We start from the raw sequence: 144,179 nt of genomic DNA, 5'->3' as shown, positions 1-144,179 counted from the left end.
ATGACAACAGAGCTATCATACAGAGCATCTGCAGCAGGTGGTTGACCACGAGTTTATTGTCCCCACTCAGAAGTACAAAAGGAAAAGCCAGATACTGAGATATTAGTTTATTGCCTGAGGACATGAGAAGGAGAAAAAAATGAATTAGAGGAACCAGAAGTCTGGTTGAATGTTATATGGACAGATCCCATGCTCCAGAGAGACATCCTCAAGAGGCTTTGCTCATTACAAACCATCTTCCCAGATTGGCAGGCCCTAGAGGTCATCTCGGTTCAGTCAGCCAAAGGGAAGCCTGTTTAGCCTTTCTGGGGGATTTCCATCTAATGCAATTATTGGGGCAAATAACTGACAAGATGGTACCATAATATATTCTTAAGGATTAAAATTGGCCCAACTATGGTATCTACTGATGATTCAGTATTATTTCCTCTTTTACTCAAAGGAAAAGGTACCTTCTCATTATATTCTATACAATCTTTATTTTAAAAAGAAAGCTTTTATTTAATGAATACAAATTTCTAGGCACAGCTTCAGAAATATAGTGGTTATTCTCTCCATTTCTGCCTTCCGACCCCCACTCCTGTCCCACCTCCATCCCTTTCTTCATTAAAATTCGTTTTTACAGTATTCTGGCCTCAGAATCAGCCCCTAAGGCATTCAAATCTGGCTAAAAAGCCCATGAGAGTATTTCAGACATGGAAAGCCAAGACACTCTGTCGCAAAAAAAAAAAAAAAAAAGGACCTAAATGAAAGATGTCTGTGAGTGAGTTGAGTGAGATCCCAATGGAAAGAACAGGCCATAAAAGGAGGTACCTTTCTCTGAAGGGAGGAGAGAACTTTCACTTTGACTATGACCTTATCTAAATAAGGTCGGAGTTTATGGATGGACTCAAGAGGCTTCCATAGCATTGGCAGCTCATGACAATAGCCTCTGATTACTGATGTCATAAATAAGAGTGCCAGTTGTGAAATCAATAACAGGAGTCACTGTGCACTTACTTCCCATGTAGGACCTCTGCCCTTAATGTGTTGTACTATGAGAATTAATGGCAAAACTTCTACTCAAACAGTACTCTATACTTTGTGTGTCTTTGTGGGTGCAGTCTGTTGAAATCTACTTAGTATATATTAAGTTGATCTTCTGTATATAAAGATAATTGAAAAACAATCTTGATGAAGAATTGGATGGGAGAGGGAATGGAAGATGGCATGGTTGCTGGTGGAAGGGTGGTTATATGGGGGGAAAGCTACTATAATCCAAAAGTTGTACTTCAGAAATTTATTAAATAAAAGTTAAAGAAAAACAATTGAATAAGTAAAAAAAAATTCAGAATGCTGTTGAGGGTGTTTGTCACTCTATGAGCCTGCTGTGTGGCCTGCTTCCCATGTTGGAACACTCTCTCCTTTTTAATTCTTTCTATTGTTTTTACCAGACACTTGGTCTTTATTATGTCATCCCTTTGATACTTAATCCTATCTATATATTATATTTCTCCCCTTCCCCCACTCATCCCCAGGGAAGGTTTATCTTTATCATTTAAATTTTTCTTCAGGAATTTATTGGTATATTAGAGTCTCAGGGTCACAGCAAATGCACAATAATTATTACAACAGAATTTTCATCAGTTCTCATATTAATACAAAGAAAGCCCATGCAGCTCATATATATAATTCTTAGAATATTATAATCCACCTTCCTATTTTTGAGATAACATATTTTAAATTTATATAACAGTCAAAGACCTAATGTTCCACTAAATAAAGAGTTCAAATAAAAATAAATACTGTAGTTCATCAGGAATATAGGCAAGTGTTATGAACAATAATCAATTCAAAAGATGACCATTTCTCATAAAATAATCAAAGGTCATTACAACTATAGTAGTATATCATTCTTAACCATTGGTTTGGAAAGATATAAACGAAGTTTGAAAAATTGCATTTGCAGCCCTACTGACACACACGGAAATTTTTTTTCTTCTTTTTTTAAATTTTAGCTCCCACATATAAGGGAGAACATGCAGTATTTGTCTTTCTGTGTCTGGCTTATTTCACTCAACATGACGTCCTCCAGCTTCATCATTGTAATGCAAATGGTAGAATTTCATTCTTTTTATAGATCAATATTATTCTAGTATATGTGTGTTTATGTGTATATTCTATATACACATATGTGTATATCATGTGGGTGTATAGATGTGTTTTCTGTATCCATTCATCTGATGATGGACACCTTGTTGAGTCCATATTTTGGTAGCTGTAAACAGTGCTTCTATAAACTTGGTGCTGTAGGTATCTCATTGACACAATGTGTTCATGTCTTTTGGGAATATATTCAGTAGTGGGATTGCTGGATCATATGACAAGTCTATTTCTAATTTTTTAAAAAATACACTCTTCTCCACAGTGGCTGCACTAATTTACATTTCTACCAGTGGTGTATAAGAGTTGCCCTTTCTCCACATCCTTGAGAGTATTTGTCACTCTTTGTCTTTTGGGTAATAGCTATTCTGATAGGAGTGGAATTATATCTCATTTGTTGTTTTAAATGCAAATCCCTGATGGTTTATGATGTCGAGCATTTTTTCATATATTGGCCATTTGTATTTCTTCTTCAAAAAACTATTGAAGTCTTTGGCCAGTTTCTTAACTGGATTGGTTGATTTTGTTGTTGAGGGTTTTTTTTAAACAGTTTCAATGTGTTTTTGGTTGTTATTGAAGGTATTTATTTAATAAATACAAATTTCATTGTACAGCTTTTAGGGGTATAGTGTTTCTTGCCCCCATTCCCGCCTTCCCACTGCCACTCCCATCCCACCTCCCACTCCTTCTCCCATTCAAGTTTTCCATTAAGATTCATTTTTAATTAACTTTACATACAGAAGACCAATTGTATACTAAGTAGAGATTTCAACTATTTGCACCCACACAGACACACAAAGTATAAAGTACAGTTTGAAGACAAATTTTACTGTTGATTCTCATAATACACCTCATTAAGAACAGAGGTCCAACATGTGCAGCAAGTGCACAGTGACTCCTCTTGTTGATTTAACAACTGGCACTCTTATTTACGACGTCAGTGACCACCTGAGGCTCTTGACATGAGCTGCCAATGCTATGGAAGCCTTTTGAGTCCACAAACTCCATCAGTTTTTAGACAGGGCCATATGCAAAGTGGAATTTCTCTCTTCCCTTCAGAGAAAAGTACATCCTTCTTTAATGGTCCCTTCTTTCCACTGGCGTCTTACTCGCAGAGATCCTTCACGGAGAAACATTTCTGCCACTATGTATTTGCTTTCTATACCTGAAATGCTCTCATGGGCTTTTCAGCCAGATTCAAATGCCTCAAGGTCAGAGTGCTGTTTGGGGGTGTTTGTCATTCTAGGAGTCTGCTGTATAGACTGTTTCCCATGTTGTAACTTTCTCTCCTTAGTAATTCTATCTATTGTTATTACCAGTCACTTGGTCTTATTTATGTGACCCCTTTGACTTATGCCCCTGTCAATATGATCATTTCCATACTTAATATAATCACTTTATCACATAAGATGGGATTAGTATCACCCAGCTAAATGTGATCTGGAGTCCCATGGCAAGCTTTTAGCTTCAGCTTTAGGGGTAAGTCTGTGGGAATGTGTGCCAATCTGTACAGTTTTTTTTTTCTTTTGCCAACATTTTAAGATACTTGGGTCTAAGTTCTTTTTTTTTGCCATTAGTCTGAAATACCTCTTTGTTGTTGTTAAACTCAATTTTGGTTCAAAATCACAGTTGATTCATAAATGTGCAGAGTGAGTTATTGTCACCTGATTCCATTCTGAAAATTGTTGAAATCAGTGTGGCTACTACTAGCTGTCTGGGAGATTTGAAAGATGCAGGAAGAAGTGAGAGAGGGAGGGAAATCACAAAGGAGAAGGTGGAGGGAGTGATCACACATTATTCTGAGTACTCTGCACTCACCAGGGGCACAGACAAAAAAGAAGACTCCTTAGGAGGGTGGGGCTTGGGGAAAGCAGGCGGGCCAGCAACTACTAAGGGTGAAGGGAGCTGAGGCAGCCAGGGCAGGGCAGCTCAAACGGCCACACTGTTCACAATGCTGGGGCGCAGGTACTCACAGGGTATGTCCAGCTTTTCATTCCGGACCCATCTCTTTCCCACTCTTTTTGTTTTTAAACTGGTTTCTTTTTCAATTGGTTTAATATATCTATGATTAATTCTATGTTAAGTAAGGAGTTCAACCAATGGTATTAACTAGAGGAAAAAAAGAATAAAAGTAAATAAAATAATAAACCGTTCCTCAACAGACAAGACAAGGGCTGTTCAAGTAATTGCTTCTCATAGTGTGACTATTACTTCTACAGGTTTCCTTTAGGTGCTCTGTTAGTTGTCACATATCAGGGAGAACATATAGTATTTGTCCCTTTGGGACTGGCTTATTTCATTAAGTATGATATTTTCCAGATCATCCATTTAGCAGTAAATAACTGTATTTCATTTTATAACTGCTATGTAGTATCCATATAGTACATATCCCATAATTTCTTTATCCAGTCTTCCTTTGATGGGCATTTAGGTGGATTCCATATCTTGGCTATTGTGAATTGAGCTGCAATAAACATGGAGATGCAAATAACTCTTTTATTTGCTGATTTCATTTCCTTTGGGTAAATTCTGCGGAGTGGGATGGCTGGGTCATATGGTAAGACTAGATTCAGATTTCTGAGGTATCTCCAAACTGTCTTCCATAGTGGCTTTACCAGTTTGCATTCCCACCAGCAGTGGAATAGGGTACCTTTTTCCCCACATCTTCACCAGCATTTATTGTTTGTTGATTTCTATATGAAAGTCATTCTAACTGGTGTGAGGTGAAACCTCATTGTGGTTGTGATTTGCATTTCCCTGAAGGCTATGGATCCTGAGCATTTTTTCATGTGCCTGTAGGCCATTTGTATTTCCTTTTTTGAGAAATGTCTGTGTAAGTCCTTTGCCCACTTCTTGACCAGATTTTTTGCTTTGCTATTGTTGAGTGTTTTTGATCACTTTATATATTCTGGTTATTAATCCTTTATCAGTTGCATAGTTTGCAAATAATTTTTCCCATTCTGTTGGTTGCCTCTTTACTTTTCTGACTGTTTCTTTTGCTGTACAGAAGCTTGTCAATTTGATGCAATCCCATTTGTTAATCTTGGTTTTTATTGCCTGTGTCTCTGAGTTTTTTTCCAGGAACTCTGTGTCTAGGCCAACATCTTGCAGGGTTTCCCCAATGCTCTCTAGTAATTTGATGGTGTCGGGTCGTAGATTTAAGTCTTTTGTCCCGGCAGGCACTGCAGCTCACTGGGCTAATCCTCCACCTGCGGCACTGGTACTCTGGGTTCTAGTCCTGTTTGGGGCACCGGTCCTGACCCGGTTGTTCCTCTTCCAGTCCAGCTCTCTGCTGTGGCCCAGGAAGGCAGTGGAGGATGGCCTAAGTGCTTGGGCCCTGTACCTGCATGGGAGACCAGGAGAAGACACCTGGCTCCTGGCTTCAGATCGGCACATCACACTGGCTATAGTGGCCATCTGGGGGGTGAACCAATGGAAGGAAGACCTTTCTCTCTGTCTCTCTCTCTCACTGTCCACTCTGTCTGTCAAAAAAAAAGTCTTTTGTCCATTTATAATGGTTTTTTGTGTAAGTTATAAGGTAGGGGTCTTGCTTCATATTTCTGCATGTGGAAATCCAGTTTTCCCAGGACCATTTGTTGAAGAGACTGTCCTTGCTCCAGAGAATGGTTTTAGCTCCTTGGTTGAAAATAAGTTGGATGTAGATGGCTGGATAGATTTCTGGCATTTCTTTCTGTTCCATTGGTCTATCTATCTCTTTTTGTACCAGTACCAGGCTGTTTTGATTATAACTGCCTTGTAGTATTTCTTGAAATCTGATATTCTTATGCCTCTGGCTGTATTTTTGTTGTATAAGATTGCTTTAGCTATCCGAGGCCTCTTGTGTTTCCAGATGAATTTCAGCATCATTTTTTCTAGATCTAAGAATGTCTTTGGTATTTTGATTGGTATTGCATTGAAGCTGTAAATTATTTTCAGGAGAATGGACATTTTGATGGTATTGATTCTTCTAATCTATGAACATGGAAGGTTTTTTTCCATTTTTTTTATGTCTTCTATTTCTTTGAGTTTTGTAATTCTCATCATAGAACTTTACCCTGCCTTGGCCGGTGCCACGGCTCACTAGGCTAATCCTCCGCCTGTGTCACTGGTACTCTGGGTTCTAGTCCCAGTTGGGGCACTGGTTCTGTCCCAATTGCTCCTCTTCCAGTCCAGCTCCTTGCTGTGGCCCAGGAAAGCAGTGGAGGATGGCCTAAGTGCTTGGGCCCTACACCCACATGGGAGACCAGGAGGAAGCACCTGGCTCCTGGCTTCGGATTGGTGCAGCGCGCCGGCCATAGCGACAATTTGGGGGTTGAACCAACAGAAAGAAGACCTTTCTCTCTGTCTCTCCCTCTCTCACTGTCTAACTCTGCCTGTCAAAAAAAAAAAAAAAAAAAAAAAAAAAAAAAAAAAAAAAAAAACTTTACCCTGTGTCGCTCCCCATCTTCATGGAGGAACGACACTAAACCCTGCCTAGGCTTCATATCCGAGTCACGGCACAATTATGTCGCTCCCCCTCTTCGTGGAGGAACGACACAGGACCCTGCACTGTTCTTTCGTCTGCTCGGCCCTCCCCGGGTTTGCTGCTGGTTCTTCCCGGGTTGGCTGCCGTCCCTTCCACCTCCGTGGAAGGGCAGTTCCCCCTGCCACTTTCCCCACTTCCGCAGGGGAGCGGCACACCGCCGGCCGGCTCTCTCGGGGGCTGCACAGGTGTTCCTTCAGTTAGATGTTCCTGGTGCATGTTGTCTCTCTCCTCCTTTATAGTCCTCTTCCGCCAATCCCAACTCTGCTACCCACATGCCGAGTACGCTGCTCTCCTCCAATCAGGAGCAGGTCCTACAGTTTATTGGTTGAACTGGAGGCAGCTGTGTAGAAGCTGTTTCTCCCTTCTCAGCGCCATATTGTGGGAGAGCAGATGCATAGAATAAGTCTTAATTCCAGTAACTTAGTCTAGTCCGAGTTGCTCCCAGTTGCTCCCCACAACCCTGCCTTATAGTTCATGTGGTGGTGGTGGGAAATTATTCTGAAATATTGCAATCCTTGTTTCCAGGTGGGAGGTGGGTAAGGTGGCCCTACAATTGATGGGCGTGCACATGGAAGGCAAATACTATAGCACCATGTTTACATTTGGAGATGTAAACAGACAATATGGCTTCCCCCTGCTGGCTGCAAGTCCACTTGGGGGAATGGGGAGATGTGGGTGTCCAGGGGTATGCTGAATTCTCCATCTTCTCCCCTGTTCTTCCCTCTTGAATTTTCAAACAGTTCACTTGGCTCTCCCACCCACTGCTAACTACAGCTCCGTTGACTCGAGACCTCACGTCTCACTTGTTGTGCCTGGGGAGGGGGAGGGCATGATATCAGTCACCCAGTTTGGCTTCTCCACCACACCTCTGCTGTGGCTCAGTGACTCTTTGCTCCCTCTGTGTGGTCCTGTTCAGTCTCTGCTGGGCTCCTGGGCTTCTCTGCTCAAATCTATCATGGCTCTGTTGCCAGCCTGTATCCCTTTCCTTATTTATTTTTTTTTTTTTTGACAGGCAGAGTGGACAGTGAGAGAGAGAGACAGAGAGAAAGGTCTTCCTTTGCCATTGGTTCACCCTCCAATGGCCACCACGGCCGGCGCACTGTGGCCGGCGCACCGCGCTGATCCGAATGCAGGAGCCAGGTACTTATCCTGGTCTCCCATGGGGTGCAGGGCCCAAGGACTTGGGCCATCCTCCACTGCACTCCCTGACCACAGCAGAGAGCTGGCCTGGAAGAGGGGCAACCGGGACAGAAGCCAGCGCCCCGACCGGGACTAGAACCCAGTGTGCCGGCGCCGCAAGGCGGAGGATTAGTCTAGTGAGCCGAGGCGCCGGCCTATCCCTTTCCTTATTAACTATCTATTTCCCTCCCTGAGACTCAGAATGTCTTGTTGCTATACCACCATCATGGCTCTTCCCTCTGTTGAGTTTTTTTGAGTAGCTTATATACTCTGGATATTGGTCCTCTTTTGGGTTGGTAGCTTTCAAATATTCGTTGGAAGTCTCTTCACCCTTGATTCTTTGCCATGTGGAAGCTTCTGAGTTTGATTTAATACCATTTGTCTAGTTTTACTTTTGTTCCCGGTGTTTTGGGAGTCTTATCCAAGAAGCCATCCCTCATACCAGTGTCTTAAATTATTTCCCCTAAATTTTCTTCTATTAACTTCACAGTCTTCGGTCTTAAATTTTCATTTTTGATCCATCTTGAGTAGACTTTTGTGTTTGGTGAGATGTAGGAATCTAATTTCATTCTTCTACAGGACCATTTATTGAAGAGATTATCTTTTCTCCAATGTGAGGTCCGGGAATTTTTTTCAAAAATCATTTGGGGGCTGGAAGTGTGGCATAGTGGGCTAAGCCTCTGTCTGTGGTGCCCACATCCCTTATGGGAGCTTGTTGGTGTCCTGGCTGTTCCTCTTCCAATCGAGCTCTCTGCTTATGGCCTAGGAAAGCAGCAGAGGATGGCCAAGTCCTTGGGCTCCTACACCCACATGGGAAAACTGGAAGAAGATCCTGGCTCCTGGCTCCAGATCAGCCAGCTCTAGCCATTGCAGCCATTTAGGGAGTGAACTAGTGGATGGAAGAACTCTCTGTCTTTCCCTCTCACCATAACTCCACCTCTCAAATAAACAAAATATTTTAAAAAAAAACAGCTGGCTGTATGCACCTGGATTAATTTCTGGAATCTCTATTCTATCCCATTGATCTATGTTCCAGCTTTTATTCCAGTAATATGTTGTTTTAATTACTATGCTTTGTAATATGCTTTGAAGTCAGCCATTATTATGACTCCAACTTGATTTTCTTTCCCTGCCTCAGGCTTGCTTTGTCTACTCTGAGTCTTTTGTGATTCCATGTGAATTTTAGGATTTTTTATTTCTGTAAAGAACGCCACTATTGCATTGATAGGAATTGCATCCATTGTCATTTATGTAGTATAGATGTTTTAGTTATATTAATTCATGAGCATATTTTTGTGTCCTTGATGATTTATTTCAGCAATATTTTTATTATAGAATATTTAACTTCTTTTTTCTAAATATTTTATTTTCATGACTATTGTCAGTGGGATTTCTTTTCTTGACTTCGCTTTATGTGAGTCCATCCCTATTATATATTTAAAAAAAGGGTTTTGTGCATGTTTATTTTGTAGCCTGCAAATTTACTGGGTTGGCTTATCAGTTCTAACAGCTTGTTGGTGATATGTGTAGGTTTTCCATGTACAACATTATGTCATCTGCAAACATGTATATTTTGACTTCCTCTTTTCCAATTTTGATGCCCTTTATTTTTCTCCTCTCTAATTTCTTTTTTTAAAAGATTTTTTATCTACTTGAGAGGTAGAGTTACAGAAAGTGAGAGGGAGATACAGAGAGAAAGGTCTTCCATCCATTGGTTCACTCCCCAAATGGCTGCAATGGCTGGGTCTTCACCAATCTGAAGCTAGGAACCAGGTGCCTCTTCCCAGTCTCCCATGTGGGTGCAGGGGCCCAAGGACTTGGGCCATCTTCTATTGCTTTCCCAAGCCACAGCAGAGAACTAGATTGAAAGAGGTGTAGCCGGGACTAGAACCAGCACCCATATGGGGTGCTGGCACCACGGGTGGAGGATTAACCTACTGCGCCACGGAGCCGGCCATGATCTAATTTCTATTCCTAACACATCCAGTACTATGTTGAATTACTGTGGTGAAAGTGGATATTGCTGGCTTATTCCAAATCTGATGGGAAATGCTTTCAGCTTTTTGTAATTCAGTATGATATTGGTTGTTGATTCATCATATATACTTTTATAATCTTTAGGTAAGTTCATTCTATGCCTAATTTGTGGAGGGTTTAGATCATGAAGGGATACTTAATCTTATCAAATATTTTCTCAACATACATAGAGATGATCACATTATTTTTGTTCTTCATTCTGTTGATGTGATTTATGATATTTATTGATTTCTGAATGTTGAAACACACTTGCATCTCTGGGATAAATCCCACTTGGTTGTGACATAAGATCTTTTTGAGATGGTTTTGGATTTAGTTTCCTATTATTTTGTTGATAATTTTTGCATCTATGTTAGTCAAGGATATAGGTCTGTAGTTTTTTTATTGTCTCTTTGTTTGGTATCAGAGTGATGATGGCCTCATTATGAGTTGGACAGAGTTCCATGCTGTTCATTATTTTGAAAGAGTTTGAAAAGTACTGGTTTTAGTTCCTCTTTAAATGTTTTGTAGGCTTTAGTAGTTAAAGTCATCAGGTCCTATATTTTTCCTTAATGCAGGGATTAATTACTGTTTCAATGTCATTGTTTATTATGTGTTTGTTTAGATTTCCTATGTCATCTTGATGACTTAATCTAGGTAGGCTATAGGTATAACCTAAAATAATATATATTATATAATATATATATATATAATTCTTTAATCTACTGTTTATTCAGGACCATGTTGTTCAGTCTCCATGTGTTTGCATGTGCTCTAGGGATTCCTGAGTTGCTAATTTCCAGCTTCATTCCATGGTGGTCTGAGAAGATGCATGATGTGATATCGATTCTTTTGAATTGCTGAGAATTGCTTTATGGCCTAGTATGTGGTCAGTCCTAGAGTAGGTTCCATGTACTGCTGAGAAGAATGTGTATTCTGTAAGTATAGGATGAAAAGTTCTGTAGATATCTGTGAGATCCATTTGGTCTATAGTGTCAATTAAATCTGCTGTTTCCTTGTTGATCTTCTGTCCTGTTGATCTGTCTATTTCTGACAGTGGAGTATTGAAGTCCCCCAATACTATTGTATTGGAGTCTAAGTCTCCCTTTAAGTCCCTTAACATATCTTTTAAATAACCTAGTGCCCTGTAATTAGGTGCATATACGTTTATAATAGTTACATCTTCCTGTTGAATTGATCCCTTAATCATTATATAGTGCCCCTCTTTGTCTCTTTTAACAGTTTTTGTGTTAAAGTTTATTTTGTCTGATATTAAGATGGCTATGCCAGCTCTTTTTTCATTTCTTTTGGCATGGAATATCTTTTTCCAACCTTTCACTTTCAGTCTGCATGCATCTTTGTTGGAAAGATGTGTTTCTTGTAAGCAGCAAATATATGGGTTTTGGTTTTAAATCCATTCAGCCAGTCTGTGCCTTTTAACTAAAGAGTTGAGGCCATTTACATTCAATGTGACTATTGATAAGTAGTGACTTTGCCCTGCCATTTTCACAAAGATATTTCTAATACATGCTTTGAACTTCCTGTGTTCTTTTACTGGGAGATTTTCTTCCTTTACCTTCTTTTGTATTGATGGCCGTGTTTCTGTGTGTAACACATCTTTAAGTATCTTTTGCAGGGCTGGACGAGTAGTGACAAATTCTTTCAATTTCTGTTTGCTATGAAAGGTCTTTATTTCACCTTCATTCACAAGTGAGAGCTTTGCAGGATATAATATTCTGAGATGACAGTTTTTTTCTCTCAGTACTTGGGCTATATCTCGCCATTCCCTCCTAACCTTGTAGGGTTTCTGATGAGAAGTCTGCTGTGAGTCTAATTGGAGATCCTCTGAGAGTAATCTGACATTTCTGTCTTGCACATTTTAGAATCGTTCCTTATGTTTCACTGTGCTAAGTCTGATTACAATGTGTTGTGGTGAGGATCTCTTTTGGTCATGTATATTAGGGGTTCTATGTGCTTCCTGTACTTGGATGTCTCTTTCCTTCCCCAAACCCAGGAAGTTTTCTGCTAGTATCTCATTAAAAAGGCCTTCTAATCCTTTCTCTCTTTCCATGCCTTCAGGAACTCCTAGAACCCAAATGTTGGGTTTTTTAATAGTATCCTGTAGATTCCAAAAAATATTCTTTAGATTTCTAATTTCCTCTTCTTTGGTTTGACTGTATACTTTCCTATGCTCTGTCTTCTAAGTCCAGTATTCTTTCTTCTGCCTCACTGATTCTGTTTTTTAAGGCTCTCAAAGGTGTTTTTCATTTGTTCTATTGACTTCTTCATTTCATTTTTATTTCTCTTCAAAAAAAAAAAAAAGAAGACCTAAATGAAAGATCTCTGCGAGTGAGATCCCAGTGGAAATAATGGGGTCATCAAAGAAAGAGGTACCTTTCTCTGAAGGGAGGAGAGAACTTCCACTTTGACTATGACCCTGTCGGAATAAGATCGACGTCATCGAACTCAAAAGGCTTCCATAGCCTAGGCAACTCATGACTAGAGCCTAGGGAGATTACTGATGCCATAAACAAGAGTGTCAAATTGTGAAGTCAACAACAGGAGTCACTGTGTACTTACTTTTCATGTGGGATCTGTCCTTAATGTGTTGTCCAATGTGAAGTAATGCTATAACTAGTACTGAAACAGTATTTTATACTTTGTGTTTCTGTGTGGGTGCAAACTGATGAAATATTTACTTAATATATACTAAATTGATCTTCGGTATATAAAGATAATTGAAAATGAATCTTGATGTGAATGGAATGGGAGAGGGAGCAGGAGATGGGAGGGGTGTGAGTGAGAGGGAAATTATGGGGGGGGGGGAGCCATTGTAATCCATAAACTGTACTTTGAAAATTTATATTTACTAAATAAAAGTTTTAAAAAATCTCGATTTCATGTTCTAGTAAATTCCTCATTTTATTTTGATTTCCTCCTTATGATTTCATTTTCATAAGAGAGATTTTCTGTCCTGTTCTGTACGGATTTCTGTAGTTCATGCATTTGTTTTTGATAACTTCTAAATGTTCTTATCATAAATTTAAATCAAACTGTAAAAAGAGACAAAGAAGGACTCTATATATTAACAAAAGTATTGATTCAGGAAAATGATATAACAATCATAAATACATATAGATTCAACATAAGCCCCCCTAGATATAAAAAGCAAATACTGTTATACCTAAAGGGAGATATGGACTGAATACAATAATAGTGAGTTACTACAATATCAATGGAAAGCTAATCTAGACAGAAATTCAACAAAGATACATCAGAGTAGAGCCAAACTATCAAGCAAATTGTCCTAACAGACATTTAAAGAACATTTCATCTAGCTACAGAATATACATTCTTCTCATCAGCACATGGAACATTTTCCAGGGTAGACTACATATTAGTCCATAAACCAGGTGCTTCCTCCTGGTCTCCCATGTGGGTACAGGCACCCAAGGACTTGGGCCATCCTCCACTGCCTTCCCGGGCCACAGCAGAGAGCTGGAGTAGAAGAGGAGCAACCAGGACAGAATCTGGCACCCCAACCGAGACTAGAACTTGAGTGCCAGTGCTGCAGGCAGAGGATTAGCCTAGTGAGCTGCAGTGCTGGCTTAGATTGGGGTATTTTTAACTATTATTTCATTAAGAACATACTTTCGGCATCTTTCCTTCTGATCTGCTTCAGGAATCCATGTAACTTTCTTCATTCTTTTTAGTCTTTTCTCTTTATTTTTACTTGATTAGATATTTCAGTATCTTATCTTCTGCATCAGAAATTCTTTCATCTATTTGGTCGATTCTGTTGTTAAATTTCTACTTGGTTCTTCTTAATCATTTTACTCATTGATTTCCTCATTGGTTTAAGTTGTCTATCTGTAGTCTCTTGTATCACATTGGGTTTCCTTACTGTCATTATTTTGAATTCTGTTTCTGGCATTTCAGGGATTTTCTTCAGATCAGGATCTAGTTCTACAGAACTATTGTGTTCTTTTGGAGTTTTCATATTACCTTGCTTCTTAATGTTTCCTATTTCCTTATGTTGACATACATGATTCTGGTGAGAGTGTCTTCTTTATTGAGTAGGTTTTATTGGAAGAATTTATGTTTTAGATGGAATGCAGGGTATCACTTGACTCCGTGGCTTTGACTTTGGTTCTAGGTGAGGCCTGAAGTGTAGCCTCTGAGTGATTTCTTTTGTTTAATCAATGTCAATTGTGTCTACCAACAACACAGATGTCTAGTCTGCTCCAGTTCATAAGAATAGAAGTGTGTCTTTGAATATGATCTTCCCAGAGTGCATATCTTTAGTCCCCAGAGGGTTTTTTGTGTCCGTTTCAACAGGGTTTTTGTTAGCCAGGCCTTGTTGTTGGTACTGAATACACGAATGGGGCTGTTTCCTTGTCCATTTGGCAAGTCTGAGTGATGCTGGGGCTGTGGCATCCATAGTTGTGACTCTAGGACTGTGTCAGGTGGGTGGGCCTTTCCTCAAGTCATGCTAGGAGAGTAGTGTTGGGCCTTATAACACCTACAGCCATAGTCTCAGGACTGGGGGATGTGAACTGAATTTGGCTCCTGTGTCACTCCCCCTCTTCGTGGAGGAACGACACAGGACCCTGCGCTGTTCTTTCGTCTGCTCGGCCCTCCCCGGGTTTGCTGCTGGTTCTTCCCGGGTTGGCTACCGTCCCTTCCACCTCCGTGGAAGGGCGGTTCCCCCTAGCCACTTTCCCCACTTCTGCGGGGGAGCGGCACACCGCCGGCCAGCTCTCTCGGGGGCTGCACAGGTGTTCCTTCAGATAGATGTTCCCCTTAGATGTTCCTGGTGCATGTTAGCTCTCTCCTCCTTTATAGTCCTCTTCCACCAATCCCAACTCTGCTACCCACATGCTGAGTACGCTGCTCTCCTCCAATCAGGAGCAGCTCCTGCTGCTTATTGGTTGAACTGGAGGCAGCTGTGTAGAAGCTGTTTCTCCCTTCTCAGCGCCATATTGTGGGAGAGCAGATGCATAGAATAAGTCTTAATTCCAGTAACTTAGTCTAGTCCGAGTTGCTCCCCACACTCCTGTCCTACAGAATGATGACGAGGTACACAAGAAATTTTGCCCTGGCAGGATGGGTCCAGAGAGGTGAAATGCCCACAGGTTATTCCCACGGTTCTACCGTGGTAGATTTCAGTGGGTTTGAGATAATTAATACTGATTGTTACAGTCCTACTTTCACAGGGTATGGTGGGATCATTACCCAGATCTCCCAGGGTGGAAGCCTGGTGTTTGTAGGTAGTAGTAGCCGCCTGCCTGAAACAAAGTAGTGCACATAGAGTCTTCCAGCTACTGCAAGTGAGCGAAAATTATGCCAAAGATTATAATAGCAACATCAATTGTTCCAGATGAATCTGCCCCCAGGTCTCACAAGGCATGCAAGGGTGTTGCTGAGGTTTGGGCCCAGGGTTGCCACCACCATGAACTAAGAGGTATGGAGGGGACATCCTCAGGTTGGGTCTAGATTTCCTACAGGCTGCTGGTGCTTCTAGCTTCAAGAACCTGAGAAGAACCCACTGGACCATGTAAAGTGAATGAGTAAAGTTCCAGGATTTATGCCCAAAACTCCCACATTTGCAGGATGCAGGAGGTCTGCTCTCCACCCTGCAAATTGGCTTGATTCTGGTTCAGGTCACTTGTGGTAGCAGCAGAACAGGTATTAGCTGCATGATTCTACATAGCCAACCAAATCTGGTGCTCTGCAAGGATTGGGAAGGGAAATGAGGCAATGTGCCTTACCTTCTCAGAGCCAAGTAAGGACAGCAAATCTTAATGCTCTCCGAACTTGTCACATTGGACACAACTGACTATTCCTAAATCAGTTTGTGCAGTCAGATCAATCGTTGCTGACCTTTATTCATTCTGAACCAGGCACAGGTGCCCTATTCTTTGTCCTGATGTCCAGCTCTTAGCTAATCCTGCAGCATGACAACCATCTGGTTCTATTCACAGTACCTTCCACCCAGCACCGCATTGACATGGATGACATTTTTGCTTCTCCAACCTCCTTGTTAGTGATAACATTATATTTTGCTTATGCCGTGATTCTAGCAAATTCAATTTATAGAATGGATCTTCCAGCTTTTACTCTGAAGGAGGCTGTCCCCATGGAAGAGGGGGTCGCATGTCAACTGGTAATTGATAATTTTAATAATTAATGCTTTTTGTTTTATTTTGGTGTTTATTTGATTATTTAAGACATATTTCTCCTCCCATGGCATTAACAGAAATACTGTCATGTGTTGTATAATAATAACATTTGGCTGGTGATAGGTCACAAATATGATCATGATATCCTAAAATTATATCTCCTGGTTATGTCTCAGTAATCTTGGTTTACATAAGTACACTCTGTGATGTTTGTTCAACAATTAAATCACCTAACAATGTGTTTCCTTTTTTGACATTTATTTGAAAGGAAAAGTCACAGAGAAAATGAGAGAAAGAGAGAGGAAAGAGAATATCTTCCATATGCTGTTCAGTTCCCAAATTGCCAAAGCCAGCAGCCAGAACTCCATTTGGGTCTCCCATGAGGGTGCTAAGGGCCCAAGTAATTGGGACATTATTTGCTGCCTTTCCAGTCATATAAACAGGAATCTGTATCAGAAGCAGAGCAGCCAGGGCTGTATCTGGCAGTACAATATGGGATGACAGTGTTGAAGGAGGTGGTTTAATTGACTGCACAAAGACACTAGCCTCTAACAATGCATTTCTCACATCTCATCCCTGCCATTAAGTTATGCTTGACTGTATAGAAGAAATAGTAAATCTAAAAAAATGGTCTTGTGTCTGCAATAGTCCAAAGCACTTTTCAAAGTCAGCTATAGTATGTATGTCCAAAAAAAAATCTACCCAAAACAGGTATGATGACCTGAGCTAAAACAGGGTGGAAGGCAGGAATGAATGCAGAGATATATTTCTGTTAAAAAAAATGAATACTGCTTAACTTAAAAAAGAAGAAAACTTCAATTGAATACTCCAAAGATTTTCCAATGTCAAAGTCCTCTCTAAGAATTGGAGCACAAGAAGACAAAACATTTTTCTAAACACCGGGAGATGAAGATTTCATGGATTGCTGGGCAATGATCACCATTCAGAGATTTTAATCTGGTTCATTTTTTGTGCATTTATTTAATTCTTACTATGGGCCAAGTGCCAGGACAGTAGCTTTTGTGATAGTCTCCTATCTGAAAGAAGAGAGAGAATTCCTTATTTTCCTCTTTCCATGCCAAATATGTAAATTGAAAGGAAGGTGAGGCCTCCTGTGTACAGGAGAAAATAGCATAATACCACCACCATCCTTCACACCAGGCCCTGTTGGCCTCAAAATGCTCTATTATTTCCATGAAGCATCATCACCCTCCTCAGGTAGCATCTGAACAAGCAAATCCAAACTGATTACATGGATGTCGGTCCAACATCAGGGTGTGAGTGAGTGACTAACATGGTACCTTTCAAACAGCAGGTGTTTAGTTTCCTATCTCCTTGCTTTAATAATTTTCCATATTCTTTCACATTTTAACTTTCAGGAAGTCTGCTTACTGCTTATAGTATATATGAGGGGGTCTTCCAAAGGGTCATGCAAAAAGCATAGTATGAGAAAACTCTGAAGTTTCAACATTTTTTGTTCCAAATTATCTTTTTCAAAAGATAGGTTTATCTATTGTTCTAGTGCTTCCATCTGCTGGTTCTCTCTCCAAATGGCTGCAACAGTCAGGGCTGAGCCACACTGAAATCAGGAGTCAGGGGCTACCTCTGGGTCTCCTACATGACTGGCCGTACTTGGACTGTCTTCTCAGATACATTAGCAGAAAGTTGCATCAGAAGCACAGTGGTCAGTTCTTTAACTGGCATTGCTAGCAGCTTAACCACTGGTGTGGTTTATTCACTGGTGCGGCTTAACCCACTGCACCACAAACCACCGTGCTGGCTCCAAAATTTAAGTTTGAATTCTGTTTTCCATAAGTCTTTTGAAGTGCCCTTGTATATATGTATATTTTCTGTACCACACGCATATAGACACGTGCACACACATACACCTTCTTACTTTGAGTTAGGTGGTGTTTTCCCTTTGAGAAGTTGTGATTTAAAATGATACTGTAGCTCACCTGTATGTCACCTATAAATAAAGGAAATGCGCTTATTGGCAGCACAGTTATAACCTGTCAATGGCGCTAATAGAGTATATTTTAAAGCCGTGTTTTCATGAGATTCTTGCCTTTCTCTATTGCATTGCATTTCTCTACTGACTTTGTCTATATGCACTGAGCATACTTCTCTTTTATTAGGCAACTGTGACACCTGCTGTCAGAAATAAAGAACTTACTCTCAAGTCACAGGCAGTTTTTCCTATGCAAAAGAAATATTGCTGGAATATGAAACTTGTAAGGGATGATGAGATAATAATAATTATTTTCTAAATATCAAAAGTTTGTATTGAAACATTGTAAATGGCCCAAGATCTATCTCTTTACCTCCCCTGCCTGCTTTTCCTCCTGAGGCTGTGGTGATAAACAATTTAGGGACCATTGAATACACCAATATTTATAGACATCCACACAAGCTGTGAGCATGTAAGTGGCATTCTCCCTTAGTTTTTTAGCTCTCCCTATATTCCCATTTTGCTAAAAATACAAATTTATGAAGGCATGATTTATACACAATAAAATGTACTTACTGTAAGTTCAATGAATTTTGACAAATCACACAATCAAGATACAGAATTTTTAAAATTTTTTAATTGCCCCCTCTTCCATGCATCTTCCTATTCAGCTGCAACCCTATCTGGGTTGGGTCCCAGGGAATCACTGATTTGCTTCCTATCTCTACAAGTTGTTTTCTCTAATTTCAAAGACAGTCATACAATATGCTTCTTACTTGGCATCTTTCAGATCCTGTTGAAGAAACCCATCTACTGTTCTAGTTAGCTATGCTGCATAACAAATGACTTCAGAATTCAGTGACAAGAAAGAAGCAGTTTAGTATGCTCATTGATCTTCAGGTTGGAATTTCAACAGGACACAGTAGGGATAGCTCTGTGATGTCCGGGGTCTTTGGACATATGGAAACACTGGAAGTGAACAAATGCCTTGGAGGCCGAAAACAGTGGTTGGATTTCACCCTCATATCTGAGGATTAATGGTAGCTACTTACATTGTTCTCAAATGCATTTATGGACTGGGCTACTTATATTTGCTACATATAGGATTGCAATCTCAGTTTTTTAAATTTTATTTGAAAGCCATGGTGATGTGGTATGTCATCTGTTGCTGGTTTACTTTCCAAATCCCTGCTGCAGTGGAGACTAGCTAGACTGGGGTTAGGAGCCAGGAACTCCATCTGGGGCTCCCATGTGGGTGGTAGGGGCCCAAGTACTTGAGCCATCACATGCTGATGGCCAGGCACATCAAGCAGGAAGCTGGACTGGAAGTGCCGAGTAGCTGAGAATCAAACCAGCACTACAATATGAGATGCTGGAGTTCCACAAAGTGGTTTAACGCACTCTACCACAATGCCCACCCCTAGAATTGTGACAATTATTATATACAATATCAGGGAACCAAAAGCAAGCATCACACAGGAGCCAGGCTGTTAAGAGATGCTTTTCTGATGCAGAGCATTACTCTGGTTGCATTATATTACTTGCAAATATTGTACTATGGTCAGCCTAGATGAAAGGAGATAGCCAACAAAGACTTTGACAAAAGGTCTGAGAACAGATTTCTAAACTACCACTGTAACAGTGGCAACACTTCATAAAAATCATTAAGTGATGTACCTTTACATAGCTATATTATAACTTGTTTAATCCATTGGGCTGTTCATGGGAATTGTAGAGGCATTCTAGATTTTGGTTGTTAAAAATATAACTGCCCTAGGTCGGCGCCGCAGCTCAATAGGCTAATCCTCTGCCTGCGGCGCCAGTACACCAGGTTCTAGTTCCGGTTGGGGCGCTGGATTCTGTCCCGGTTGGCCCTCTTCCAGACCAGCTCTCTGCTGTGGCCTGGGAGTGCAGTGGAGGATGGCCCAAATGCTTGGGCCCTGCACCCACATGGGAGACCAGGAGGAAGCTCCTGGCTCCTGGCTCCTGGCTCCTGGCTCCTGGCTCCTGGCTCCTGGCTCCTGGCTCCAAATCGGCGCAGTGAGCCGGCCATAGCGGCCATTTGGGGGGGGGGTGAACCAACAGAAAGGAACACCTTTCTGTCTTTCTCTCTCACTGTCTAACTCTGCCTGTCAAAAAATACATATATATAACTGTCCTAAATATTTTCGAATATTTATTTTAATATCTCAGAATAAACATAAAAAATGAAAGTTCTAGGTGTTATGTAAGCACACTGTTAATTTTATAAGGAACTAGCAAAATGTTTTCTAGAGTATCACTTTATAAGCTTATTAGCCATATATTAGAATTCAAGTTGCTGTACATCATCATCAAGTTAATATTATCAAGTTTACTTTTTGTTAAATTTTAGCCGCTCTGTTGGGATGTAGATAGTGTTGCTATCTCATTGTGATTTTAACTTTTGTCAAGCACAATGTTGTGTGATTATTTGCTATGTCTGTTTGTACAGTGTGTGTGTCTAAAACATTTGATGTTTTTGTGAATCGTGTTATTGAGTGATAACAGCTTTTACATACTCTGGACACACAAGTTTTTTGTCAGATTTTATATATAAACATTTCCTCCAAAAATTTTGCTTTTGCTTTCATTTACTTATTGTTGTCTCTCCAAGATTAGATAATTTTCGGGGTGGACATTGTGGTGCAGTAGGCTAAACCATTATTTGAGATGCTCACGTCTCATTTCAGAGAGCCAGGGATGGAGTCCTGCCTCTGCTTCCTGTGAGGCAGCAGATGATGGCCCAAGTGTTTGGGTTCATGCCATGCATGTGAAGAGCTGGATGGGGTTCCTGGTGCCTATGTTAACCAGCCTAGCTCAGCCCCAGCTTTTGGGGGCATTTTGGGGACTGAACCTGTAGCCACAAGATAGACCAATCAATCAATCTCTCACTACTTTTCAAATAGATAAATAAATCTTCAAAATCACTTAATTTTAGTGCAATCCAAATAGTCATTGTTTCCTTTTATGCTTATTTTTTCTTTACTAAAAAATCTTCCATTTGGTTGTTAGATTTTTTTCATTTTTGTTTAGAATTTTGTTTGAGCTCTTACATTTATTATGCATTTTAAATTAATTTTCATAGATGATCTTAGTTTTTTTAAAAGAGATTTATTTATTTATTTATTTGAAAGTCAGAGTTACAGGGAGGGGAGGGAGAGAGAGAGAGACAGAGAGAATTTTCCTTCTGCTGATTCACTCCCCAAATGGCTGCAACTGCCAGGGATGGGACAGGGCAAAAATAGGAACTAGGAGCTTCTTCTGGGGCTGTCACATGGGTACAGGAAACCAAGCACCTGGGCCATCTTGACTGCTTTCCTAGGTGCATTAGCAGGGAGCTAATTAGATTGGAAATGGAGCAGCCAGGACTCAAACCCATGCCTATATGGGATGCTGGCACTGCAGACAATGGCCTAATCCACTGAGCCACAGCTCCTAGATACGGTTTAATGTTAATTTTTCTATGTCCATGTTCAATTATTCCAGTATCATTGGTCAAAAAAGTGTTTTTCGTCATTAAATTGCTTTGATATGTTTATAAAAATATTACTAAGCATATACATGACAGTCTTTTTCTGGCCTCTATATTTAGTTCCATTGATCTACATATTTAAAACTAATATTAGCTTTAGTAGCTTTTTTGTAGATTCCTTAGAATTTTATATATACATATATATATATTATATTGTCTGCAAGTAAAGAAAATTTTATTCTTTCCTATCTAATCACTACAACTTTTATCCTTGTCTTGTCATATCATAAATCTATATATGCAAGTAAAATACTTAAATGGAACTGCTGGGAGCAAATATCCATGTCATATTTCACCAGTGAGAAAAATTCATTCATTTACTACTTCTTGACCTTAACACAATGGAAATTGGGAGCTGGCTAATTATCTTTATGGAGGAAATGTTGTGTATATTGTGAACTGTTGAGCTATTTCTGGCTTCTGGTCACAAGATGCTAGTAAACACTCCTCTCCCAAACTGTGACAAGCAAGATTGTCTCCAATTACTGCCAAAAGACCTCTAGAGGGCAAACACACTCCTAGCTGATCAAACCTGCTAAGAAGTATGATTTTAAAATAAAGATATTATATAGACACATGTTATTAGGTGGAGGAATTCCTTTGCCATTTATAGTTTGCTAAGAATTGTTATCATTAATGGGCACAGAATTCCATCAAATGGTTTCATTGCCACTACTGGAAAAGTCAAAGTTTGTTTATTATCTCAGAAATATGATGAAATGCAAAGATTGGATTCTAAATATTAAGCCAACCATTTATTCCCAGGTTAAACCATATTTGATATTTTTTGTATATTGCTATATTCATGTTTATAGTGGTAAGAATTTTCCTGCTATGTTCATGACAGATATGTCATAACTATTTTATGTGTGATACCTTTGCAAGGTTTTAGTAATAGTTAATTCTGGCCACAGAGTATTTGTTCTAAATGTGTTTCTTCATTATGTGTTTTAGAAAAGAGTTTGTATAGATTCTTTAGGTGCTTGATAGCATTTTATCAGTGAAGCTACGTGAGACTTCTGTTTTTATTGTGGGGATGTTTTTTTAACTACAACTTCTATTTCTCTAATTGATAAAAGGTTTTTATTCAGACCAGAACCCTGTGTCCCCTTATTCTTATTATTTTATCTATCTCTTCATCTCTATCTCTACATTTTCTAAACTGAATTTATCCATACCTACCTCCTTACTCTGATACTACATTGTTCAAAATGTTAATATATGTCATATTACAAAATATAAACATTGATTTACAAATGTTGAACTATCCCTGCATACTGGGGATAAATCCCACTTGGTCAGGGTGAATGATCTTTCTGATGTGTTACTGGATTCGATTAGCTAATTTTTTTTTTTTTTTGAGGATTTTTGCATCTGTGTTCATCAGGGATATTGGTCTATGATTCTCTGTTGAATCTTTCAGGTTTAGTATTAAGATGATGCAGAATTCCTAGAATGGAGTTTGGAAGGATTCCCTCCTTTTCAGTAGTTTTGAATAGCATGAGAACTGGAATTAGTTCTTTAACTTTCTGGTAGAATTTAGCAGAGAAGCCATCCAATCCTGGGCTTTTCTTTGTTGGGAGGGTCCTTATTACTGCTACAATCTCTGTCTTGGTTATTGGTCTATTCATGTTTTCTATGTCTTCATGACTCAATTTTGGTAGATCATATGTGTCTAGAAATCTATCCACTTTTTCTAGCTTTCTCAATTTGTTACCATACAGCTCTTTATAGTAATTTCTGATGATTCTTTTATTTCTGTTGTATCCGTCATTACATATCCATTTTCATCTCTGATTTTATTGATTAGGGGTCTTTTCCTTCTTGTTTTGGTTAGTTGTAACAGTGGTCTATCAATTTTGTTTATTTTTTCAAAAAACCAGCATTTCATTTTCTATTTTTTTGTTTCAATCTGTTTATTCTCTATTTTTAATTATTTCTTTCCTGCTACTAGTTTTAGGTTTGGTTTGTTGTTGATATTCCAGGTCTTTGAGGTACATTGAAAGCTCATTTTTGCTACCTTTCCAGTTGATTCATATAGGCACACATTGCTATAAACTTCCCTCTTAACACTGCTTTTGCTGTATCTCATAAGTTGTGACATGATGTCTTGTCATCTTCATTTGTTTCCAGAATTTTTTTTTTTATTTCTTCTGTGACCCACTGTTCAGGAGCATGTTGTTCAGTCTCCATATATTTCCATATGTTCTAGAAATTGATTTTTTTATTTCCAGGTTTATTCCATTGATTATTCCATCATCAGAAGATGAATGGATTAATTTTGATTTTTTTAATAGGCTATCCTTGCTTTGTGGCCTGGTATATGAACTATCCTAGAGAAAGTTCCATGTGTTGATGGGAAGAATGTGTATTCTGCCATCGTGGACTGAAAGTTTCAGTAGATATTCAGTTGGTCTATAGTGTTGATTAACTCTGTTTCCTTGCTAATTTTCTGTCTGCTTGATCTGTCCATTGCTGAAAGTAGTGTATTGAAGCCCCCTGTTACTATTGTACTGGAACCTATTTCTCCCTTAAGTTCCATTAACATTTATTTTAAGTATCCAGGTGCCCTGTTGTTGGATGCATATACATTTATTGTACTCCATTTCTGATATCTCCTTGGTATCTTTATCTTCATATCATAATATTGAAATGTTGTTGTGTTCCTCTGGGGGGGTGTGTCATGGTGACTTTACTATTCTTGTTTCTTGAATTTCTGCTTTTATTTTTAAGCATTTGAGAAGTTGATTTTTAATTTTTTTTCTGTTGGCTCTTATCTTTGGGGCTATATTTCCGTGGAATGTCTGCACTTTCAGTGAATACCAGGAGGTGTGTGGTGGGTGTGGCCAGAGGGCTCTGCTCAATGCTCTAGGGTGTGGACGAGTTTCCAGGGTGTCACCCAAGTTGAGAGTGGTGGAACTCAATATCCAGCTACATCCTACAGCTTCTCACATAGCTACTGAGTCCCCAAGGTCTCAGCACACAAGGCTTCCACAGTCACTGAGCCTCAAGTGTATTGCTGGTACAGGTGTCCCTCTGTCCCTTATAGCTGTCTAGCCATCTCCTAGCCAAGCTCTGAGTCAGGAGAGTCTGTGGACCATTCCATCCACTCAAAGCTCTGGATCACAGGTGCACACTAGAGCCACTGGCAGAATGCCTGCCCATCATTGCTGCCAGCACTGGGTTCAGGTGCCTCATCTCAGTGAGCTGTTATGTGAGCACCTGCAGGCTTCCATAGCTGTTGCCCTGTTGTAAAATGGTGCCTGCCCTCTCTCAGCCAGATCATGTATTCTGTTTTGGAGAGAGTGGTTTGAACCAGATGTCCCCCTCTACTTCTACTGGGACCACAGGTGACCACCAGCAGCTGCCAGTCCCCAGAGCTCCAGTCGGGACCCATGCCATGCTCACTCTGGCTCTATCCCAATGGATTGTGCAGACCAGCCTCTCTTCCATCTCTAAAATGCTGCCAGCTGTGGCTCTCTGTTGTTGCAGCTGCACAGGCTGTGCATCAGCACTCACGGCGCAGATTCATGCCATTGCCTCCTGTGGGGCTTCCCAGTGGTTCTCTCTTCAGTTCTCCATGGAGAGTATACCTCCTACACATTTTTCCTTGCTGTTTATCCCTACCCCTGCCAAGTGTGCCACTCTCTAATCCACCTCCTTTTGAGTCACATTGATTTTCAAATGTTGACATGCCTCTCCATATCAGAGATAGATCATTCACCCAGACCAAATGGGATTTTTCTGATGTATTGTTGGATTCGATTAACTAGAATTTTGTTGAAGATTTTTACATCTATCTTTATCAGGGATATTGGTGTCTAGTTCTCTTTGTTGTATCTTTTTCTGGTTTAGTAATTGAGGTGGTACTGGCTTCATAGAAGAAGTTTGGGAGGATTCCCTCCCTTTCAATTGTTTCGAATAACTTGAGAGGAATTGGAATTAGTTCTTAAAAATCTGGAAGAATTCAGCAGAGAAGCCATCTGGTCCTGGGCTTTTCTTTGTTAGGAGGATCTTTATTACTGATTCTCCAGTATTTATTCATTTAGCAAATATCATGATTACTGTATGCCATACAATATGCCAGGCATTGGAAATAGAGCAACAATCAATTAGTTGTGACTATTTTTAGAAAATGAGGTCAGGAGACGTTGAACCATGATGGCTGAGTGAGAGGCTCTAGTGACTATCTCCCCCACACAGACACCAGCCATACACACACCAAGTCACCTTCACAAGAGCTATATGAAAGCCAGGACAGAAACCAAAGTGCATATCTCTTTACAATAAAAGTCTCATTGAAGAAAGCAGGGAGGGAAGAGTTATGTGTTATCCCTTCCCTTGGTCCAAGGAGGACATAGAACCTCCCCTTTGGGGATAGACAGCCAATTGTGACAAGTTCAGTCGGGCTGAGCCCTCCATCCCCGTTCCTGTGCAGTGAGTATTTGCAGCCTCCACAGCCAGGTGACCTCTGTGGTGCCTCCCCCAACTACCAGCAGAAGGTGAAACTGCAGCTACGCAGAAAGGCCAGGAGAGGGAGCTTAGAACCCAGAGCTCAGAAATAAGCCTAAGGCACCAAGGCCTGGCACCAGATAAAGCCCAAAGTCCTTTGTTTCTCTGGCTGGTAGACACAGACTGAGCCTATAGATTTGCCTGGAAGAAGAGACATGCACGCCAGTAGGTTGGATGCATTTTGGTCAGTGTCACTGCCTCCAAGAAACCTTGGCAGACAGCCCAGGACTTTACTGGGAACCGTGACTCTGAAACTCGGGTATGACCAGCTGGGTTCCAATCCAGGCCAGAGGTCTGCCTTTATCACTCTGCTCCTAACTTGGGCAGATCGCAAGGGACCCGGGTATTGTGTCTTGGGACTCTATGCTGGGATGAAGATGCTCATTACTGGGCAGATTCTCAAGATTTCCATCCCTAGGCAAGTGTCTGTGGGGAGTCATTGGACTTGCCCCAGTATAAATATTAGCCTGGAGAGAGAGACTTGTTTTGCTATCACTATCAACCTCTTACATGCCTGGTGTGCACCCCCAAGATAACCCAGGGCCTGGTGAGTGAGTTCTCAATGTGACCCACATAGAGCCTGCTGAGTAGCTGATGGTCTGTCTCTATCACCACTTGTGCAGCCATGAGTAGACAGCAGGGAATCACAGAGCTATCTGGGAATTCAGTATCAGGCTGATATAACCCAATTGAATAAATCTTAATAGTCCAATGCCTGCAGAGTTCCAGGATCCTGGTAGAGCAAATTTATATCCTGGCTGATACCATCAGTGGTTGATAGATGCAGCAGTGAGCTGTGAGCCCAAGAGAGCAGCAGACAGACCATTGCAGTGTTGGCCACAGTCCAACCTCTCCTGACACCCCAGGTCTTAGAGAACTGTTGGTTCCAGATGTGATCTACTATTGTGGGGCTTGTGAACATAGGACAAAGAGTTTGAGCCAACCTCAGGCTCACAAAGATGCTTGTAGAGATAGACTACTCCTTTAGGCACATGCCCAGTTCATACTGAACAACACAACAGCTGCAGATTTTGTACAAACTTGAATTAAGGTAGTATTGTAAGATTGAATCAGTAAGAATATTATCAGCAGTAGACCTGAGGCCAACTGTGACTTAGAGTGCTATCTAGTGCTGAAATAGCAGAAGTGTCCATAGGCTCAGAGGGAAAACAGCTGCTTAGGATTTCTAAGACAGTCACAGCTATAGATCTGAAGAAATGTGCAGATGACATTTTACATCTACAAGCATCAAGAACTTCCAGTGACCCATAACCTCACCTAAAGATCAAAATAAGATGCTAGAAACCAACCATACAGGAATTAAAATTTCCAAATGCTCAGGAGATGTCAAAATAGCTGTTTTGGAGAAACTCAATGAAATTCAAGAAAATACAGAGAAATTATTCCATATTTTAACAGAGATTTGCTAGAGAGATGGAAGGAAATAAAATAAGTTGATATCCTTCAACCTAATATTATATTAAGTGAAAATAAAATTGTGTGATAGAAGACATATACAGCAAGATAGGTCAATATAAAAATTAGTGAGTTTGAAGTAAGACAATTTGAAAATACACAATTGGGGGTGAAGAAAGAATCAAGAAAAATGGGGGAAAAAGCTTATAGGAAATATGGGATAGTATGAAGAAAAAAGGACCTAAATGAAAGATCTCTGTGAGTGAGATCCCAGTGGAAAGAACAGGTCTTCAAAGAAGGAGCTACCTTTCTCTGAAGGGAGGAGAGAACTTCCACTTTGACCATGGCCTTGTCTAAATATGATCAGAGTCGGTGAACTCAGGGGGCTTCCATAGCCTTGGCAGCTCATGACAAGAGCCTAGGGTGATTACTGATGCCATAAACAAGAGTGTCAATTTGTTAAGTCAACAACAGGAGTCACTGTGCACTTACTCCTCATGTAGGATCTCTGTCCTTAGTGTGCTGTACATTGTGATTTAATGTTATAACTAGTACTCAAACAGTATTTTTCACTTTATGTTTCTGTGTGGGAGCAAACTGTTGAAATCTTTACTTAATGTATGCTAAACTGATCTTCAGTATATAAAGAGAATTGAAAATGAATCCTGATGTGAATGGAAGGGGAGAGGGAGTGGGAAAGGGGAGGGTTGCGGGTGGGAGGGACGTTATGGGGGGGAAGCCATTGAAGTTTGAAAGCAAAAAAAAAAAAAAATGAAAACAAAAGCATGTTTCCCCCTGTCATAGAAAGAGAGTGAGAATCAGAATCAGTTCTTTTCTTGTGAATTCTCCTTAGCACTTAGAATTAAGTGAGCAGGACTCATGATGAAATGTTGATGAAAGAAAAATTAAAATGTCTTGAATTTCTGAGGACAACCACTATCCTCAGCAGGCTCCAAGGTAGAGGCTCCGGGAGCAGGCAATCAACCTATCAATGTCTGCATCCCATATCAGAGTGCCTGGCTTTGAATCCAAGCCCTCAGTTTCAGCTTCCTGCTAATGTGCTCCCTGAGGGGCAGCACATGATGGCCCAAGTGGTTGAGTCTGCCACTAGATGGGAGGCCTCGATTGATCTCCCAGCTCCCAGCCCTGGCTGTTGCAGGCATTTTGGGGAATAAATCAGCAGATGGGAGCTCTGTCTGTGTCACTATGACTCCCAAGTAAATAAATACAAATTTTGTTTTAAATGGCAGAAACTCCAAGTGTGTGTTTTGTGATTGCCCCATTTACGGTTGAAATTGGCAATCAGAAAGGCATGCATTCCTTAATTTCAAACCTTTGGAAGTTCTGCTTATCTGAGAAGGAAAAAAAAGCAATTGTTTTGAGATTGTTACTGGTAGGGAGTTTTCTGTAATGCTTGGAGTGAGAGTTTTATTAGAATAGTGAACATGATGAATTCCTTATCAAAGAGACCTGGGCTTTGACAAAGCTCCACCATTTTCTGGTTATCCACAAGAAGGTGAATTTTTTTTAAGATTTTATTTGTTGGGCCGGCGCCGCGGCTCACTAGGCTAATCCTCCGCCTAGCGGCGCCGGCACACCGGGTTCTAGTCCCGGTCGGGGCACCGGATTCTGTCCCGGTTGCCCCTCTTCCAGGCCAGCCCTCTGCTGTGGCCAGGGAGTGCAGTGGAGGATGGCCCAGGTGCTTGGGCCCTGCACCCCATGGGAGACCAGGAGAAGTACCTGGCTCCTGGCTCCTGCCATCGGATCAGCGCGGTGCGCCGGCCGCAGCGCGCTGGCCGCGGCGGCCATTGGAGGGTGAACCAACGGCAAAGGAAGACCTTTCTCTCTGTCTCTCTCTCTCACTGTCCACTCTGCCTGTCAAAAAATAAAAAATAAAAAAAAAATAAAAAATAAAAGATTTTATTTATTGGCCGGCGCCGCGGCTCACTAGGCTAATCCTCCGCCTTGCGGCGCTGCACACCGGGTTCTAGTCCCGGTCAGGGCACCGGATTCTGTCCCGGTTGCCTCTCTTCCAGGCCAGCTCTCTGCTGTGGCCAGGGAGTGCAGTGGAGGATGGCCCAGGTGCTTGGGCCCTGCACCCCATGGGAGACCAGGAGGAAGTACCTGGCTCCTGCCATCGGATCAGTGTGATGCACCGGCCACAGCGCGCCGGCCGCAGCGGCCATTGGAGGGTGAACCAACGGCAAAGGAAGACCTTTCTCTCTGTCTCTCTCTCTCTCTCACTGTCCACTCTGCCTGTCAAAAAATAAAAATAAAAAAGACATAATTTAAAAAAAAAAGATTTTATTTATTTATTTGAGAGGTAGTTACAGACAGTGAGAGGGAGAGACAGAGAGAAAGGTTTTCCCTCTGTTGGTTCACTCCCCAAATGGCCACAACAGCCAGAGCTGCACAGATCTGAAGCCAGGAGCCAGGTGCTTCATCCCAGTCTCCCACGTGGGTGCAGGGACCCAATCACTTGGGCCAACCTCCACTGCTTTCCCAGGCCATAGCAGAGAGCTGGATTGGAAGATGAGCAGTTGGGACTAGAACCAGCGCCCATATGGGATGCCAGCGCAGCCAGGTGTAAGATTTTTCTACTGCACCACGGCACCAGTCCCAAGGTGAATTTTTTTAGCCCCGAATTTCAGGTGTATAAAATGGCTAAATAATAATATGTGATGACATTTCAAAAATTAAAAAAAATAAGATTATTTGGTGCAAAATGTTTTTCTATAAAAGTTTATTTATTGACTAAAGAGGCAGAGATACAGAGAGAAAGGTAAAGACAGAGAGGTCTTTCATCTGCTGGTTCACTCCCCCAATAGCCGCAATGGTTGGAGCTGGGCTGATCTGAATTCAGGAGCTTCCTCGGATCTTTCACATAGATGCAGGAGACCCAAGCACTTGGGCCATCTTCTGCTGCTTTCCCAGGCCATCAGCATGGCGCAGGATTAGAAATGGAGCAGCTGGGATTTATACTGGCACCCATATGGGATGCCGGTGCTACAGATGAAGGCTTAACTCACTATGCCACAGTGCTGGCCCCTTTTGCAAAATGTTTTAAGTCCATGCATAGTTTTTCATAGTATTCATTGTCCATAAACTTTTTCAAGACCACTTATATTTGTAAAATTGAATGAGCATGTACCCAATAGAATGAATGCTTCAGGTGTAAGTTTTATTTCATCATTAGCAAGAGGGGTTAATTTCAAATCTGAACCAAATGTATGCTTTCTGAGATACTGAATCTCTGGGTGCCAAAATATTCTCCTTGGCTTTTCCTTGGGAGGTGTAGTAGTCGGGAGTTTGCATAGTAGTGGAGAGTTTGTGGCATAAGTTTGAGGGTCATGTTCAGCCTCTGAACCATAGTTAACGGGGTGCTACTAGTACAACCACACAGAGATCAAGCTGTGCGTGAAAGTACAGTTGTGGGTGAAAGCAACCCACAGAGTTTAGATGTGCAGACTGTAGAGATGCTATCATACTAATTTCCATTTTCAGAAGAAAGGTATGATAATCAAGTTATTAAAAATACGACCTCAACTCCCAGTATTTGATGTTCCATGAGTAACTCTTGGTCACAGATATCTCTGGGGCTTTTTTAAAAGATATTTATTTATTTATTTGAAAGGCAAAGTTACAGAGAGAGGCAGAGGCAGAAAGAGAGAGGTCTTCCATCTGCTGGTCCACTCCCCGATTGGCCACATGGCCGGAGCTCTGCTAATCTGAAGCCAGGAGCCAGGAGCTTCTTCTGGGTCTCCCATACAGGTACAGAGGCCCAATGACTTGGGCCATTTTCTTCTGCTTTCCCAGCCCATAGCAGAGAGCTAGATCAGAAGTGGAGCAACCGGGACTCAAACTGGTAGCTGTGTGGGATGAGAACACAGCAGTCAGTGGCTTTACCTACTATGCCACAGTGCCAGCCATCTCTGGAGCTTTTAAGAAACCTTGGGCTAACCAAAGGCACAGAGCAGTATGTAAATTTACTAGGAAAATGGAAGGCTTCAGGGAATATGTTTTCAGTCACAGTAAACCTATAATATTTATCACTTATTCTCGGGGTTGGCACTGTGGCGCAGTGGGTTAACGCCCTGGTCTGAAGCTCCAGCATCCCATATGGGCACCAGGTTGAGACCCTGCTGCTCCACTTCCTGCCCAGCTCTCTGCTATGGCCTGGAAAAGCAGTAGAAGATGGTCCAAGTCCTTGGGCCCCTGCACCTGTGTGGGAGACCTGGAGGAGACTCCTGGCTCCTGGCTTCGGATCGGTACAGCTCCAGCTGTTGCAGCCTCAGATGGAAGATTCTCTCTCTCTCTCTCTCTCTCCCTCTCTCTCTCTCTCTGTGTAACTCTTTCAAGTAAAATAAATAAATATTTAATAAAAAAATTTATCACTTATTCTATAAATTGAGTATTACAATAAAATTCTGATAATAAACTTTTTAAACTACTGTTTATTGAGTGCCTACAAAGTACATGACCTAGAGGTGTTAAACCCTCCCAGGTTACATGAATATTAGGCATGGCTTCTGTCTTGGAAGATCTTGCATGTATTTCAGAAGACAAAATATAACTAGGACAAGGAAAGAGGCAAAACCAACTCAAGAGGTCTCAAGCACCAACACAGACTGGAGGGCATTGGTGGGCAGTTTAAGGATCAGGAAAAGGATACAGAGGTATCATGAAGAGTGTGATACAAAGAGTGTTAGTTTGGGAAAGGTAGACTGGTGGAACCCTCACCCCAGAAAATGATTTAGGTTCTTGTCAAATTGAAAGAGAACAGTGGTTATGGGATGAATGTGATTAAGCCACAAATGACTAACAAATGTTCTCTGAGTTCTTTTCAGTCAACCTTGAAAAAGACGTTTTTGCTAAAACTGTAGGAAGATGAAAAGACAGCTACCCAGTGAAGTTACACAGGTGTGCCAACAAAATAAGGGCATCAAGAACTGAGTAGACCAACCAGTCAATTGATCAATTGGCCAAAGCAAATTATCAATTCCTTTTTTCTTGATGATTTAAAAATATTTTCCAAGGGTGGTTAACCTGATAACCTTGTCTCCTTATATTTGGACATCATGATACCAGGAAAACCTCTTCAAAATGGCAGAGGAGTCTAAGATCCCCACCCTTCATTTATAACACTCGGTTTCTTGAGATGAAAATGGTACCTATAAGGGCAACATCTTTAAATAAATGATTAATTAACACTGCATTTGCTGAGAGTCTACTATACAAGGTGTCATCAAGATGTTCACAGATATTGTGAGTCATGAAAAATTATACATGGATTTCAAAAAGTTTTGTGTCAAAATGAGATTATCTTTTAATTCAACTTTTAATAAATGTTTGCAAGCAAACTTGAATGTGGCAGACTGTTCTGGAATAAGGGATGTAGTGTTGAACAACAGATAATATGTTTTCTATTGTTAATCTACCTTGCATTCTGGTATGCAATGGTAATTAACAATAGAAAACATATGTAAAATCTTCATTGCCCAGAACTAAGAAGTGTTACGATTAAACACACACAGATACAAGTAGAGAGGAGGAGAGGGGGCGCCTACATGCATGCTTGTAAAGGGGGAAGCAGTCTAAAATAGAATGGGAAACACTTGGTCCTTTTGAAAAATGCAATAATGTTGATGAAAGGTAACAATGCAGAACTATTTAAGGGGTAGTGTTAAAATACAGTGAGTAAAGTCTGCACTTTCAGATACTGGTATCCCATATCAGAGTGCTGGTTTGAGTCCCAGCTACTCTGTTTATGATCTAGCTTCCTGCTAATGAACTTGGGCAAGTAGCAGATGATGGCTCAAGTACTTGGAACCCTGCCAGGGGGCCAAGATGGAGTTTCCAGGTCTGGTTTTGGGCATTTGGGAAGTGAAGTGAAGCAATGGATGGAAGATTGATCTGGTGTTCTTTTCAGTGCACTTAAAGCATAGTTATTGGGCTGAAATAGGCTTCTCAATCTACAAAGAGAATTACAAGCTGCCCTTGATTAATGTAGCTTTCGAGCACTTTATATTGATATTTCTTTAAAATTTTTTAATTTATATAAACAGAACAAATTTATGTATTTCATCTATAATTTTAAGAACATGATACTTCCAACCCTACCCTTTTTCCTTCCCTCACTCTCACCCTGCCTCCTCCCTTTCTTATTTTTCTTTTAATTTTTATGATGACATACTTTTTAAAAAAAATTATTTATTTATTTGAAAGGCAGAGGCAGAGAGAGAGACAGAGAGAGAGATTTTCCATCCCTTGGTTCATTCCCTAGAAAGCTGCAATGGCTGGAGCTATGCTGATCCAAAGCCAGGAGCCAGGAGCTATTCTGGGTCTCCTGCATGGGTGCAAGGGCCCAAAGATTTGGGCTGTCATCTACTGACTGCTTTCTCAGGCCACAGCAGAGAGATGAGTTGGAAGTAGAGGAATCGGGACTCAAACTGGTGCCCATATGAGATGCTGGCACTGCAAAAGGTGGTTTTACCTGCTATGCCATAGTGTTGGCACCAGTGACATACTTCAAATTTACATTTAGTCACAAGATTAACCTTTCACTAAATAATTCAAAAAGTAGTAAGTAAATAACTACTGTTCCTTGGGAGTATAGACAATGGCTATAAACAATAAATCTCACAACGTCAGTGTTGCTCATACACATTATATTTTTTGTACTCTGTATATTAGTTATTGCAAATCAAGTAAAATATAATTGTCTTTTTGTGACTGACTTATATCACTAAGCATAGTGATCTCCAGTTCTATTTTGTTATATAAGACAGGATTTCATTCTTTTTTATGGCTGAGTAATATTCCAGAGTGCATATCATAATTTCTTTATCCAGTCATAAGTTGATCACAATTTTGGTTGATTCTATATTTTAATGTTGTGAGTTGAGCTGCTATAAACCTGGGAGTACCAGAAAACTCTCATATGTTGACTTGATTTCCATTAGGTAAATTCACAGGAGTGAGATGACTGGGACATAAAGTAGACCTATTTTTAGTTTTCTGAGGCATTCCATGATGTATTCCATAATGGTTATTTTAGTTTACATCTACAACAGTGGATTAGGGTACCTTTTCCTCTACATCTTTGTCCTCATGTGTTATTTTATGATTTTTGGATGATAGACATTCTAACTGGGATGAGATGAAACCTGATTGTGGTTTTGATTTGCATTCCCTGATGGCTAGTGATCCTGAGAATCTATTCATATCTGTTGACCATTTCTATTTCATCCTTTGAAAAGTACCTGTTCATATCCTTAGCCCATTTCCTAACTGGATTGTGGATTTTGTTGCTTTTGAGTTCCTTATATACTCTGGATATTAATCCTTTATCAGATGTACAGTTTGCAAATATTTTCCCCCATTCTGTCTATTGCCTCTTTAGTTTGCTGAGTGTTTCTTTTGCAGTACAGAAGAGTCTTAGCTTGGTCTAATTGCATTTGTCTATTTTTAGCTTTGTTGCCTGTGTTTCTCGGGTGTTATCTAAGAAGTCCTTGCCTGTGCCAAGGTCTTCCTCTAGTAATTTGATTGCTTCAGCTCTTAGGTTTAGATCCCTGATCCATTGTGATTGATTTTTGTATATGGTGTAAGGTAGTGGTCTTGTTTCATACTTTTGCATGCAGAGTTCCAATTTTCCCAACACCATTTACTGAAGAGTCTGAAAATTCTAATTTTAGCTCAGTATTCTATATGAAGCTTTCACCTTTTATTTGAATAAGATATTTTTCTTTGTTCCTTTGAGTATATAACAGCTTTTATTCATTTTTTTTTCCAAAAGGTGGTACATGGAAAAGCATTTTAGATCTTCAAAGTGGGATGCTTTCCATTCGTACTCAGAATGTACTTTTCCTGGGATTCCACCATTGTTAAATCGTTCCTGTAAGTCCAGAAGGGGTTGTTCTCCAAGTTACTAAGAGGAAAGAGGGAGTGGGGATGAAGGAAAAAGGATGGGAGAGCAGGCCTGAAAAGGTACCTTGGTTGTGTGAGACTTCAAAAGAATAAGGCAAATTGTGGACAAAGCTGGTGGCCTCCAGGACAAATGCAACTGGTGGGCTATTTTGTAAAGAGCTGATCATGGTAGTGATAAAGAATTTCCACAAGAATCTACAACATCAGAAACTCTTCTCAGAAATCAAGATAGAAATCTGGCTAGCGCTGCGGCGCAATAGGGTAATTCTCCGCCTGCAGCGCCAGCACACCGGGTTCTAGTCCTGGTCGGGGTGCCAGATTCTGTCCTGGTTGTCCCTCTTCCAGGCCAGCTCTCTGCTATGGCCTGGGAGTGCAGTGGAGGATGACCCAAGTGCTTGGGCCCTGCACCCATATGGGAGATCAGGAGAAGCACCTGGCTCCTTGTTTGGATCAGCGCGGTGCACCGGCCATGGTGGCCATTGGAGGGTGAACCAATGGCAAAGGAATACCTTTCTCTCTGTCTCTCTCTCTCTCTCACTGTCCACTCTGCCTATCCAAAAAAAAAAAAAAAAGAAAGAAATCAAGATAGAAATCGATTAGCACATCTTCTAAGAGAGGTTCCTTCAATGATTTGCAGCCAAGAAATAGGAAGGGAACAGAACATTCTCCTATTTAATCTTCTTTAAAATTGCTTTTGTATGATATTTCAACTTCACAAAGTTCCTTTGAAATTGAAATCACTTTAAGGGTTCACTATTCTTAAAGAAGCTCTTTTCATGATTTCATTAATTTAAATACAGAAAACTATGACCTAGCAGTGAGAATAAATTATAGACTACTTACAAAAACTGCACTTTTCACTATCCAATATCAATAACCTGGTGAAGTTTAGAACTGAGAGATAACATTCTTCAAGTTAGAAAGATTGATTAGAGAGTGATTGTCAGAAAAATAAATCATGATTTTCCACCCCATCAAAGACAGATCTGTTGTACAATACAAACAGCACAGAACCAGACAATTTCTGATTTCTACATATTATATGCATATTATGTGGCTTATTTCTACTTATTATGTATTTTGTGTGGCTTAATATTTATCTATTTGGGGCCAGTGCTGTGGTACAGTGGGTTAAGCTGCTGCCTGCAGCGTGTGCCAGCATCACATATGGGCACTGGTTCAATTCCCAGCTGTTCCACTTACAATCCAGCTTCCTGTTAACACACCTGAAAAAGCACTGGAAGATGGCTCAGGTGCTTGGACACCTGCCACCCACTTGGAGACCCAGAAGAAGCTGCTGGCTCCTGGCTTCAGACTAGCCCAGCCAGCCGTTGTGGCTATTTGGGGAGTGACCAGCAGATGGAAGTGCGCTTGCTCGCTCTCTCTCTCTGTCTCTCTGAATTCTCCCTCTCTTTAACTTTAAAAGGCAGAGTTACAGAGAGATGAAAATATGCACAAAGAGATATTTCAAACATTTGACTCACTCCCTAAGTGGCCAGGAATGAGCCAGCCCAAAGTCAGGAACTTCCTCCAGGTCTCCCACATGGGTAGAAGGTCTAAAGCACTTGGGCTATCTTCCACTGCTTTCCCAGGCACATTAGCAGTCAACTGGATTGGATAGTAGAGCAGCTGGGACTTAAACCAATGCCCATATATGATGCCAGTGTTGCAGTTGTTGGCTTGCTGTACCACACCAACCCTAGCTTAAAATTTTTTTCAGAATTTTATTAAACTCTTAGTTGTTCATCTAGGCTATCCATTGATAATGCCATATCCTAATATACAAGGAACAATGTGCTAAGCTGGGAAAGACTGCTGAAAATACCAAGTTTGGAGAGCAAGAGCAGAAATCTGGCTTTCTGGGTGCCAGCGCTGTGGTGCAGCAGGTTAAAGCCCTGGCCTGAAGCACCTGCATCCCATAGCCAGTTTGAGTCCTGGCTGCTCCTCTTCCGATCCAGCTCTCTGCTGTGGCCTGGGAAAGCAGTAGAAGATGGCCCAAGTCCTTGGGACCCTGCACCCACATGGGAAACCCGGAAGAAGCTCCTGGCTCCTGGCTTCGGATTGGTGCAGCTCCGGCCGTTGTGGCCATCCTGGGGAGTGAACCAGGGATGGAACTCCTCTCTCTCTGTCTCTACCTTTGTCTGTAAATCTGTCTTTCAAATAAATTAAATAAATCTTTTTAAAAAAGAGAGACGTCCATTAGACATGGAAGTGAAAATGCTGAAAAGAGAGCTCCTTCTATGAAATGAAACTCAAGGGATTTTTTTTTTTTTGACAGGCAGAGTGGACAGTGAGAGAGACAGAGAGAAAGGTCTTCCTTTTGCCGTTGGTTCACCCTCCAATGGCTGCCGTGGCCGGCGCGCTGTGGCTGGCGCACCACGCCTATCCGAAGGCAGGAGCCAGGTGCTTCTCTTGGTCTCCCATGGGGTGCAGGGCCCAAGCACTTGGGCCATCCTCCACTGCACTCCCAGGCCACAGCAGAGAGCTGGCCTGGAAGAGGGGCAACTGGGACAGAATCCGGTGTCCCGAATGGGACTAGAACCTGGTGTGCCGGCGCCACAAGGTGGAGGATTAGCCTACTGAGCCGGGGCGCCGGCCTCAAGGGAGATTATCTTAGACAAATCTGGCAGCCATCATGTTACAGATGATATCTAAATCCCAAAGCTTATATGAGAAATAACTAACTTGTTAGTGACCATACATAGAGAAAGGCTTACTAATTGAGACCTAGGGATCTGGAACATTTGCTCACTGGGGAGAGCAGAGGATTCAGCAGAGGAGGCTAAAAAGCATCGAGAAAACCATGGGAGAGGTGTATGTGAGCTAAACTTTTCCCAAGGGATTGGTATGATCAACTATGTAAAGTGCTGCCAGAAGGTCAAGTGCATGAGAATTGAGAGAATCCACTAGTGAAGTTGGCAAGAGTGTGCATCATTGTTAACAAGAACTGCTTTGTTGAGCAAAGGATAAAGAGTGTAATAGAGTAATTTCACAAGCAAATAGACAGAAAGATAACGGATACAAACTGTAAAATTCTTCAAGAAGTTTTCCTGGAAGTAGGCATTTGGTGCAGCTATTAAGGCCTCTCTGTAACTCTGCCTTTCAAATACATAAATCTAAATATATACAATACCACTTGGAATGTCTGCAGCCCATATCAAGTGCCTTGGTTCAAATCCCAGCTCCGCTACTGATTCCTGCTAATGCACACCTTGTATGGCAGCAATATGAAACCTGCACTGAGCCAGCGCCGTGGCTCAATAGGCTAATCCTCTGCCTTGCGGCACCGGCAAACCGGGTTCTAGTCCCGGTCGCCGGATTCTGTCCCAGTTGCCCCTCTTCCAGGCCAGCTCTCTGCTGTGGCCCGGGAGGGCAGTGGAGGATGGCCCTAGTCCTTGGGCCCTGCACCCACATGGGAGACCAGGAGAAGCACCTGGCTCCTGCCTTCGGATCAGCGCGATGTGCCGGCCGCAGCGTGGCGGCTATTGGAGGGTGAACCAACGGCAAAAGGAAGACCTTTCTCCCTGTCTCTTTTTCTCTCTCTCTCTCTCTCTCACTGTCCACTCTGCCTGTCAAAAATTAAAAAAAAAAAAAAAGAAAAGAAAAAAGAAAACAAAAAAAACCCTGCACTGAGTTCTAGACTGCTGGCTTCAGCCTGGGTCAGTCTTAGCTTTTCTGGACATTTGGGGAGTGAATCAGTAGATGAAGAAACTCCTCTCTCCCCTCCCCTCTCTCCCCCTTGTCCCCTCTCTCCCCACTCTCTACCCTCTCTACCCTCTCTCTGCCCTCCTCTCCTTCCTCTCCCCCTCTCTCCCCTCTCTACCCTCTCTCTGCCCTCCTCTCTTCCTTCTTTCCCCTCTGCCCTCCTCTACCCCCTCCCCCCTCCCCCCTAACCTCTCTGAAAAAAAATAATGAAAGGAATAATGGGGAGAGAGAGAAGGGGTTATGGTTGTCTACTTGGAACTGTACTGACAGCAAGTGTTAAATCTGTTTTCTTTAATAATTTTTTAAAGATTTATTTTTGAAAGGGAAGGTTACAAAGAGGCAAAAGCAGAGACAGAGAAGAGAGAGAGAGAGAGAGAGAGAGAGAGAGAGAGAGGTCTTCCATCCACTGTTTCACTCCCCAAATGGACACAATGGCTGGAGCTGAGCTGATCCAAAGCCAGGATCCAGGCCATCCTCTGCTCCCTTCCCAGGTGTATTAGCAGGAAGCTGTAACAGAGTGGTGCGCCAGGACTTAAACCTGCACCCATTTGGGATGGCAGCAATGCAGGCAGCGACTTTATCTGCTATACCACAGGGATTGCCCCCATAAAAATTTTTAAAAGAATATTTACTTCTATCTTTTGCCAGACATTTCTGGAGTTTTTATTTGCATACATTTCTGGAGTTTTATTTGTCTTTTAATTTTAATTAATATGTGATTTATGATTTTTGACTTTCAAGATTACTGTCTTTTTTATTTTATCTCACGTTCCTTTGCAGTTTTTGCATGTGATCTGTACAGCAAGAACTCTTCCTCCTTCAATCAAATAAATATAAATGTCCCTCAATATTTGTTAAGAAATTCTAGATTTTGTTTTACTTTTGAAGATTTAAAATGTCTAGACTACTGCTTATATTAGATAGGAAGTAGGAATCCATGACCCACCCACCTTTTTCACAACCACTGCTCTGGCTGCCTTTAATTAGTACACGATGTCCAAGTGCCAGAACAAGTTGTGTAACTGCATCAGGGCACTTCCGTGTGCTGGATCAAAACTGCCTATCTGTGAGCTTCTTCATCCTTGCAGTGGAAGCAAGGGCAAAGAACAGCACACGGCTTTTCTCAAGTACATGTTCCCCTCTTCTACCAGAATCATTCACAATGTTTGCCGACTATATATTTTTGATGATTTTATTCATTTCTCAGATTAAAGGTATGTCTTAAAATTTTTATCAGGTATTTCTTACTATGCTTAGAAATAATGTCTCTTTTGTCATAAATTGTAAATGATAAAAAAGTCACTACACAGTGGTGATTTTGCTAAGTACATAGCATAAGACATTGTCTAAATTATAGCAAATCACGAGATTTCTGTGATTCTCTGGATTTTCACCCAACTCTTAAAGAGGCAGACCCACAGTGAGAAGAAGGAAGGAGTGGACCTTAATGGGATACTTACAACATAGCAGGCACAGTGCTAGCCAGGGGCCACTTTGTAGATTATAATTTAATATTGATATTTCCACTTTAGTGATAGCGAGAATGAAACTAATATTAGATCCAAGATTTAAATATGCTACTTGCAGTCATACAACCCATAGCTATTAAAACCTATATCTCAATCAGGGCATATTAGATCTCTCTTCCTTGGTCTTGAAGGATCAAACCTCATTGGAGAGGGATCACCTCCCAGAGAAATACCAATGTGATAGGACAGGAGATAAAATTGCATTTAGTTTGGACTCAGAGCTGTGTAAAACTCTTTAACAAGTAGATGCCTTATACTTAACTATGAAAGCCAGACTTCAAATGAAAATGTCCTCTGAAAAGAAAATTTTATAACATACATGGAAACAGATAATTCCAATACAAGCTTTGACAAAGGCAAAATCCAGAAACAGGCACACAGAGAATAAGATGACAAAGATGACAACTGTAGAACAAAGTGAAAATATGGAACAACCAAAAAAAATACTGATGTCTTTGCCTCCTTTTTAATTTTGCATATGTTTTACTGATTTTTAAATATCAGTCTCAGTTTCCTTGCTTGTAGAGGGGAATGGGGTTGGTAATTCAGTGATAGTGTACCTGGAGGCTAATTGGAAACAAGTGAACGGTATTGAAAACAGTTCCATTTTTCAGTCACTATGCATGAATGTTAACATCCGATGGATTTTTTTCCTGTTATGTTTCTTTCAGAAGATGTAATCCCTGGAGCAGAGGGCCAAGAATTGGTTTATCCTAAAAAACTTCCTCTCATACAGAAACGAGATGTTGGGCACGCCCATGATTATGACATATCGGTACAGATTTTGATTTTGTAAATCAGATTTGTTGCTACCATGGGATTTGCAGAAGCTGCTCTTGACCCCTCCAAATAGCAGAGGAAGAGAAGAGAGTCAATGTTTCTGAGGATGCCCTTTAGCTTACAGCAGGAGTGAGGGGATGAGCAAAAGGAAGCAAAAGGAGTAAAATTGAGGTCATCGGGGTGCCATTTTATGTGTTGAAGATTGTATGAGGAGTTCTATCAACAGCTTTCCTGGCTGAATTCAAGAAACTTCATTTGTTCTGATCTGGAGCCCCTGGAATATAATCTCAAACATTTATCTTGCTTTCTCATAGATTTGATATGGAGGTTTCTTTACTGTAGAGATACTGCATCAAAATTGGACAACTTTTACAGGAACAAAAAGACCTGCTTTATTGCTTAGCGAGTGCTTATTTCTGCTTTAAAAGCTAAAATTATTTAAAATAATTTTCAAAAGTAATGGATGTATATTGAAGAAAATAGTTAATATACATGAGTGAACAAGCTTCAAAATGAAGTTATTTTCTATTCCCTTTGTTGCAAAGGACCATAGATAAATGTCCTCAGTGGGTTATCATTAGTTATCGTATTTGACTTGCAATATAAGCCTTAAAGTTTTTAAAATATTTTTTATTTACCTAAGCTGAGCAAATTTAATGCATTTCATATATACAGATTGAGGAGCACAGTGATACTTCCCACCCATTGTAAAAATTAAATGAAAGAATAAGAAAGGAAAGAGGGATGGTGGAAGCCTTAAGTTTTAAATTTGGTTCTTGGAAAATACCGACAGGCCCTTTGCCTCAATCTGCTACGGAAGTGCAACCCTTTCCAAAAGCAACAGCTTTCTTTCCTTTTACCATTAGAGCAGCCACTGTTCCAGGTCTTCACTTCTCAGTCTGTCATAAGTAAGATATATTTTAGCTTTACAAATGGTACTACAGAGAATTTTTTTTTCCTGTAAGTTGAGAGAAAAAAAGAACTCAACACTCATTTCAGTTAGAAAATCATGTTTATGTTCCTTTACTGTTTTTGAGAATGATATTTTGCTTCATCTCCACCTCTTTTCCAACCTTTCAAACATTTGTATTAATTGAAGATTGGTACTCAGTCACAGGCACAAAAACTATCATGTGGAAGCTGGTGGCCTCTTCTGGAAACTATTGTCCTGAGACAATAAAATAAAGTTAAATGTCCAAACAAGCAGCTAAGACATTGCTTGGAATGCCTGAAACCCATATTGGAGTTCCATTTCCAGCTTCCTTCTCAATTCCAGCTTCCGGCTAGTTTGTACCCAAGGGAGACAACAGATAATGGCTTATGTAATTGGGTTCATGCCACCCATGTGGGATATCTGGATTGAGTTTGTGGCTCCTGGTTTTGTCTTGGCCGAGACTTGGCTGTTGCAGACATTCGGGGAGTGAATCAACAGAGGCGAGCTGCATCTCTATTTCTTTCTCTCTGGCTCTTAAATAAATTTCTTGAAAATAAAAAATCAATACCCATGGTTATCCATTTAAATAATTTATCACAAGTTCTCATTGGTTTTTGAAAGACTTTTATTATAGACAATGTCTGTTACCGGTAAGAAGCCAAGGAAACAGGACCAGTCATAAATTACTGGTGAAGTTCTAAACTTGTACTTTGTTCAGGATATTTTGATAATATTCAGCAAAAGTCATATATTTTTTCCATTCATTAGCAGTATAAACACTAACTTTAGTGAACTCCTGAAACCAAGTTTCTGATTGCAATGTTGATTAAATAAATGAAATTTCATTTTAAAAAATATTTATTTATTTATTTGAAAGAGAAAGAGAGAGTTACTCCAACCACTGGTTCACTCCCCAAATGGCTGCAATGGCTGGAGCTGTGACAATCCAAAGCTGGGAGCTAGGAGCTTCCTCCAGGTCTCCCATGTGGGTGCAGAAGCCCAAAAACTTGGGTCATCTTCCGCTGCTTTCCCAGGCCACAGCAGAGAGCTGGATTGGAAGTGGAGCAGCCGGGACTCGAACTGGCACCCATATGGGATGCCAGCAGTGTAGGAGGAGGCTTTACCTGCGATGCCACAGAGCTGGCCCCTCATTTATGTTGTTTTGCAGCCATATATTACAGCAACAGGATAACATTCATCAGAATAGTAAATAGTCATGATTTATTAAGTGAAAAAGTAGACTATGGGGCATTATATACAAATTGTTTGTTTTTTTTAAACAGAATATCTGTATGTGACAGTTGCTATACAGCCATAGAATAAGTTATATTTCCTTAAGAAAGGCAAGAATGTACATTTTTCACTTTGTTTTATAACAAAAAATCTCCTTTAAAATTGTTTAATTTAAAAATAACAAAGGGTGGGCATCATGGCACAGCAGGTTGAGCTGACGCCTGGGATGCCAGCATCCCATATGAATGCCAGTTCAAGTACCAGGCATCTTGCTTCCACTTCAGCTCCCAGTTAATGGGCCTGGGAAGACAGTCGAAGATGGCCTAAGTACTTAGAATGCTGCCACCCACTTGGGAGACCTGGATTGAGTTCTATGTTCCTGTTCTTCCTGGCCCATCCCAAGGTGTGGTGGCTATTTAGGGAGTGAACCAATGGATGGAATCAATCAATCTTACCACCCCTTTTGTCTCTCCTTATCTCTCTGTGATTCTGCCTTTCAAATAAAAAAATCTTAACAACTTGAGTAAAATCCTTTTTGTAACACTTGCTATTAGCATTTATCATTTTGCCTGAAAGGACTGCTGAGTAGCCTGTAGGAGGTGGGTAATGTCCCCCTTCAGCTACCCCCTCCCCACCACCAGGACACACTAAATGGGTACATGATGATGTCACATGTTGCATGTTGGATCTTTTTTTTTTAGGAACTGTATGAAGAGGAATTGTTATATGAAATAAAACTAAATAGAAAATCTTTACTCCTTCACCTTCTAAGATCAAGGTCAGTTCTATTGTGATTTAATGCCTTATAGGTTTTATAGTCTATGGTATCCCAGTTTTCCTTACCTACCAGTAAAGTGAATTCCTCAAGTCACTGTTATTCACATGTGTGTGTTATATGGTTTATTCTTTGTTGAAGACAAGCCCTCTGCATTGCTACAGCTTAAAGACAATTATAGACACTGTTTGCTAGCACCAGAATTATACCTATGGATACTTAGGGTTCTTTGAGCTCCATATAGTCACTCTGATCACCACCTTTTGAATCAGTGGGACAAAATACATTAGAAAAAATGTTTTTTTAAAGGGACTTGTAAACTGTTTAAAATAATCTTAAATAAGGAACCAGGTTGGTTGGGAGAGTAAATTAAGTGCTGGAAAGAATTTTTTTTATCACAACATCTTGTATAGCTACATAGTCCTAACACCCTTAGCTTTCTTCATTAGCCTGCATCAGAACAATCTCTGTTGCTACTGTTTAATTTCTATTGTTTACCTTTCAGCTATTTCTATACCTAATAGCTCTGTCTCTGAGCCACAAGCAAAATTATAAGCAGTTGTCAAATATTAAGAAGAATAGAAGGTAATACTATTCTTTCCATTCTTCTTAGAGAATTGAGATTGATCTATTAGTTAAACACAAAAACCTCTCATGTTTCTGAATTCTACATAAGTATACAGAAACAGAGCAGGTTTAATGCCTTTACCATATGGATAATATATTGAGACTCTACATTTTTTAACATTCTCCAAGAAAGCTAGCATTTACTGAGCCATCACTGAGACCTCTCCATGTGCATTTCCTCAAAATAATTTCTTAATTCCTACAACAACCACATTAAGTATTGTGTTAAGTTCCACTTTGAGGTGGACAAATCATAAATACACTAAATCAGTGGCTTATGTGGGGTCACAATGCTCATAAGAATGATATGGCTGATGCTCCAACTTAGATCTTCCAGCTTTCAAAATTAGCTCAAGCTAGGATATAATGTTTTGCATACTTATTGAGGTGCTGGTCATTTTTAAACGTATGCTTTCATTTCTCTTGTGAACACAAAAGAGTAAAATTCCTGGGTCATAAGTTATGTATATATTCAACTTTATAAAATTTTGCCAGAGCGTTTTCAAAAGTTGTTACGGCTGGCACCGCGGCTCACTAGGCTAATCCTCTGCCTGCAGTGCTGGCACCCAGGTTCTAGTCCCGGTTGGAGCACCGGATTCTGTCCCGGTTGCTCCTCTTCTGGTCCAGCTCTCTGCTGTGGCCCAGGATGGCAATGGAGGATGGCCCAAGTGCTTGGGCCCTGCACCCGCATGGGAGACCAGGAGGAAGCACCTAGCTCCTGGCTTCGGATCAGTCCAGCACTGGCCGTAGTGGCCATTAGGGGAGTGAACCAACGGAAGGAAGACCTTACTCTCTGTCTCTCTTTCTCTCACTAACTGTGCCTGTCAAAAAAAAAAAAAAAAAGAAAGAAAGAAAAGAAATGTTGTTACACAACTTCATATAAGTACCAGCAATATATGAATAGTAGTAGTTTCATATTATTCAACTTTAGAGGTATTACTCTTTCTAATTTTATCTATACTAATGGGTTTGTGATATTTCATTGTGATTATATTTATTTCTTATTGAATTTTTCCTTCATTTGTTGGCCATTTGTGTAACTTCTGTTTTTTTAAATATCATTTTCATTGTGCTAATAGACATATAATCATTGAATTGAAGAAGATCTTTATGTGATTGGAAGGTCAGCCCTTTGCAAATTTAGCTCCTTTTAAGGTTTCATTCTTGCCTGTGGCTTTTTCATTAATTTTGTTAATTTTGCCTTTTTATTTAATTTTTTAAATTTTTATTTATTTTTAAGGTAAACAAATTTCATATATACAGATTTAGGAACATAGTGATACTTCCCATTCTACCTCCACTCCCTCCCACCCTCCCTCTTCCTTCTGTTCATATTCTTTTTTTTATTTTTACAATGATATTCTTTCAGTTTATTTTATAGTCATAACATTAACCCTACAGTAAGTAAAAAATCCAACAAATAGTAAAAAGAAAAAAAAAAAACACTGTTCTTCAACAGTAGAGACAAGGGCTATAAACAATCATCAAATCTGAAAATGTTGGTTTTGCTCATATACATTACATTTTTGCTATCCTATTACTTACCACAGATCAGGGAAAACATATATTTGTCTTTTTGAATTGGGCTTATTTCACTAAGTATAATGATTTCTAGTTGCATCCATTTTATTGTGAAAGACAGGATTTCATTCTTTTTATGGCTGAGTAGTATTCCATAGTGCATATATGCCACATTTTCTTTAATCATTGATAGCTGGACATCTGGATTGAGTCCAGCTATTGTGAATTGAGCTGCTAAGAACAAGGTGGTACAGATAACCTTTCACATGCTGATATCCTTTTGTTTGGGTATATCTCCAGAAATGGGATTGCTGGGTCATCTAGTAGATCTGTTTTCAGATTTCTGAGGTATCTCAATACAATGGCTGTACTAGGACACCTTCCCACCAGCAGAGTATTAAGGTTACCTTTTTCCCCAGGACCTCACCAGCATGTATTGTTTTTTGATTTCTGTATGGGAGCCACTCTAACTGGGGTGGAGCAAAACTTCACTGTTATTTTAATATGCATTTCCCTGATAAATAGTAATCCTGAGCATTTTTTCATGTGTCTGTTTACCATCTGAATTTCCCTTTTGAAAAATGCCTGTTCAAGTCCTTTGCCTATTTCTTAACTGGATTGTTTGTTCTGCTGTTGTTGAATTTCTTGAGCTCTGTATAGATTCTGGATATTAACCTTTTATAAGTTCCATAATTTGCAAATATTTTCTCTCATCTTTTTGTTGTCTCTCAGTTTGCTATTTCTTTTGCAGAGCAGAAGCTACTGAGCTTGATGTAATCCCATTTGTCAATTTTGGCTTTGTTTGCCTGTATGTCTAGGGTCTTTTTCAAGAAGTCTTTGCCTATGCCAATGTCTTGCAGAGTTTCCTCAATGTCCTCCTCCAGTAATTTGATGGTATCTGGTCAGAGATTTAGGTTCTTGATCCATTTTGAGTGGATTTTTGTATAAGGTATAAGGTAGGCATCTTGTTTCATACTTCTGTATGTGGAGATTCAATTTTCCCAGCACCATTTAATGGAGACTGTCCTTTCTCTAGGGACTTATTTTAGCTCTATTGTCAAAGTTTAGCTAGTCGTAGATGTGTGGTTTGACTTCTGGGATTTCTATTCTGTTCCATCTGTTCTTACAGTTTGTTAATATGTATCACATTTATTGATTTGCATATCTTAAACCATATCTGCAAACCAGGAATAAATCTCATTTTGTCCAGGTGAATAATCTTTATGATGTGATATTGGATTTGATAAGCTAGTATTTTGTTGAAGTTTTTTTGCATCAATATTCATCAGTGATACTGGTCTGTAGATCTTTTTCATTGTATCTTTTTCTTGTTTTGGATTTAAGATGATGCTGGGCTCATGGAATGAGCTTGGGGGCTTTCCTCCATTTCAGTTGCTTTGAATAGTTTGAGAAGTGGATTTAGTTTTTCTTTAAAAGTTTGGTAGAATTCAGCAGTGGAGTCATCTGATCCTCAGGTTTTCATTGAGGGGAGGATCTTTATAACTGATTGAATCACCATCTTGATATTGATCTGTTTAGGTGTTCTGTGTTTTCATGACTCAATTGTATATTGTATGTATGAGAATCTATCCATTTCTTCTAGATTTTCCAATTTGTTTGCATATTTCTGTTGTAGTAATTCCTGATGATTCTTTTTATTTCTGTGGTATCTGTTCCATTTCCTTTTGTATCTCTGATCTTATTGATTTGGGTCTTTTCCCTCTTTTTTTGGTTAGTTGGGCAAGTGGTCTACCAATATTTTTTTTTTTTTATTTTTCAATGAACAAGGTTTTCTTTTTTCTTTTCACTGATCATTTGCCCTGTGTGCTTGGTTTCAATTTTGTTTCCCTCTAAACATTGCTTTTCTGTATCCTATAAGTTTTGATATTTTATATTGGCATATTTTCATTCATTTCCTGGAATATTCTATTTCCCTCTTGTTTTCTTATATGACCCATTGTTCATTTTAGGAGCATGTTGTTCAGTCTCTATGTGTTTGTATATTTTCTAGAGATCCTTAAATTGTTAGTTTCTAGCTTCACTCCATTGTGATGAGAAAAGATACATGGTATCTTTTTTTAAATTTTTAAAAAATTGTTGAGACTTACTGTAGCCTAGAATATGGTGTGTCCTGGAGAAAGTTCCATGCACTGATGAAAAGAACATGTATTCTTCAACTGTGTGATGAAATGTTCTATAGATATAAGTTAGATCCACTTGGCCCATAGTGTAGAAGAGCTCTGTTGCGTCTTTGCTGATTTTCTGTCTAGTTGATCTGTCTATTGATGAAAGTGGGATGTTAAAATCCTCATTACTATTGTATTGGAGTCTGTCTCCACTTGGATCTACTAAAAATTGTTTTAAATAGTGAGGTACCCTAGCATTGGGTGCATATATATTTATTATAATCACACCTTCCTGTTGAATTGATCTCCTAATCATTACATAGTCTCCTTGTCTCTCTTAACAGTTTTTGTGTTAAAGTCTATTGTCTGATATTAGGATGTCTATACCTGCTCATTTTTGCTTTCTGTGTGCATGGAATATCTTTTCCATTTTCACTTTTAGTCTTGTGTATCTTTGTTGGAGAGATGTGTTTCTTGTAGACAGCAGATAGATGAGTTTTGTTTTTTAATCCATTCAGCCAGTCTATCTTTTAATTGGAGAATTTAGGCCATTTACATTCAGAGTTACTTTTGGTAAGTAATGGTGCTGCCGTTTTTCCATAAATGTCACTATTTTTTACTTTGAATTTCCTTTGTAGTCTTAATAGATTTTCTGCCTTCACATTATTTCATAATGATGACTATGTTTTTGTGTATCACACATCATTAAATATCATTTGTAAGTCTGGATGACTGGTAACAAGTTACTTCAATTTCTGTTTGTTATAAAGGGTCTTAATTTCACCTTCAATCCTAACTGAGAGCATTTCTGGATACAGTAATTTGGGCTGACAGTTTGTTTATTTTAAAACTTGGACTGTATCTCTCCATTCTCTCCAAGCCTGTTGTTTCTGATTGGAAACCAGCTGTCAGTCTCATTGGAGATCCTCTGAAGGTAATCTGGTGTTTCTTTAATGCATATTTCAGAATCTTTTCTTTTTATTTCCTGTTCAAAGTTTGACTACAATGTATCATGGTGAAGATCTTTTCTGGTCACATCTATTAGGAGTTCTATGTGCTGCTTCTATTTTTCTGTCCCTGTCTTTCTCCAAATTAGGGAATGTTTCTGTTATTATTTCACTGAATAGGCCTTTTAATCCATTCTGTCTTTCCACCTTTTCAGGAACTCCTACAATCCACATGTTGTGTCATTTGATAGTATCCTATTATTTGCAAACAGCTTTTTTTTAAATTTTCCTGATTTCTTTTTTTGTTATCTTTTTTTTTTTTTTTTTGACAGGCAGAGTGGACAGAGAGAGAGACAGAGAGAAAGGTCTTCCTTTGCCGTTGGTTCACCCTCCAATGGCCGCCGCAGCTGGCACGCTGCGGCCGGTGCACCACGCTGATCCGAAGGCAGGAGCCAGGTACTTATCCTGGTCTCCCATGGGGTGCAGGGCCCAAGGACTTGGGCCATCCTCCACTGCACTCCCGGGCCACAGCAGAGAGCTAGCCTGGAAGAGGGGCAACCAGGACAGAATCCGGCGCCCTGACTGGGACTAGAACCCAGTGTGCTGGCGCCGCAAGGTGGAGGATTAGCCTAGGGAGCCACGGTGCCGGCTCTTTTTTTGTTATCTTTCCATAGATTTGTTTTCTAACTTGGATATTCTTTCCTCTGCCTCACCAAGTCTGTTGTTAAAACTTTCCACAATAGTTGACATACTGGCTTATTTATTTCTAATATTTCAGATCAATTTCTCTTCAAAATCTGTCATGGGAAAATTTTCGCCCATGTCATGTATGGATTTCTTGCATGCATGAATTTGTGTCTCATTGCTTCTGAGTAATCTTATGGTCATTCTTTTGATTCTTTTGATTTTCTTTTCAGGCATTTCATCATATTATCTTCCATTTTCTTGTTTCTTATATCTCTGCATTCGTTTTTAAGCATTTCTGGAAATACTTTTTCTCCACTGATAGATCTTATCATTGAACTATTCTTAGTGTAGTGTCTGCTCCTTCAGTGAATACTCAGAGGCATGTGCTGGGTAGAGCTAAGGAAGTCTGGTCAGTGCTCAAGGGGGGGGGGGGGGAGCGGGGTGAGAATCCAGTGTGATGTCCAAGTTGGGAGTGGTAGAGTTCCTCTGTTGTCAGCAGGGGAGAGGGTATGATCATTCCTATTGGCGTAATCACTCTCACCTCTTTTCCAAGGTAATCAAAGACTGGGGCTAGCCCAGTGAATACACCCCCCATCCATGGTTGTGCATGAACCACACAAAGGAACTATGTGGTTCTCAATGTGAGCAAAGAACCCCTGCAATGTCCCAACCCAGGCCATCAGGGAGCCCCAAGCCTTTGGAACTAGACACAGTGATTGAACAGAGACCCAGCTATTCCTCTCACCCTATGGTGCAGTCACAGAATCCTCACAGTCACAGCATGCAAGGCTCCCACAGTCACAGTGTGCAGAGGATCTGCTTGGTCCTATCCATTGAGATAGTGAGCCTGCCCCATCCACTGAGAGAGTAGAGAGGTTTTCAGAGCCAGCAGCCTCTTGCTGCACTGCCTTGGCAGTTTGAGCCCCAGAGCCTTGTGATATGTTGAGAGGATTGGGGCACCTCACCATTCTACATGGGTTCCCAGGCCCCTGTCAACCCTCCCAACCAAAGTCAGTGGGGAATGCAGATTTTCCTCTCTGGTAAAATCCTGTGGTCACATGTGTGCACAAGAACTGTTGCAGCATCTACTGGTATCAAGATGGCACCTTTGTGGGATTGTGGGGAGAAACGAACATGCTTTCTTTTTCTGGATTAGGTAGGTATCCTGCCCTATGCTTGGGCTCCGGGCCATATTCAGTGTCCATGTAGTCTGCAAGGTAATCCCTCAAGTGCTATCTCCAGTAGCAGGATTTGCTGCAGTCTGCTCTAACCTCGGTCTCAGATGCTGGCATTTCCTCTAACTTCTAGCTGCAGGAGTTGTGTCGTGGTGTCCCTGCTCACTGCTGCATATATGCACCACACATGCTGTTCCATGGTGTCCCTCTTTCTTCTGTAGAATTTCCACTGCAAACTCCTCTCCAGCTCTCTCCTGGAAATGCACTTCCTCTGCTTTTCTTCTGCTATTTTCTGCTGGTCATGCAGCACATCTTTTCTCTACTCATCCATATTGGAAATCTTGTTGTGCCTATTGAAGAGTAAAAATTATGTTATTGGGCCGGCTCCGTGGCTCACTTGGTTAATCCTCTGCCTGTAGTACTGGCATCCCATATGGGTGCCAGGTTCTAGTCCTAGTTGCTCCTCTTCCAGTCCAGCTCTCTGCTGTGGCCTGGGAAGGCAGTGGAGGATGGCCCAAGTGTTTGGGCACCTGCACCCACATGGGAAACCAGGAAGAAGCACCTGGCTCCTGGCTTCAGATCGGTGCAGCACCTGCCTTGGTGGCCATTTGGGGAGTGAACCAGTAGAAGGAAGACTTTTCTCTCTGTCTCACTGTCTATGACTCTACCTGTCAAAGAAAAGAAAAACTGTTATTTTTGGTTGGTGGATCAGGCCATGCTGCCACGTAGGATGCCTACATCCCATATTGGAGTGCTTGGGGTTGATTCTCCTAAGCCCCACTTTGATTCAGCTTTCTGTTAATGCACCTGGGAAATGGCAGATGATGAATCAGTTGCTTGAGTTCCTGCCACCCAGGTGGGAGACCAGGATGGTGTTCCTGGTTCCTGGCTTTGTCCTGGCCCAGTCCTGCTGTTGCAGGCTTTGGGGGAGTTAATCAGCCGATGCAAAATCTTTCTCTCTGGGTCACTCTGCCTTTCAAATAAATAAATATTTAAAATTGTTCATTATTTCAAAGAAATTTTAGTTCCTCTTTTTTACCCCTATATTCTTTGCTTTCTAGGACCTAAGAAAAATTGGCAACCTTTAAGTCATTATATTTCACATTGTTTACTTTTAAGTCTTCACAGTTTTAGATTTTCATTTTGCTCTATTATCATCTTGAATTTCTGTGTGTATTCAAATGTGTGTGTATATGCATGTGTATGTGTGTAATTTGCTGGAAAAGTGAAGGTTTTTTTCATACTTATAACCAATTACAGCAGTCCATTTTGTTGAATTCTCTTTTCTGTATCAAATGATTCTTTGATAAGTTGGAGAAAATCAAATGATTATTTATCGGATCTATATTCTATCTTATTCATCTGTTTATTCAATTCTTAGCCCATAACTGCTCTGTCTTCATTACTGCAGCTTTATACATTGCCTTGTAACCACTGTGTGTAACTTTTCCCATTTTCTTCTATGGTAGATTACTTTAAATTATAGGTAATTTACATTTCTGTATAAAAGTTAGAATCACCGGGGCTGGCACTATGGCGTAGTGGGTAAAGCTGCTGCCTGCAGTGCTGGCATCCCATATGGGCGTCAGTTCGTTTCCCGGCTGCTCCACTTCCAGTCCAGCTCTCTACTATGGCTTGAGAAGGCAATACAAAATGGCCCAAGTCCTATGGCCCCTGCACCCATGGGAAACTGGGAAGAAGTTCCTGGCTCCTGGCTTCGGATCAGCACAGCTCTGGCCATTGCCGCCATCTGGGGAGTGAACCAGCGGATGGAAGACCTCTCTCTCTCTCTCTCTCTGCCTCTGCCTCTGCCTCTCTGTAACTCTGCCTTTCAAATAAGTAAATAAATCTTTAAAAAAATTAGTTAGAATCACCTTGTCAGTACTAGAAAATAGACTGCTGGAACATTGATTGGGATTTTATTAAATCTGTAGATCAATTTGGAGAGATCTGATATCTCAATGAGTATTTAAGTTAGAGATTTAATATGTATTTGTCTTTGAATTCTTCAATAGTATTCTATGATTTACAATGTAGAGCTCTCAGAAGACTTTTGTTACTTGTATATTTTGTTGTTACCTAATATTTTTAATAATGCTTTTAAAATTTTATGTATTTGTTTTTATTTTAAAGGTAGAGTGACAGAAAGAGACAGAAATCTACCACCTACTAGTTCACTCTCCAAATGCCCACAACAGACAGGGCTAAACCTAACTGAAGCCAGGATCCAGTAACTCTATCCTGGTCTCTCACATAAATGGCAAGAGCCCAAGTACTTAGACCATCTTCTGCTGCCTTTTCAGGCACATTAGCAAGAAGCTGGATTGGAAGCAGAGCAACTGGGACTAGAACTGGCACTCCTAAAAGCAATGCCAGTGTTGTAAATGGCAGCTCCACCTACTACACCACAATGCCAGGCCTTCTGTATCAATTTCAAACTATAATGTTTATTTAAACTAATTAACAATGGTTAATATTTACATTTATATAATTTTATATAAAATGTTATGATTATACAAGTTTGCATATATCTGCTACTTCCTTATGCTGTTATATTTATTATATTTTTCAATTATTTCAATTTGCTTTTATAATATTTCCATTTCTTTTTTGATATTTCATGTCTTGAGTTCAAACATATTTTCTTTCACATAGTTAAGCATAGTTTTAATAGTTGTTTTAACATCCTCATCTGTACTTTCAACCTCTGGACAAGCCTCTGGTAGTTCTATACTAGTTGTCTTTTTTTCTTGACAATAGCTCAAATTTGCATATTTCATCATAAGAAGTAAAATTTGGATTATGTCTTGAACAATTTGAATGTTATGTGGAAGAAACCGGTTTCTGTTATATCTGTACTTTTACTTAATTAGACAGTTACTTTGTTGAACTCCAAGTACACCTGTCATTGGGTGGCTCTCCTATTTCAGTTCAGTTATTTTATTCTTAGAAGAACTACTTTTATTCTGTCCCTCATATACATGGTTCAGGGATAACTGAGAATTTGAGACTGAGTTTGTTTACATAACTGAGGATTTTTCCATCCTTGTCTGTTCTTTGAGCATTCAAAAGTCGCAGAAATGAACAGGTGTTTGTTCATGTTTGTGTGCTTTTTTATTTTTATGATGAGCGTGAAGCAGGATGTCTGCCTTCTGTTGTCTTTCAGATTTTGCATGTTTAGCATCCAGGTTGGGGCCAGGCTTGATATATGCTGGGGAAGTCAGGTGCTCACTGGTTATTCTAGGAATTGTGCAGCTGGGGGTTGTTACTTACCTCATTTGGGAGACAGCATAGCTGAGACAGGACTTTCCTCTCAGGAGTAAAATGGAGTTACTTGGAAGTTGGAGCTGTTTTTGAGCTTACACAAAAAAATTCAAACAGTAGATTCCATGTATGTGTGTCCAACCAATAGTGCTTAAGATATCAAGGAAAATATCTGCAGACTTTTTTTCTTGTCATTATTACTAAACAGCAAAATATGATAATTATTCATAAACTATCTTATATTTGGTATTATAAATCTAGAGATGACTTAAAGTGTAGGACTGAATATGCATAGGTTATATGCAAATATTGTATCATTTTATATATAATAGTTGTGAATATCTGCAGATTTGGGTATCCATGGGGGAGAGGGAGCCACGTACTCAATATCCCCTGGATACTGGGGATGACTGACTTTATATGCATTTTCTTATCTATTTACTCATTTTTGGAGAAAACATTTAAATTCACTCTCAATAGTTTTCAAGTGCAAAATACACGTTTGTTGTAATCACCACATTGTACAATAGATCTCTCAAACATAATTCCTCCCATCTAGCTGAAATGGCACTTTTAGTCTATATTAAATTTATGGCTTATTGATTTTAGATAACTTATTATGGACATATGATCATTTTTCATCATATTACATATTTCACTACTGAAACAAAATGTTTAATTGGAGGGAAAAAGCTAATGTCTGGCTGCTATCCTGATTAGTCTTTCTTTGAATGGATCATACCAACAACATAAATACATATAAATGTGTTGCAGTGATATAACATATATTTAATCTCAGATTTAATACTAGACTGTCATATTATGTATCAAAATACTATGGGATTCTATCTGATATAGTATTTTATACAGTTTCTTGACATGTTTATATTGTTATATATTTTAAAAAATTCTAGAATTTCCACTTGGAGAAAAGTGGAACAAACTTCTCCCCATCCTTGTGACTAAATACAAAGAGACATTCTACATATAGAGATTACACACACACACACACACACACACAATAAAAGAAGGCTGAAGAACAGAGAGAAAGTAGACCAGCTAAAGACATTGATACCTAAGGAATGACTGCTGAATAAGAAGAATTCACTCTTTATTTTCACTAGCACTTGGAATGTGCCACTGTACAAAAAAATGGACAGTCTGAAGGGAAAAGACACAGTTTGGTGATGGAGTAGCCTGGCTTCTCTCCTACTTTATCAAAGTGTTATTTATAGAATATCTTGAACTCATGGCAGTTATACTGTGGAAACCCAAAAAGCTCAGTTGTTGCATTTCAGAAGCCTTAACTTGTACGACTAATGTTTCTGTCATGTGTTTCAAATGTCTATTTTTCAAGGTAAAGTAAAACAATTTACTTTTGTGTTCTTGGGTTCTATTGTGATATCCATCTCCAGAGGCTAATAACATGATGCTGGCTGCCTGCTGTTTAATGCACAGGAAAGTGTAGACATTGGGTGACTTGAGTGAAAACTCAAAAAGGCATCCCTCTTCTTGCACAGAGAAAGGACTACAAAATATTATGTGGAAAGAGTAGCATTGATGGTTATCTCTATGGTGGGATTTGGAATAACTTCCTCTGAGCTGTTTTGTTTCAGAAATTTACAATATATATATATACATATATGTATAGCTTTTAGGTTATTATATAGTGAAATATATCATGTCACACATTTATATATAATTTTTATATTCAAATGCCTACTTAGATATCATTTTCTCTGAGTCCTTTTAAAAAATGTTGATTTTCTTAAAATTGTCAGAATCTTTACCTGGCTTATCTACAGCCTTTATAAAACCAGAAATTTAGGTAGAAGGCTTTTCATATGAGTGGATTTGATGCTGATTTTTTTTTTAATCAGGAGAGAACTTGCTGAGATTTGAGAACAGCCTGGAGACTTTTTTATCACATGGTGTTTTCATCTGCTAGATTTTTAGAATGAATAAATCACTCTACCTTTCTGCTCTGTTTTTCAGGGAGTTCCTAGCCTCAAATTATAGTGAAACACACTACATCACAAAAGGAGAAGCATTCATGAGGCAGGTTCAGATCAAGGTATCTTAGTATCTTCTTAAGTCTCTTCTCTGAAATTGTTTCCTAATGTGATTTTGAGTTCTAGCTCAACAAACCACTCCAAAGCACGATAATAGAAATAAGTCCTGAAGTGAATTCTCTAGAATGTTTATAGAAAAGAAATTATGACACTTTGAGCTCTGAAGGAAGCTGATCACTGACAAAGAAGCAAATTAGTGAATGGCAATGTATCCTTGTTTACTAAACTGATTTCCATAGAACCAATATGTTAAGTCTGGAAGAAGGTGAAGGACCCTAAAGAAGTATAAAGGCACTCTGATGACATTGCAATCAAAATGGGTAAAATCTGAAGAAAAGAAACAACTTTGAAAATATCCATCAAATTGGCTTCATGTGATTCCTATCCCTTGCCCAGTATTGCACCAATACTGATGTCGCTCCCCCTCTTCATGGAGGAACGACACTAAACCCTGCCTAGGCTTCATATCCGAGTCACGGCACCATTATGTCGCTCCCCCTCTTCATGGAGGAACGACACTAAACCCTGCCTAGGCTTCATATCCGAGTCACGGCACCATTATGTCGCTCCCCCTCTTCGTGGAGGAACGACACAGGACCCTGCGCTGTTCTTTCGTCTGCTCGGCCCTCCCCGGGTTTGCTGCTGGTTCTTCCCGGGTTGGCTACTATCCCTTCCACCTCCGTGGAAGGGCAGTTCCCCCTGGCCGCATTCCCCACTTCCGCAGGGGAGCGGCACACCGCCGGCCGGTTCTCTCGGGGGCTGCACGGGTTCCCTTAGATGTTCCCCATAGATGTTTTTGGTGCATGCCGTCTCTCTCCTCCTTTATAGTCCTCCTCCGCCAATCCCAACTCGGCTGAGTACGCTGCTCTCCAATCAGGAGCAAGTCCTACAGTTAATTGGTTGAACTGGAGGCAGCTGTGCGGAAGCTGTTTACTTCTCTCCCAGCGCCATATTGTGGGAGAGCAGATGCATAGAATAAGTCCTAATTCGAGCAACTTAGTCTAGTCCGGATTGCTCCCCACAACTGATGTCTCTCTTACCTTTTCCAAATGAAGCTTTTTTCAGTTACCATTGAAGATACTCTGGTGAGTACTTAAAATAACAATACACTTGCAAAAACCAATTTCCTCTTTTGAAACAACTGTCAAATTCTATGAGATCTAACTCATCATACAATCTTGAAAAGTAAGACAGGAGGAAAATTGGTAGCACTCTTTGATGTAGGGGGTGGTTATTAGCCTGTGAGGATGTAAGTTCCCTGGAAGGCCATAGAAAGTGTCACCCATAGGCAGAAGTTGAACGTATAGAACTGATGGGAAGAATGATTATTTGAGGGCCAGCACCGTGGCTCACTTGGCTAATCCTCCGCCTGTGGTGCAGGCACCTGGGTTCTAGTCCCGGTTGGGGTGCCGGATTCTGTCCCAGTTGCTCCTCTTCCAGTCCAGCTCTCTGCTGTGGCCCAGGGAGTGCAGTGGAGGATGGCCCAGGTCCTTGGCCCTGTACCCACATGGGAGACCAGGAAGAAGCACCTGGCTCCTGGCTTCAGATTGGTGCAGCGCGCCGGCCCTAGAACCAACGGAAAAGGAAGATCTTTCTCTCTCCCTCTCTCTCTCTCTCGAACTCTACCTGTCAAAAAAAAAAAAAAAAAAAAAGAATGATTATTTGATGAGATTACTTAGGGGCAAAAACACCAGATCAGGAGCAATGAAGACATGAACTTGATTGAATCAGGGGAACTTGTTTGAGCGTGATATCTAATTGGGGGAATCATCAAATTGACTTCATTTATTAGGCAATTAATAATAATTGTAACTATTAGCAGAGGACAGTTAATGGATTTTAGAATGGATTCAAGAGGTAATATTTCTAAGGAAAAAGGCAGATTTCTGAAACTGATATTACGTAAGAGATTATTACATTTTTGAAAGATTACTCATATAATTTTATATAAATTAGTAAATATACAAATAAGGAAAAGTTCTCTACAGCAAGCTCTACTATGTCCAAATGAAAGCATGTATGAATGAATGCGTGAACAAGTATGACTGTATCTTGTCCGAATGAAATACTAAGATTTTGAATAGAAAACATTTAGATATTAATATATCAATAGCTTTCTTACATTAACAGATTACTTTTTCTATTTTAGGAGCACTGTTTTTACCAAGGATCCATCATACATGAACTTGATTCTGATGCCAGTATCAGCACATGTAATGGCCTGAGGTAATACAGACTATTTTCTTTTTCCTTTTGCATTTTCTTATGAATACTCAAAGATATCCACTTATTTCCTTTTACCAATTCTGCTAAGTAAAATAATGAATGAGAAAGAGCCATTATATGTTCTCATCAGGAATATCAGCTGTAGCCTCTGATTTGTACTCATGTTTGACAAAACAATGTCTAATGCACAGCCCTAAGCAAGACAAGTTTTTTGCAGCATACAGTCAAGAGATTCACGGTTGGATGATACCTGAAAGTCATCTACCCTTTCCTCACATTATGGATCAGAATACTGAAATCAGAGATTTACTCCTAAACATTCAATCTTGAGTGACAGAACAGAGTCCAAAATCCAGGTCTTTTGAGTGTTAAGTCTGTGAATTCCCATCACACTGATACGCTTCAATAATTGAGGCTGTTTCCAGTCTCTACAAAGTAAGAAGTCAGAGTAAAACCTATCATTCTGTAGAGATATTGAGCTCAAGGACAAAGGAGGGCAATGCAGAGGAGGTAAAGCGTAAAAGAATGAGATACTTTATCTCCACTTATGTGGGCTTACTTCAGTAGCTGCTAGTATTTGCTAGGATGGGAACTCCTTTAATGACAAAATTACCATATAGGGTTATTGGGGCTTCCATATATTTAATCTAAAAGTAATAGATAATGGACATAGAAATTTACAAAACTTTGCAGAAACTGAAATTTGGCAGTGGTCCACAACCAAGGTGGTAATAACTACTATACCTATCTCCAGAGCAGAGATTAGACTGGTAAACTTCTGAAAATCCAGGAAAGTTGATTCTTAGAGAAATTTATTAATTAACCAAAGGTCATGTCTTACCTAGTATGTTTAGCACCCCAAACACCAAGCTACAAGCTCAGGAGGTATTGGTCTTGTGGTTTCCCTTTTTAGAAAAGATGAAGTAAACAAGATGGGATGAAATAATTATTGAATATTTATTGTATTCCTAATTGTTCCAGAGGATTCTTCAGAGTACATGACCAAAGATACCTCATCGAACCTGTGAAATACTCAGATGAGGGGGAACATTTGGTGTTCAAATATAACCCAAGTGTGCTGTATTCAACCAATTATTCTTGTGCAGAGCTCAATTCTACTGCAAAAAATCATCTAAAGAATACCAGCTCTAAGGAAGACTCTCAAAAAGAAGTGAGTACTCCAGTAACTAAGTTTTCTGTTCACTACTGACTACTTGATCCCAGGAGAGAATGTGTGTTTCAATAACAACATCAAGTGCACTATCTTAGCTCTTCTGTAAGTTCAAAGTGGTGAACTTCTTTTCTGACATCCTCTTGCTAGTAGCTTCATCCTGTGCATTTGTGACTTTCTGATCTTGAGCTCAGCTTCCTGATCACAGTTATGGGTCCCATAATTTTCATTACTGTGATCAACTTATGGATTTATTTCTCTATAGGGAAGTGCAAAGACTTCCATACCTAGCCATATTGAGTTAAAACTGTCAGTAATTTTTAATGGAGCATCTCGAACTAGGTAAAACCTGTCTTTTACAGCAAGATTATCCCCATGATGAATCTGTGAGTCTATAGTGGAGGAAACCGGGAGGTATGGTGTGTTCTCATCACCTTAAAGGCAAACAAAACAGCTGATTATTTGCTTATCTAATTTTACCTGTGTTGGTTAAAAAAGTGAGCAGAACCTGTTCACAGCCCATTCAGTTTGCTCTGGTGTATAGCTGTAAATTTGTCCTGGATTTTTGATTCTTGAATCCTCTTAATTCACCCTATATAGCAACATTATTTTATGTCTATAAAAATTTTATTGCTCTGATTAAATAAAGATTCTTCACTCCAAACTAAATATTATGTTAAATAAAGGTTTCAAGTACTTGCAAAAAAAAAAAAAAAAAAAGAAGTGAGTACTCTATTTTTTAAAATGGTTTATTTATTTATTTTAAAGACAGATTTACAGAGAGGCAGAGATAGAGAGAGAGGTCTTCCATCTGCTGGTTCACTCCACAGATGGTCGCAATGGCTGAAGCTGCGCCCATCTGAAGCAGGAGCCAGGAGCCTCCTCTGGATCTCCTACACTGGTGCAGGGGTCCCAGGGCTTATACCATCTTCTACTGCTTTCCCAGGCCATAGAAGAAAGCTGGATCAGAAGTGGAGCAGCTGGCACTTGAACCAGCACTCATATGGGATGCTGGCACTGCAGGTGGGCTTTAGCCATTATGCCACAATGCTGGCCCCTGAGTACTCTATTTTTAAAATCATCTTTAATATAAGAAAAACATCTTTTATTTCCTTTACAATCTTGAGGAAGAGAGAATCTATTCAGCTATTGAAAGGTATGAGCTACTCTGAAATCTTAAAATCAAGTGGTCTGAAATCTTAAACTCAAGCTCTTGTACTTTTTATCTATGTACAAAGTATTCACACACTACAGTAAATCTTAGTCCTATCAATTTCAAGAGAGGAGGGAGTCTTCAACCCCACCTGTAGATTGGCAACTTTAGGAATGTAGGTGACTGTAAACAATGACATTTGCAATGTAATGAAATGTATCCTAGATAATTGTCTTTCCTTGCCTTCCTTGTCATTTTGGATTGGGGGCAGAGGGAGGGGTTTGATGACAAAACAAACTTTACCTTACATCAGGCCAACTGTTCTGGTGGTTGTGGAAAATTAAGAGAAATAAATTCCATTTCAGGTGGAAGGTTGCTTGAAGTCCTCTGTGTTAAAGCTTTTTTATGCAACTAGTTCATATTCCTTGAAGTCCCTACTAGTTGTTAGATTGTAAGCTATATGATTGTTTATCTGCTTTGCATGTTTGTGATATAAACAGTCTAAAACATACTAGATGTCTAACATGTGTATTGATTGAATTACTTATTTATTAAATTATTCAGTCTACAAGAGCATGACTTAGTCAAATCTTGGAAAGATAGGCCTCGGGTTTATCCTCAGAGAATACTCATATGCCTCTGTATTTGCCACTGAAAGTGGACAACTTAGCAAGATTCATGATATTTATGCTTTATAAAAAGATCTATGATTATCAATATTTATTTGTTCCCTGGAATTGAGATGATGGCAAATTAGGAGGCTGGTTGAGTAGAAAGAATGCAGTCGATCCTGGTAGTCCTGCTGTGGCTGTAGGGTGTATATGGGTGCTTTTACTTACTTAGGAAGCCTTTACTGTGTAAATTTAAAAAAAAAAATCAAGTGTTAAGAACTTCACTTATGATTATAACTATGATTTGAACTGAAATACTGAAGAAGGGAAGAATTATCAAGTATTGTATATTTAAGATTGTAAAATATGTTTAGGGACAGATTTTTAATAATATAGTTGGTCTTAGATAAATTTATAATAAAATTAGATATTTATCAGAAAATTAGGTTAAATAATTATAGTAACATTTCTTACCTTGAAAATGTTAGCTTTTTTTCAACTTAAAATGTTGATGAAAAATGTTGATCATGCTTTATTGAATTTTCCATAAATTTACAGAACAACCATAAAGAAAAGTATATTGAACTGTTCATTGTCGCTGATGACACCATGGTAAGTTTTCACATGACATTTTTCCCTTGTATTTTATAAAGCTACAGTTGTACTTCTTGTATAGTAAGAAATGTTTTCTCATCAGAGTTCAATTCTGGATTTAAAATGGTTAAGTACCTTGTTGTAATGCCTGCATTTCATATCTGAGTGCCTACATTTGATTTTCATTTCTGATTAATGATCCCAGCCTCCAATCAATGCAGATCCTTGAAGTCAGTGTTAATGCTCAAGTAATTGTATTCTTGCCACCCAAACGGGAGATCTGGATTAAGTTCCTAGCTCCCAATTCAACCTGTCCCAGCCTTGACTGTTGCAGGCATTTAGGGAGTAAACCTACAGATGGGAGTGCTCTATGTCTCTCATCCTTTCTCCCTCTCAGTGAAGAAACAAACAGGTAATTCCAGAAAAGCAATCCAAGATAATACTGAAGGCAACTCTTGATGTTATTTCAGAAATAAAGGAATGATAAGTCAATCAGATATCATTGCAGAAAAATTGCAGAATATCAAAGATGAAGAAAAAACTCCTTAAAAATCAACTGGAACAAAGGGATATGTTGCCGATTATTAGTGAATAAATGAGTCACTAACAGATTAAAGAAGTAATACCTTACTACCAGAAATACACAAAATAACCTAACGACATGGTACTAAAAAAAAAAAAAAAAAAAAAAAAAAAAAAAAAAAAAAAACACACACACCAAAATAACAGGTTTAAGAGGAAACACAATTTTTTAAGCTTTTCTCTATCAAAAAAATTTGATCTGTAAAAGTAGAAAAAGAGAAAATTCCTCACATACTTTATAAATTATTATACTAGCAGTGGTTGTCACTCATGCCACTGCCCTGTCTAGTGGCTGGGTTGATAGTCTGGTGTAGGATGGCCTCAGCCACATGTCTGGTCTGTGGTACTGAGTTTCTGTTGATCTTGGGTCTTTATCAGGCTGTCCTGCACTTCCTCACATCATAGCTAGGCACTAAAACATTAAGAAAGAGGCCAGGCTCCACTGTGCAAGGCATCTTCCATCTTCTCCCTATATGTTTACAACTATCTGATTTGCCTAGGGAAGTCATATAATCAAACCTAGAATCAATGTTGGGAGAAACTTAGACATGGGTGAAGATATCTGGTGGAGTGATTCTCTGAGAGTCATGGCTGTAACAATCCACACTACTGATAGCAAATCCAGATAATAGGCTTATGAGAAGATAAAATTATAGGCACATTCCACTTACAAACACAACTGCAATGTCCTAAAAGTATTTGCAAGCACAGTCCATCACATATCCAAAAAAGTTTGCTTAGAAATGCAATTTTATCTCAGTAAATATTGCTTTATTTTGACATTGATGTTTTTTAAAAACCATTATCTATCAAGTATCTCAAATATATACTATATATAATATATAAGTATATATTTATATATGTAGCATGGATGACTGTGAAAATATACACACACACACACACACATATATAGTAAAATGCTCAGCATGTAAGAAGTAGAAGAATTACATGATACTTATGAATTCCTATTCTGTAGGGACATTAAATTTAGTAATAAAATATTTGAAGTTTTTTCACCAAAATTGGGAAAATAAACAGATTTTTATTCAACATTGCTACTGGTAATTCTAGCTGATAAATAAGAAAAAAGTAAAATCTATATTGATTTAAGAAAAATTTTTACACATTAAAAACAACCATCAAAAAATTTAATGAATTAGTTCTAGACACTAAATTATTAAATTAGCATATTCTCAAGAACATTAACATGTTGCTGACAATGATAAAACTTTCTGTAAGATTTATATTTTTATTTGAAAGGCAGATCACAGAGAGTGAGGGAGAGATAGGGATATCTTCTAATCACTGGTTTACTCTTCAAATTGCTGCAATGTCCAGGGCTGAGTCAAGCCAAAGCCAAGAGCCAGAAGTCCATTCTTGTCTCCCACATGGACGGTAGGGGTCAACAGGCTGAGCCATTATCTCCACCGTCCCAGGATCATCGGCACAGCACTGGATGGGAAATGGAATAGTCAAGATTTGAACCACTGCGGACATGGATGTCAGCATCACTGGTGGTGGGCTAACCTGCCGTACCATATTGCTAGCCCTGAAAACTTTGTTCTTAATAATATCTTTATTTAATTGAAAATGAATCTTGATATGAATGGAAGGGGAGAGGGAGAGCAGGAGAGGGGAGGGTTGCAGGTGGGAGGGAAATTATGGGGGGGGGAAAGCCATTGTAATCCATAAGCTGTACTTTGGAAATTTATATTCATTAAATAAAAGTTTAAAAAAAATCTTTATTAGTAAATACTAATAACAGTTTTTAAAAATATTAAATCTCTCGAATTAGGGAAGTTTTGCTTGATGAGATTTCAGATAGATGAGACTGACTTTGTATGCATAGCTCTAATACATTCTGCTTTAATATTCTTGAAATATTTAAGTAATATCTTTAGAGCAGTCTTCATGACAAATTATTCACTCTCATTTGACAAAGAGTATCCAATATGTTAGATTCTGAATATTAAACATATATTTGTTTATATAAAGTAATATATAAAAAATAAACATTAAGATAAAATAGTATTTATAAATATATGTAACTGTAACATACATTTTGGTACTTCAGAAGTTCATGGAAAAGTAGAAATAAAAGATAAATTCACTTTGGTATAAAAAACACTTTGAAATCCATGCCTAGTGTTTTCATAATATGCATTTTCTATGAATAGTTTGAAGAACCCATTCTCACACACCCAAACATATACACATACACATACACATATTAAGGGAAAGGTAGAAAGAGCATGCCAGTCAGAGAATAGAAAGACCAAGGGTATCTTTTGGAAAAATGCTGAGGAATTTATGTATGTTGAAGCAATGTGAGGAGTTTGAAACAGGGCAGGGAGGTAAGGATATGGATGTAAGTACCAGCACTGAAGCCAGCAAGTTGAAAGGGAAGAACGGAACACAACTGTCTGATGGCCCTTGAGAACACCAACAATTTTGTAAACGTTTGGCAACACAAGTGGGAAGTTCACACCTACACATCCCTGCCCCACACCCTGCTGGCTACAAATCACTGTTTGATAAAGTGTCATTCCCTCTGATCCCTTAGATACTGTCAGAATCCTTTTGATTATATATCCCATAATTTGTGAGCACCATGAGCACAGGACAGCTGTGTAAGTACCTGTTTTGTGTAGTATAATGGGTGCTCAAACTTCAACAAGTGCTGTTTCATTAACATGATAAACTACAGAACACTAACCAACTGGTTTAATAAAATTCATGCAATAGAATGTGAAAAGAGGACAAAGTAAAAAGAAAATCTTAAAGTAGTAGTAATCAAAGGACATCTCTAGAGACTGTAGTAGCTAGAAACTTTTTTTTTTTTGGATAAGATAGCTATGTAGTTGCTCAGTTTTTAGGTGATTTATTGTTCCAATGCTTTGATTTTTTTTCCTTATAATTTCTCATAATAAAAAAAAAAATTGTGTTGGGTCTGGCGCCTTGGCTCACTTGGTTAAACCTCCACCTGTGGCGCCGGCATCCCATATGGGCGCCGGATTCTAGTCCCGGTTGCTCCTCTTCCAGTCTAGCTCTCTGCTGTGGCTCATGAGGGCAGTGGAGGATGGCCCAGGTGCTTGGGCCCTGCACTTGCATGGGAGACCAGGAAGAAGCTCCTGGCTCCTGGCTTCGGATTGGCGCAGTGCCAGCTATAGTGGCCATTTGGGGGGTGAACCAATGGAAAGAAGACCTTTGTCTATGACTCTACCTGCCAAATAAATAAAAAAAGAAAAGAAAAAAGATTGTGTTGAATTCTTATTAAGTGGTTATTACTAATTAATATTGATACAATGTTTTTATTTCCAGTACCGTAGGAACAGTCATCCTCACGACAAACTAAGGCACCGAATTTGGGGAATGGTGAATTTTGTCAACTTGGTAAGGGTCGAAATAGTTTGAATCAAGCTGAAAAAAAAAAAATACAAAGAAGCTGTTAGGGTAGTTCTCTTCTGGACTGTTGTAGTAGTCACCCTAATACTGAGGCATTCAAACACAAAAAATAACCTAGTAGACTAATTAGTAAAAATCAGAGCAAAAAACCAGAGCTCCAAGTTTTTGTTTTCTAAGAAAATACAGTGATATTTAAATGAGTTTCTGATCACAAACTTTATGAAGCCACATACAAAGTGTTGGAAAACCAACCACATACAAACCAAATCCCACTACTATAAATGTCACTACTCCACAGTTTTGCATTTTTTAAAAGGCTTTCAAGTTATAAATTATTGCCAATGGTTTGACACAAAAATCAGAGTAACTATTTAAGCAAAATCTATTATAATTTAGAAATATTCATCATTTTAATGGTCTACAAACTTTAAATTGTGAACTGTATACATTTTTATTTGCTGACTCCTATGATTTCTGGGTCTAAGATAACAAGGCCACATAAGAAGACATTGTAAGGAACGGGCTCTCTAGTTCAGTGGTTATTCATATATCATTTATAAGACATTTGCTGTGTCTGCAGTTTTGTGCTATTATGAATACAACTGCTTTAAATATGTGTGCACAGTTGTGTGGACATAAAATTGCATTTGTTTTATAAATAGGATATAGGAATACTGTATCATGAAGAAAATGAATGCTTTATTCTTTACCTGGTCCTCACAAATGTTGACATACTTTATTTTTTTAAAGATTTTTTTATTTATTTATTTGAGAGCTAGAGTTACAGACAGTGCTGATCCAGCTCCCTGCAGTGGGCCTGAGAAAGCAGTGGTAGATATTGTGAGTACTTGGTCCCCTTCACCCATGTGGAGACTGGGAAGAAGCCCCAGGCTCCTGGCTTTGGCTTGACTCAGCCCTAGCTGTTGAAGACATTTGAGGAGTGAACCATCAGTTAGAGGATCTTTCTCTCTGTCTCTCTTCATCTCTCTGTAACTCTGCCTTTCTGCCTTTCTTTCTTTTTTTTTTTTTTTTTACAGGTAGAGTTATAGACAGAGAGAGAGAGACAGAGAGAAAGATCTTCCTTTTCCGTTGGTTCACTCCCCTGATGGCCGCTACAGCTGGCACTGCGCCGATCCAAAGACAAGAGCCAGGTCCTCCTGGTCTCCCATGCGGGTGCAGGGCCCAAGCACCTGGGCCATCCTCCACTGCCCTCCCGGGCCACAGCAGAGAGCTGGACTGGAAGAGGAGCAACCAGGACTAGAACCCAGTGCCCATAACTCTGCCTTTCAAATAAAAAAAATAAATTTTTAAAAGATATATAGAAGCATGTTTCTCATAGTTATGAAATGACTCTTTGCAATTATATTTTTTTCCATTTTGACCCAATATTTATTATCCTTTTATAATATTTTTTTTGTTTTTAAAACTAATTCTGATTAGTATTTTAACAATAACTCAAAAGCATGTAAAATAAAAATCAGCCTACTTTCTCTATGAACACTCAGCAGCTCTGGCCCTCATCTACCTACCCAAGTTGAGTAGAAGGGATGGAGGGCTTGGGCAGCACAGGGAACGTGCAGATCCTTTTCTGTGGGGGTGGTTTGACACTGTGAAAAATGACTTCTTCTTCAAACAGATTTATAAAACCTTGAAGATCCATGTGACATTGGTTGGCCTTGAAATATGGACAAAAGGAGATAAAATAGAACCGGATTCAAATATAAGAACCACCTTATTACGTTTTTCAGCTTGGCAAGAAACAACCCTTAAAAAAAGGAAGAATTTTGATCATGGTATATTACTCAGGTATGTGACCACGCTTGTTCCCTGCATGGCTTAACTGGATATTTAAAAAGAAAACAAATGACAGCAACAAAATCCTTTTTTAAAAAATGTATTTATCTGAAATATGAGTTACAAAGAGAGTGAGAGAGCAAGAGATCCATCTTGCATCACCTGGTTCACTGCCCACATGGCCGTAACAGCAAGCATTGGGCCAGACTGAAGCTTCATCCAGGTCTCCCATGTCAGTGGCAAGGGCACAGACACTTGTTTCATCATCTGCTGCTTTTCCCAGCCCCTGCGATTTTTTTTTATTTTATTATTTATTTGAAAGGCAGAGTTATATAGAGGGAGATAAAAGTTTCTATCTCTTCCTCTTCCTACTTATCTGCTGTTTTACTCCCAAAATGACTACAAAGATTGAGGCTGGGCCAGGCCAAAGCCAAGAACCGGGAGCTTCTTCTCACATCAGTACTGGAGCTCAGTACTTGGGCCATCTGCTGCTGCTTTCACAGGCACACTGACAGGGAGCTGGACCAGAAGCAGAGCAGCCAGGACTCGAGCCAGTGTCCCTATGGGATGCCAGCATCACAGATGGCGGCTTTACCTGCTACACCACAATGCCTGCTCCACTTTAAAGTCTTAAAAGTTGATCATACAATTAAGTCCATTCACTGCATTGCATTTTTCCTCTGAATGCTTGTAATTTAACTAGCTTGCTTATTTTTTTTTCTTTTAAGTGCTCCTATCCAGAGCTGAGTGCAGAATAGACTAGAGTCAAGTAAAATGGGACTCTAATCTTATTTTTTGCTTTTGACAATTTCAATTTAAGATTGCATTGGTTTGTTCAGTGTCTCTAGTATATCAAAAGTTTAAAATAAGCTCAATAGCACTAATTTCTTCCTGGATTCCAGGACTCCATAAACAAAAAGCTACTTTCAGATGCCAAGGAATTAGCATGGTTGTAGGTAGTTCACTGTACTTTGATCTCTGTGTTAGTTAAACTAGTACCTTAGATTAAAGAGTGTGTTTGTATCTTGCTTATAGTGGGAAGTGGCTCTACACTAATGCCCAAGGAATTTCTTATCCAAAGGGTATGTGCCTGCCCTATTCTTCCTCCAGTGTAATTAAGGTAGGTTGTATTTTATCCATTTATTTATTTGTTATATTACAAACTTGAAAAGTTTGATTTAAATTTCCATAATGGTACATGCTGCATTGAAACAGACACATGTATATTTTGTCATGTATTCCCACATAGACATGTCATGACAACACATACATTTCTTTTATCGAATGAGAAAAGAAACATTTTTAAAAAAACCATAGATGACTAATGAAGGTAAGCCAGTGCTTTCCAGAGTTTAAAAGAACATCGGTTACAGATCAAAATACAAATAGCAAGTTCTCTTATTTAATAAATGTATTTATTGGGGCCTGCACTGTGGCAAAGTAGACTAAACCTCTGCCTGCAGCACCAGCTTCCCACACGGGTGTCGGTTCGTGTCCTGGGTTCTCCTCTTACAACCCAGCTCCCTTACTCCTAGATGGGAGACCCAGAAGAAGCTCCCAGCTTCGGATCGGCCCAGTTCTGACTGTTGCGGCCATTTGGGGAGTGAATCAGAGGATGGAAAACCTTTCTCTCCGTCTCTCCCTCTCTTTGTAACTCTACCTCCCAAATAAATAAATAAAATCTTTTTTTAAAAAAAAGTTATTTGTAAGGACAGTAATGAACATAAAACTTGATAGCTTATTAAGCAAATGACGATAATTGTTCTTGTGCTGACAAAAAGAAGTACGTAAAACACTTAATGTATCAAATCAAGACAGGCTTGTAATTCATTTTAAGAAAGAATAAATCTATGAACTGTTGAATCCCCTTATTTAACTCCTTCCAAGTCATTAAATTTCTGTTAAATGCTGTCCAAGTAATCCTGAGAAATTACTGAAAACCTGATGGTTCGTATTTGTTTCCTAGTTGTGACTATGCCCAGTTCATTTTTAAGACCACAGACTTAGAAGCTAGTACTTACTAAAATGACTACATAATTATTTTATAGAAATTGTTATGCCATTTGTTTTGCCTGCACTTTTAAAAGATTTATTTATTTATTGGAAAGAGTTACAGAAAAGGAGAGAAAGAGAGACCTTCTATCCACTGGTCCAATCCCCAGGTGGCAGCAATGGCCAGAGCTTCATCTGGACCTCCTATGTGAGTGGCAGGAGCCCAAACATGTGAACCATCTTCTAATGTTTTCTCAGGCCATTATCAGGGTGTGGGATTGGGAGTAGAACAGCTAAGACAAAAACTGGTGCCCATGTGGGATGCTGACATCACAGGTGGTGTTTAGCCCACCACGCCACAACACCAGCCCCTGCCTATGGTGTTTTAGTAACCTAAAAACTGCATTTAGTACAACAGAAGCAATCTAATATGATACAGGCTGCCACTACTTCACTTACAGTACTATAACGGGTCCATGACACATTTTAAACTTCATATAAATTGTGTAGAGTAACAAAATTAAGAGGCTTTTTTTTATTACTATATAGCAACATAGTATCCTACTCTTTTTTGGAAATTGATTTTTAGACATGTAGAGATAAAAACATGAAATCTAACTGTGCATCAAGATAACAACCGCCGGCGCCACAGCTCACTAGGCTAATCCTCTGCCTTGTGGTGCCGGCACCCGGGTTCTAGGCCCGGTGGGGTGCCAGATTCTGTCCCGGTTGCCCCTCTTCCAGACCAGCTCTCTGCTGTGGCCAGGGAGTGCAGTGGAGGATGGCCCAAGTACTTGGGCCCTGCACCCCATGGGAGACCAGGAGAAGTACCTGGCTCCTGCCATCGGATCAGCGCGGTGCGCCAGCCGCAGCGCGCCGGCTGTGGCGGCCATTGGAGGGTGAACCAACAGCAAAGGAAGACCTTTCTCTCTGTCTCTCTCTCTCACTGTCCACTCTGCCTGTCAAAAAAAATTAAAAAAGTATTTCAAAATTCTGGAGCTTCAAGTATTTAAAATGTCATTTTGCTGACTTCACTATATAATTTAAACACTGACATGTCGAGGAGGGAGGTAATTTAGATGATCTCTCAAATGGATACTAATTAACTATTTTGAGCAATAGTTAAAAAAACTACCTACTAGAGTATGCTCTCTTTTTTAGAAATTTCTAACATGCATTTTATTTTAACCAGGATCTCTTACCTGACCTGAATATAGTTGCAAACAGGATGGCACATCAGTTGGGGCATAATCTTGGGATGGACCATGATGCATTTCCGTGTACCTGCCCATTGGGAAAATGTGTGATGGATAGTAGTGGAAGGTGAGGCTCATATAGAGAATACATCTAAGTATTATATGAGTGGATTTTGGTTAAACTTCATTATTGTAGGAATATAATGTTATCCAGCATAATTCCCTGGAAGGTCTGCTACAAAACCTGGTAGAGAAAGGAGTTTTTCTTATGAGGCCAAATCTTAACAACTGTTATATGTGTCCCTTTGCAGTGATATAGTGAAAGAATTTTTTAAAGATTTCTTTAAGATCTATTTAATTTATTTAAAATCTATTTATTTGAATGAGTAACAGGGTGGGGGAGGGAAGGGAGCGAGAAGGAGAGAAACTTCCATTTGCTGGTTCACTCCCCAAGTGGTTGCAATGGCCACGGCTGAGCCAGGACAAAGTCGGGAGCCAAGAGCTTCATCCACATCCCCACATGGGTGGCAGGGACCCACACAATTGGGCCATTTTTCACTGTTTTTCTCAGGCCATTAGGGAGCTGGATCAGAAATAGAGTAGCTAGGACATGAACTGGAACTGATACAGGATGCAGGTATTGCAGACACTGGCTTTACCTGCTAGCCACAATACTGGCCCCAGTAAGACAAATTCTAAAACTCCAATTGGGTAATTGCAAAAGTACACAACAATCCATTAGTGTTAATCTCCACCAAGGTGCTTCCAAAAGGAATAGACTGTATGCCTTGTGTGTCATCTTTGCTATAAGCTGCAACTTCCTCCCTCACACTTGTACTCAAATATCATTTTAAGCAAAGTCTTTCCCGATTACTTGATCCAAATTTTTAATTCTGCTCTGTCACACATGTACCTTGTCATTTTCTACCCTCTCTCCTTTTGTTTTCCTTAGCAGATTCTATGCTTTACATAGTTAGCTTAATATTTTGCTTTTCCACTAGAATATAAGCTCCTTGATGTCAGAGAACTTTCTCTGTCTAGAAAAGCCTCAGGCAACCTTTCCAAGTACTCATTGTGATAGATAATTCATAAATAGTTAAAGAATCAATAATATGCATGCATTCATCAATACTCCTGTGAGTTTTCATGTGTTCTGGTCCTAAGTTTTGCACCAATTTGAATCCCTTCATGGCCAATGCACCTAATGCATGGTATATATGAAGAACAGTGTATGTTAGTGATGATTCATGCTTCCACATATTGATAAAATGAATGTAGTAACTGGAATAGAGTAGAAACTTAGTAATATCTAATCAGCTATATCATTAGTAATATTTTTAGAGTCCTACCATCCCCTTCTAATAGAATCAAGATCCTAAAAATCCTTCTTATTCAATCATAGCATCAATAATAATGTCAATGGGGTCAAAACAAAAGGAAGATAGAAAGAAGGTATATTTTAGTGTCAAAAGAAATATGTCACATTCTTTAAAAAGTATATGATATTATGAGGTAGTTTGTTTAAAAAAAAAAACACCTTTATAAAGAACTATGTATTTCTAGCACTGTGTTAGCTAGTGGTTGATTCTTAATTGAACATGACATAGTCCTTGCTTTAGGAAGTTTATAACCTTGCAAGGATGATAAACAATTATATGGCTTACTTCAAGTTAAAAGGGAGAAGAGAACTGTAAGTTCAGGGAGCCAGTCTAAATTGTGGGCTTCAGGAAGTATTGGTGGTGGCTGCATTGCTGAAATTGTATGTATTAACTGTGTTTTGAGAATATTTCAAATACTATAGATTTGCTCTAACACTGAATATTTATATTTGTGCTTTTTAAAATCTTTATACATAGAACTTTCATAGAAACTGCACCACTCTGCATTGATAGGATTAATCTGTTTCTCTTCCCCTATTTCTAGCATCCCTGCATTTAAATTCAGTAAATGTAGCCAAATCCAATACCAGCAATACCTGAAGGATTACAAACCAACGTGTATGCTCAATAGTCCGCTTCCTGACAAACCATATGATATCCCTTACTGTGGAAACAAGAAAGTGGATGAGGGAGAAGAGTGTGACTGTGGCCTTGTTCAGGTACTTACAAATGATGCTGTCTTTATAAAGCTGATGTTCAGGCAGGGATATAGCTATTAAAAATCCTGTGCTTTTCTATCTCTTGGTGCAGATTCATTTCAAGGCTCCTTAGCAAGTCATGAATTGAGGTTAGCAACATCATATTTGCCTGGTTTATATAATTGGCTCATTTTGTGAGAATTGCCCACAGGTGTCATTATCTGATCTCCTGTGCACAGAGGAATCTGTTCTACAAAATCTTAATAGTCAACTGAGTTTTACTAACGATGTTATACAGCCAGCTTTTATATCACAGTTGGACAGTTCCCATTAGGAGAAACTTTTTATTAGACCACAAACTTTCAAACCCTTTCACATATTTGTTGTAATCTTAGTCCTGAAACATTTATAAAACATCTTTGAGGAAAAAAAAATTAAAGGAGCTCTCATGTGTTGTTCTCCCCAACATAGAAGTTATTTCTTTCAGAAATGCATCAAATAACCATGTGTTCTAGACAGCTACTACCCAAATTAACAATGCATATAAACCACCAGGGGCCATTGTTAAATGTGGGGTCTGATTTCCTGAAAATGGCTGAGGCTCTATGTTCCCACCAACCTTCAAGTCTTCTGCTGCTGTTGGCCTAAGGACTGCAATTTCGGTATCTATGCACAAGACCTGGTACAGTTCAAAAGAGATCTCACAGGCCATAATTAAGAGACTCCATATTCATAGTCGGGACAATGACCTGACCAGTGATCATTAAGAACTACTCTTCAGATGTCTCTGATTAAATATGAAGAGACTTACTTATGGTGTGTTTCTTTGGAATGATTTTACAGTTTCAACTCAATGTTTATCTGACTGAATGCAGAGAAGTTTCTTTATATTTTTAATTTTATTGGATTAGAGAAAGCCCAAGTGATCATCCTTCTGTTACTTTGATGTCTTATAAGGTCAGGCTGGACTACTTGGCATCTTGAGAAAAACACAGAAGTTGTATTAACCCACATCAACTTGGGTATAGGGAAGGACATTTAGGGAATGGAAGTCATCAGCAGAAAGACCATAAATTATAGATTTTCTGATTTTGCCAATTAGATGCACTAGCTGTGGAATATTCAACAGTCATGAAGGAAGGAAACACAGTAAAAATCGCAAACACCAGCTCCAAATAGTTATCTTTATCTAATTATCACCTCCTAGGATCACACATTTGTATTTCACTCAAAGAATGTAGAAAAGCAAAACTAATTAACTTCAAACAGGAGCCAAAGCCCAACCAATTTCTGATCTTTAATTTCTGATTATTGCTAGGAGTGCACTAATCCTTGCTGTGAAGCTCACAAATGTATTTTGAAACAAGGATATACATGTGCAGAAGGAGAGTGTTGTGCATCTTGTCAGGTAAGATTCTTAACTGGGAGAGGGAATGTTTGTTCTCAGTTTAAGTATATGTAGGATCAAAGAGTTGTCTGGCCAAGGGATGACCCTGAATGAAATCAGGCTTCCAAATGCCCAACATTACCTTTTTGACATGCTGCAACTTCTGAGCATTAGGATAAGCAGAATATGATATTTTTGGAGTAAAGTTATATGAACAACACTGTTGTTTCTCCTTTTTCAATCATTACCAACGTAGTTAGCCTTAGTTAATAAGGAAGACTGGTGTTCCAATGCCAGTGAAATGGCTTATGGGTGGAGAAATATTCCTCAGGAAGATGACAAGAAATCTAAACAACTTAATGCAAAGGTTTATTGATACTACTTTTTTTTTTTTTTTTTTTGACAGGCAGAGTGGACAGTGAGAGAGAGACAGAGAGAGAAAGGTCTTCCTTTGCCGTTGGTTCACCCTCCAATGGCCGCCGCTGCAGCCGGCGCACCGCGCTGATCTGATGGCAGGAGCCAGGATCCAGGTGCTTTTCCTGGTCTCCCATGGGGTGCAGGGCCCAAGCACCTGGGCCATCCTCCACTGCACTCCCTGGCCACAGCAGAGAGCTGGCCTGGAAGAGGGGCAACCGGGACAGAATCCGGCGCCCGACCGGGACTAGAACCCGGTGTGCCGGCGCTGCAAGGTAGAGGATTAGCCTATTGAGCCATGGCGCCGGCTGATACTACTTTTACCTACCTTGATTGTGAACTAATGTATCATGAATCTCCAGATCTCTCCAGAAATGAGAGTAGATGTTTGTTCAAAGGCTGAATGGTACAATATGGCAATCAATTATCTCCAGCAATAAGTCAGTATTTTTCCAGTTCATAAGGAGGTACATTTGATTTCTTGGAAATGGAGATTCCTCATAAGCACTTACTAGCCTGGTTGTGGTGAGGAAGGCATGGACTAAAGCAAGAGATAAAAATAAGATAACATGGCAGGTGTTCTCATTTATTTTATCTGTTTTATCCATTCTAATTTTACTTTAGGCTGTTCTAATTCCAAATCTCAAAACTGCAATTTTGTTCTAAAAATCAAGGTATTTACAAATAATAATTCTCAGTGAAATCAAAAATGATTCATCTTTAAAGCCTTTTTTAAGAAAAAATAAATGGGTCACCTTTTTGCCTACTTAGGGAAACTAACCTAAATGTGTCCAAGCTTCCATCTGTTTAATGTTAACAGTTGAAAACAGCAGGATCTGTGTGCAGACCAGCAAAAGATGAATGTGATTTACCTGAAGTGTGCAGTGGCCACTCCCCTGAATGTCCTAAGGACCAATACCAAGTCAATGGATTTCCTTGTAAGAACCAAGAAGGCTACTGCTTCATGGGGAAATGTCCCACTCGGGGTGAACAGTGTTCTGAATTATTTGATCATGGTAAGAGACAATAGGAGTGAATGACTAATAAAGATATCAATCTGTATTTATTATTTTGCTGAAAGAATTTGGAGCAAGATTGGAGCCAATATTCCCTGTGGTAATGTCCCAAGATATTATCTAGAATTTCTCTGGATGTTACCTCTAACATCTGTTGATCTTACCTCTGTAGTAATTGGCTACGTCAGGATGAGTATGAGAACTAATGTATATTTCTCTTTTTTAATATCTAGTATCTCTACTCCATATCCTCTATCTAAAATATCCTCCTGACATAATAGGCTGGTTTTTAAGTTCTGTATTTATGCCACTGTGCCTCACCACTCTGATTTGGCCTGATACTGAAAGTTCAAAAGTATCAGAAAAATAAGGTCTTTTGTGATTTGTGATAGTTATACTTTCATTCTCTTACTTGTACCACTTTGCACCCCAGGAGCAAAAGAGAGTGTTGACATATGCTACAAGATGAATAAAAAAGGAAATAAATTTGGATACTGCAAAAGAGAGGACAACAGATTAGTTCCCTGTGAAGAGAAGTAAGTGCCCTTTAATAATGTTTTTGCAAAATCAGAAGGGCTCCAGTTCCAACAGCTGCACACCTCATTTCATAGAGAATGCAGGGAGGGAGAGTGCACACAACCCTGACGAGGTTGACTGGAATTTATTTACTGCATTTCTCCAGTGAGAGTCATGGAATGCCAACAGGAAATGTGAGGTGGGGGGGGGGGGGCTTAAGAAGCTTGGAAAAGGAGGAAAAGAATGGTACCAGAAGAGGGGGTGGGGGAATACATTGAAAACAGGAAGAGAAAGCGGGAAATAAAAAAGTGAAGTCATTACAAGTAAAGTAGAAACTGATATTGGGTGAGAGGGAGAATTTGAAAGTTAGATCTGATCTAAAAATACAACAGCACAGCCCTGTTTTCAAGGTTGTTACTGACATTCTGCAAGCCTTTTTACATGCAGGACAGGCTTTGGACTGAAAACAACCACGACAAAAACCTATGGTCAATTCTACAGACAGGGTGGACATTGACAGTCACTTAACTTCCCCTGCTTTCAGTGACCGCCTACCCTGTAAAACGGGGGTTGGAACAATAGCAACCTGGCCAGTTGTTGTCAGAACCAACTGAGGCACTCTGCATGGAAGCATGTGAAGAAAATCTTGGTGTGTCTCTCAGTTAAAGCTATGCTAATTCAGATTGCAAAAAAGGAATATCCTCTGTAAACTTGTGAGGATATGTTACCTATGAGAATCACAAAGAAACCAAAAAGCAATGTTTATCTTTTTATACTCTTTACCTACTCATCTGTGTTCCCAGGGTCAGAACTTTAAGTGTTCAGGGTTTTCTCTGCTTGTTCTGCCCATTTAACCTGCTGACAAATCTAATCTCTAAAGGCATGGTTCCGGTCTCAAGTCTGAAATGCCTTCCTTTCCTCAGAAACATCAAATGTGGAAAGATATACTGTATGGGAGGACATCATTCCAATCTCATTGGGGAAGACAAGATCTATCACCTTAAGGATGCAAAGCAGAATGACACTGTGGAATGCAAAAGCATGTTCTTATACTATGATTCTAAAGATGTTGGCCTGGTTTTTCCTGGGACAAAATGCGGAGATGGAATGGTAAGTTGAAAGGAACCCTTTAAGAAAATTCTTGGTTTAGCCACTTGAAAAATCACTGGTTCTGCCAAAGGCAAAAAGGAAGACCTTTCTCTCTGTCTCTCTCTCTCTCACTGTCCACTCTGCTGTCAAAAAAATTAAAAAAAAAAAAAAATCACTGGTTCTGATAATTGGATCCAGAGGGGACTATAAATGAAAAAGCAGGAAGAACCTTGACAAGTTGCTTAATCAAAGAGCAGAGTGGCGATAACACTGTAGTAAGTATTCCTTTTGTTTAATTTTATTTGTATCAAATGATATAATTATTAACAATTTGCTTAATTAGCATGTTGTAGTTATTTAATGAGATTATTAGCATGACTTTTTCCAGTTAATGTTCCTATAAAGTAGACATGCATTCTTAACTTATTTTCTTCACCCAACAATATTTCCTGACAATACACCACGGGGCCTATTACAATGCCAGAAACATCTGATTTAAATATGAGAGTACTTGAGAATTCCACACATTCAATTAAACTATTGTTATGCTATAACAAGTATGTTCAGGGTCCAAATGAATAATTGGTTGCTTTTTTCCCCCAGAATATGGATAATATTTTAAATGAGTGACATTTTGGCTTTGACTTGACGAACAACATTTTCAACACTGAGAAAAATTGTTTCCTAATTTTAAATTTGCTTTAATTGATACATATTATACATGTATGTATACAATATGGATTAGTGTTATAGTTTGATAACTGTATATAGTGAGGCTCCAGAGTAATTCGCATATCTATCACCTCATTTATTTTTGTGTTGATAGCTTTCAAAATTCTCTTTAACTATGCTGAGATATACATTCAATTATTAATGATAGTCACCCAGCTGTACTATACGACATTAGAAGTTAATTCTTTCTATCTGTAGTTCTGTACTCATTACCTAAGCTACTTTGGTTGATTCTATATCTTGGCTGGTGTGACTCATGCTACAGTGAACACTGGGTTGCAGAGAATATTTAAGGAAGAAATACCTGTATAATATGCAAAGGTAAAAAGTATGTGGCCCGTCTGGATAATTGACAAGTCAGTATCACTAGAGATTTGGGCAAAACGGCAGAAGATGAAGTGGAACAGAGAGAAAGAGGCCAAATTTGAAAGGGTTTATCATGCTATGATGAAATGTTGTGACATGTATGTTAAACAACATGCAGTTCATCAAGGGTACATGAAAAACATACTGTAGGGCCGGCGCCGCGGCTCACTAGGCTAATCCTCCGCCTAGCGGCGCCGGCACACCGGGTTCTAGTCCCGGTCGGGGCGCCGGATTCTGTCCCGGTTGCCCCTCTTCCAGGCCAGCCCTCTGCTGTGGCCAGGGAGTGCAGTGGAGGATGGCCCAGGTGCTTGGGCCCTGCACCCCATGGGAGACCAGGAAAAGCACCTGGCTCCTGGCTCCTGCCATCGGATCAGCGCGGTGCGCCGGCCGCAGCGCGCTGGCCGCGGCGGCCATTGGAGGGTGAACCAACGGCAAAGGAAGACCTTTCTCTCTGTCTCTCTCTCTCACTGTCCACTCTGCCTGTCAAAAAAAAAAAAAAAACAAAAAAAAAAAACATACTGTATTATTCAAAATTCAGCTGTTTAAAATCAAAAAGTTTCTCCCCATTTCTCTATACCACCACCCACTAATATTACAATGGCAATTATATAAGAGAAATAAATTGGAAAAAAAAAAAGGTCAGAATGCAAAAACTAGAATTGAATGATTTAAAGGAGAATTATATTATAAGTCCATATATTTATCTTTCATTCCATTAAAATGATTAAATGAATATCAAAATAATGATAAACTTTAATTTGGGAAAATTAACACATATAGACTAACAAAAAGCTAGAAAATATAGATTTTCAACAAAGTACCAAACAATTGGCAGTTCATTTCAGGTATGGACGGGCTCAGCAGCATACTTGGGGGAAAAATGGAAAGACTTAATTTCTAAATAGAAGAAATATAAGATACTCAATCTCAATCACAATTAGAAATGATTAGAGGCAACAATATGAAACTATTGAGTTGAATTTATTAGCAATGCATTTATTATAAGAATTTTTAAAATACTTAGCAAATAGTAATATAATTTCATAAAATCTAAATTTATTACAAAAGATTAGAATTCACAGGAAGGGGAAAGAAGTAAAAGCATGCTAAGTGTCTTATCCTTAATTCTTCATGTAAAATTTTTTCTTACATAGAACTCTTTAGGTTCAAATAATTAATGTAAACTAGGTAAGTGTGTAGATAATAGTATGTATAGCATTCAACTTAGAAAAAATAATCGCGGGGCCGTCACTGTGGCGTAGCAGGTAAAGCCCCCAGCTGCTCCCCTTCTGATCCAGCTCTCTGCCATGGCCTGGGAAAGCAGAAGAAGGTGGCCCAAATCCTTGGGGCCCTGCACCCATGTGGGAGACCTGGAAGGAGCTCCTGGCTTTGGATAGGCACAGCTCTGACTGTTGTGACCAATGGGGGAGGGAACTACTGGATGGAAGACCTCTCTCTCTTTCTCACTGTGTAACTCTGACTTCCAAATAAAGAAATAAATCTTTAAAAAAATTATTCCAAAATAAAAGTGATAATTAAAGCAAAAAATAGGCTAAAAGACTAACATTACAAAAGATCTAATCATATGGAAGTTGTAGCTTTAAACATATCACTTATCAAAGTAAATATGAATGGATTAAGATCTCTGAATTTAAACTTTGAGTTGATGGCAAAAAATAAATGAGCAAATATTAACCAGGAAAAACCCAAAGTCACAAAAACAGTATTTTGATAGTAAAATTTACCGTTTTAAAGGAAAAATTAAAAACAATAGTATTAAACACAAATAAGAAGATTAATTGATGTTAATAAATGTCCTACTAGCATGTATGGTTTCAAAAGCTTAGATGATTCTCATAGCAAATTTTTAAAAATACTAGAAATAAGAAATAAAATTGTACTGTTGTATCTTTAATAGATTAATATCCTAAGAATTAGTAGGGATGTGAACATTTTAATTAATAAATTTATATATATTAATGTTCGTGCATACTTATTAATCAAAAAATTATGGAGAGTTTCTCTATCCACAGAAGACTCCACATGTGGAGTTTCAAAATAAAAACCACATAAGTTGTGGTGAAATCATGTGAATTAGAATGTATAATTTCACATGTATGTACATGAAATTACATTTTCACATATCATAGGTCATTATAATTCATATCTGCTTTTTCATTTATAGGTGTGCAGCAATGGTGAATGTGTAAAAACTGAGGACGTCTATAATTCCACCAATTGTCCTTCTCATTGCAATGAAAATCCTGTAAGATTTGCTTACTTTTTGAATTAATGTGTTACCAGCCACTAATTTGCATAGAAATTTATTCATAAGGCTGTGTGTGTATAGGTATGCATGCTGATGTTTGAAACCAAATGTACATTTGGTATCCATTTTTTCTTGAGTTATTAGTAAAAATGATCTAAACAGAAAAACTAGTTATCAAATGTATATTGTCAGCATTGCAAGTAAATGGTTTATTACTCTATTAATAATCTAGAAATTCAGTGAATTATTGAGTTTTAAGTAAATTATGAACTTTAAGCCTGTTTTAAAGGTAAACTTATCACAATTTTCACTTGTTATACAAATGTCAACATTAGCCTAAAGCTTTTGAGAAAAAAAACATAAAAAATATTTATTTTTTGACTATTAACACTGTTCAATATAAGCAATTACTGGAAGTGTTTGTGGGTATCAACTTTCCTAAATCTGCTTAATCAACAATTTATATAGAGTCATATATATCAGATATTCTTTGAAGTAATACATATATAGATTTTTGTGTATCTGTGTCTATATTTAGATAGTCACACAAAGGTACCTCAAAAAGTGTGTGGAAAGTGGAATTAACAGATCTTTGTTTTGGTACAAAAATTTTGAAATCCATGCATGTTAGGGTGTTTTTAAAAAGTTCATGAGAATTCATATTATGGATTTCAAGATCTTTTGCACTAACATGAAATAAATCAATCTTTTCATTCTACTTTACGTAAACCCTTTGAAGTACCCTCATGTGCTTTTAAAAAATACTTATGAGGTGAATACAATTCCTATGCCGAGTTTTATAGAATGAATCAGGCACATATGTTTTCATAGAAAAGCAGAAATGCTCTAAACACAGGAAGCCAACTACAGAGTCTGTGCCCCTAACCTTTACACCCTGCTCTTTGATAAGCTAAACATTGGGCTACCACTTTTATTCCCAGTCAATGATATCTCATTACTGCTAAGCTTAGAGTCTGTACTGGGGTTATAATATGTCCAATTCTGGCAAAGCCTTTTTATTTAACGCTGTGAATCCATTTGTAGAAGGTGAATCATGGTGTTCTGTTGATTTGTCTTCACTCTTGCTCAAATCCATTCTTTTTTTTTTTCTGAAAACTCAAAAAGACATATTTATTTATTTATTTATTTTCATTTTTTTAACTTTTATTTAATGAATATAAATTTCCAAAGTACAGCTTATGGATTACAATGGCTCCCCCCCCATAATGTCCCTCCCACCCGCAACCCTCCCCTTTCCCACTCCCTCTCTCCTTCCATTCACATCATGATTCATTTTCGATTCTCTTTATATACAGAAGATCAGTTTAGCATACATTAAAAAGATTTCAACAGTTTGCTCCCACACGGAAACATAAAGTGAAAAATACTGTTTGAGTACTAGTTATAGCATTAAATCTCAATGTACAGCACACTAAGGACAAAGATCCTACATGAGGAGTAAGTGCACAGTGACTCCTGTTGTTGACTTAACAAATTGACACTCTTGTTTATGGCATCAGTAATCACCCTAGGCTCTTGTCATGAGCTGCCAAGGCTATGGAAGCCCCCTGAGTTCACCGACTCTGATCATATTTAGACAAGGTCATAGTCAAAGTGGAAGTTCTCTCCTCACTTCAGAGAAAGGTAGCTCCTTCTTTGATGACCCGTTCTTTCCACTGGGATCTCACTCATGGAGATCTTTCATTTAGGGTTTTTTTTTTTTTCCCCCAGAGTGTCTTGGCTTTCCATGCCTGAAATACTCTCATGGGCATTTCAGCTGGATCCGCATGCCTTAAGGGCTGATTCTGAGTCCAGAGTGCTGTTTAGGACATCTGCCATTCTATGGGTCTGCTGTGTATCTCACTTCCCATGTTGGATCGTTCTCTCCCTTTTTTATTCTATCAGCTAGTATTTGCAGACACTAGTTTTGTTTATGTGATCCCTTTGGTTCTTAGTCCTATCATTATGATCAATTGTGAACAGAAATTGATCACTGGGACTAGTGAGATGGCATTGGTACATGCCACCTCGATGGGATTGAATTGGAATCCCCTGGTATGTTTCTAACTCTACCGTTTGAGGTAAGTCAGCTTGAGCATGTCCCGAATTGCACATCTCTTCCCTCTCTTATTCCCACTCTTATATTTAACAGCAATCACTTTCATTTAAGTTTCAGCACTTAAGAATAATTGTGTATTGATTACAGTATTCAACCAAAAGCATTAAGTAGAACAAACAAAAAAAATACTAAGAGGGATAACATATTAAGTTGCTCATCAACAGTCAGGGTGAGGGCTGATCTAGTCACCATTTCTCCTAGTGTTCATTTCACTTTAACAGGTTTCCTTTTTGGTGCTCAGTTGTCACCAATTCATTCTTTAAAGGTGATTGCTTCTTGAATGTTGTTTGCTGATTTTTGTGCAACAGCAATTTTGGTATGAAATTCATCAATTATAAAATGTGTGTGTGGGCATGCACACACATACTTCATGTAGAAATAGCGCTAAGCAAGGTGAGGTGCAAAACAAAGTTTTTTCAGTCATTTGATTCAACTGTATGATTGTTTGTTCTTCCAGGTGAATGGTGGTGAACCCCAGTGTACATGTGAGGAAGAACAATTACTTCCAGACTGGGAAGAAAACTTAAATCTTACCAGTGAGCCTCCTAGAACGTAGTAGTGTATATATAACAAAAGCGTAACCAGTGACAAAGTTTATTTTTGTTGTTTTCTAGTCTGCTACATATGTGTATGGTCTTTTTAATTTTTATATTGTGTGTTTGAAGATGCAATTGACTTCACTGCAGTGTATAATTTTCAGGCTAAATCTGGGAACCCAGAATACGATGCCTTTTCCATAGTTAGTTAATAACTGACAACTAAAACTTCCCCTTTTTGATTGTGCTTCCCTTAAACATAATGGAATGTTAGGTTGAATGTCAATCACTGATACCTCTGATAACTTATATAATGTTTTGGCCTTTTGTTTTAATTCAAAAAGTGAAGGGGTGGGAATTAAGACTGTAGTAGCTCCATCAAGTGTTCGTATTCACTAGGATAAAATCAATGCCCTGGCTAAAGCTCGTGTGTTTTACCATTGCAGGTATCTCCATAATGGTTGCTGTGCTTGTCTTGGTTATTATTGGTGTTGGGGTTGTTACATTATTTATTAAATACCAAAAATGTATTAAGTTGAAGCAAGTTCAGAGGTATGTCTGCATTTTCTAAGTGTTGAATGGAATCATTACAAAGAAAATGTAAGCTTTGTAGAGAATGAGAAAAAGTATAAGTCTTTTACTGAAGGCTGGGTAAGAAGCCTAGTAAATTAAGATTTTATACACTTGTTAATATCAAATTTGATCTCAGTGACTGCTAACCACTGCATGTTGGAATCACCTAAGGATTTTACCAAAAATATACTGCTAATAAGTACTCAAGGCATTGTTAACTTAAGGGTTATAAGGCAAAACTTGAGCATTGATATTTAAAAATCCTGTAGATGATTTGGTTTTTACCATGGTGGTACATGATAGTTCATGTCACTTTTCATTTCTTCCTGCCAGCCCACCTAGAGACACACTGGGAGTAGAGAATAAAGGCTACTTTGGTGAAGAACAGCAAAGGATTGACCCAATCTTGCCAGATATCCATCCCCTACATGTAAGAAATTTGACTTGCAAAATTTAATTGGATAAAAATCGTTGTGAATGTGTGTGTTTAAAGTGGAACTAACCTTAAACTCAGTGGGTGGGGTGATGCAGGTGAGTGATTTAACAGGGTTCCACACACATGAAAGTTTCAACCAACATAAGAGGAAAGGGAAGAAAACAGAACTCAAGAAACCCCCAAGACATTGCTAAGACATTATTTCAGAGCAAACTATATTAGTTAAACAAAATATGATCTGTGTACTATTGGAAAAATGTAAACCATATCTGGTTATAAAACAAAGTCTTAAAGATACAAGAAAAAAACAGCACTAGATGTTTGTTAGGAAAGAAGAAAAGTGTTGGATCAGTAACCTCAGCTTTCACTTTAAGAAACTAGAGAAAGCAAATGAAACCCAGAGCACAGGAAGAAATAAGTATCAGATAGGTCACCGATGAAATAAACATGAAAAATAACAGAAACCAAGATGTATTTCACATGTTGAATAAACTTTCCACCAAAGTAAATAGAAAAAAGAAAACTGAGTCAGCACAGATTATCTACATGAGGGATCAAAAAGATGACTGGAGATGCACCATGGATTAAATTAATAATCAGAAGATATTATAACAGATCATTACTTAGAAATATTTGACAGTGTAATGAAATAAAAATACTTTCTGAAAGATGAAAATAACCAAATTTAGCCTTATTTAATAATGAAATTGAATTTGTAACGCAAACCATTCCACAAAGAAAACAGGCCCATGTGACTTAACTGGTGAAGCCTATTGAACATTTAATGACAAAATAAGACTAATTTTGTCTAACTTTACCAGAAAATTGGGTGGAGGGACAGTCTCCAACATAAGTAACAAGGGCAGTATTTCTCTAATATATACCTACATGAAGCCATTGCAGCAAATAAAAGCTATCAACCAATACTTTTTTTTTTTTTTTTTTTTGACAGGCAGAGTTAAGACAGTGAGAGAGAGAAAGGTCTTCCTTGCATTGGTTCACCCCCCAAATGGCTGCTATGGCTGGCGCTCTGAGCCAATCCAGAGCCAGGAGCTTCCTCCCAGGCCACAGCAGAGAGCTGGACTGGAAGAGGAACAACCGGGACTGGAGTACCAGTGCTGCAGGCGGAGGATTAGCCTAGGAAGCCATGGCACCGGCCCTATCAACCAATACTTTTAATAAATATAGGTATATGAGTTACTACAGAATTTTGGCCAATACAAAACCTTATGTATATTCCTTGTAAAATTCAGTAAAATAGAAATATAAAGGAAATCCTTGAACCTGATAACGGGTACCTATTAAAATAACTCCTAGCTAGCATCGTATTATGGATAAAAAACTGACTACTCTCCCTGTAATATCAGGAACAAGGCACCAATGTCCACACCCACAACTCCTATTCAACCATGTACTTGAGATTATGGCCTTTCCAATAATTTTTTTTTTTTTTTGACAGGCAGAGTGGATAGTGAGAGAGGGAGACAGAGAGAAAGGTCTTCCTTTGCCATTGGTTCACCCTCCAATGGCCGCCACGGCTGGCGCGCTGCGGCTGGTGCACTGCACTGATCCGAAGACAGGAGCCAGGTGCTTCTCCTGGTCTCCCATGGGGTGCAGGGCCCAAGCACTTGGGCCATCCTCCACTGCCTTCCCGGGCCACACCAGAGAGCTGGCGTGGAAGAGGGGCAACCGGGAAAGAATCTGGCACCCCGACCGGGACCGGAACCCGGTGTGCCGGCGCTGCTAGGTGGAGGATTAGCCTATTGAGGCGCAGCACCAGCCCCAATAATGTTTTTAAAAAATCCAAGTTAGAAAAATACATCTTTGAATTCACAGAACACATAATTACTTATAGAATATAGTAGGGGATGCATAAAGAAGTGATTTTAGTAAGATTGAAAAGATTTTAGGACTTTTAGGTCCAAGAATAGTATAGAAAAATCTATTGCTTGCCTATAGACTCACAATGAGCAATCCAAAAACAAAATGAAGTAAAACATTCTATTTACAATACCATCAGAAATTAAAAAAATGCTTAGGGATAAATCTAATAAAACATGTGCATAAAATCTTTACAACTTTATAGTCCTGGACTAATATACAGTGCATTTTAATAAGAATGAAATATTTTATTAGTATTTCAATTTTGATGCATATATTATCACCATCATTTTATAGACTAATTCATTCATCCAACATGTATGGAACATGTACTGACTCACCAAGTATTAGTCAGGTATTGTTCTATGCCCAGTAAAACTGTTTAAAATGGTGAATTAAATCCCTGTTCTCATAAAGCCCACTCATTGTGCAAAATGATTAAATACATAGGTGATAGAATATCTATTACAAAAACCTACAAAATATTAATGAGAAAGATTAAGAAGACTGAAACAGATAGAATGAAACATATCTTCCTGATTTAGAAGATTCAATATTCTTAGTTGTCTTTCTCTTTAAATTGATCTATAGGTTCAGGATAACCTCAGTCAAAATATTAGCAGAATGTTTTGTAAAACTAAAAGATGAACTAACAAAGTGACAAGATACAAATTAACTGTATTTCCACATCTTAGCAATAAACTCCGGAAATAAAAAATGTAACTCAAAGTAGCATCAAAAATGTGAAATATTTATGGGTAAACTGAACAAAGTACAAATCAGAACTGTAAATGGAAAATGGTAATATGTTACTGAGAATGTTTAAAATGCCTAAATAAATTAAGTAGAAAATTCATATTATGCTGCAAACTTTCACCACACTAATCTGTAGATTCAAAAAAGTGAGCCATTTTTTTAAAGTAGAAAGTGACAGATCAACTCCACAATTCATTTGGAAATACAGACTACCTAAAACAGTTTTGTAAAAGCAAAGTGCAGTTAGGAATTTTACATCACTTAATTTCAAGACATTATGCTAATGTAATCAAATAGGGTGTGATTGGCATAAACATAGTCAAAGTAATGAGACAGAATGCAGCACTCAGGAATAGATCCACATATAAATGGCCAATTGATGGGTCTTACAAAAATGTATACACAAAGATCATTTCACAAATGTTATTAGAACAACCATATGTACAAAGATTAACTTTGAACCATCCCTGGAATGATAGACAAAATTAACTCAAATTGTAACACAGACATAAAGCCATGCACCTATGTGTATCTTTTCTTGTAGGAAACAAAACTTTTTAAATGTTCAAGATGGAATTATAATGTATAAGACTAGTGTTTGGAGATAAATCTCTAAACACACAGAGAAGTCACTAATTTGAGGGGAGGAAGTAATCACGTTGGGAACATGAAGTGGCGAAGCTCTTAAAGCAATGATAGAATTTTTTACCTTAAACTTTCATTACCTCCTGGGTGTGTGTTAATCTCTGCTTTTCCCCATGCAATAATATGTAAATAAAGTGATAATTATTAGTGGGGATGTGTACAATAGGAAGAGCTAATGAAGGGTTAAATAGTAGAAGCAAAGGGGCAGATGAATGAGTATTATGTGCTATACCAACCACACACAAACCAGATAAACCCAGAACTCCTATCACATGAATGCACACTCTTAGAAAACATTTACAACAATGTTTCAATAGCATTGCTTGCAAAAACTAAAATGTAAAAACATTCGAATGCTCACAAGAGTAAAAGGGATGAACAAATTTCTTTGTATTCATACAACAAAACATTGCAGAGGAAGGGTAACAATTGAACTGCTGATACTACCACAAACTCACAAATGCACTATCAAGCAAAAGAAGCCAAATCTAAAAGCAAACTGTAAAACTATAGCTATCAGGCTGAATCTACAGCATTAGAAGGCAGGATAGCAGTTACCATAGAGAATCTTCAGAGGGGTTAGTATTTTATCTTTTCGTCTAACTGGTAATGGGTCACAAAATTAACCTATTTTTCATATTTAGTAGTTGTGTCTTTCTTTGTGTATATTTTCACTAAAATAACAGCCTTAGCAATATAAAAGCACCTAAGCAAAATGCTAAAACTCCTGAAGTCCCTTCTAATAGCAGCTTGTTTAGTGACTGTGACAACAATTGATTTCTGATGCATCAGTCACACTGAGGACTGATTAAAGGCTATAAGGTATTCCTTTAATAATTAACTGATGAAGACATTGCTATCTTTGATAAGATTATACTGACTAACCCATAATGAAATACCCACCAGAACCCAAGTCTTAAAGGAGGATGCAAAATCCTCATGTTTAAAGGCTGTCAGCTGACTGTTGCTAGGTGCAAGTACCAAAGAAAATATCATGATTTAAGTAATTTGAGAATGGAATTTCTCTCATTGTTGGCAGCGGTCTGTTTATTACAGTTTCAGAGATTTTGAATCCTTTGCTCAGATTCTACACTTCCCATAAACTCTGTTTTTGCTGCCTAATACTGCAGAACATGTCCCCACCATGCCCACACAAATGCCATTGTAATAGAAATTCCTCCAGTCAACTCCACTAGAGTATGTATTTTAGATAGCGTTTCTGGTTACATAATGACTGATCATTTTGACTCACTTGTAAGAAACTTTTTATTAACCCAATGGTAACTTCAAGATGGTAAAAAAAAAGTCTTAATTGTCCACATTTATCAACAGAAAATATTGTGTGATCGCTTTTAAAGCTAACACTAAGATTTTCTGGTGTAAAACTATGTGATGCTAATATGAATCTCATATAACTATTTGCCTTGAAGTTAAAATGAGAAGCTGTATATAAAAATACTCAGTACAGTATCAGGCATCTATTTAGCATTTGATATGAGTTCATTATCTTGTATGCCTCATGTGCTGCTGCAGTTATTTTCCTAATTGTGATTCCTTTAAATTAATATGTAAATCAGGCACACTCCCAGAGAAAGAAGTTAGGTAAAAGCGGCCAAAGCATATGATCAACAATGAACAGTCACAGATGCCAACTAGAGGTTCAAACAGAGCCTGGGGCATATTTGTTACATTTCTTTTCTATATTGTAACCTCCTTAAGGACTTTCGGCTCCTGTATTAAATAAAGGGCAGCTAGAAGAGAAGCTTAATGAGTATTTGTTGAATATATTAATAAATTCAATTTCCTACTGGTGCCATAAACACCATGGAATATTATAAACACAGATTGTATAGGGGAGTTTTAGCCGTTATGTTTAGGGCTTCTGTATTTGGCACAACATTATATGAAGAATAATGGTTTAACTGATGCATGTTTAACACATTAGGTATTTATCACAGGCTAGTCCTCAGCACCACTCTGGTTTGGGGAAGATTTTTCTTTGATTTCCTTCCCAATTAGATTGATGTCTGCAACCCACCCCAACTCAGAGCTTTCTCATGCCCTGTTTCCACTGGACCATGCCTTCTAGTTGTATTGCTGGCCACTGTCAGGGGGGAGGGATACATAAGCACTTGTAAGAGGGTATCCTCCATCAGGCATATCAGTATTTTAATAGGAAGCTGTGGAGGTTCTCAAAGACCTTCCATGTCCAAAGCAGTGTGGAAGTTCAGGCATACAGACCACTAGAAATATTAAAATTCAAGGATAACACATCTGTCTGCTGTTACTCATGTCACAATATGTAAATGCCACTCTTCTCACAGGTAAGACAGCTTTATGCTAAATCCTTATCTTCATCTGTTGCAACACAACAATCTAGGAAAGAATATTACTTCCATGTCTTATAGTATTGGTTTGTTTACTAGGAATACATTCCAAGGATGGCTGGGAAATATATTGTAGGGATTTAGGGCATAGATATACTTGTTTGAGTATTCATTATAGGTTAAATGCATCTTTTTTTTTCTTTTTTTTTTTTAACCAGGGAAGAGCCGAAGAGTCCTTGGAGAACCTTCCAACCAGCTTTTCAAGTCCCCACTACGTCACACTGGTATGGCCCTGCCTCTCTCTGTTCACTGTGCTGGTCTATGTCCATTTCAGTGATAATTTTGATGCCTCTTAACCATTTTCTAGTTTCTTGGGAGGACCCAATAATATAACATAGCTGTTTGATTTGAGGTAGAAATGTAGCATTGGCATAGAGACTTTCCTTTGTTTGCATTGATTTTTTTTAATTTCATCTGAAAGACAGGCAGATCTACCATTTACTAGTTGACTCCTCAAATGTACAACTGTAGGGCCTTGAGCAGTTCAAAGGCAATAGTTCAGAGCTAAATCTGAGCCTCCATATAGGTGGCAGTAATCCAAATGCTTTAGTCGTCATCTGCTGTCTCCTAGGATTTGCATTAGCAGGAAGCTGGAATCGGGAGGGGACCCAGAATTCAAACCTGACATGGGATACACATATCCCAAGTGGCATCTCAACTGCTGTCCCAAAAGCTCACCAAGAAGACCCACTTTTTACAGACTAAAGTCAGGAAAGTGGGTGAGCCATGTCAGTCTCAGGACAGACACTGCCTTAACAATGCTGGCATTTCATCCATTATGAATTCTTGTGATCTTTGATTTTTTTAAACTAATGCATTGCCCATGAGAGTATTTCAGGCATAGAAAGCCAAGACACTCTGACAAAAAAAAATTACCTAAATGAAAGATCTCTGCAAGTGAGATCCCAGTGGAAAGAACAGGTCATCAAAGAAGGAGCTACTTTTCTCTGAAGGGAGGAAAGAACTTCCACTTTGACCATGGCCTTGTCTAAATATAATCAGAGTTGGTGAACTCAGGGGGCTTCCATAGCCTTGGCAGCTCATGACAAGAGCCTAGGGTGATTACTGAGGCCATAAACAAGAGTGTCAATTTGTTAAGTCAACAACAGGAGTCACTGTGCACTTACTCCTCATGTAGGATCTCTGTCCTTAATGTGCTGTACATTGTGATTTAATGCTATAACTAGTACTCAAACAGTATTTTTCACTTTATGTTTCTATGTGGGTGCAAACTGTTGAAATCTTTACTTAATGTATGCTAAACTGATCTTCTGTATATAAAGAGAATTGAAAATGAATCTTGATATAAATGGAAAGGGAGAGGGTTGCAGGTGGGAGGGAAGTTATGGAGGGGGGAAGCCATTGTAATCCATAAGCTGTACTTTGGAAATTTATATTCATTAAATAAAAGGAGAAAAAATTAAAAAAAAAAAACCTTAAGCATATTGTTTTTACCTCTTCTACTTCAAAGTCAAATGCCTCACTGACCTCATCTTAGTCTCAGCCCAGTTCTGAGGGATGTAAAATGTTGGTTGTCTAGGAGGCCTTGACCAGCCTGAGATGTCTAAAACCATTCCCTCCATTAGCCCTTATGAGACAGAAAGATTAGTCCAATTGGCACATGCATACATTATAATGAAACTGAATAAAAATTAAACCACGTATCATTACGGGATCACTAGGAGCAATCCAAATGATGTCTCTTAGCCTGATTCCTCAATATCACGTTATCTAATAGAATACCAACCCATTCCTAGACACTGAATGCAGCAATATTCTCAATTCTTCTCTTTTTAAAATGACCAATTCTCATTAAGCTTTATTTATAAATGATTAAAAGCTACAATTAAAATAGTTTTCAGAGTTCTCAGAGCAAACAAAAGATCTTGCCATGTGCCAGAAAACAGTGGTGGGGCTAAGTAACCAGATCTACTGCTCCCCATTGAACTCCTGAAGTTAATTTTTATCAATTGGTTTTACTAGGAGTCCATTAGAGGCATAATATGAATGAAAGTCTTAACATTTAATAATAGTTTTAAAAATAACATTTTACAAGGAAGTCATATGGTTTATGAGAATTTCACTTAGCCAGAACTATCTCCCACCCCTCCTTCTGCCATCCCATATCAATATAAAAACTGTCTTAGGTTTTTAATAAACATGAAGAGTTGGGCTGCATGTGCTCATGTGTATATGTGCATGGGGAATATCTGATGCACTTTCAATATAGCATAATTTATTGTTACAGAAGCCTGCAGGTCAAGATCTAAGAGGAATCAAAGATCCCACCCAAAGCGCCAGAGTGGTATGTTCCCATGAACTCCCTTTACCTTTCTCTAAAATGCTGACTTGCTTTTGTGTTCTTGACCTACTCATTGATCAAGGGGTATGAACTCTGTTCTTACCAACAGAGCAGGTTAGGAGGATAAATTGGTTTTCACTGATATGCCAAAACTTCTGACAGATAATTCTACCAAATATGTTTTAGTCAAGGGGAGGTCTCAATCACAAAGGAACAAGACAGAATCAACAATGCTAGCATCTCAATACATCTGAAAAACAGCAGAGCACTTTGCTTTGAAGTATTTTAAGGAGCATAATAGTGCTGGTAATCACAGAAAAAGAACAGTGTTATTCATGCTGGCTTTACCAAAGTTTTCACTTAACAGATCAAGAACTAAGTGTGTATGCAGAGTGCTTTCATCCTTGAATTAGTATTTCCACATTGGAAAATGTATCAAAACTTGTAACTATTGCAAAGAGAAATATAGATGAGCAGTGCAAGTCTTTGATTTCACTCCCTCCTCCCCTTGTTGTTGAGTTTCTCCCATGTACTGGGTTCAGGGTTGGCATGAAATTTCCTCACTGAGTGTTCTTATAAGGAACCACACCCAGTACAGGTCTGCTGCCATCACTGTGGTATATCCTGCAGGAGTTTTCCCATGATGTTTCTACCCCATAGTGAAACTGTCCCATGCAGAGCAGTGAGTGAAGACACTCCTTGCTCAAGCAGACTGTACCTGCTGGGCATCCTGTGCTGGAAAACAGCATTATTTTCCTTCCTTCACCCTAGGGGCCTACTGAGTTTATAACTGCTTTATTATCCATAGCTAAGGAGACATACACAAGTGTGAATAAATATAGTACAACAGGATCGTGAAAGATGATCCAAATAGTAGTTATAAATGAGTAACAAGTAATGCTTACCTATGATAAAGAAAACAACTGAGTTTTAACCATCTGTTTCTATCTAGAGATTGAAATTGGATATCCACAATGGCTGTGCAAGTCTAGGTTGAAGATTCTGGAGCCAAGATTTCACAACTTTCCCTAGATTATTTCCTACACAAAATTCTTGTAGTTTTTCAAATGTTCTTTATTTGAATAGAAAATGTTTAAGAGAAATAACTTCTTTCTGTTACATTTACTTATACAAATCACAACCTGTAGTATAGATATTTGCTATGAGAAAAAAAGTGTCTTACTGTTTTTAGTTCAATATAAAAATAAATAGTCTCCTTGCTCTAGTGTTTTCCTACAAAATGTCAATCTTCTTACTTTTAAAGAGACAAAACATTTTTTTGACAGGCAGAGTTTGAGAGAGAGAGACAGAGAGAAAGGTCTTCCTTTTCCATTGGTTCACCCCCCAAGTAACCGCTACGGCCAGCGTGTTGCAGCCGGTGCGCTGCGCCGATCCGAAGCCAGGAGCTTCTCCTGGTCTCCCATGCCAGTGCAGGGCCCAAGGACCTGGGCCATCCTCCACTGCACTCCTGGGCCACAGCAGAGAGCTGGACTGGAAGAGGAGCAACTGGGACTGGAACCTGCAGGCAGAGGATTAGCCTAGTGAGCCGCGGTGCCGGCCTAAAGAGTCAACACTTTGAGAATGCTGACTTAAACCTTGAATCTAAGAAGCAAAGCATTGGTTATAAAAGCTTACTTCTTTGCAGGCATAAAAATACTCTCTGTATTTGAAACAAGACATAATTCCTGCTAGTTCTGGTTTAAATGAAACCATCTGCAGAAGAAATGTCACCTTAGGCAACACAGGGTGGCATTGGTCTCAGTGGTTATTGAAAATTGAAGAAGGTGGAAAAATAGTCATCAGGACTGCAGAATGGTCAGTACAGTCAGGAGGGCGCAGCATGCCTCTGGCAATTCCAGGTCCCTGGATCTGCTGTTGCACAATTCCTTAGGAAGCCCATGGAGAAGTCCGCATATTAACCTCGCTGAGCAGATGGACTCGTAATTCCCATGAAGGGCTTTGAGCTTCTTGCAATACACGGATCTGAGCATTTAATGAATGATTGCTGGCACCTCTGCCTGACCCTTGCTAGTTTGCTGAGGGGTGGGGGGGGGCTTTCCTGGGAGTGATTTCAGCTATTTCTTACACAGGTGACTCTCAGTGTCTCTCCTATGTTCTCTGTTTTTGAGAACTGTAAAAACTATGACTTTTTTTTCCATCACTGAAATAAAGTTCTCAAATGCTAAATGAAAATTTTCTGATTCAAAGAAATAAAGGCTACAAAACAAGAGCAAAAGCCTATTGTCCTTGGTGACATTGTGTTGCTGGGCTGACTTATTTTTCCTGGAGGAGAGAGAAGGCAGAGGACAGTGACGATTCAGCACTTTATACCTGTCAGCTATCTACCACCGTGCTTGTTTCCATCAAAGTGTCACTGTGAGGACGAATAGTGATAAGTGTACATTTGAACTGAAAGATGCCAATAGAAATAGTCAATGGAAATTTGCAGTAGAAAAAGAGAAACCCAGTCAAACAATAACCCTCTGATGTCCCACATTAAAGAGAAAACCACATTTCCATTTCCATATTTTCCTGAATCCGGTGTAATTTGATCTGTGATACATATTCTGACGATTCCCTTCCTTTAATTAACATTCCAGCTTCCTGATTTGATATTTTTATCATTGTCTCCATTTCTTTTAGAAGACTCCTCACCACCACCCATTTCTCCTGCCTTGGGGGTTTGAATAGAACTACTACTCATTTCTGGTGATTTTTATTTTCTTTGTTTTTTTGTTTTGTTTTTTTTGTTTTGTTTTGTTTTGTTTTGTTTTCTTCCCTCTCTCTTCAATCCCTTTGCCTCCTGTTTCTTGCCTAGATAATCTCTCTAGTGTCCCTTTTCTTCACAGAGTCCCAGGGCCTTTTGCCAGTTAAATCCCTTTCTGATTTTAGGTGGTGTTGGGCAAACTCAACCAAACTACTTAACTCAGACTTAGAGACTTTATCTCCCTTTCAAATCCATTCCTTAGGCATTGTTTCCTTCCAACACTGTCCCCAGGTCATGATGCAATTTTCACAGCTTCTCCCCACTAGTTGTCCTCATGAGACCTAGTTATGCCCCTTCTTATGGAGCCAGTTATGGTTTCAGAAGAATACATCGGGGTTCCTAATTCTATCCTTTGGCATACATGCGTAGGAAGAGTTAGAATTAACTCATTCTACAAAGCAGAGTCATTATCCAATTTTTAGGGATTGGAGTCTAGTCTAATCTAATTGGAGAGGAACAATCCAAATGATTTGCAAAACAAAAGTCTATAGGAGCTCTTAGGAAAAAGATGCTAACCTGAGACTAGTACAGGTGCGGGCTGGAGTGAGGGAGTTCTGAGAATGTGAGAAGCATGGAAATTTTGAAAAGTTCTCCCCAGACTCCAGGGGTGCACAGGCATGAGGGTGGGGACTTCAGCACTACAGAGAGTAAAATCCAAAAAAGGACTGCAACTGGCTGAGTGACACCCACCCCAGCTTCCCAACACGCATATAGATCAACGTGGTGATCTGGAGCCCTGCAGGCTCTTCAGCTCAGATCCCTGACCATGTGATGATGAAGACCCTCGTAAAACCCTCAGGTAAAATGAGATCAACTGTGAAGATAGGAATTAAAGCCTGAGGACAGACTTCAGCGACTTCACACTCCAGGAAGCGGGGGTTGGTGCTGGAGGGTGCCTGGGGCAATAGGTTTTGCAGCTTAAATCAGCTAAGTCACCTTTTACAACACTCAGAAAAAGATATATAGGAATCCACATCTGCTATGATGTATTATTTAAATACTTTGTACCAAGGAATTTCAAATATATTTTTACCTCAGTTCTGCCAGGAATGCCGCCATGGTTATCCAAAATAAAACAAGATCTCCACCAAACCATGACCTACCACTAATGTTCCCACGATAGCATGAAGTGTTCTCAGTATCGACCATCTCTACATAGCCACTCTGCATTTTTCTCAAGGCATCTGTCCTGCCAGACTACTATAGAATGCGAAAATCATGCTGCGTGTGCTAAAAATGGGGAAGTTACATCCTTAACAAAGTTAATAACTTCTGTTAGTGTGCTAATGTCTGTGTCAGATAACCCATCCATGAAGTTCATAGAAGGACCACTAGGTGGCGACATAGCCAACCAAATTTAATGTTAACTGAAAATGTCTCAATGCTTCCAGCTCTTCCAGAGAACATTAGGCTCTAAAAACATCAAGACTTTAAATAAACTTTAAACTTTCTGGATTCTACTCCTGATTACTAAATATGGAAATTGGATGAATTTTAGCAGACACTACATTCTCTGCCAAGGTGGTGGGTTTAAGTAGACACAAAGGAGCCATACCCCTAAACAAAAGGGGAGCTGGGCTGACAGCCCGAGATTTCAGAACTCAGATTTGGTCAGAAAGATATATTTCCTTTACTCTCAGTTCTGAAATCCAGTCTTCTGGACCTTGGAGCACCAATAGACTAAAAAAAAAAAAAAAAAAAAAAAAAAAAAAAAAAAAAAAACAACAACAAAACAAAAACAAAAACAAAAACAAAAACAAAAACCAATCCCCCGAAACCATGGTGGGTGTCTAGGTTGTTTTTTAATTACATGTTATCTGTTCTTTCAGTTTTTTTTGTTTGTTTTTGAAGCCTAGCAAGTTAACTGGACCCCTTGCTGCCATGGAAACCGAGGAGGTCCCCTAGCCCACCTTCCCCAGGGATGTATAATGGATAGTAAATGCCAGGAGAAGCCAAGAGCCTATGTGACTTATCTGACAGTGTGGTGGATCGGCGATGACAATTGATGTCCCTCTACTAATCGTCACCAAGGAGTGAGAAATATTGATTAGGTTCCCAGGCTTGTGGAGGCTTCCTGGTCGCTCTCTAACTGCAGGTCAGGCTTTCAGGAAACTCTGGAGCCATTATACAGGGAAGGGACTGTCTTGTGGTCTTGACAGGATCCATTAACATCTTTCTCCAGGAAAAGCTTCATCATGAGCAACATGTAATGGGTATTGATCGTTAGGAAGACACATTTAACTTTAAAATTCCAAGGTCTCTGGAAACAGAAAAGTGGGGAATGCTGGCTGGGAAGACACATATCAGAACTGTCTTAGACGATCACCTGCACATGAATTCAAACGCCAGTTGGTGCTGCCTGTTCAGGGGTATCAGCAATTTGCTGCAAACAGAACGCACAAAGCATTTACTGAGTGCACACTACTTGTCAGGCAATATTCTAAGCCCTGCATCAGCAGTATGTCATTTTATTTAAAACAACTCTGAGTTAACTACTTCTATTATTATTCTCACTTTGTAGTTTGAGAAAATTGAGGTCAAAAGAATTAAAATAATTTGTCAAGAGAGAGACAGCTGATAATGTACTATAGTCAGGATATCAAGCCAAGAAGTCTCACTGCAAAGAGTAGGCTTTTAATGGACCCTGTGTGCTGGTGTAAATACAATCTTGATAAGGAAAAGGCTCAGGAGCCTCAAACTCCAGACCTCAGTGAGTGATTTTCCATCCAAACTTCCCAACCTTTGCATCCATATATTGTAAGGTTAATCTTAGGAGTATAAAGTAAACTGAAAACAGATCTTTGTAAAAACTAAGGATGGATATAGGAGAGAAGAGGGAGAAGAGTGGGAGCATGGGTAGGAAGCATCACTGTGTTCCTTAATCTGTATGTGAAATGCATGAAATTGGTATTCCTTAAATAAAATTTAAAAAGAAAATTAGAAAAGCAAGCCACATGGGGGCTTGATATGCTGTTATCCAAAGCAGAGTTTTGTTTGGGAGTGGACTGAAACCTTAACCCTTTTGCATCTCATATATGCTGCTCCCTAGCAGGCTGTTTGCAGTCCTACAATCTTTCGTTTCACAAACTTCAGATTCTAAAAAAATGCCTCCTAAAAGAACAGAACTCTGCCTGGGGAGGTGTTTTAATTCAGCCTAGTGTGCTGGCCAGCCTGTCTGTCGCTGTCTCTGTAACACTGGGCAGGGAAGAGAAGACAAAGGTGAAATGGACATTGAGCAGCAGCCAGTGGGTCAGGGCATTGTGGAGGTCAGTGAAGAGCCTTTCCTGGACAGGCTTCTGCCCTGATTCAAGAAAATGAAGAACGCACTGGAGGAGTGGGTATTTTCAACACGTGGGGAAATGGAAGGTATCCAAACTGTTCTTCCAGACTCCAGGCTCCTGCTAGTCCATGTCACCTTTCTGGGAAATGTGCAAAACTTCATAGCGGCCGGCACTGCGGCTCAGTAGGCTAATCTTCTGCCTGCAGCCCCGGCACACCAGGTTCTAGTCCTGGTCGGGGCGCCGGATTCTGTCCCGGTTGCCCCTCTTCCAGGCCAGCTCTCTGCTGTGGCCCAGGACTGCAGTGGAGGATGGCCCAAGTGCTTGGGCCCTGCACCCCATGGGAGACCAGAAGCACCTGGCTCCTGGCTTCGGATCAGCGTGGTGCACCGGCCGTGGCGGCCATTGGAGGGTGAACCAATGGCAAAGGAAGACCTTTCTCTCTCTCTCTCTCTCTTCCTCCCTCCCCCCACACTGCCTGTCCAAAAAAAAAAAAAAACAACTTCATAGCAAGAAGTACTTTACAGACAAGGAAACTAGAGGTAAGGGACCCTCAAACACACATCAGTGGCAGATCAATGGCAAAGCAAATTTGAGCTCAGGTCTCAGGACAAAGCCACGATCTGGTTCCCCCGTCAGTCTTGAGGTGAGAGAAGCAAAGTGATGACAGCATCAGGGGTGGCGCCTGAATGACCTCGAGTTCATCTGGAAAAGGCAGCTTTGGTTTCAAAGGGGAGGCCAGCTGAGAGCAGCACGTGCTAGCCTAAACTTCTTTGCTAGAAATCAGCACAGTGACAAGTTCATTGTTCTCCATATTCATCAAAGTCAGGACAGATGGACAGATGGGAAGACAAAAGGTCAAGGTTTGTTGTCATTCTACCAGGACTCAAAAGAGAAGTCACTAGGCCGAAAAATGTTGGATGATTTTCAACAACTCCCCCAGCATGTAACAGAACTCTTATCTCATATTGAAAATATTCCTTTCACAGTATGAGCATTTGTTGCTTGACGACAATAAGGTAGTCCTTGACAGTAAGGTAGGGATGTGGAGGTGACAGTGTCTCTAACATCCTGGGTTCAAAGTCACTCTCCCCTCTCCTTTAAAGTCCAGACCCAGGTCTGTGCCTTTTCAGGTCACCAGGCAAAGTGATCAGAGGTTATTTTGACCAATGAAATGTCTCTGATGTTTTCTCTGACAAAGGACATTTCAAAAGCTTACGGTATTGCTTACTTCAGTCTTTGGGCTGGCTAAGAGAAGGAAGACGTAATCCCTTAACCAGCACATTGAGCAAATTTGATGCCTCAGTGTTGAGGCATTGCCAAACAAGTCAGAAGACAAAAAAGTCAATCTATTCCATCTCATTAATGCTGTCTTGGTTGTTTCACAGGTTTCTATGGTGAAAATATCCCCAGCTAGACATTGTGACAGTCAATATCCCACCTTCAGAAATGAGTTATCAGGCACAAGCCCAATCTAGTGTTATACTCCTGCAATGATTCTGAGAGAGAGAAAACACTTGGATTCAAAAGGAAAAGTGATAAAATGGCAGAACCACAAAACATCATTTTCTGCATCACAGAACAGCCAAAGTTACCAACTTTACTAGGATGCCCCAGGCATCCTGAAACAAGCAAATAAAGACAGATACAAATAATATTTATAGATTTCAGAGTAAAAATAATATTTCAAATAATCAATATGGGTTGGTGTCATTTAGACTCTGTTTACTTTTTCATTTATTCTTTCATTAGACTTTTACCCATTGTATACTTGCCGTATTTGAGGTATCATCTTAGGGACATGAAGAAGTACAGATGTGTAAAACTCTGCCCTAAGAAATGCAAGCTTCATGGGAAAGTACAATGGCTTCTAAAAGGACCATTGTCAATCACTTTGATGAATGACACAAAGGAAGAAAGTGGTGGGGACAACTGATCCACAGAGGGAAAAGAAGTGTATGCTGTTTGGTGGCATGGGGAAGGCTTCCTTCAAGAAATACTTTTACCAAGGTCTTAACAGATGTGCAGAGGTTTTCAAAGAACAGTATTTGCATTCCAGAGAGAAGCAATGAGCCTGTGCACACGTGTTAGACAGGTTCACGTGTAATAAGTTTGTTTAGCTGAATCACAGGGTATGTAGGAGAGTGTAGAATGAGAAGAAATTGAAGCCAGGCTGTGGTTATCTTAAAGGCAAAGGATTAGCCTATAGAGCCTCAGCGCCGGCCCTGATGTACAATGTAATACTTTATCCATTATAGTATTTTTTTTGTTCTAGTACCATTGGTTGAACTCTGTAATTCACACACAATTATTCTTAGGTGTTTAAATTTTAACTGAAAAGTGATCCCTGTTAGGAATTTGGAAAACATTATGCTGAGTGAAATAAGCCAATCCCAAAGGGACAAATACCACTTGTTCTCCCTGATAGGTGACAACTAACTGAGCACCAAAAAGGAAACCTGTTAAAGTGAAATGAACACTAGGAGAAACGGTGACTTGATCAGCCCTCACCCTGACTGTTGATGAGCAACTTAATATGTTATCCCTCTTAGTATTTTTTTGTTTGTTTGTTCTACTTAATACTTTTGGTTGAATACTGTAATCAATACACAATTCTTCTTAAGTACTGAAACTTAACTGAAAAGTGATCGCTGTTAAATATAAGAGTGGAATAAGAGAGGGAAGAGATGTGCAATTCGGGACATGCTCAAGCTGACTTACCTCAAACGGTAGAGTTAGAAACATACCAGGGGATTCCAATTCAATCCCATTGAGGTGGCATGTACAAATGCCATCTCACTAGTCCCAGTGATCAATTTCTGTTCACAATTGATCATAATGATAGGACTAAGAACCAAAGGGATCACATAAACAAGACTAGTGTCTGCAAATACTAGCTGATAGAATCAAAAAGGGAGAGAACGATCCAACATGGGAAGTGAGATACACAGCAGACCCATAGAATGGCAGATGTCCTAAACAGCACTCTGGCCTCAGAATCAGCCCTTAAGGCATGCGGATCTGGCTGAAATGCCCATGAGAGTATTTCAGGCATGGAAAGCCAAGACACTCTGGGGGGGGGGGGAACTAAATGAAAGATCTCCATGAGTGAGATCCCAGTGGAAAGAACGGGTCATCAAAGAAGGAGGTACCTTTCTCTGAAGGGAGGAAAGAACTTCCACTTTGACCATGGCCTTGTCTAAATATGATCAGAGTCGGTGAACTCAGGGGGCTTCCATAACCTTGGCAGCTCATGACAAGAGCCTAGGGTGATTACTGAGGCCATAAACAAGAATGTCAATTTGTTAAGTCAACAACAAGAGTCATTGTGCACTTACTCCTCATATAGGATCTTTGTTCTTAGTGTGCTGTACATTGAGATTTAATGCTATAGCTAGTACTCAAACAGTATTTTTCACTTTATGTTTCTGTGTGGGAGCAAACTGTTGAGACCTTTACTTAATATATGCTAAACTGATCTTCTGTATATAAAGAGAATCGAAAATGAATCTTGATGTGAATGGAAGGGGAGAGGGAGTGTGAAAGGGGAGGGTTGCGGGTGGGAGAGACGTTATGGGGGGGAAGTCATTGTAATCCATAAGCTGTACATTGGAAATTTATATTCATCAAATAAAAGTTACAAAAAAGGCAAAGGATTTATTAAAATAATTGAAATTGATATAACATGATCAAAATTGTGCTTTAGAAAAAAATCACATTTTTAAAGGATGAATTAGAGAGAAAGGCTACTGAACCATATAAGAAGATATCAAACCTCACAGAGAGCAAAGGTGGTAGAAACAGAGAAGAGAGTGGCTTGAAGAAGCACTTGACTGATGGGCTGAGGCAGCAGGGAGGAGGTGGAGGAAAGACTTGCTCTTGCTGTCTAGGTCTCTGATTTGTGCAGATGAGGCAAAGAGAATACTGAGAAGAGGAGGTTGAGCTGGGAACACTCTCAAATGACTCTCATGTGTATAGTACAGTGAATTAGAATGACAAAGTACACTTGGAAAATTACTCAGATAAGTTTTCCTCAAAAAATTAGTTAAAATATGTATTCAATTTTACTCAAATATGCTAATAACTAGTTGCCTAGAATTCTGGACCAAAAGCAGAGGGTATGCTGGGTAATTTTACTAAATACAGTTTTTTATGTCCAAGAAATCTGTTCTGTTTATAAGTAGTGAAAATAAAATGGATTCTGTCATGACCTTTGGTAAACTCCTCTATAACTCTCACTCTGAGTTCCTATAAAGGCTCCTCAAAGAATAAAGCCATAATATTTGAAAATAGAGAGTGACACATTACTAACATAATCCTCTTTTATCTTTGAATATATTTTATATAAAATATAAATATATTTTATATATTTTATGTTTTAAATCTTCTATATTCTATATATATTCTATATAAAATATATAGAATATTACTCAGATAACACTCATTATTACTCAGATAATACTCATATACATCATATATAGTTTACATAAAATTTATATATCATATATAGGTATACATCATATAAAATATTTAAAGTATATGTATATAAATATATATGAATATTCATATACATATATTTTAATAAAATAATTTTATATATTTTATATATGGATCTCAAATTTTTAAGTATATTACAGATTATTAAAATAACTATTGTAATATCTGCTAATTCAAACATCTGTATCTATTCTGGGTTGGTTTTGATTAAGTTTTCTTATTGAAACATCCTATTTCCCTGATTTATATGCCTGCTCATTTCTGTTGGATCTTACACGTTGTGAATTTCAACCCTGTTGATAGATTTTTTTATATTCCTACAAATGTGGTTGAACTTCATTCTGACAAGCAGTGACATGATTTGGAAACAATATGATTATCCTAGCCTTGATTTTACAATTCATTGTACAGGACCCGAGCACTGTTGAGTTTATGCCTCTGCATTCTTCACTACTGCAGCAAGACCCTTCTGAGTAGTTTATTAAATGCCCCATAAATTCTGAAATTTCCAATTTCATTAAGGAGAAACAGGCTCTTTCCTAGCCTCATGTGTGAACCGGATACTTTTCCCTATAAACCACTGACTTGTTCTTTCTCAGTTGTTCCTTAGTTTTCTCACAAAGCATATGCTGACTAGTCAATTATTAAATACCTGGTGGGAATGCTTTGTAAATATCAGAGTGCCATTTCTGCACAACTCTCTCTTCTCTTACATGTGGTTGGTCTATGTGAGAGGTGAGATCTAGTACCTGTTACTCAGCTAATCTCTCTTTGGGTAGAAGCCAAAAGTGAAGTTGAATTACAACTCCTTTTTCTTGAAAATGATGAACTTGAAATCTGAAACTAGATACCTGGTACAGAATACAGGAAAGCCCTGGAAAACTTTTTTTTAAATTTTAACAACTGTTACTGTTATGATAAGAAAGCAATGGAAATTATCACAATAGAAATTATCACAGTTCAGAATCCAGAGACATAAACTAAATAGAAATCACTTGTGTTGCAACATTGTTCTTTCTAAAAGTAAGGTCCCTGTGAACATACCATAGTTTAGACCATTGCAAAACAGAGTTGGAATGAAATAATCAAGAACAAGAATGTAGAAAAAATAAATAGCAGTATAAGATTCATAAGCATAATCAATGCTCGAATAACAGATTCAAAATATAAAATACTTGCATTTTAAAGAGTCACAAGATAACCAGAAAATGGAAATAATAAAAAACTGTGATTTATATATATATTATATTATATTTAAAATGCAATGCATGTGTTAAAAACATATTGGACATAACCTAAGAGAGAATTACTGATCTTCATGCCAATTCTGAAGAAATAGTCCAGAATGCAACAAAGAGAGATGTTGGCAAAAAATGAAAGAATTGTTTAAAGATGTGAAAGAAAATAAAAAGATCTAATTTATATGAACTGAAGTGATGATAGAGAAACCAGATCATTGCTATTCAATCAACAATAGCTAAATATTTCCCAGGAAGTGGAAAAAGAAGATGGAAAATAAAAGAAAAAAGATTTGAAGCTAGAACACGGGCACTTCTAGATAGCAAGCACCTATCTTAAAAATCATGGTAATGTTGCACATCGCTAGGCTTAGAAGGAAGAGCTCAAAATCCCAGGGAAAAAATCCTGGTAAAAAGGAAAGGATTGAAAGCTAGGATGGCATTGTATTTTTCAAGGCTATTTGGGATGCTAGAAGAAAATGGAGCAAAGCCTTCAAGTGTTAAAGGGAAAATGCTTTCCAAGCACTCATACTTTAGCAATCAAGTATAAGGAAGAATGGACATGTTCATCACGTGGATTTTCAAAGTTGTACCTGTTACTCACCTTCAGGGAAATACTGGAGGACCTACTACAAAATTTAAGAAGATAAAAGAGTGAAGAGGACAAAAGATGACTGACAGCAGTGCTGGGTGAGGGAGTCCTAGTGGCTCTACTCAGATGGTGGCAGAAGGATTGAAAGCACCAGAAGTCTCTCCAGGAGGAAATATACAAATGACAACTTGTTTGAGTCAAGACACACTTACTAAGAGAGAATAGAAGCATGACTCACTAAATCAGCTCCCTCCCTATCTGACCTATATCCATCTCCTGACCTATGTATTCATCTCCAGCTCCAAACCAATCAGGAGTGAGGAGCACCCAGATCTCAATCACAAGATTTCTTATTGGGCTGTTAGAGATTTCCCAAGCTTCATGCCTGTCCAGAACAGCCCGTGTCTGATGTGTGACTTCCTGGGTGGTGGTAGTGAGCAAAACCGCCATGTTGAGAATGTCATGTGCAAAATGTCAGCAGCTACCGTGCAGAAAACTGAGCTGAGTGCAAACTCACGTACTGTGTCAAAGGAGAGCCACCATGTCTCCCCAGCCAAACCCTCACCTACTTCCTGCCATTGAGCCAACTGGCAGAACTTCTTCCCTCCATGCTGTCTTCCTTAACATGAGCCTACAATAAACTTTATCTGGGTTGCACATTGCCTGTTGTCAATTTCTATTTGCAAGTCAGCCAAAGAACAAGTCTGTAATGTTGCCATGCTGAGACGTAGCTTCTGGTTTGGCTGCAACATTGTTTCTCAGAGGTTGATTTTGTTCCTCAGGGGACAATTTAACAATGACTGGAGACAATTTTGGTTGTTGCAACTGAGTAGGTAGCGACATCTAGTGATGAAGTCAGTGATACTGCTAAACACTACAATGCACAGTAGGACCACCAACCCCACTCCCTTCCCAGTATAGTCATCAGAACAGAATGTCAGCAATACCATGGAAAAATACCATACTAGAGAGTTTAAAACAAAAAGACAAATAGTTAGAAAATGGAGATAAAAGGTTGATAAATGTTTATCCACCAATTGAAAGGCAGTAGATAATTCCTAAAAATGATGAATGTACAAATGAAAGTACAGGCAACTTATTTAAAAATAGAAAGGTAAGGGACTGGTGTTGTGGCACAACAGGCTAAGCCATGTCTGTGACACTGGCATACCATGAGTACTGGTTCAAGTCCCAGCTGTTCTACTTCTGATCCAGCTTCCCGCAATGCATCTGGGAAAGCAGCCAGAGATGGCCCCAAATTCTTGGGTCCTTGCCAGGTATGTGGGGAACTCAATTGGAGTTCAGGCTTTCTGGCTTCAGCCTGGAACAGTCTGGACTGGCCATTGCTGCCATCTGGAGTGTGAAGCAGTGGGTGAAAGATTTTCTCTCAAATAAATAAATAAAAGTAGCTGATAGTAGAAATAACTGGAAAGTATTAAAAGGCTAGAATAAGACAAAAGTGAAAATAAAAGTGGGAAAGAATGTGATACAATCTCCTGTTGTCATATATCTTTGAATATTATTTTATCTTTTAAACTAAGCAGTTAATATGAAAAATATATTTATTTTAAGGTAAGGTAGCTGCCCATCAGGAAACTCAGTAAGCTAATTAAAAAAAAATAGGGTTATGGCTCATAAAATGAATAAGTTTCTTAGATAATTGTGATGAATTTTTACTTTCTTTATTTTCTGATGAAACTTTCTGGCTTTCAGAATATTTTTCCCTATTATTTCAAGTCGATGTCCTCCAGTGGACAGTTCAGGTGGGGCAGAGTGAGAAGTTAGGTAAAGGGAGCACCAAAGTACCCCACTGTCCATGTAAAATTGTGACTGACAAAGAGGGGTGTGTGCAAAATGGGACCTGAAGTTTAATAAAATGAGAACGAAGAGCCCACAAATTGAAATAACTGGCATTGCGAGGTAACTTGGCTAGAATGACAGAAATGAATAGGAGGTGGTCTGGAAAAATCCAGGAGAGAGCCAATATCTGCTAGTAGGCTTGCGTTGAGTTCTCCATACACATTTGCACATGTAAGGTCAGCCACTTAGGGAGAACTGGACAAAATATAATTTCAGAATACCGTATGTTGGGAGGACTCAAAAACTGAGCAAAGATACATACACACAAATGCACAGAGGGTAAAATTGTTCTTTTATTTTGAAAGTCAATCCACAGCCTCTGGGATTTATGTGGGAGCCACATAAATAAATGAAATCAGTAGTTTGCAGGGAATCAGGCCAAAAATTCTCTTTGCTGCAACATGAAGGAACAACATTGGACACCAGTGGCACTAGGTGTCTGACTCGCCTGACAAAGTACTGCATTCCGCACTTGACTAAGGAGTCTAGTGCTCAGGACTTGTTTATTCTGGGTAAAGCATTTCCTCCTTGTTTTAAGGAGCACTGCTAATACAGAAAATCAAGGCTTAAAAAATAACTCAAGGATTTTAAAAATTGATTTACTATTTTAATTAGATGCAGTGATTAGAATATCTTGTATTACATCACATTGTTTAGAAGATGACAGTGCAATTTTCATTTAATTGCTAAGATAATAATTTTATTAGTATATCCAGAGGCTGCATATATGCATAAAAAGCTGGAGATGGTTTTTAGAATAGCTATGTCATAAGGAAAATTTAAAACTCTGTTGAACTAGTGACCTTAATACTAACTTTTACTTGGTTAAAATCTCCCTTTTCACACTCAAATTTCTCAACTATGCATATGTTAAGTATATTATTTTTATATCATTATAAGAGATGCAAAGTTATTTCTTAAGGATGCCACATTCTGGCAAGATATTAGAAACAGAAAGAGTACAAGTTTTGTTACAGGGTCTTTGTTTTTGTTCTGTTTTTCATAAAGCCAGTAACATAACCAAAGAATATTTAGCATTTTAATGGATTAACAGACCACATGCTTGGGAAGGTCAAGACAGGGTCTAAGGTCCACCTTGGTGCCAAGTGGGTTGACGTGGGAGCCGGCAAGCAGAAAAGAGTCTAAATCATCCTTGTTCTCAAGGCTTTCTTACATGTTTAGGAATAAAGACTAATGTGTAAAATAAAAAATCCCAAGTTAAATACCATGCACTAGCCTGAAACAGATTATGAGAGCAAGTATTTCACATACACGCAAATGTGTGTGTGTGTGTGTGTGTGTGTGTGTTTGAATCTCAAGAGCCTTGTCAAAGAAACTTTTCCTGGCTCTGAACATTGGGTATTACAAGAGAAAACAAAAGAGGCAGGAAGATTATGAAATTCCTACTTACATGTTTGCTTAATTCACTATTTAATATCAAGGGGAATTACTTCTAGTAATTAAAAATTAATGTGTTTTTAAGATACAAAAATGAGTGGTATCTGGCCATGTCCATTCTCTGAATATCAAGTGACTTGCCTGAGACCCTAGAACCCAGGCAGGACTAGAACAAATACTCTTCTTCCCAAACAAGGGCAGCACCCACTCTGCTTCTGCTGACACAGAACAGAAACCATGAAGTGCATCTCCAGCTCCATGGCCACCTCCCTTGTGAGCACAGAGCTACCCAGAATTCCCAACCCAGCTTCTTTGCTCCTGGAAGGGAGGCACGTGGGATGAAGATATTCAGCCCTTGCTTGTTAAAATTTGCCTCCTGTAATGATACTTACTATGAAAAGGAAATCCTAAAGACAAACTTAGGACAATAAATGTGATAAATGCAGAAGTTTCTACACGCAATCAGGATCCAATTTTGCCCTGCTTTATTTTCTCAGTTTTTCATCACTTAATTCTGAATCAAAGCAATTACCCTGCTCTCTCAGTAAACTACACAGTAAACATTCTTTTGTAGAGCACAACTGTAGATCTGATTTATCTGTATGACACACACTCATTCTCTCTTTTGGTGGTCTTTCTCTAATTCATTTTACATAAAAAGTATCAAAATAATTCTAATTCCAATTCATGACATCCTACTATTCTTACCAGTGAGACAGTTGTTTTTGTCTATATATCATTGTTACAAAAATTCTGGTTCTTGAAGGTCAGGAAGCCATCAGCAAATATTTAATTAGCATTTACTATGAGCTCGCCTCTTAAAAATGCTATTAAATATGTATGATAACTACAAAAAGGAAAGCAGTTCTTAACCTCCTATTAAGATTTTGAAAACAAGACTCATTGGTAAATAACACAGAAGGGTACATGATTGAAAGTTGGATGTTAGGGCATGGGGTATAAAGTGTGATGTAGCCGAAACGTCCCATGTCTTCCCCCACTACAACCAAAACACAGAGTAGTAGTCTAATTGCACTCTGCAATCCTACCAGCCAAGTTACTCCTGTCAGTCCTGACACAACCCAGTGGTGTGTTTTACAGTCATTTTTTGAAGTCTCTAAATGCCCTTATGTTATTTTGGGGAGTCCCACCGGGCTTCCCATATGTGTCTACATCTCAGGATTGGCCGGCAGTCATGACAAGGAATTGAAGCAATTTGTCCGCTGGCTTATGTCTGCTATCTCATCTCTTCTACTGGCACTATTCAGATCTTCTGTAAATCATGCTAAACTTTGAGTTATCTGGCTGCCTTTGCTGGCTGGATGCTCTTCAGGTGCCCCTAAGATTTATTTTCCATCCTTTGTTCCTGCCCAAGGATGTGGATTGCAGCATTGAGCATTTTTCTTCCTCTTACTTCCTTTTGGGTTTGCCTGATAGAAGACAACAGGCAGATCTCTGGAGAAGGTGGGATAGGCTTTTTACTTCTCCGACTTGTCCACAAAGGACGATGGGCTGGAAGTTACTTTGCATCTCTACTGAAGTTCCCAGCATTTGTAATGCAGTCTTCCTCTCCCTCCTAATTTCTACAGCAATCTCTTATCTCTCTTTGTGCCTTCAGAGTAATGCTGATAAAGTCTAGCTATTTTTGATAGAACTGGAGTATTTTGTCCTCTTCAATTTTTTCAAATTAACTGACACATAAGAATTGCACATACCTATGGGATACTATGTGCAGTTATACATTGCACAATGTTCAACTCAGGGTAAACATAGCTAGCTCCTTGAACATTATCATTTTCTTCCTGGTGAAAACATTCAAAATCTCCTCTCAACTATTGTCTTAAAAATATTTACAGTACATTATTGTAACTGTAGTCACTCTATTATGCAACTGAACATCAGAACTGCTTTCTCCTATAGAACCAAAACTTAGTACCCCTTGATTAATATTTCCCATTTTTTCCTCCCCTTACTCTCCCCAGCCACTGACAATCACCATTCTACTCTTGACTTACATGAGACAATTTTTTTTATATTCTACACATGAGTGAGATCATGCAATACTTGCCTTTCTCTGCCTGTTTTGTTTCACTTAATATAACATGCTAATGTTGTCACAATGACATAACTGCATCACTTACATGGCTAAATAGTATTTAATGGAGTATATGTATCACATTTTCTTTATTCATTCATGGTATGCACTCACATCATTTCTATTTCTTGGCTGTCATAAATAGTGCTGCAAAAACCATGAGAGTACAGTTGTCTCTTCTACAGACTGACTTCATTTCCTTTGGATAGTTACCTAGTAATGAGATTCCTGGATCATATGGTAGGTCTATTTTTAACTTTTTGAGCAACGTCCATACTGTTTTTCACAATGGTTATGTTAATGTACATTTCCCACCATCAATGTGCAAGTGTTCCCTTTTTTCCACATCCTCAATAGCACTTGCTATCTATTGCCTTTGTGGTAATAGAATTTATGACTGGAGTGGGAATATATCATTATGCCTTTGATTCATATTTCCCTGATTATCAATGATTTTAGTGTATTTCTATTTTCACATATCTGTTGGTCATTTTTTTGTCTTCTTTTGGAAAATGTCAATGCAGACTACTACCAATTTTTTAATGGGATCATCTGGTTTCTTTTGCTATTGAGTTGTTTGAGTTCCATGAATATTCTGGTTATTAACCTCTTATCAGATATTTAGTAGCAAATATTTTCTCCCATTCTGTGGGTCATCTTTTTACTGTATAAAATCTTTTAAGTTTGGTGCACACACATTTGTCTATTTTTGCTTTTTTTTCCTGTGTTTTGGGGGTCTTATCCAAATATCCCTTGTCCATTCAATGTGTTGAAGCATTTTCCATGTTTTCTTCTAATAATTTCATAGCTTTAAGAGTTACATTTGGATCTTTATTCCATTTTGAGTTTATTTTGTATATGGTAAAAGATAGGAGTCTAGTTTCATTCTTCCCCATGAGGAGATACAATTTTCCCAACCACTGAAAAGGCTGTCTATTCTTCAATGCATGTTCTTAGCACTTTCGTCTAAGATCAGTTGGCTGTAGATGCAAGGGTTTGCGTCTAGTGTTTATACTCAGTGAATTTTCGGCCTCCTGATATTTTCTTTTCTCTTTTTAGCAGCTCTTTCCATTTGAAGAGCTCCTGTTAGCATGTCTTACAATGGTGATAAATTCTCATCTTTTTGTTTTTGGTATGAAAATGTCTCTCTCTCCATCATGTCTAAAGGACAGCCTTGCCGGTATTCTTGGTAGGGTTTTTGTTGTTGCTACTGGGGAAGTCTTCTCCCACTCTCTCCTGGCCTGCAAAGTTTTTGCTAAAAAGTTTGCTATTGGCTATTGGGCCATGTGTGATACCTGCAAGCATTATTTGTCTCTTTTCTCTAGCAGCTTTTAGAATCGCATCTTTAACTTCAGAAACCTTAATCTAACTTTATGGCCTTGATTGAGTTGAATCTAACTAGTGACCTCTAACCTTCCTATATAGATATTTGCATCATTTCTTGGTTTAGGAAATTTTCTTTTTAAAAAAAAAAGATTTATTTATTTGATAGAGTTACAGACAGAGGTAGAGACAGAGAGAAAGGTCTTCCATTCACTGGTTCACTCCCCAGGTGGCTGCAATGGCCGGAGCTGTGCTGATCCAAAGTCAGGAGCCAGGAGCTTCTTCTGGGTCTCCCACATGGATACAGGGGCCCAAGGACTTGGGCCATCTTCCGCTGCTTTCCCAGGCCATAGCAAAGAGCTGGATCAGAAGAGGAGCAGCCAGGACTAGAACCAGTGCCCATAGGGGATGCCGGCGCTTCAGGCCAGGGCATTAACCTATTGCACCACAGCACCGGACCTAAGGAAATTTTCTATTATTATCTTTTTGAATATGCTTTCTGCTACTTTGACCTTTTGAAGTCCCTTTTGAACACCAATAACTTAGACATTTGCTCTTTTATTGTTATCCCAAAGTTCTCATAAACTTCTGTCAATTCTCTTCCTTTTTTGCCTTGTGAATTTTGAAATTGCTTGTAGTCAAGGTCAGTAATTCTTTCTTCTATTTGATATGTTATGCTATTTATGGCATCTATTTTATTTTAATCTCACTTAGTGAACTTTTCCATTCAAGTATTTTTGCTTGATTTATTTTAAAAATTACTTTATCCTCTCTGCTGTTTTTTCAACTGGAGTTTTAAATTTCTCTATGCTTTCCTGAATCTCATTAAATTTCCTTAAAACAGCCACTTTAAATTTCTCAACTGAAAATTTGTGTGTATCAGTTGCTTTCGGATTGATTTTTGACACTTCATTTGTTTCATTAAATGAGATCATGGTTCCCTGAAATTTCTTTTATTTATTAATTAATTAATTAATTTATTTATTTTATAAGGGAAAGGGTATACTGATGGGAAATCTTACAGGTCAGAGGGAAGGGGCAAAGAAGAAAGGGGATGTGGGTTTGAGTGCGGGAGGGTGAAAAAGAGAGAGAGAGAGATCTGGAGAGAGCTCCCTCAAAGTTCTTAATGCTTGTTGTTGTATGTCCTCCTTAGATTGAAGGAATAGAATTTTTTTCTACTATTCCATGATATGACTTTTTTTTTTTTTTTGACAGGCAGAGTGGACAGTGAGGGAGAGAGAGATCTTCCTTTTGCCGTTGGTTCACCCTCCAATGGCCGGCGTATCACGCCAGGTGCTTATCCTGGTCTCCCATGGGGTGCAGGGCCCAAGCACCTGGGCCATCCTCCACTGCACTCCCTGGCCACAGCAGAGAGCTGGCCTGGAAGAAGGGCAACCGGGACAGAATCCGGCACCCCAACCGGGACTAGAACCCAGTGTGCCGGCGCCGCAAGGCAGAGGATTAGCCTATTGAGCCACGGCGCCGGCCCCATGATATGACTTTAAAAGTACTTATCTTCCAGAAATTCTAAGCAGTCTGCCTACTGATACTCCTGCCATTTCAGCACTAGATGGCAACATAAGCCAAGGTCTTCCACAAGTCTGTTATGGGCATAATGTTGCTGTTTGAACACTAGAGATTGCCCCCATCCTACTTTTGTCCCGAATTTGCAGTTTTTGTGTCATTCAGAATGAACTGAGGAAGTATCTAAAAAGGAAGACTCTAACCCTTCAAGCCTCTTCGCAGGGGCAGGGTAGCCCAGATGCCTTGTCTGTAGTCACTGGCCTGTCATCCAGCACCACAGAAGCCTGCCTGATTCTGAATCTTGCCATTTGCTGTAGCCCTGCGCCTCCAGGGCTCATGCCTTCGGGCCATGTGCTCCAGGCTTCCTGGCCCAGATACAGGCCTAGATGTTCTTCCACGTGGCTGGTTCCTGGTGCTCAGTATGAACCCCTATTCACCTCTCTCTCTTAAATAAAGCTCTCACTCTCCTATGCATCTTTCTCACTAAATAAAAGCTTAAAATGTACCATGCTGCCTCATTTATCTGTGCCGGTATTTAGAATTCTTCGCTAAATATTAGGCAAGAACCCTTTTGGGCTTATCAATTTGGGGATTTAGTAATAAGCCTGTGGTGAAATTGTATGGCACCCCAAATTTTGGTAGTACATGTGGCACCCTGGATAGCATTTCTAGGGAACTTTAAGGGGCCACATTTTAGTGTAGATTTTAGGGGGTCTTTTCCAATTTCACTATAACCTTTTATGAAATAGCAACTCCTCATCTCTTGCTACTCTATTCATTTACTCTTACCAATTATTTCCATATGAGTATGGTGTCTGTGACCAGTCTGGACCCTGAATGCTACAATATAAAAACTCTGCTGAGTTTCATACACCTAATTAAGTTGATATGGTTACATCAACTTTCATACAGTTCAATTCCCTACCATCTTAATAAACAGGCAAAAAAGGAATAAAATAAACAATAAATAAATAATACTCTACACCTTTCTTCCTCCTCACAGGCTCTGCTCCTAATCACATAAAACAAAATTGCATTGCATGTATATGCATACAAAGAGATATGGCTGAAAGTGGCAAGAGTAGGAAAGGCTTGACCTAGAGGGCATTGGCTTAGCCATGCAGAAGATTCTCAGTTCCAGTAATAGAAGTGTAGCAATAGTAAGAAACTAGTAATTATAATACTTGGCAAATTAGAAAAGGTTCTAGCCACGTGGAAGAGCAACTAGGCCTGTATCTGGGCCAGGAAGCCTAGAGCACATGGTCCGAAGGCCATGCGCCCTGGAGGCGCAGGGCTACAACAAGTCCCCTCCTGACAAGAGGCCAGGGAAGAAGAGCTGCTGGGCTACACCATGTCCTGTGTCCTGGCTTTTAACCCACTTCCAAAGGGGAGTGGTTAATTAACCTGGTTCCTGGTGGGCACCCAGGTGTGGCCAGGTAGGGGAGTGAGGTCACACAGGGGCGTGGCAAAGGCGTTGTCTTCCAGTTCACGAATCTAACAATTTTAGCCTGTATGTCTGCCTACTTCATTCCCCCCTCAGAGACTCCAGACCTTAATCTTAAGGGGATGTTGATGGGTGTTGAGTGACCATCTTCTGTAGCTACTTCCTGCCTACCTATTAATATATTTTAGTGTTGAGAGAGAATAAAAATGTATTATGGCATTAAGTATGCAATACAATTATCAAAATGCATGGATATTACACGAAACATCTCAGATGAAATTCTTTTTAAATACATATGACTTGTTTTGCAAATCCCTTGGGATCCTGAATAGCTCTACCAGTTTTAATGATATTGTTGGAGAAAATGCTGGTGCCTCTGCAGACAACAGTGCCATTTGGAAGCAGCTAGCGTGTGCTTTTCCATTCAGTGATGGAGCCATTTTTACCATCAGCCAGCATACCAGATACTCCTTAAGCTAAATCCACTTTTAGGAAATAATAAAGAAAAATTTCTTGCCTCCTCTAAAAACTCATAATTTTTGATAGCAGCTGAGTGAGCTGCAGAAATCTTTCATGAAGGAATTTTTTTTTTTTTTTTTTTTTTATTTTTGACAGGCAGAGTGGACAGTGAGAGAGAGAGACAGAGAGAGAAAGGTCTTCCTTTGCCGTTGGTTCACCCTCCAATGGCCGCCGCTGCAGCCGGCGCACCGCGCTGATCCGATGGCAGGAGCCAGGATCCAGGTGCTTTTCCTGGTCTCCCATGGGGTGCAGGGCCCAAGCACCTGGGCCATCCTCCACTGCACTCCCTGGCCATAGCAGAGAGCTGGCCTGGAAGAGGGGCAACCGGGACAGAATCCGGCGCCCCAACCGGGACTAGAACCCGGTGTGCCGGCGCCGCAAGGTGGAGGATTAGCCTATTGAGCCACGGCGCCGGCTCCATGAAGGAATTTAACATCACAGATTGCAAGAGTGATGAAACATGGTGAAGGTCATTGGGCCATGCTCCTCATTGTTCAGGTGAAGAAAGTAACACCCAAAGTGGCTCAATGACTCATAAGCTAGGAGACATATGGTACTATATCCTAAAATATTTGGTGCTTGTCCTGTATAGTTCCCACTTCAACATGTCTCCCTGATACCTTCTCCAGTTAAATGCCTTCATTATCAATGAACTAACAAGGACCCACTGTGGGGCAGGTCTCAAGAAGAGTTTCCTCTATTCATTTAACACTATGCCGAGTCCACATTGGTATTTATTCAAAGCAGAGAAGAGGGCCAGCCCTGTAGTGCAGTGGGTTAAAGCTCCAGCCTGCAGTGCCAGTATCCCATATGGGCGCCAGTTCGTGTCCCGGGTGCTCCTCTTCCTATCAAGCTCTCTGCTGTGGCCTGGGGAAGCAGTGGAAGATGGCCCAAGTGCTTGGGCCCCTGCACCCAGGTGGGAGACCTGAAAGAAACTCCTGGCTCCTGGTTTCAGATCAGCATCAGCAAAGCTCCGACTGTTGCGGCCACCTGGGGAGTGAACCTGCGGAATGCAAGACCTCTCTCTCTGCCTCTACCTCTATCTCTAACTCTTTCAAATAAATAATAAAATAAATATTAAAAAAAAAGCAGAGGAGACAGGATGAAAGAGTGACACCGACAGGGTTTCCTTTTTGTAGTAGCTTTACTAGGATGAACCCTTTTCACTCTGTCCTTTACATTGAACCCTATTTCCTCTTTAGGTACTTTGCCTAGGTTATCTCACTCAGCACTCACAATCTCAGAGGGGTGTGTATATGTGTATCTTTGTTTTGTGGATTAGTAAATTTGAAGCTCTGGAAGGTCATCTGTCCAGATCACACATCTGCTAAGTGGCAAAGCCGAGAACCAACTCTGGATTCCAAATTGGTTACTTATCATCAGCATCAACTCTGCCTCTAATTTTTATACAGTACCTGCTTTAATACAATAGAATCATATTTACAATTCTGGGATTAGAAGTAACAGAATCGTATTTCAATTGATATGGTATTTCGTATTTTCCAAATGCTCTGCACATTTTTATTCTCTGCTCATTGAGGAAAAAAATTTATTAGTGATTTTTCAAGTCATAGTGGTGAAAGCAGATAAAAACAAAATAAAGCAAGGCAAGGAGTAGGGGTCTGAGACTATGGCCACAGAGGCAGAGCTGGATTAAAACTTGTAGTTTTAGGGCCAGTGCTGTGACGCAGTGGGTTAACGCCCTGGCCCAAAGCACCGGCATCCCATATGGGCGCTGGTTTGAGACCCTGCTGCTCCACTTCCAATCCAGCTCTCTGCTATGGCCTGGGAAAGCAGTGGAAGATGGCCCAAGTCCTTGGGCCCCTGCACCCAGGTAGGAGACCCAGAAGAAGCTCCTGGCTCCTGGCTCCAGATTGGCAGAGTTGCGGCCATCTGGGAAGTGAACCAGCAGATGGAAGACCTCTCTCTCTCTCTGCCTCTGCTTCTCCTCTCTCTGTGTAACTTTGACTTTCAAATAAATCAATAAATAATTTTTTTTAAAAAATGTAGTTTTTTTTTTTTGGTTCAATGCATTAGATTGAAACTCCCATGCATCTACCCTCTAGAATTGGTCTATTATTGGAAGGGCCACTGAGGACTATTCTCCAAAACTCTAGTAAGGAGTAAAATGAAAAACGTTATAAAATTAAACCCAGGAGTCACAGAAACCAATGTTTTTGATTTGTGGAAGTCTCATTACCATCACTGAAATGTCAATGCCTCCACACAATCTAATGAACTGTCAGCCTTAAGCCACCTAATATTATGTAATGTGATAAAGATCCACTGAGGGTAGAGGGAGCAAGAGAGCGTAGCACAGTGTCACAGCACGTCTACACAACATCCCTCAGCAGCTGCTTTCAGATTTTGCCGCATGGATCAAGCACACTGTGGATGCCATTCTGATTTATATTACAATGACCTCCAGTTAGTAACACCAAACTTCCTGCAACTTCAGCATTGTTGTTTCCAGGACTGAACATTTGAAAATGGTATATTTAAGCAAGATTGAGGTGCTGCAAGATTGATCTAAAATGTGGGAGTTAGACTTCTCATCTACCTCCAGCTACAGAAATAGGCTATGGAAAACTATTCAGATCATGAGCAGAATAAAGACAAGAAATGGAATAGTGACAAAAGCATTTTACCAGTAGGAATGAAAAAGTTACAGAAACACAGTGTTCTGTAAAATACTGTGGCTAAAATCTACAGGGCTACAATTAAATCTAAAGTGATTGCTGGAAGAACCTAAATTTGTTCCTACTTCTGCATTCATTCTTTAGATAATCTCAGACATGAAATCTGACCTTGGGGAACCTGTGGACAGATCTGTAGCTTGGGGGCATAAATTTACCTATACTGATGACAAAATGTCTTAGTCAAATTTATCACATCTAAAGTATCTAATTCTTAGAAGACACCACTGTTAAGTTTATAGACCAAGTTTTGGTTTTCTTGTTTCCTATAGCACGTAAATATCCATAAAAGACTGTAAAATATGGTGGTAAAATGTATAGTTTAGCCCTAGAAAGCTGTCTGACTCTTTACTACTTACACATGTAAAGCTGTTCAGGTTCAATAATCAAACTGTGCCTCACTCCTCAAAGGTAAATATTGTAATACATAGTGCACACCTCATGAGCTTGTTGTAATAATTAAGTGGATTAATATATGTGAAGCAATTAGGACAGAGTCTGACATGTACAATAGTTCATACAAGCAAACATCAACATGTTAAAAAGAGCTTAACTCTAGCTTCCCTATCTTTATTGTCTTCCTGACAGTATATCATTAGTAGTATTTAATACTGAACGTGCCCAGCAAAATCATTTGAAGTGAAGGTTACGGTGAACTGCAAAGAGTCAGAGTAAGTATCCTACACATTTCCAGATCCCCAGAATTGTTCTCATAGCCTAGAGTACAGCAAATTCAAATACTTTAGGAAACTTCTTCATAAAGCTTAATGTATTCCTTGTTAATCCAGGAATTTGAGAATTAAAGACTTTTCTCACAACTGTGAAAGGAAACTAAAGGTCAGATAAGCTCAATCTCCTGTCCAAATTCAGTATTATAGTACGTTTTCTTTTTTAATAGACTATGCTAGGCATAAAATGTTGGTGGGGTTTTTTTTTTTTTTTGAGATTATTAATTTGTTGACACTTCCTCCCCACGTGTCCTCATTGTAGACCCAATGGGGAGGCAAATTCTGGGACTGGGTCTTACAAAGGCTTATAGAGATTTACCTGTCTTAATTTCACATTCCACTGAAAAAAGAAAAGTTTCTGAAGGAACTGGTAATAAAATTCCCAATTTAGTCTTTAAAACACATATGTAATCTACTTAGAATTCAATCTCTGAATATATAGGGTTGAAACACTTACAAAATTGTGATTATGAGTCAATTCCTGCATGAACCATCCAGATTTGACTACAGCTCTTGGACTTCATGTGAAGGCTCAGTTCAGGGCCAATTCTGATTAAACCAAAAGGGACTGTAAGGAAACCGACCACCTACCTTGAATATGGTCAGGAATCAGCCCTGCTTCAATCAGCCCAAGATTCTCCTGTAGTGAATCCCACATATCTGCTTGTCAACTGAGCTGAAATTTTCCATGACTCTCTACCATGGGTTTCCAAACCACAAGCCTGCATTTCTGCCTCTTTTTCCTGGTTGTACTCTAGTGTGTTCATGGCACTAGAAATTGCAATAAAAACCTAACCGAAATAGGACTCCGACTTACAAACTTAACCCTCTGTAGCATTTGATTTGGAAACTGGATCTGTTTTCTTTATTCGCTGTGTTTGTTTATATTTTGTTCTAAACCAAATGGGTCCCCTGGAACAATGATGTTGATTTCACCTGATCATGAGATACATCTCCAATATGTAGAAGTTCTTTAGTTTAGTTCCATCCTTGGGATCAGACTTCCTTGTTTATACATGAGAGCACAGATCAGGAAATGTTACTTGTTAGTGGTACTGGTAGATATTCCCCTTCTGATTTGTTTGTGTCTCAGAAGTTAGCATTCCATTTGGAGCTGTTAGTTGTGGCTCAGCCTTTGTCTACTTACTCTGCTCCTCCCTGAGCAGTTGGAAACTGTCCATCAGGGTTCAACAGGCTCCAAACCAGAGCCTATAGTGATCCACTTCATTCAACGTTAGAAATAACATGCCAAGAGTTATTCCCTGTAAAATCCCATGCATATATGCATCTAAAGAGGTGAATGGAATATATTATTTTTAATTTCCAATAATTAAACAAAATATATCAATGTTAGTTTATTCATAAAATATACCAAGAATTTTAAAAACATGATTTATGGGGCCAGTGCTGTGGTGCAGCAGGTTAAGTCACTGCCTGGAGCACCGGCATTCCCTATGGGTGCCAATTTGAGTTCCAGCTGTTCTACTTCCCATCCAACTACATGCTGGAGCTGTTGGGAAGGCAGCAGAAGATGTCCCAAGTGGTTGGGACCCTGTACACATGCAGGACACCTGGAGGAAGTTCCTGGCTCCTGGCTTCAGCCTGGCCCAGCCATGGCTATTATGGCCATTTGGGGAATGAACCAGTGGATGGAAGGTCTCAGTCTCTCTCTCCCTCCATCTCTCCCTCTCTCTCCCTCTCTCCCTCTCTCACAGCAACTCTGCCTTTTGGATAAATAAATACATCTTTAAAAAGCATTATTTCTATGTAAAAATTATCGATGAATTTTACAGATATAAATTTGGGTAAAAGAAACAGGCACAAAACAGTATTACTAGATGCTTGTGTTTATATAAGAACAAAAGAAGGAAGAATCAAGTAAGAAAAATGGTTGCCTCTTGGAAGAAGAAGAGACCAAAAGGAGACATGAAAGCCTCCTCAGGGATGCGGATAATCTGCAAATGTTCTGTGAAGAAATATCTGGGCACATTCCTGAATGTATATTTCATTTCAATTAAATATTGTTAAAATAAAAGCATAGTCTTGGCACTTAAGGTCCCTGTAAGGTCATTTAGGAGCTAGAGACTTATAAATAATCAATGATTTCCCCTGGCCATTTATCCACCTCCATTCTAGTAAGTCTCTTGTGGACAGATAATGCCAAAATCCATAGCAGAATCCCTGACATTGCTACACTCCTGTCAAACAGACTTGATACACATGAGCACTTGTGCATTTCCTCATCTTTGACAAACACATCCACAACGCTGTTCTCTGGTTGAAAATCTTAAATATCTTCAGTCTTTCTTTCTTTCCCTCCCCGACCAGTCTCATTCTGTTCACCACCTCTTGCCTTTTCCTGGATAATTGCAGCAGCCACCTAAGTGGCCTTCCCAACTACATTTTACCCCTACTGTCAATAGAACTTCATCAAGCCTATAAATATTACACTGCCATTCTTTTGCTCAAAAATGTTAGTATTTCAGTTGTCTGGTGAATAAAGACCCTATGCTCGGCCTGCATAACTGCTTTCAAGCTATCTCACTTAGGTCTCTTACTGCTTAACTTCTCAAATCCAATGCTGTAACTAGAGTTACATTTCTCCACATTTGCTATGTGTAGTCTTACTACTCATATTTTGTTTTCTTTATTAATAATATTCCTTCTGCCAAGGATTTCCTTTCTCCTATCTTCAGAGACTTAATTCTACCTATCTTAGAACATCCAAATCAAATGCTACATCTTCAATGACTTTTTATTCTTCATTTTTCCAGATGTAATTTCTCCCCCACTTTCAAGAACCACCATGTAATTTTTATTTCTGTTATTCATATCCATCAGTTTTCTCCTTAGATTAAGGGACTAGTACCAAAAGTGTAATCAGAAAGTATGAATTTGAATCCTACCTTTGCCGTTTACTAACTATGTAAGTTGAGTCAAGTCACTTAAGCAAAGCCTCAATTTCCTGTTTTGTAGAGATATGGGAGTGGATGGGAATTTATAGGACTCATTGCAATATGAATCCTACAATAAAATGTAAACCTTCCAGATCTTTAGGAAGCTTTAGGAGTCAAATCAAAGACTTTCCTAGGTGACCTCCACAGCTATTCCGTTTTAGAAACCTCTCCATGTTTTAAAGACATTTGTATATGTTCTCCCATCCTCTTCAGGGTTTTAAGCTCCTAGAAAACATTTTGCAACTAACTCATGTATATATTCTTAGCAAAAACACCCGTCTATATGCACTGTACTTTCTCTAGAAATGTTTGCTCTTCAAGTAAATCCTGCAAAAGAACCACATATTTAGGGTGGTGACTTACACACAAAATTAGGTAAATTAGGAATTTGTTTGGCAGTGGCCAAAATGCTATATTCAATGGTAAAAAACATAATCTGAACCTAAGTGCTATTATGGGTCCAAGGCAAAGACCCTAATAATTTGATGATTCATCTAACTGTAGATAAAACAGTGAAAGGGAACCTGACAAACACCTTATTCAAGCACATCATTTTATAGGTGAGTTGTCCCAAGGGTTGATAGGATTTTCTCACGTACTGTAGCAAGAGTGCTGCAACGGGATGCCAGCTTTATTCTCATCTCTAGAGATCTCTTCAGTGTGACACATTACTCACCTTTGAAGCCCTGTTGCTAGGCAACCTTGAGCTCTTTCAACCACTTAGGTTTAAGTGAATTTTATGAAATTTCTCTGCTTGACACAGCTGAATGATGGTGAGGCTAAGTAGTAAGAAGGAACATGTGTGGGAACAGCCAGTTTGTGAGCTTAGGTTAACTCAATCAGTTTCTCCAACTGGAAGATAGTAGGGCCCTACATGAGGGGAAAAATGAGTAGGTAGCTAAGGGCATTACAGCATCAAGCACCCATCATTCCCGCAAGTCCTGAAAGTGCTCAAATTGCTCACATTGGCAGAGAATATTAATCTTACCATGACCTTTTAAAACATAGATTTTCCCCCAAAATATATTTTTGATCATTTTCTTTAAGAAGATTTTTACCTGGAAGTTTCCACATGGAATATGATTTTTATAGCACCTTAAGGCAGAGGCCTTTTTGTCTCACTTGATTTCTCATCTTTCCCTGAAAAAATTGCCCTGGGGACCCTTCTGGCCCACTGTTGAACTCTGATATTCTTAGATTCTTTGGCTCCTTCACTGGGGAAGGAAATGGGAATTGTAACAGACTTCTATAAGTAGATTTAACATTGCTATCCACATTTATCTGCAATGCACCACAAATGTCTTTTCCAGCACAGCTAGCTCAAATACTGGTGGTGCTTTCATAATTTATAACATATTTGAGTAGAGAGACTTAGATCACATATTTAGCAGGGTACAGTTTGTCCTTTCTTGAAAGCTTCGATATGATGAGTGGTTTGTGAACAATTATTCTCTGATTACTGTTTTGATCAATAAGCAATTCTGAATACAGTTTACTCCATCAAAAATAGACAACTGTGATTTTATTTTAGCCCCTAATTTAACCATGCAATAACAATTAGCCAGCTTTATTAAAGGTGATGAAAGAACTATGTATCACTAATGAGAAGTATTGAAACTTGGCAATGGCCATCCACACCATTTAAATCATTTGTAGTAAAACATGTTATAACTATAAGTCACAATGATTTGATTTTTATATAGCACTTTTCAGAATACAAAATATTTTTTATTTTTGTTCACAGTGACCCTTTGAGATTTGCTCTAATTTAAGCAGAAAAGGAGCCAAGTCTCAGAGATTTCATGTGATTTGCCTAAGTGCATTCTGTGGAGGAGCTGGGACCATTATCCCAGACTTTTAACTCTAAGTCCACAATTTTATTACTAATGATACTCTTTGCCCAGCATCAAAAATCATACTTATTGAGCTATCCTATCCTCTGCATGGCAAAAAATAGTAACAGTAATAGGAACTAATGCATTTGAAGATGATGTTCTATTATATAGGAGCTATTATTTTTCCCTTACCGATAAGAAAACTTAAGCAAAGACAAATTATGTAACTTGTCAAATACCATACCTTTAAGAGATGGAGGAAAATTCAAACTTTAGCCAATCTGTGACTACTAAATACCACAATGACTGATGTAATCAATATAAGGCAGTTAGCCAGTGGCAGTAAAGTAAGGTGGTGGTCAAGCAAGATCACAGATTCATCTGTGGACATCTTAACACAGCACTGACTTTCTGCTTGATTTATGAAGGAAAATGTATTTCAAGATGTCAAGATTATGCAGTGAAAGAACATTAGACTCAGGCACTGTAGGTTTGAGAACACAGCTGAAGACAGGAGTCAGGGGATGAGCAACAATATAGCTCTATCACCAAGATGTTATTTGGGACATTTGTCTTTAATTCTTCCATGAATCACTCCCAGAACTTTCTTTATTCCCTAGTTAAATTGATCAAATAAAATATGATAGGTGACATAATCATACATCCCACTTGCCTTGGTCATTTCTATTTAGTGCCTGTTCCTTCTAGAGTTCTTTACATCCTCAAATACAGCCTAGTAGGGATGAATTATGTGGTAATGAACTTGTACTTTCTGAACTATCAGTTATTCATTGAAAAGAAAAACCTAAAGTTTATTGTGCAATTAACTCGATTTTGGTTTCTAGTTTTTAGGTATTTCCCTTGACTAAATTCCTTAAGTTATCTCAGCCTTATGTCTTACATCAGCAAAATGGGCATACCAATATAACTATCATGTACTCATTATGAGGATTATGTACAAGCATTGACTCTATAAAAATTTGTTCCCATTTTCATTTTTAATATCATGTAACTGCACATTGACAACTGTACTTTTCTGTATAAAGTATTTTTCCAAGTTCAGTAAGTTCCTTTAGTAATCATGACCAAATGTTAAATATATTGTATGTCCCAAGCACTCAATTTGCTTACTTATAGTTAACATCTATAATACAGTAATGTTCTTTGCTAGTGGATATGTCTATTAATTTACCTTCTTGAAATATTTAAGCAGCAGTTAGATAAAATTATAACATAGAACCAGCGTTAATGCTAAAAAGTCATCCAGTCCAGTTTCTCTATTTGATAGAAAAGAAAATTGGCTCCCAAGGAAGAACAAAATTTATTCTCTGTGGTATAAGGAAATCTCTCCTGGAAGTTGCAATGTTTCTTTCAAGATATGGAACATTTCTGAGCTAGCAATTGTAAAAAATAGTTCAAATTTGTATGGTGCATAACAATTCAAAGTCTTCCTATGCACCATCTTCTTCTAACAGTCACATCAGCATACATCATCTTCATTTTGCACATGAGAAAATGTTCCTCCTTTATTAAGGAATAGCAGTCCATAGAGTAAATTAGGATTTTGGTCAGAGATCACAAGTTCCTTAAAGAAACAGTATATTATATCTTAATAAAACATTGATGTGGCTTATCAACACATAAAATAAAACATTAACAGATATATTAACAGGAATATTTGCAGTCTTATAATCTGATCTGTTTAGGATCATGATGTTAGGATATTCCTAACATGCAGTTGAAAAGGGAGGAAGAGAGACATATTCCAATTATTAAAAAGAAACTGTAAACCTAGAATTTGGTACCATACAAAGCTCTAACTTACAAATAAAGGTAAAAATGACCTTCCAAAACAAACAGAATCTGAAAGAAAATGTTGGAGCTGGTGCTGTGGCACAGCGGGTAAAGCTGCTGCTTGCAGTGTCTGCACCCCATATGGGAGCCAGTTTGAATCCCAGCAGCTCCATTTCTGATCCAGCTCTCTGCTAAGGCATGGGAAAGAAGAAGATGGCCCAGGTCCTTGGGCACCTTGGGAGACCAGGAAGAAGCTCCTGGCACCTGGCTTTGTATTGGCACAGCTCCAGCCACTGGGCCATCTGGGTAGTGAACCAGCTATGGAAAATACCTCGAAAATCTCTCTCTCTCTCAATCTCTTTCTCTCTCTCTCCCCTTCTCTCCACCTCTCTGTAACTCCGCTTTTCAAATAAAAAAATAAATTTAATGAAAGGAGGAAAGGAAGGAAGGAAGGAAATGTCACTACTTGTCCAGCCTTACAAATAATTTTTAAGGATGTGCTACACACAAAAGCAGAGAATGATGGTCATCATTTTTAAAGAATATGAAGGCAGAAAATCTTCTAGTAAAGGAAATCCAAAGCAAACAATAGGAATATGTACAAAAAAATGGTGGGAACAAATCATAACTTATCATTAATAACCTTGAGAGCAAATGGCCTAATTCTCCATTTAAAAGACACAGACTGGCTTAATAGATTTAAAAAAACTCATCTATTTATAGCCTACAAGAAACATACATCACAAACAAAGATATACGTAAACTTAAAGTGAAAGGATAGAACAAATTATTTCATGCAAATAGAAAGCAAAAAAGAGCAGGTATAGCCATCCTAATATCAGACAAAACAGTCTTTAACTTAGAAACTGATAAAAAAAGAGATAGAAAATAACATTTTATGATTTAGGGATCAATTCAGCATGGAGTTATGACTATTATAAATGAATATGCACCTAGTGCCAAGGTGCCTGGCTATTTAAAACAAATGTTAATGGATCTCAATGAGACACAGACTCCAAATCAATAGTATTGGGTAACTTTAACACCACACTTTTATCAATAGACAGAACAACTAGACAGAAAATCAACAAAGAAATAACAGATCTAATCTACACTATGGATCAAATTAACCTGATATCTACAGAATATTTCATCACACAGTTGAAGAATGCACATTCTTTTCATCAGTGCATGGGCCTTTCTCTAGGAAAGATGATATGCTAGGCCATAAACAAAGTCTCAGCAAATTCAAAAAAATTTAAATCATACATGTATTTTTTTCTCATACAATAGAATGACGCTGGAAATTAACAACTCAAGCATATTGAGAATATATGCATACACATGGAGACTGAACAGATTGCTGAATGAACAGTGGGTCATAGATGAAATCAAAAAGGAAATAATAAAAATTCCTGAAAACAAATGAAGATGACAATGCAACATATTAAAACTTATGGTATACAGCAAAAACATTGTTAAGAGGGAAGTTTATAGCAATTAGTGCTTATATGAAGATTAAAAAGGCGGCCGGCGCCATGGCTCAATAGGCTAATCCTCCACCCAGCGGTGCCTGCACACTGGGTTCTAGTCCCAGTCAGGGTGCTGGATTCTGTCCCGGTTGCCCCTCTTCCAGGCCAGCTCTCTGCTGTGGCCCGGAAAGGCAGTGGAGGATGGCCCAAGTCCTTGGGACCTGCACCCCATGGGAGACCAGGAGAAGCACCTGGATACTGCCATCGGATCAGCGTGGTGCACCAGCCGCAGCATGCCAGCCGTGGCGGTCATTGGAGGGTGAACCAACGGCAAAAAGGAAGATCTTTCTCTTTGTCTCTCTCTCTCTCACTATCCACTCTGCCTGTCAAAAAAAAAAAAAAAAAAACAACATAGAAATTCTAAACCAACTGAAAACCAATACAGAAATTGAATCAGTAAAAAGATATTCTCAACAAACAAAGCCTCTGGACTGGATGGTTTCACTGCTGAATTCTACCAAACTTTTAAGAAAGAACTAATCTTGCTACTTCTCAAATTATTCAAAACTCCCAAACTCCTTTTATGAGGGCAGTACCACCTGAATTCCAAAACCAGAAAAAAGAAACAACAAAGAGAATTATAGACAATATCCCTGATGAACAGAGATGCCAAAATCCTCAAGAAAATACCTGTTAATTGAATCCAACACTATATCAGAAAGCTCATTCACTTGGACCAAGGGGGCTTTATCTTTGTTAGGCAGGATGGTTCAACATTAGCAAATCAATAAATGTGATACATCACATTAAGAAATTGAAGAATAAAAGCCATATGACTGTTTCACTAGATACAGATAAAGCATTTGGTAAAATACAGCATCCTTTCACGGTCAAAAGATTAGGGAAATTGGTTATAGAAGCAACATTTGTTAATACAATCAAGACAATATATGACAAACCAACAGCCAGTATATATTGAATGATGAATAGTTGCAAGATTTTCCATTACCAGAACAAAGACAAGGATGCACACTTTCATCATTGCTATTCCATATACCCTGGAAATTTTAGCCAGAGCCATTAGGAAAGAAAAAGAAATCTAAGGGATACAAACTGGAAATGAAGAAGTCAAACTATCCTTATTTACAGATGATATGTAGAATCATATCATATAGGGGAACAAAAAGACTCCACAAAGAGACTATTGGAACTCATATGATAGCTCGGTGAATCTGAAGGATATAAAATTAACTCATAAAAATCAATAGCCTTTCTATAAATAGGCAATGCCATGGTTGAAAAGAAACTTCTAAGATCAATCCCAATCACAATTGCTACCAAAAAAAAATTAAATACCTTGAAATAAATTTAATCAAGGAGGTAAGATATCTTTACAACAAAAATTATAAAACTAAATATTAAAGATAAATACAAGAAGACACAAAAAATGGAAAATTCTTCCATATTTATGGATTGGAAGAATTAATATCATCAAAATGTCCATGCTACAGAAAGCAATTTACAGATTCAATGCAACTCCAATCAAAATACCAATGATATTCTTCTCAGATCTAGAAAAAAACAATAGTAAAATTCATATGGAAACAAGAGAGAACCAAAAAAGCACTAAAGCAATGTTAAATATGAAAAACAAAGCCAGAGACATCACAATACTAGATTTCAAAAAGTTCTATAGTGCAGTTATTATCAAAACAGCATAGTATTGGCACAAAAATAGTCATGGAGACCAGTGGGCCAGAATAGAACCTCCAGATATCAATCCACACATCTACTAACAACTAAACTGAAAAATGAGCTAAAATCAATGCCTGGAGAAAGCATCGTCTCTTCAACAAATAGTGCTGGGAAAATTGGATCTCTGCATGCAGAAATATGAAACAAGACATTTTCATTACAGCTTACACAAAAATCAACTCAAAATCAATCAAGGATCTAAACCTATTACCTGATACCATCAAACTACTAGATGAGGATATTGGGGATACTCTGCAAGACATTGGCATAAGCAAAGACTTCTTGGAAAAGACCCCAGAAGCACAGGGATTAAAAGCATAAATAGACAAATGAGATTATATCAAGCTAAGAAGCTTCTGCTCCTCAAAAAAAAAAACACTCAACAAAGTTAATAGGTTACCAAAACCAGAATGGGAGAAAATATTTGCAAACAATGAAACTAGCAAAGGATTAATATCTAGACTTTATAAAGAGCTCAAGAAACTCAACAACAACAAAACAAACAATTCAGTTAATGGGCAAAGTACATACTCTCTCTCTCTGTGCCTTCCAAATAAGCAAATGAATGTTTAACAATAAATACTGATGACAATGTGTGGGAAAAGTTACCCTAATCCACTGTTGGTAGCAATGTAATCTAGTTTAACCATTGTGGATGAGAGTATAGAGAAAGTCCCCAGAAAGCTGAAAAAAATATATATATATATGCACACATACCATATGACTAGCCACCTTGTTCCTGGGAATTTACCTAAAGGAAATGAAATCAGCATATGAAAGGGTAATCTGTACCCACTGTTTATTGTAGCTCAACTCACAATAACTAAGATATGGAATCAATCCAGATGTGCATAATTCAATGACTGGATAAAGAAAATGTGGTATATATACATTATGGAATACTACTCAGCCATAAACATGAACCTAATCCTGTCTTTTTCAACAAATTGGATGCAACTGGGAACCATTGCACTTGCTGAAATATGCCAGTTCCAAAAAGACAAATATGTTTCCCTGGTCTGTGGTAGCTAACAGAGTACCAAAAATGCAATGCATATGAGTGAAATTGACATTTTGAGATTTTATTGTTTATAGCTCTTGTCTCTACTATTGAACAACAGTTTTTTTTGCCTTATAAAATAAACTGAATCTATGTCATTGTAAAAATTAAAAGAAAGAATAAGAATGGAAAGAGGAAGGTGGGTGGGAACATGAGCAGGAAGGAGGATATGGTGGGGAGTATCACTATGCTCCTAAATCTGTATGATGAAATACATGGAATTTGTTCACCTTACATAAATAAAAAATTGAAAAGTAAAACAATAATGGTACTGCAGTGTTAAATATCCATTTCTATTTATTGTTGATTAAAACATATTACTGATTTGAAATTTAAAAAAAAAAATTTCTGATGAAAGTGTGAAAAAACAAAAAATAGAATAAGATGCAGTGGCTGGCCTGAAGCACACTTGCCAGAGCCTGTTTTATAGTAGCTGATCTTGCTAGAAAGGGGCTACAGAGATGACTAGGCAACTTCTTGCATAGTGAAACAGGCTTTAGTTATGACTTTCAGAGTGCTCAGCAGTGAAAAACAGAATCAGGTAAGTAGAGTATATAATGGGAAAATCCAACATAGAGAGTGTCAGGATTCTTGAGAATCACGTAAATTGTTGTTATGATTCTCATTCAGCAAAACTCCAGGTCTATCCCCTAAAGGAGATGTGAATAATACTTTTCTGATTAATATCCATCACCTTTTATAGCAATTTCTTGCTAACTATCTGTAATCTCGCTAGACTAAAAACTGCATGAAGGAAGCTAAATCTCAGTTTTGTTCCTATTATAATTCAGCACTTATCAGACATATTATAATTCTTCAACAAATTCTTGTTTCACAAATACATGAATTAACACATTAGATAGGTATTGGCATTGCAGCACTACAGGTTAAACAACCTCTTGCTATACTAGTTCAACTCCCAACTGCTTTGTTTCCAATTCAGCTTCCTACTAATGTGCCTGGGAAGGCAACAAAAGGTGACCCAAATCCTTGGACTTCTGCCATCCATGTGGGAGACCTGGCTGCAAGCCCTGGCTCCTGGTTTTGGCTTTGTCCAGCCCCAGCCATCGTGGCCACTTAGGGAGTGAAACATCTATTGGAAGATCTCTGTCTCTGTTTCTCCCTTTTTTCTATGCTACTCTAATAAGTGAATGAATGAGTGAATGAATGAATCATTTAAAAGTCTTTATAGAACTGGATACTAATCAAGAGGCTAGATAAGATAAAAAGGGAGCAAATCAATCAGGCAGTTAAAGCTCTACATATAGAAATGGAATCCTACATATCAGATTAAAATTTTGACCATGGTGGGTACTTCCCTCTACACACAAGATTCAAAGTCAATCTGGCTTTGAACATCTCCTTGGGACCAGTTAAATTCAGCATATAGCTTATTCCTAAATCTCAACAGAAAGGAAAAGCACTATTGCTATTCAATGTTCTTATTAGGGTTAGCTCAGAGGATATAAGTCTGACTGCCAGTGGGTCAAGCACTAGGGAATCACAAAGGCATTAGAAAATTTATCCTTGCATTAGGTCATTTTAAATAGACGCTCTGGCAGATGCTGTAAAGTCTTCATATTAGCTTCATTTATTATTATGATTTGATGGAAAGCACAATATTGATTTTTAAAGTAAAAGCAAGAAAGGCTTGGAAAGGTTTTGATCATTTCCATTAACTTTATTGGATCTGCAGCAGATCATCTATTAAGATCAGAACATTTGTGTAGACAAGACAGAATTCTGCATTATATTTGTTTTGTCCCATTCTGCCTTTCAATGGGCAAACATAGTATTATACTCAACTATAAAAGATTTTTCTCTTTCTAATCAATTATTTTATTAACCTCTTAATGTAAATAATTTCAGTTAGAAAACATAATTTGTTTATTTGTTTAACAGTGATTTAAAGAATTCAGGAAATATCTAAGTGTTTCTAAATTAGGCATCATCATTTTCCCCTTGAATATGTTTTTCTATAAAGAGTACGAAGTAGCATTTAAAGATAATTCCTACTTAGCTATGAGTCATGCTGGGATAAATGCCATAGAAGGTGAAGCTGTGATATGGTCAGAAGGAAACAAGTAGAACCCTGTTGGTGGGAATGCAAACTGGTAAAGCCACTACGGAAGTCAGTCTGGAGATTCCTCAGAAACATGAATATAACCCTAAGATACAACCCAGCCATCCCACTCCTTGGAATTGACCCAAGCGAAATTAAATGGCAAGCAAAAGAGCTATCTGCACCTGCTGTTTATTGCAGCTCAATTCACTATAGCTAAGACACGGAATCAACTTAAATGCCCATCAATAGAAGACTGGATAAAGAAATTATGGGATATGTACTCTATAGAATACTACATAGTGGTAAAAAAGAATGAAATCCAGTCATTTGCAACAAAATGGAAGAATCTGGAAAACATCATGCTGAGTGAAATAAGCCAGTCCCAAAGGGACAAATAGCATATGTTCTCTCTGATCTGTGAGAACTAACAGCTAAAAGAAAATCTGTAGAAGAGAAACTGACACTATAAGAAGCAATGACTTAATCAGCCCTTGTCCTGACTGTAGAGGAACAGCTTACTATTTTATTTTTATATGAAAATTGATCCTTGTTAAAAATAAGAGTGGGAATAAGAGAGAGATGTACAGTTCGGCACATGTTCCCTCAGACTTAGCCCTAAGGGTAGAGCTAAAAACTTGCCATGGAACCCTAAATCTCAATAAGTTGGCAGGTCCCAGGGCCATCTTACTAGTTAGAGTGATCAGTTTAAGTTCATAACTGACCATAAAGATAGGATTAATCAAAGGTATCACATAAATAAGACCAGTGTCTGGTAATAATAATTGATAGAATTAAAAAGGAGAAAACGATCCAACATAGGAAGCAGGATATCCAGCAGACTCACAGAATGACAAATGCCCTAAACAGCACTCTGGCCTCAGAATCAGCCCTTAAGGCATTCAGATCTGGATAAAAAGTCCATGAGAGCATATCAGGCATGGAAAGCCAAGACACTGAGGCAAAAAAATGACCTACATGAAAAATCTCTGTGCGATCCCAGTAGAATGAACTGGCCATCAAAGAAGGAGGTACTTTTCTCTGAAGGTAGGAGAACTTCCACTTTGATTATGGCCTTGTCTAAATAAGGTCGGAGTTTGTGAACTCAAGAGGCTTCCATAGCCTTGGCAGCTCATGACAAGAGCCTCGGGTGATTACTGACTTCTTAAATAAGAGTGTCAATTGTTAAATCAACAACAGGAGTCACTGTGCACTTGCTCCCCTGTAGGACCTCTTTCCTTAGTGTGTTGTACTACGAGAATGAACAGTAAAAGTAGTCTTCAAATAGTTCTTTATACTTTGTGTGTCTGTGTGGGTGCAAGCTGTTGAAATCTTTATTTAATGTATGCTAAACTGATCTTCTGTATATAAAGAGAATTAAAAATTAATCTTAATGAAGAATGGGATGGGAGAGGGAGTAGGACATGGGATGTTTTGGGGGTGGGAGGGTGGGTATGGGGGGAAGAACTGCTATAATCCAAAAGTTGTACTTATGAAATTTATATTTATTAAATAAAAGCTTTCTATAAAAAGAGAAACCAGTGGAACCAATAGAGTATATTTAACTCTCTTTCTAAGGCTTAGGTATGAGTTTGAAATAGAGTATGCCCTCAGAAAATAGACGAAAGAACAGACAAAAGTGTGAGTGCATTATTTATTTTGAATGAAGTGTGTGTGTGTGTGTGTGTGTGTAAGGGAACTGGCTGCCAAGCAATGCAAAGTGGTAACCAAAGACGTAAAGGCCAATGGCTCACTACTGGCATTGATTACAGAATCAGGTCAAATCTATAGTTAATGACATGAGCTCCCATAGTATGACGGAAAGGTGTATATGTAGAACAATGTCTAGCTGCTAATGGGTAAACTACAGTTGATGTGAAGACTTTTATCTAATCATGGAAGTAGAACACTAAAAGGAACACAGGACACGGCATTTGGGAACACAGGCTTTCACTTCGGAGGTAAAGGTGAAGACTATAGCCCCACGGCATTCACAAGATTAAAGTTGGTAACAGGGAGACTGGGTGAGTGACAAACCAAATTCTAGACCTGTTAATTCACCTGATGGATGCTATCAATGTACTTTCTCTCTGGATGCGGATTAGATAGACATGGTGCGTATTTAACCCCAAATTGAGGAGTTCAGTATCTGACAGGAGGAATGAGTCAAGGAGGGGGTGATAACAAAACAGAGTGGCTAAGTTTCCTTTCTTTTCACTACCCATGATTAAATTTTACCCAATGTAAAGGGGAGATAATTAAAAACGATGACAAGGAGGGTGTTTAAATACCTGCCTGTAATCCCTTCAAGTTCTTTGTGAACTAGCTTCCATTTATCCCTGCCCAGACAAGGAACCTGAAGTTTACAAAAGTTAATTCATTTCTCTTCTAGTGTTGTTACAAAATGGGGACAGAGGTGTTAAATCTAGATCCTTTCTAAGCTCATTATAACTTATGCTTCCTTGAGATTCTAAAATGAAGTCTGTGAACTGCAAAGAATACAAAAGACCCGCCCCCCCAAAAAAAAGAATACAAAAGACCCAGCTCTTCTCTTCTGGACTGGACTTCTCTCCTTTTGGCTAAAGAGAATTCCAATCATGTTCAGGCCCTTACTCCTTAGTCTGACCCAAGTCATTGTCACTATTAACCAAACCAAAGATGTATATTGTATTAGGTTCTAAGAGACATTTAAAAATTTTATCTCCTAAATTTTGACCTTCTAAGGTTTACAGTCTAATTGAGAGCAACATGTAAAAACTGTTACATGAAAACATAGTTAGGTCCCTATATTACTACAGAACTGCCATAAAATAAGACAAGAACAAATGTAAGGGTTCAAAATATGAGGACAGAATAGTAGGAACTGCTACTATAGAAGAGATGAGACTTTCCTTTTGCCACATGTTTCAGTGCAATTGAAAACAGAAGTAATGGGGAAATTGTTCCTTTACAGAGAAGAACTAGCATCCACTCCTGATGAACTGTAGGGATCTTCAGCACCAGACTCCTCTAATGCTGCTCTAATCCCTTTGCAATATTCATCACTTTTCCAAGTGCATAGATTTCTACTCCTCTCCCTAGATGCCTAGGCCCAGAACTAGCTTCCAGCTTGCCAAAGTCAAGTGAATAAGGAGATACAATCCAAGGAAAATATTAGATATTTCAGAAGCCACAGGGTTTGCTGCACGTAGCAGACATCCGTTTATTGTTCTGGTTGCTCTCTTTTACTTTCAAATAAAAAAATACAAAAGGACTTGTATTTTATAGCATGCAAATTGAGGTAGATGAGTCAGCAGAAAGAAAATGAAATTATCTTTCTAAGTCAAATTTACCATTAGTATTATTATGTTTTGAATGGAAATTCATGGAATTTGCTTCATTAATCTAACCATATGCCAAATGAATACTCCACAGAATGTCTTTAATGTCAAGAGCTAGCTCCGACTCTGCACTACATAGGATTTATACACACAAGAGTTAAAGTATTAGAAACTATCTTAAAGCTCCTTGGAAAGTAAATAGCCAATGAAAAACTCTTTTGGTGAGGTAATGCTATTTGTTTGAACTTCATTGGTTGAGTATAAAATTCCTGTTTCCAGGAGTTGGAGGACAAGTTTGTCTGCAACCAGAAAAAACTGGATATTCTCCAATTGCTTATATAAGATATTTTATGATCACTCAATAAAAGCTAGTCCCTCCTCAATTTGCCAATAGCCTTGTTGAATTATTTCTCAAAAATATTCAAACAAACTACACTGCAGGGTTTTCTGCCTGCTCCAAAAGAAAAGTCTGCATTAGATATTAAGAAATGTAGAGCTAAATCCTCAATAATTATATTTACTCAATATCATAGGAAAAATACTGAACTACTAGTTAATTCACATTGTCCCTCATCCCAGCTCAGATACAATCACCTTTACAATCTTGTTCTGCTACTTGCTACTTCCAGATTTTAGTTCCCTGAATTTATTTTTTTAACACAAAGAAAATAACTATGTCAGTACTACCTACTTCATGAGCTTTTTCATGTAAGGGCACCTAGTTAAATATTGAATGTACAAGAGTACTAAAAGATGTCATTATCTACGTCAACATCCAGGGTTGCTGGTAAAGTTAAAGAAGATGACATTAATAATGTCTTACTTTTGAGGCAATGGTAGCACCCTTTATAAGTAAGCACAGAAAGCCTCTTAGTTAGAAGTGATACTTCCATATGTTAAAAATTCCCAGGGAGTAGAGAAGGCAGTCTGTTTTTTAATGCTGGGGAGAAAGATGCTGGCTTTCTTTGAGAAGAGTTCTATCTAAGCCAAACTGCCTTGAAGCTTAATTATCTAATTAGAATATTGCTCTTATCTTTGTGGAATACAGATAGGCTGTCCTTTGCACTGGGTATCCTCCCTTTTCAATCTCACTAGACTTTAAAACAAGTAGCCCACTGAACACTGCACCACTGAACCATCCAGGTATATAACACGTTGCATAGGCACATCTGTAGCTCTACATTTGTTACAATCTTGGCAGGAAAAAATGCAAGATTCCTTTTCTAAGAGATTGTGCTCATTTTAGATCCTAACATATTTTAAAGCAAAACTCTTTATGCCCTCCCTCCCATCTTAGCAAATGGCAATCCCATTCTGCATATGGTACAGATTAAATATCTTGCAGTCATTCTTGTTACCTCTCTTGTGTTAACCCAACCTTGAGCCCATCAGCAAATCAAAATATATCCAGAACCCAGCCCTTTCTCACCACTTCAATAACCACTGTAGTCAAAACTGCTATTCTTTTCCTTACTCCCTGGTTCATTGCAATAGCCCCTTATCTAGTCTCTTACTATGCCTTCATCTCTACACAATCTATTATTCATAACATAACCTGTGTGATTTTTTTTTTTTTGACAGGCAGAGTGGACAGTGAGAGAGAGAGAGACGGAGAAAAAGGTCTTCCTTTTGCCGTTGGTTCACCCTCCAATGGCCGCCGCAGCCGGCGCGCTGAGGCCGGCACACCGCGCTGATCTGATGGCAGGAGCCAGGTGCTTCTCCTGGTCTCCCATGGGGTGCAGGGCCCAAGGACTTGGGCCATCCTCCATTGCACTCCCGGGCCACAGCAGAGAGCTGGCCTGGAAGAGGGGCAACCGGGACAGAATCTGGCGCTCTGACCGGGACTAGAACCTGGTGTGCTGGCGCCGTAAGGCGGAGGATTAGCCTAGTGAGCCACAGCGCCGGCCGTGTGATTCTTTTTAACAATGAAAGTGAGCTATGCCACTCATCTGTTCCAAATCCTCCAGTAATCCCATCTCTCTTGAGAAAAACCCAGAGGTCTTACAGTGATCTTGCTTCACCGTCCCCTCTCTACCCTCTCTCCTAATGTTGCTGCCTTCTGCACCTCTGATATAAGACACATCCCCCTCCCTCCTCTTTGTCCCACATCCCCATTTGCAGGATGGAGAGGACTATCAGCTCCCCTAGTTCTCAGACTGTTACACTGCTCATTTGCCTGAGGCTCCAGTATACAGATGCCTGTCTGAGGGCTGCTTGCTCTCCTTAATCACATTAATTCATTTTCATAACAAGCTCTTATCTCTCTCTACCTACTTACAAACCTATCTATTGTCTATGTATCTACCTCCTATAAATTATTGATTTCATTTCTCTGGAGAATCCTGAAAAATACACCCCTATAACAAAGCATCCTCTACTCAAAACATTTCTCTTCTACTGTACTATATTTCTCTCCACAGTTCTTATCACCGTCTGGCAATTATTATGTTTTCCTGTGTATTGTCATTTTTTTACACTACAGCACAAGCTCCATAAGAGCAACAATGAAGTCTGGGTTTTTGTTCTACATCATAAGCTACTAGATATAGATGCTGAAAAATATATAATATTGTATCCAAGAAAGGCAATGCAGTAATATCTGATTTGAGGTAGCTATAAAACAGTTAATATTTAAGGAAAACCAAAGTATAATTATAAAGTCTTAGATTAATGCTAAAAATGTAGTAATATACAGATTCCTAGGGGAGGAAATCAGTCAGTGTTAGTATGTTGGGATCAATGACAGCTGTTAAAGGACAGCATATTGATTGGGGAAATAAGGAAGAGTTGTATACAATGAATGCTTAGAACTATTTGGAGACTGGGAAATTTCTTTTCCCAGCATTTTTATCTCATTTAGAGAATAACAGTTGTTAGAAATAATTTTACATACATATCCATAGGCCTTCACTACATAATGAATCTCTCATATGTTTGTACATGAACATTATATATATATATGTATACACACACATACACACACACACACAGGAGAGATATTGAAAACGCCATCTACTATCTTGAACTAACAGTTAAATACTAACATATCATATACTCTCCAGGTACAAGATAACTAGTTATTCATTGTAGGTTGAGATGTACATATTTAAATTCAGATGTATAGAATTTTAATTATCTGCAAAAATCAGCATACTTCTGAAAAATCCTTATTTACATCCTTATAAGAAACAACATGGAATATGTTAAAGAAAAAATCATTCCGATATTTATTACAATGATAAGGGGACAGGCACATGACACAGCAGTGAAGACATTGTTTAGGACACCTGTCTCCCACATCGGAGTGTCTCAACTTGAGTCATACCTCTGCTGCTAATTCCAGTTTCCTGATAATACACAACCATGGAGGCAGCAAGTGATTCAAGCATTTGGATCCCTGCCACCCATGTGGGAGACCCAAACTGAGCTCCTGGCTCCTGGTTTCAGCCTGACCCATTCCTAGTTTTCGTGGGCATTTGGATGGAAGTTTCCTTCCTTCCTTCTTTCTTTCTTTCTCTTCCTCTTCTCCCTTTCTCTTTTCTCCTTCCCCTCCCTTACCTCCCCCCATCCTCCTTCTTCTTTCCCTCATTCTCTATTTCTTTCAAATAAAAAATAAATAAAAAGATAGGAAGACAGTTTTTTCAGGACCTTTGCAATAGGTGTCAAGATTACTGCAACAGGAGAGAGTTGATCTGTGAGCACAACAAAGACAATCGAAAATTTACAGCCAATGAAAAAAATGAGCATCAGCAGATTGAAAATTACTAACAGGAGATATCCAGAGCAGGGACCTGCTTGCTAAATTGCATTAGCAGAATTCTTGATGAAGGCAGGCCAAATGCACATATATCACAATTGATGGATGACAAATTTGATCAGATATCAGGGACTGAACATATTCTTGCTAAAATGATTTAGCAGAATTCATGCTAAAACTAAAGCGGACAACACTAAGATGGGGCCCGGGGAGACAATCTCATCTAAAATAAGGCTCAGAAGGGCTTAACCAAAGACTGGTCAGGGAGAGAATCTTGGTCACATGACCCCGTCGAAACCCATATGGCTCTAAATATAAATAATTAAATACATCCATTATTTAATTCAACAATAACTTTCCAATGAGTTTGCTTTAAACACTGTGCTAAATATGGAGGAAATAAATTCTAATATGATACAGTGCTAACAGGAATTGCCACTGTAGTATTTGTGCTTGCATTAACAAATATAAGGAATATTGAAGAAATAAAATAAAGGAAGTTGCCGGTGGGGTATAGAGATTTTGCTTTGAATATGTTGAATTTAACGTGCTTTAGATACTTCCAAATCTGGATGTCCAGCACAGAAGGTAATAGAAACGGAGATAGGAATTTGCAAATCCCTGTAATAGAAATAGGAGTTTGAGTCACTGAAGAGGAATTAGTACACAGTAAAAACATTGCATAAGAAGATGATGAAAATGGAACTCTGGGTGCACTCATGCTTAAGAAAAAGCATTATGTATCCAATAAAAAAAACATTTATCTTATATTGCCCTAATATAACATAATAATATAATATAATTGCCCTAACTGTTCCTAAAGAGGTTATATTATGAAAAAAAGCCTTATTTTCCAATGTCATTGATAGGTTTAGATAAGCAAACGTGGGCATTGTCGCTCCCCGTCTTCGTGGAGGAACGACACAGGACCCTGCGCTGTTCTTTTGTCTGCTCGGCCCTCCCCGGGTTTGCTGCTGGTTCTTCCCGGGTTGGCTACCGACCCTTCCACCTCCGTGGAAGGGTGGTTCCCCCTAGCCACTTTCCCCACTTCCGCAGGGGAGCGGCACACCTCCAGCCGGCTCTCTCGGGGGCTGCTCAGATGTTCCTCAGGTGTTCCTGGTGCAGGTTGTCTCTCTCCTCCTTTATAGTCCTCTTCCACCAATCCCAACTCTGCTAACCACACGCCGAGTACGCTGCTCTCCTCCAATCAGGAGCAGGTCCTACAGTTTATTGGTTGAACTGGAGGCAGCTGTGTAGAAGCTGTTTTTACTCCTCTCCCAGCGCCATATTGTGGCAGAGCAGATGCATAGAATAAGTCTTAATTCCAGTAACTTAGCTTAGTCCAAGTTGCTCCACACATGCATTACTCTGCAAAGCAGAGAAAGAGAAGAGTTGGATGTTCTTTGAGAAACATCTGAGGAAACAGAATAAAAAAAAAAAGGAGGCTAAATGCTGAGGGAGATCAGAGAGAGACACCTTGGTGCAGATATGAGAAATCATACCAAAGAGATATTTGAAGTTCTATGATGTGATTTTAAGTTCTTCTCTACAAATGAAAATTTCAGTGTAAGTCCACAGTTTAAGATGTCTTTATGCATATGAGTTCAGTAACCTGGATGGGGAAAGTGTGGTCAGTTCTCAAAGAGCTTTTGATTTTCACTTTTTTGGCTATTTGGAGAAATTAAAACACATTCATAAAATAAAACAGAGGTAGCCATCAGAAACTAGGCCCCAAGAACTAACAAGAATATGTAGAAAACCTCCTACTCACTCCAAGAGCAGGAAAGTTCCCTCTGATCTGCGCTGAGTTATACAGACAAATGATGCACACAGGTGAGACATGCACATGGAGGTAAGAGGGTGGATAGATGGAAGAAATAAGCTGTGTTCCATGCACAGCAGATTGACTATGGTCCACATAACATGTTATATATTTCAGGAATAACTGAAACAGAGGCATTCCTTAAGAGTGCAAACATGAAGAAATGATGAGAAAATGGAAATAGTCATTACTCTTATTTGATCAAAATGTACCATTGAAATAGCACACTGTACCCCATTAATGTATACAATTATTACATGTAAACAAAAATATATATAATGAGCTTGGCTAGCTAGCTATATGATCTTAGGCAAATTGCCAACATTTACCCATAAATTAGCTCACATACATATGCCTCTGTAATAATATATCAAATTCACGTTCAAAATGATAGCTTCCCTGAGATGCTTGGCATGAACCATCACATGTGACTGTATACTTAACTGCCTTTCTACACTCATCACCCATGTGTCTATGCAAAATGTTGCTTCACTACACATCCCAAAATAATACAGGAATGATATCTGTACACTTTTTAAATCTACATATTAATGTCTTAATTTAGAAAATGAGTATTTTAATTTTATGAGGGCTTTGTGATATGTAAATCACAAAACACAGAGAACAGAAGTTCAAAAATGTTTCCATAATGCAAAAAAGCATATCAAAAGGACTGTTTCATAAAAAAAAATAATGCAGCAACACAAACCTGTGTGTATTCTGCAGGCAGCTGATGTCAGATTTTCATGATGTCCTTTAAGTCCCAGAGGACACCCTTATTCATGCTGCAGATACTGCAGAGATGTGGGTGTGGTTTCTAATACAGAAAATGACTGCTTATGAATATTCATAGACACACTCTAGATAAAACCCTCTAATGGTTTTTCTGGGAACAGTTAAAATAGCAACAGTAAATTTTGAGTTAACCAGATACCAGTAGTTAAGGAACAATGCTGAGTTCCTTGAAAATGAATGTGTATAACACCTCACTTCCAAAGACTCATCACGGAGCTTGTCTCCTCTGAGTCAGCCTCCCTGAGCTATAAGGCCATGTCACTTGAAACAAATTGGCGATAAACAAGAAGCATGATTCAAAGGCAGCCATAAAGCATAGAAGCACATTATTTTTTAAACAGTGTCTATAACTTGATATTTCTGGATCCCCAGGAAGAATTCTCAAACTCAGCACTAAACATTCCTTAAATGGTATTTATTTTCACAAAATTGTCCACTGAATTACGCCATTTTTTGCCTAATCATAAGCTGATATTTGTACAAATTAGGAAAAAATACAAAGTTTCATAAGGAAAATCAAAACACATTTGATTCATAATGTAAAAAATATAAGCAGTAATAACATAAGAGAAATATCACATAAATTTTTTGCAATTTTGTCTGTCCTAATATGTGTACATACACAAATACATAATATTTTAAATGTATATTTTATATAAAGAAATTTGGAATTTAACTATTTGCTGTTTGATATCAAGGTCATTTTACCAAATCCTTATAAATGATGTCAAAATTCAACATTATGGATATGCTACCAGATATCTAAAGTAGCTTCAGTTGCTGTACATATAGTTTCCTATTATTATCATACATAAGAATATAATAAATATTCTTAGACATAGGCTTTTGTAGGCTTTTCTGTGGATTTTCTAGGAGTAAATCTCTGTATTAGAATTAGCCTGGAGAACTTTGACAGAATTGTGGAGGGTTTATGGGAATTTGTGCTCATGAATGAACATTCTTGTTGCCCCATCTACTGACCACCACTAATAATAATGCTGTCTATGATCATAATAACAAAAACCCTTAATCTACATTCTTCTATTACCAAGAAAGTTTATTACTAGTTATTCCTTCATTTTTCTCTATATTTTTGGTAATAGCCCTGTTATATCCTTGGTCATGGTATTTTCCAGTGTTGAAATAAGTTTACCTAGTATTTAATTCAGAACTTTGAGGTCTTTATGTTTAAATATATATATATATATATACACACACACATACACATTTGTTTAAGTATATGTGTGTGTATGTAAATATACATATTCATGCAAGAGTGAGAGGAGAGAAAGAAAACAAAAGAGAGAGAGAGAGAAAGATCCTGTCCACTGGTTCATTTCAAAATGCCACAATTGCTGGAGTTGGGCCAAGTTGAAGCTGGGAGCCTGAGACTCAGTGTAGATCTCCCATGTGGGTAGGAGGAATCCAGCTACCTAAGCCATTATCTATTGTCTCCCAGAGTATGAATTAACAGGAAGCTGGAATCCACCAAGTGCCTGCCCTTGTATTCTTTATTATTATTACTACATTATTATTCATATATAGATAATAGAGTTTATGAATTTCATAGATACAATTCCAACTCTTTCTTTCTCAGCCTTTCTCCATATCATTAGGTATAGTTTTCAGAATATGAGATTTTTTTTAAATAAATTGAGAAGCTTTTCATTTTTGTTTCTTCTAAACTAGAATAATTTATTTGTTATAACCATTAAATATTCTTGACCTGTCTTTGACTAGTTTCTGAGTGGTCAGTTGTAAGCCCCTGTATATCCTATCTCCGTATACCTGCAGACTTGACCAGGCCAATAATTAATGCTAACAATAAAATTTTTGATGAATACCTGCTTTCTTCACTGGGGAACCTAAGTCACACTGTATTAATAGGTCAGTCACACAGGTGCTACAACAAAAAATCTAAGACTCCAGGACACAGGTGAGCTTCCTGGTTGGCAGTACTTCTGGCATTTTGACTTACATAATTTCTGGAAGAATTAAGTGCTGCTCGTGTGACTCCACTGGGAGAGCATAGCTAGGAGCTCATGCCTGTTCTCTGGGAAATGACCCTCTGCTCCAGGCATCTCCATCATTAACCTGTTTGCATCTGTATCATTTCATTGCAATACATCTTAAACATGAATAGGACAGCATCACAAAGTTCTGCAGGTCCTTTTAGCAAATCATTGAACCTGACCTTGGTCCTGGGAACTATGACACAACAGCTGACAACATTGAAAAATCTTCAACAAATATCTGGTAGATCATAAGAGAGTCGTTGAAACCAAAGTTTGGAGGAGGTTACCATGGAAGTCTGGGATACAACTAGAGCAGTGGATTGAATTCTGAACTTCACATCTGTCACTCTGTTCTCAGAGTAGGAATGGAATGGCAAAATTATGACACCCAGGAGACAAACCTGGTACAGCTGTGGATAACTCAGGAATATCCAGCGGGTCCCGGCGTGATGCTCAAGGCCAGCAGTGAAGGTGCAGCTCTGAGCCAGATTTTTGGACTTAGACCAACTCCTTCCTGGCTCCATAGCAAAGGGCAATTTAATCAACCTTTCTGTGCCTTGGTTCTCTCCCTTAT

General features: G+C 38.9%; 1 protein-coding gene across 1 annotated transcript; it reads left to right on the top strand.

Moving 5' to 3' along the window:
* Nucleotides 1-40,128: 40,128 nt before the first annotated feature.
* On the top strand, nt 40,129-94,795 carry ADAM7 (ADAM metallopeptidase domain 7). The gene is made up of 23 exons (XM_051832130.3): nt 40,129-40,321; nt 41,308-41,411; nt 44,285-44,361; nt 56,701-56,779; nt 58,927-59,003; nt 59,985-60,174; nt 62,497-62,550; nt 66,436-66,507; nt 68,156-68,325; nt 69,349-69,433; nt 71,498-71,628; nt 73,425-73,599; nt 74,897-74,986; nt 76,200-76,395; nt 76,829-76,931; nt 77,835-78,021; nt 81,284-81,364; nt 83,944-84,022; nt 84,469-84,574; nt 84,929-85,025; nt 90,859-90,924; nt 92,949-93,005; nt 93,955-94,795. The coding sequence occupies exons 1-23, from the start codon at nt 40,270-40,272 to the stop codon at nt 93,997-93,999; spliced, it is 2,373 nt and encodes a 790-aa protein (XP_051688090.3). The 5' UTR covers nt 40,129-40,269; the 3' UTR covers nt 94,000-94,795.
* The last annotated feature ends 49,384 nt before the right edge of the window (nt 94,796-144,179 follow it).

Source organism: Oryctolagus cuniculus, chromosome 2 (assembly GCF_051225735.1).
Source record: "Oryctolagus cuniculus isolate XC-2025 breed Fujian yellow rabbit chromosome 2, ASM5122573v1, whole genome shotgun sequence".
Classification (NCBI taxonomy): domain Eukaryota; kingdom Metazoa; phylum Chordata; class Mammalia; order Lagomorpha; family Leporidae; genus Oryctolagus; species Oryctolagus cuniculus.
Note: the sequence above shows the minus strand (reverse complement) of the source record. Positions and strands in the feature narration are given on the sequence as shown.

Coding starts and splice junctions, on each gene's coding strand:
- ADAM7 (XM_051832130.3), top strand. CDS start 40,270: ATGTTTGCCGACTATATATTTTTGATGATTTTATTCATTTCTCAGATT. Junction 84,575..84,928: donor AAGTTGAAGCAAGTTCAGAG/GTATGTCTGCAT, acceptor TCTTCCTGCCAG/CCCACCTAGAGACACACTGG. Junction 90,925..92,948: donor GTCCCCACTACGTCACACTG/GTATGGCCCTGC, acceptor TTATTGTTACAG/AAGCCTGCAGGTCAAGATCT.